The 125476-nt window shown below is 40.8% G+C and overlaps 2 protein-coding genes, 1 long non-coding RNA gene and 1 pseudogene across 4 annotated transcripts; 2 read left to right on the top strand and 2 right to left on the bottom strand.

Annotated features, from left to right (window-relative positions):
• The first annotated feature begins 5065 nt into the window (after window positions 1–5065).
• Window positions 5066–45537, top strand: HGD (homogentisate 1,2-dioxygenase). 2 transcript variants are annotated; one of them, XM_036883346.2, is made up of 14 exons: window positions 5066–5233; window positions 10581–10652; window positions 11446–11534; window positions 15177–15282; window positions 27928–27987; window positions 29690–29781; window positions 30871–30905; window positions 31287–31366; window positions 31936–32035; window positions 34080–34204; window positions 35646–35750; window positions 37903–38029; window positions 42501–42682; window positions 45191–45537. In XM_036883346.2, the coding sequence occupies exons 1-14, from the start codon at window positions 5219–5221 to the stop codon at window positions 45338–45340; spliced, it is 1338 nt and encodes a 445-aa protein (XP_036739241.1). In that variant the 5' UTR covers window positions 5066–5218; the 3' UTR covers window positions 45341–45537. The 2 variants fall into 2 exon arrangements, with proteins under 2 accessions (XP_036739241.1, XP_036739242.1); XM_036883347.2 differs by lacking the exon at window positions 10581–10652.
• LOC118911377 (uncharacterized) lies at window positions 13558–34661 on the bottom strand. Its single transcript, XR_005024424.2, has 4 exons — window positions 34474–34661; window positions 28236–28332; window positions 16031–16150; window positions 13558–13774 (listed from the first exon to the last, which is right to left on the bottom strand). It is a non-coding gene; the product is annotated as an uncharacterized LOC118911377 (long non-coding RNA).
• Window positions 45538–64549: 19012 nt separating the features above from the next.
• NDUFB4 (NADH:ubiquinone oxidoreductase subunit B4) lies at window positions 64550–70860 on the bottom strand. The gene is made up of 3 exons (XM_036883349.2): window positions 70639–70860; window positions 66376–66522; window positions 64550–64668 (listed from the first exon to the last, which is right to left on the bottom strand). Exons 1-3 carry the CDS (start codon window positions 70816–70818, stop codon window positions 64606–64608), a joined length of 390 nt encoding a protein of 129 aa, XP_036739244.2. The 5' UTR covers window positions 70819–70860; the 3' UTR covers window positions 64550–64605.
• A 50241-nt stretch (window positions 70861–121101) lies between these two features.
• On the top strand, window positions 121102–124697 carry LOC118911404 (doublecortin domain-containing protein 1-like; annotated as a pseudogene).
• Window positions 124698–125476: the final 779 nt, after the last annotated feature.

The following is a 125476-nucleotide window of genomic DNA, read 5'->3' as shown; positions in this document are numbered from 1 at the left end:
GCACGTTCTTTCACTGCAAGGCTTTTTGCTTGACCTACTAAAATACCAAACTAACATTTTTATCAAAAATAATTACACAGGCAAAGGCTATAAAATTAACAAAGTTAAATTAATTATAAAATGAAAGCGTTATTTTCTCAACCCTTCCTGAGTAAATGAGACAAAGCACCTGTAAGTGAAAGGGTAACAGTTAAAAGTCCATTGTTCTAATAGCTGAGTAACAAAGACTTTTCCAATCTGGTTTCCAATTATTTCCTTGGAACAAAATTAAGAACCAATTAAGCTGTTTACTGATATTAAAAATAATGTCTAGTGATAGATCAATATGTGATTTTGGTATTTAATTCGAGAGAGTGACACCATAACAAAATGCCTTCCATTCATATCTATTTATGTGAACAAATTTTCTCAACACTTATATGTCAGTGTAACCAAAATAGAGGATTCAATGATGCTGAATCATGTCTCATTCTAGAAATAAGAATCATTTAATTCATGGATATATGAGTTAATAGGAGGAGGAGCCATCCATCTCAATAAAAACATTTCTAGAAAGAATTTTATCTTTTATATTTAATAATTATTTATCAAAATGTATAGTAGTTATGGGCCACTGTCCTAGAGAAGAACCCACGGGTAAAAACAGTTGCTGATAGCGTCCTGGAAGTGCAGTGGGAGAAGAAGACTGGCAGTTTCATCCTTAGTACACTTGGTTTTCATCCTACTCCCCACTCCCTGGTGTTTGTGAGTATGGAACTCGTCTGACTTTTCTTCCAGAGTTTCTGTGGACAGTAAACCTATCTTGTGCTGGCATCTTAGAGAAACAGATACCTGGTGTCGCCAATTCCTGCTCCTTTTCCAATTCTCCACCTTACATGTTCCCCAACACTTCACTGAATGCAGCCTCCTCTGCCTGGGTTTTAGCATCTCTGTTTTTATTGCTGACCAATTTGATATTGTGACTGTGTTCTAGTCTAGTATGTTTGCCTCACCCTACACGCAACCTGCTCCTTCTACTGAAGTCTTTGAGTGCTAGAAGGCACACGCTGCCCAGAAGTTCCTGTCCGCCTGCTTCAAGTGTATGCCAAAACTCTCCCCTTCTGGAAAGCCTTCCCTCACCAGAAGGCTACCCCTCCACTCAGCTACATCAGTCACTGTCTTGTTCTTTGAATGCACTGCACTTCCACCTCTCTGTCTGTATGCACTCTTCCCTCTGTTCAGTGCCCTATCCAACTCATTCTGTGTGACTGGGCTCAGACATCATCCTTTAGGAAGCCTACCCTCCCTGTTAGGGCTAGGTGCCCCCATCCCTCCCATCACACCCTGCCTCTTCTCTGACACAGCACATACAGCACTATTGTAATTGGCCCTTTATTGGTCAGTCTTCTCCAGTACGCTGCCCTCCTGGAAAAGAGGACTGTCTTAGTCATCTTTCTATCCCCCACAGTGTCTGGCACGTGGCATGTCCTCAATAATTGTAAAATAAATGAGTGTGTAATTACATTAATTACATTGTGCAGTTACACTGATTTTGGAAAATGGAAAGCCATCAAACATAAAATCAGAACTCTCTGTTCTTGTGTTTTATTTATGCTCATATTCCCTGTATGTATAAAGCACAGTGCCTGGCATGTAGTTACAAAGTGAATTCTAGTTTTATTGAATTGTTATAAAAACAGAAAAAGACATAAATAAAGTTAATCCACTTAGGAGGAATCTCTACTATTTGGTGATAGGTTTATTCAATTTTAAATATTTTCATGCCCCTCAAAGTAATTTTCATCCAGTCAAGGATCTGTTATTACTTCCTTACTCTTTCAGAAATCTCAGATCTTAGGAGAGAACTTAAACACCTCTGAAACCTGCTTTCAGATCTGATTCAATGAAAGAGCATAAGAAGTTTATGGAAAAATACAGCAAAAAAGCTTTTTCTTTGTGTTTTATTGCCTCCCATACATTTTTTTTCTAACCACCAAAGAATAACTTCTAGGATCAATAGAGATTCAAGACTCAATGTACTCATACATGACATTCAGATGCCAGAAGTATTTTTTTAATTCACTTTTGATTATGAGTCTGCATACTACAGTTCTAATAAGAACTTTGTCTCAGTAAAGCTGGTATCTACACCACCACTTCTCCCAGGTTTGCATATAAATTCAAGGGAAGTTTATGTAACAATACAATGTCATGTCTATGCTGACATATGCTGAGATGCTCTGTAAGTTGTCTATAGTCTGCAGGCATCAGTTTACCCAGTTTGCTACCAACCTGTCACTTGTTTCTGTTGACATGGCCCCTTTCGATCTGGCCTGTGGTAACACCTCATACACAGGCAAATCATTCTGCTGTTACTAAAGAGCGTGGGGAACCTCTGGAGGTCTCTTAGACTTGTTTATCTAAAGCAGGGAGTCTAAACTGGCAGCCCATAGCCATTTCAAACCTGCATGCCTGTTTTATGACAATTATAGTATGAGTTATCTCTCACTGGTTAATAGACCACCCCAAAACTTGGTAGCATAAACAGACTCTTCTACAAAAAAGACATAACAGATGGCCAACAGGCACATGAAAAGATGCTTCACATCACTAACCATCAGAGAAATGCAAATCAAACCACAATAAAATATCACCTCACACCAGTCAGAATGGCTAGTATCAAAAAGACAAGAAATAACAAGTGTTGGCGAGGATGTGGAGAAATGGTTACCATCCTACACTGTTGGTTGGAATGCAAATGGTGCAGCCACTGTGGAAAGCAGTATGGAGGCTCCTCAAAAAACTAAAAATAGAAATACTATATGACCCAGTAATTCCGCTTCTAGAAATTTACCTAAAGAAAACAAAATCCCTGATTCAAAAAAACATATGCACCCCTATGTTTATCACTGCACTATTTACAGTAGCCAAGATATGGAAGCAACCTAAGTGTCCATCAACAGATGAACAGATAAAGAAGATGTGGTACACATACACAATGGAATATTGCTCAGCCATAAAAAAAAGAAAGCCTGCCTTTGCAGGACAATGGATGGACCTAGAGGGTATTAGGCTCAGTGAAATAAGCCAGGTGGACAAAGATAAATACCACATGATTTCACTTATTTGTGGAATATAAAAACAGCAAAACAAAATGAATAAAACAGCAGTAGACACAGAGTGACTAGTGGTTACCACGGGGGAGGGGTTGGGGTAGGAGGGTAAAGGGGATAAAGGGCACAAAAATTCTCAACCATAATATAAGTTGGTCACAGGGACATAAGTGCAGCATGGAGAACATAACTCAGTGATTCTGTAACATCTTCCTATGTTGACAGATAGTAACTCCACTAGTAGGGATGAGGATTTAATAATGTGGGTAAACTGTTATACCACCGTGTTGTATACTTGAAACCAATGTAAGATTGTATATCAACTATACTTCAATTAAAAAAAACTTAGTAACATAAAGCACACCATTCCAGTTGCTCACAGTCCTGTAGGTCAGCAGTTGGGCTAGGTTTAGCGGGCACCTGTGCGGGTCTCACCTAGGATCACTCATGTGTCTGCAGGCATCTGGCAGCATATTGCCTCATTCACAAGTCAGGAAATTAGTGCTAGGCTGTTCAGCCTGACATGTGGTCTTTCATTCTCAAAGAGGCTAACCCATTTCATTGCATGGTGATCTCAAGTAGCAAGAAATGGACAAATCCTAAGGCACAAGCACTTTTCAAGCCTCTCGTGTCATGTTTGCTATTAGCCAAATTAAAATTCAAGGAGGTAAGAAAAATTTCATCTCAGCAAAGTCACATTGCAAAGGGTCATGCATACAAGGATGGGAGGAAATTGTGGGCATTTGTTACAATCTACCACACTAGTTTCATTCATTCATTCATTCATTTGTTCTCATATCCAATGTTTAAAAATTGGCCCTTCATGAACAAAATAGCAGCAGACTCATAGACACTCAGAAGGGACTAGTGCTTACCAAAGGGGAGAGACTGGGGAGGATGGGGTGAGAGGGGGAAGGGGATTAAGGGGCCCAGTAATTTGCAGTCACAACATAGGTTGGTCATGGGGACAGTAGTACAGCACAGAGAATACAGTTAATGATTCTGTAACATCTTACTATGTTGATAGACAGTAGGGGTGAGGACTTGATTATGGGTAAATGTTGAACCACTGTGTTGTGTATTTGAAAGCAATATAAGATTGTATATCAATGATATTTTTATTTTAAAAATTGGCACTTCATGTAAGTCTTATCTGAACAAAAACGCTTAGCCTACTCTAACCATTCACACATCCTGCCTTGCCTGTTGAAGCTGAACTTGTGACAATAAAGCCTAGTTTACAAGGTTGTTTTTGAGAAATTAAATGAGGTAACATCTATGGAAAAATCTGGCATGAACAGGCACTCAATATATGGTCTCTTCTTTCCTTAATACAATTAGCCATGAAGTGGATACCTAACCACAGCTAAGAAGAATAGCCAAGATGAAGGACAAGAGAGTCATAAGAAAGGTGGCTGAAAAGTAATCCCTTGGTCCATTTTTAAAGGGATAAAGGCATTAGGAAACAAGATTCTTAAAGAATTTATAAGAACACTAAATACACTTAAGAAATTAAGAGGGACAATAATAAACATCTCAGACTGTGTTCACTTCAGGCTTCACACAGCTCATCCCTGGGAGACACCTATGAAGAGTTGTCAGACCTGGTCCCTGTTTGAGGCAGCTATCTGAACACCTGTGTGTCTCCAGAGAGTGAACACTCTGCCCTGTTCTTTCCCAGCCTGAGTCAGGACTGAGTGGAGAAACCTCTGCCACACACAGCAGGCACTAACTACAACAGTTCCTTTCCTAGAGAGTTTTACATTCTATGTCTTTAGTAATAAGCCTCCTTCTTTAAACTGGAACAAATTATTGCCTAATCTTTAATTCAGGTGAGGAGGAGACAGGCCCCTGCAAACTCTTCCAGAGACAGCCTGAGTTTAGCAAAAAACAAAGGCAATTGTGTAAGCAGTTTGGCAAGAAGCCTGCTGGACTTTCTCCCTAGTGTATCTACTGGTTAGTTAATGTTTGTGGCTAGTTTCAGTGACCTGATGACTCAGGAGCACACTGACGCAGTGGGACTAACAATCCCAGAGAGTGGTTTGAAGGAAAACAGAAGTATTTGGGCTTCATATCTTCTCTGTTTCTGGGTTTCCTAAAGTCGTCACACTTGTTGCAGAAGGAATATGGCTGAGTTGAAGGTAAGAGACTGTTTGGCAAGTTCTCAGCCAGAATTTATGGAGCTTCTGAGAATTCCAGAGTGTCAGGGTTGGAAAGGACTGAGAGAGGCCCTGGCCCAGACACCTGTGCTCAGGGACTTCGCCATGGTTTCTGTAGCCATTGCTGGGGCTAGGGGATGAGGGAGACTTGATAAAGAAAAGAGAGAAAGCTCTTATATGATGTTCCTATCTTGCCTTTGTTCATTTCAAATACTTTCTTGGGAATCTGTAGACACCGTAAGAGCTCACCTCCATCATAGGCAGACACACTTCTCACCGTGCCTGTTCCCCAGCCTCCACTCTCTGACTCCTTCCTTTTGCTGCAGCTTCCTGGACTGCCTCCAGCCATCCAGTTAGATATGTTTAATCTATTCAGTTATTTTGAGGCTCACAATCAGCCCTTGGCCAGTAGAAGCCCTAGTACTTCCTCTAAGAAATAATTCCTTTTTATTATTTAATGTACAATTGAAAAGTATGTGTGGGTAATGTGCTATTAATGAACTAAGTCATATTGTAATCCTCAAAATAAAGCTGGATGTAAGAACTTTTGTTCCCATATAATCAGTAAGGAAAGTAAAGAGAGATTAAGTGACTTGCCCAAGGTCACTGGTAAAAGGAATGGAGACTTGATTCGAATCTGGGTTTTTCTGAAACCAGGCAGCTATCTGTGAACACCTGTGTCAGAGCACAATTAATTTTCTCATTCCTCTCCAGAGAGTGAACACTCTGTCCTGTTCTTTCTCAGCCTGAGTCAGGACTGAGGAGATAAGCCTGAGTTCTCCAAATGAGCCTGAGTGACATCCACTAGACTGAGTGCCTTAAGGCCAGGGAAACAGAGTATGTCCCCAATGTCTAAAACTGTGCCTAGTGTCTAACCCAGGCATGTATCACTACCCAGCAGATGCATGTGGAACTGACTAGAATTGCCCAGAACCTTGACTCAAGCCAAGTGGACCAGACTCCAGGCTTTTTCCCAGAATGCAGGGTTTGAGCACCTCTCTACTGTCCTTCAACTGATGCTGAGTTTGAAAAATGAAACATTTCCCTAATTTATAGGGATCCTGAAAACAGCACTGATGTAAAAGAGTCTGTTTCTCTATCTTTTTGCCTGATGTGTAGTTAGAAAGGCTGAGAAAGAACTCTCCTTCTTTCATTCAGCAAATATTATGTGTTAGCAAAGGATGCCACAGATTAATATCGAAAAGGAACTGAATCTGAGCTAGGTGGGGTCAAGAGAAACTTCTTGAAGGAGGCAGTTCCTAAGCTGAGTCTTAAGAGGGAAGTAGAAATTGGTTAAGTGAAAAGGCATGGGGGCCAGAGGAAACGACAAGTGCAGAGGCACAGCCCACAACCCGCATGTGCTGGGGTCCAAGAGTGTGTCTCCTGTGTAAACTGTGTAAATATGAATTGCTGCAGGAACGGCCAAGTTGAGATACCAGGAGGGGGTTGGATGTATGGATCTGGATCTTGGGGGAGTGGGAAGGGCTAGGAGAATAGATATGGGAAGTCATCAGTGGTGATAGCTGAAGTCTTGGAAGAGGGAGAGTGCATAAAAACATCGTTTCCTGATGAAAATCCTATGGGGTGTTCAGCAGGGGTTGGAAACATCCTTACCATTTATAAATAAATTATATCTAAAATCCTGGCACACTGAAATTTTTAAGCAACTTATTATGCACAGCACCCACACACCAATGTAAATTGCATGCTGGTCTTTGTTCTCAATTTCAAAGGTGTCCTTCTCAGCCTGCTGTCTAATCTCCCCAAGGAAAGGTTAGCTCTAGAGATCAGAAATCCAAACACAGAAAGCCAGATTGCATCATTCTAATCAATAAAAATTATATGAGTTAAAAAAATATTTCTCAGCTTTCATTTCTTCATTTGAATGGATATGTCAACACAAAGCCTTAAATGGAATCATGTTTACATAAGAGCAGCACAATTGGGGGAAGAAAATTGGAATGATAAAATAATTAAATTTAAAATAGACCACCCTATGTTCTTAAATTGCTTCACTTCTACAAGTCTTGATTTCCTCATTTCTAAAATGAAGAGCTGTTTAACATGCAGACTTTGGGCCTCACCACCAAATATTTAGATTCACTAGGTCTGGGTCTGTATTTAACAAACTTCTGGGGTGATTCTAACAATTAGCCAGCGATGGGACCCACTGGTCTACATAACTATTATATTAGCTTCCTGTTTGTGCTATAATAAATTACGACAAATTCAGTGGCTTAAAACACCACATATTTATTCTCTTACAGTTTCTGGAAGTCAAATTCTATCAGTTTCACTGGGCTGAAGTCAAGGCATTGGCAAGGCTGGCTCCTTTTGGAGACTCAAAGGGAAATTCATTTCCCTGTCTTTTCCAGCTTTTAGAGGTTGCCCACATTCCAGGACATATGGCCCTTTCTGCATCTTCAAGGCGCATCACTCCAATCTCTCCTTCCATCATCACATCACCTTTTCTGTAGGGTGCACCCAAATAATCCAGGATTTCTCCCCATCTAAGATCCTTAATCACACTTGTAAAGTCTCTGTTGCTATATAAGGTAACACTCACAAATTCCAGGGATTAAGACAAAGATATCTCTGAGTTATTATACAACCTACCACAATAATCTGCAAGTTCCCCTAACAATCTATATGCTATGTTACCAACAAGGTTAATTGGAAATACTAGACTCTCCACAGGACAAAAGATAGTGTAGTTCCATCTCTACTCTGACTTCTCTCTCTTTCCTGCATGCCCAGTAAAAGGAAGTGAGGAGCACCATCTTCTCATCCCACTGGGGTGTTACTAGAATTAGAGTTAGGAGAAAGCGCCTCTTAAAACTACTCTGACAATAAATCATATCTTTGGGACCAAGTGAGAATTAAAAAGGTCTCTACTGGGGAGCTGCCAATCAACTGGTGGTACCAGAGTTACATGGAGCTCAGTGATTTGTTCATTCATTTAGAAAGGTGCATATAATTCTCTTGCAAATAAATGAAATCATATTTTCTTGTATCAAATTATTCAGAAGTCTGGATGGAAGAAAACATACAGCCACACATGCTTAATGTTAGATTTTCTTTATATGTGTGTGTGTGTGTGTGTGTGTGTATACACACACATATATATAAGGTATATTTGTATAGTTTCTGAGCCCGCTGGAGTTGAATGCTTAGATTTTCACAGCTGATATAAGCAGAGTTCACAATTCCGTCCTTGACGTCAGAGCCTCGGGGAAGCAGCTGCAGAATATTGCTTCCTCTAGTCTGATAGCTTCAGCATTGAGGGACACGGCACTTGAAAGCTTGAATAAACTCATCTGTAATGTCTCTCCCACAGGATTAGGAAAACCAACAAGGTCGCTGAGAGTGACTCAGCAGTTTCCACCTTCCTCTTCAGCCAATGCACCACAGCTAAGATTGAGAAACCTGTTCGGAACTCACACCTCTCTCAGAGTTGGGTGGCTCCCTTCCAAGCCACCAGCTGTTCTTTTGACTTTCTTTCCTATTTTTTAAAGCAGTCAGAATCAAATGCTTCAGAACTATATATATTAAGTCTCTTTCCCCTCGTTTCAAACACACATATAACCCTGGACTCTGTGCTGAGGCCTGCAGTTGCAAAGAAGGAGGAAGGTTAATGAGTAAGCCCACCGGTGCCTGCCAGAAAGCCCAGCTGTGCTCCTAGCGCTCCGACCGCCGGCCTCTCTCGCGGGGAGAAACAATGCTGCAGCTGAACAAAGCGAAGGCCCTCTAATACCCAGTGGCTGCAGTCACACAGTGGCCTGAAATTCCATTCCCCACAACTGAAGATAATTTACGGTCATTACCGTTTCTAAGCAGCTCAGATTCAATAATGCTGACGGTGGGCATGAGGTTCACTTAGAGGGAAGAAAATTGTTTTCAGTGGAGAGTCAGAATGCGGGATAGTCTCTGCCACTTCCCCAAAGCAATCATTCCGACCTGCATGCTGCAATCTCTGTATAATAGAACTCTGTGTTTTTAGAGCTGATGGATTTTCAAATATACCCCAAAATTGTGTCTATTGGCAAAAAGAATAATTTCCCTTTTCAAATTCCTTCCAAACTGAGAGAGCTGTTGGCCTGGTCATCCCCCACACATCCAGGCCCGCTACATCAAGCTCGTCCTCTCCCAGCGGGTGAGAACTCCTAGGGCTCGCCCTCCACCCACTGACGTCCTTCCCACATCTCCTACAGACATGTCCTCGGATGGTGGCATTTCACTCGCTGAGTGAGACCATACTTTAATTATCCTAGGCTAAAATCAAGTACATTTATTAGGAACAACTATGGGAAGAAAATGGCCATTATTTTTTCCATATTTAAGTTAGAGAAAAGGGGTTCTAACCTCACTTACATGCATTCCTATTAGAATAGGCTGTAAGTGAAATACTAAATCAAACAATAGGTATCTGCCAAGTACCTTCAATAGGCCAGGCACAGAGCATACAGATGAAACAAGGCTGCCAGTCCCAGACATCGTGGGGCTTATAAACTAGCAGAGATAAGCCTGACAGTGAACAAGAACTCACAGGCGGGTTATGTGTTGTAGGGGTAAGTGTTAGGGGCTCCACATACTTTACTTTGTTGAGACACTGCCAACTTGTTTTTCTTTGGGTGTAAACAGAGGGTAATCAGAATAGACTCTCTTGTTCCAATGTGGACAGATTCTGGTCTGGCACTTCTCCCAGAAGCCACCATATCTTCAAGCTTCATTTTCCCGTATTCACAATGGATACAAACATGTATACAAACACTCCATAGATAAGCCAGGTAAGGTAGGCGTGTTCCTACAGCAAGGCTGGTTCGAAAAGCTTTCTCTCAAGGGCACTTCAGTCGGGTTGGATCCACACACCTCTTTATAGTTGCTCGTTTCAGAGAATGGAGGGAGAATAGAGCTCCAAACTCAGGGAGGTTACAGTCTAGGCCCAGGAAGTTCCTACTAATCTAGAGTTGGGGTAATATCTGAACCATCTCCCATCTCAGGATCTCCCTGATAGAGTCAAAATTAAAGAATCTATTTTTGGAGTGCAATAATTAAGAACAGTACATAGATTGACTAAATACAGCCAAGGGTGGAGAGTGTAAGCAATACGCAGTGTTCTTCTCCCAATTAATTGCCAGTCTTTAAAATTCACAGAGAGCATATTATCTTTCCTACATGTTTCACATGCCAAGACATTGCAGAGATATTATGTATGGAACATCATACACAAACATTCTATAAAGAAATTCTTACCTCTGTAGACTGTTAATGTTGAGAAATGCTCTTTAAATCTCATTAATGGTGGCCTTTGTGTCTTTGTCACATGCAGTACATTTCTGGATTTGGGAACGAGTGTGCCTCAGAGGACCCTCGTTGCCCAGGAGCCCTGCCAGAAGGACAGGTATGAGTGAATAGAATCTTAGCTTAGAGAGCTCTGAATTGTAGAAATGAATGATCAGCCCTCAGACCAAAGCACCTCCACCTACCTTGGCTCTTGTAATTTATCCTGTGAACTGTTTAATATCACAAATCTTTAAGACAATTGGGATACATAATAATGACAATACAAAGATTAAAGTTGGGTGGTAGTTACCTATGGCAAACCACCCAATCCAAAGTAGTAAGATTAACTACAGGACTTTGAGGAGGATCCTCTAAGTTCAGGCTTAACGGGACTTCCTTGTAGTTCCTTTGAACAGTATTAGATATAACAATGATGAGAAAATGTATGCATACTAAAAAAAAAAAATGTATGCCCAAAGATGTCCACACTAGTGTTGGTTACAAAGCAAAAAAAAATTTTTTCAAGATAATTTGAAGAATTTTTCATGGCATGAAAAAATGGTCTTTGATACAGTGTTTCCTCTTTAAAAAATAGTCCTCATTATTACAGAACTACAAGTCCCATAAGATCCCCATTTTGGAAGATAAGAATGGAAAAAAATACATTGGTATGTCAACATTGGGTTACTTCTGGATGGTGAGATAATGGGTTATATTCTATATTTTATTTCCTCATCAGGGAGAAGAGTCACCTAAAGAGTTATTACAAGAAATATATATGGGTTGAGGTTATATGCAGTGGCTCAGAGCATCTCGATCCAAGACAAAATTCCTCAGCTGAGTTGCTTATTGGGAAGGTGGGATGCTTTTCTGACCTGGAATGATGTTATTTATTGCCTCCTTTGTTCTAGAATAATCCTCAAGTCTGCCCCTACAAGCTGTATGCTGAGCAGCTCTCAGGATCAGCTTTCACTTGTCCACGGAGCACCAATAAGAGAAGGTACCAGGGTAATGGTTAATTCTGACAAGCAGACTGTGGGAGTCACGACTAGTACTTAGTGTTACCTCCTGCACCTGGGCCACAGCCTCTCAGGGCTGCCAAAGATCCTGCTTCTCACAGGCTATGCTCTGTGTCGGACTCAGGGGAGGACAGGCCTCATGTCCAGCTAGAACCGAGTGACTGGTGGGAGAAAGTGAGAGAGCAGCTGCACAGCCTGGAAAACATATATTCAGCTCCATTTACAAATTCTCATTTGTACTCTGAAGAAAACGTCCCCAATAATCTGTCCTTACCGTAAGGATTGTCTGATTGAGTTTTGGATTTTGGTTTACATATTGTTGTTGTTTTTAATAAGCATGGACTCAAAATTATAGAAGATTCAGTGCAGTATCTTCCCAAGACGACTAGAAACATTATGTTCTTTGCATGCAAATGTCGGATAATCCAAGCTTGGGCACTTGAAAGGTCATGTATTATGGTCCCTTGTGGTTTGAATTAATAAGGTTTTTACTCTTTGGAATTTGCCTTTGCTGGAAACCAGCACATTCATTAGCACAATGTGTCATGGTCCCTGTTTGCTCCAGTCCTACAAGCCAGGTCAATGAACTTGCTCCCTTGATTAACTCCTATGGGCAGATTGGGTACAGCAGGGTTGTGGTTTGGGGAAGCAGTAAGCTTTGTGACTTAAACAAGTACTGTCCAATTGTAGGAATCTCAGGCTAGGGCATCTGTGAAGAGGGCTGCTATTGATATTGGAGATTTAGAGAGGGGGCAGGAGGTCTTGTACTGCTTAGTGGAGGGGACTGGGTTTACCTCCGCAGAGTCTTCCTGAGAAACAAATGAGACAGTGAGTACAAGACACAATGGAACACATAAACGATAGACTGTTTCCCTTAGTGGTAAATCATGCCCACTCTGGAGTCAGGCCTTTGAGTTTAAATCCTGGCTCCATCTCGTTCCTGCTCTGTGACCTTGAGCGAATCATCTGCCCTTTCAGAGTCTCTAGCTCCTCATTTGTAAAAGAGGTAATAATAGTACCTATTTCATAGTTATGATGAGGATTAAAGGAAATAATGTATGCAAAGTGCTTAGCAGATAGCATGGTACGTGGTGAGTGCTCAGTTAACATTAATTAATATAATCATCATTATTGTCACCAAAGTAGTTTCTCCCTCCAATACACAATACTCCTGTAAGGTTGTCAGAGAATTGAGTGTGAGATATGGCAGGGGCTATGCCACCATGTTAATGTCAATATTCCTTCTCTCTTGATACATGCATGGGGAGATGAAAAGATAGTTTACCATACTTATCAAAAAATGAGGGGTTAATCCTATTACTATTGGACCATCTCTTTCCCTATGCAAGTCCAAATAGTCAAGGTAAGGTAAGCACAGAGACAATCCCTGTCCATTCTGTTATGACAGTCTGGCCTCCAAGACTATGTTCTTGACTTTATGACCCATTCGCTAATGGGACACCTGGACTCCAGATCCTGCTGCCTGCCCACATTATTCAGCAATATCTCCAGCCAGCAGGAGCTCAGCTCCATTCCAGGAGGCTGAAAAGGAGCTGTTGACATTTCATTAAGAAGCTGGCGCCATTCCCTGTATTGGAATTAAATCTCTGTCCAGGACAATGTAGTGCTGCCTGAGAAGTTTTATAAATTCAGCTAAAAAACAAGGGACACTAGGTATGGCTCACCCATCTGTTAAGAACTGTGCAAAGGTATCCACAAGAATTTTGTGAAAATGCTCAAAATCCCCAATAAGGAGATGGAACCAGCCCCATCCATAAGTGAGCAAACCTGGATTTATAGTTACTCACTACTCATTTAAACCACAGAGTACAGGGCCCCCGCAAAACCATCAGAATTCTATCTAACAGGGATTAAGTTTTATCAAATTAGGTAGCTGATTCTTGAGGTGACAGTAAGGAATGTGGAAAATATGGACCATCATAAAAACCCTGATGATTAGAGATAGATTGAGAATTCAACAACTATCTAATAAGTGAGCACTTACTGTGTGCCAGGCATTCTGGGTACATAAACTGAATCCTCACAACAATCCCAGGAACAGGATGAGGAACATCGGATCAAGGAATGTCCATGACCTTCACTGGCTCGCACAGCTGGTTCTAAGAGTCACGCACGTGCTCCCGCGTATACCTCTAGGAGCTGGAGATGCTTGGTTTATTCACAGCCTGAAGTCCAGCGTCTGAGTCCACATCCTCTAGAGCTGAAGGAATCAAATGGAAACTGAAAAAATTTAGTCTTTTTATCTCCCAAATGGTTCAGTGTGGAGCCAGGCCATCTTCACCCCCTGAAATAGACTGTCTTAGGGCCAGAGCTCATTCAAGCAGGCCTGGTCTTCCATTGTCAGAAGTAGTGTTCCTCTTCCTCTGTTCACCATCAGGGTAATGTACTCTGAAAGGACATGGGTCCCTCTTAGTGATTTTCAGGGTCCCTCTCAACTTCTAGAAGGTTCTCCTCCTGAAGTCCTTCTGGGCTCCTTCACCAGAGTCTTCTTTTCCTGAAGCCTGAGATCCAGGTCCTGGCCTGGAGATCCTTGGCTCAAGCCTTGACATACACAGATAGTGAAAAGAAAGAAAAGAGAAGAACAGAGGAAAAAAAAGGAAGGCAGGCAGGAAAGAAGGAAGGACGAAAAGAAAGAAAGAGGAAGGAAGGAAGGAAACAAAGAAGCCGTATATGTACTATAAGAAAATATGGACAGATAAGTCTTATAATTTTGGAGTAAAGAAGTGTTAATTTCTTATAAATTAACATAAAAAAGACAACCCAATAGAAAAATGGTAAAGGACTTGTACAAGTAATTCAGAAAACTTACAAAGGACCAATATATACAGATTCTCAACCTAATAAAGGAAATACAAAATAAAAATGAAATAGTATTTTTTACCTATAGTGCCAATTATTAGTAATACCCCATATTTGTGAAGATGTGGGCAATCAGGCACTCTCACACACCATTGTCATGAGAATAAAGTAGTACAACAATTTGGCAGTTTTGCCTGTATAATTGAAGATATCTGAGAATATACTAGAAAGTGGTTAAGTTCTGATGCCTCTGAAGATTGACCCTGAAGAAACTGGAGGAACAAGCCATTTTGGGGGACTTTAAATTACTTGAATTATTTTTACCACTGACTAATACTACTTTTATAATTTTAAAGAACATTGATTTATATTTCAAAAATATCCCATAAAACCCACCCATATCTCTCAACCTACATAGGATTCATTGTCCTTATCTTCCAGAGCAAGGATTAGTACTTGTTGATGTATATAAGCTAATGTTTTTCTATGGATTTTCCTGCATGATGTCCTTCCAAGTACTTCTCCTTCCTTTACAGTTGTCATTGGGAAAGATACTTCATTATTTTTGTCAGTATAAGAACAGCCAAGCCTCAGTTTGAAGAGTGACGGGTCGAGTGGGAAGGTGGGAAGAGGACAGGGCCACGGGCAGCCGTGGCTATTAAGAAGCGACACTGTCATTGCTTCTCACATTAAAGCCCACAGATCGTTGCTGACTTGGGCGTCCTCCTGATGATACTTCCTGTGCCAGGCTGTGTCTTCCTCATAATATCAACCTAAGGTTTCTGTGTCCTTGTTTCGGCCAGCTGGCTGTATAGGATTCTACCTTCAGTTTCTCACAAGCCCTTTGGATCCATTGACCAAGGCCATGTCACTCACAGCTGGGATGAAGTTGATCCTGATCCTAACCAGGTAACCTGGTTCTGTGAGTCGGAACATAACAAGTATCCAGAACCTTGAATATAAATATTTAAGTCAAGCCTGTCTTTGAGAAATTAGACACTTTTGAAAAAAATAAATGCTAAAGTGTATCTGTTCTTTTGCTCAAACAAAATGAGTGCGAATTTTGGAATTGATTGTGTGTGTGTGTGTGTGTGTAGGCTTGTGTTTTTCTAGCCTAATGGCTTCAGAGAATACACAGAAGTGGTTCAGACTTCACAGGGGTCCCCAGGTGAGTTGGATGAATGGAAATTATATAGGTTGGTGGGAAAAATCAACATGCTCTTAGGTGCATTTGTTTTTATCTAAACTTACCGTAGAATATAGAAACATATTCAACACATGTATCTGAAAAGAGGGCTCTGCTATAGGGATGAGAGGCTTGTTGTGTGAGCTGGATTCTGTAAGTCTATTGTGGTGACAGATTGCCGTCACATTCTCCATAGACCTAGGAACTTCCATTCCTTGCCTAAGGGTTTCCTCCTTTTGGTCTAGTGGCCAATGAGCTTTTCCTCTGTGCATCAGTATTATTTAAATACTCTGCTTTTAGTAATGAGACAGACCCAATGTTATACTGAACAGACCTCTATTATTTTTTTAACCTTCTGAGAACCCCAGTGTATTCCCTATGTCCCTCAACTTAGGTACATGTCACTAACAACAGGTATATAGTGCAGGAGGAAAAACAGACCTGGATTTGCTTCCCTTCCCTTCTACTTACCCAGTGTGTGTTTGAGCCATGGTGTTTCACCTGTAAACTGGGGCGATCATGACGTCTGCCATGCAGTGCTGTTGTGAAGATCACTTGAGAGAACAGGTGTGAACATGCTTGGCACAACACCTGGCACATGGGAGACAAGAACCATGACTCTGATACAGCCATTTTGATATATTCACTTAAAGCAGAAGTAGTACATATACATATCAGAGTTTATACTGAGGTAAATTTGTTCTTTCATTTTTTTTTTTGTTCCAAGGTCCCCATCTGCCAAAGTGGCAGAAATCAACTTCTTCTCAGTCTTCCCTGGGATCCTCTGATTTTAAACAATAGCAACATAGGAGCGGGCACTGGGCCTCGCTGCTTGGTGCCCCCTCACTAAGTGGTCTTACGATGCCCATTGTTCTGCTACCATCCTGCCAGGTCTCGACTTCTTGACCTGTAGTCCTGAATATGCCTCACGCCCGTTCCCTCCTTCTGGGAGCTGCCAGTTCACAGGCTGAAGTCCTGTCTATATTCCAAGGCCACACAAATCTATCAACTTCTCCCTCTCCCTCCCCCTCCTCCACCCCCTCTACTCTTCCTTCCCACTGCTGCCTCCCCTTGGTTTACCGACACATTTTGTCTATGACTACAAATCCCCTTCCCCTAAACGCTTAGACTTTTCATAGAACAAAAGCCAGAATAATTCATAGTCACTTTTGGTTTCTTGCTCTGCTTCATCTCTTCCCTAATTTTGGAAATCTCAGAGAACTAAGTACCTGCTTGACTGCTACTCACCCCCACCCCCAACAGGGACAGAAAGAGAGGCATTACAAGTGGAAAAGAAAATGTGAGGTAACAACTTAAATCACTATCCAGGATACTTTGTCTGAAAAGCTGACCCTTCAACTTGTGTGAAGTTTAATGTGTGACACCCTCCCCAGGCCACCACTGACCTATAAGCATGCAGGGAAAAAGTCAGGCCCTGCTCAAACCCCAAACCCCACAGGCACAGTCCTCTGCCAAGACACAAGGCCAGGCTTTCAGGCCCTGTCCTTTTCACCTTCCTCTCAGGGCCCTTGTTCAGGGCACAGTTTGCACAACCAATAGGGGTACTCTGCCCTCACCTTGTCTTTGAGTCTCACCTGGGGTCCTAATCCAATCCCATCTCACAACCTTCTCTCCACATTCCGGTGCTAGGAATGCATCTGGCAGACCATCCTCATTTATCTGTTTACCTCTCATTTGACCAGGTACTTCCCCACTCATCTCATAAAGGACCATAAATCCTTTTAGCTAAAATCACTGCTCATTCTCTAAGAATCTGTTTGATTCCTTAGTGGATTATATCTAAAATTCTCTAATTTCTCTTGTAGAGTTATAAGGGTCATATTCATTTGTTTTAGATTAATCATTAGATCTGGCTGCTTTATAAATGGAATTCATCTTCCATTAGAAAATACAAAGGACAGATACCTATACTTTGTTAGGGTTCATAGTCAGGCCGAATAAATTAAGCATTTATTATAAACTAGTTTTGAAAAGTTGAAAAGGTATTTAGACTACAATAAGTTTTCTTTTCTTTGGGTGACATAGGGAATCCCCAGTTAAGTTTCTAACAGTTCTCTCAAGTATAGCCAAATGTCATAATATACAAAGGAACAGGGTGGTCGTAAAGTCATCAAGGAAGACAAAAATTAAGTACAAAGAAAATTACCTCTGAAAATTCCTTTAATCACCAATAAATTATAAAATACATGGGTTTGTGTATGCTACCCTGTACAGTAATTCCCATGTCACTAAATTTGAGAACCACTGAGCTAGACTGAAAGAAGGATTATAGAAAAAGTCCATAAGCAGATGTTTGGGAATTCAAATCATAGAGCCTTTAAGATAACTATCAAATTAGTGGTAGAGGGGATGGAGTGGAGAGTGACCATGCTCCTGCCTGCTCATCTCATCCACACCAGTCATCTAAGCTCTAAAACCTTAATCCATCTTCATAGGTCCATTTGTGGTTGTGTGGGCAACAGTGGAGCCACACCTATTTTATATCATTTTATTCGGGGTTGGAGGGTGAGGTTTTAAACCTAACCTTTAAGGAAAATGTGAGTGTGATTACAATATGCTCAGTAATATCCTTTTATTATATTATTATTATCTGTGACTACTATTGATACATTTTATTTAACACAAATACACACCTTTATAGTAATTATTTTTGGGAACAGGTTGTTTATTCATGGAAGCTACCCTTGTTCTGATAGTTGTTCTAATACACACCTTTATAGTGATTATTTTTGGGGACAGGTTGTTTATTCATGGAAGCTACCCTTGTTCTGATAGTTTTTCTGGTTTCATCTCATTATAAAGTAATATATAATTTATAAAAACACAAATGACATAGAAATGAACAGAGAAGAAAATGGAAGTGTCCCATCATAGGTGAGAGTCGAGTATGCCATTCGGGCATGTTTGTTCATTATTTCATAAATAGTTAACATATATATTGAGAAGGAAGTTCGAGGCACTTGCACTTAAAAAGCCTGCATTAATATGGAGGCAACAAAATAGCTGCATCAGAAGTTTCTGCTTGCTTTCTAGTTGACCCTCAAGCATACTTGTTTTCTCTCTTTCTCCATGTTTTCCATCTAAACTTGCTTTGCATTTCTCCTTGAGCTTGTTGCCTTTCTCCCGTTTTGAATTCCTTCAAATACTTTTTTTATACAGTAGCCACCAAATGAGTTTCTTCTCCAATATTTCCCCTGCTCATTTTGACTGTGTGCTCGCACACATTGGGACAAATGCACCCCAGAACTCAGTACTGCCTCTGTGAACACCAGCTCCATCAAGGTAGTGGCTTATCCTCCTGCTGTTCTCAGAACCAGGTCACCTGCCAGCCTGTTTCCCCCGCCCTGACACCCTAGCTGTTCTCGCTACATTTAGACTTTTGTCTTTCATTTACACCTTCTTGACAAGTTGATATGTCTTCCCAATTTTGTTTCACTAATAACCAGAGCAGTCTGCATTTAACACTTTTCCCCTCTTATAACTCCTTCCAAATATATCCTCCAGACTTGACAAAGAAGTCTGAGAAAATTATATTTAGGTGCCCATCTGACAGTCCTTCCCAGATGAAGCCTGTACTGTAGGTATGTCTTCAGTTATCACAGACCAAATCAAATAATTCATCAGGTTTGCCAGCTCCCCACATGAGCCATCTCTGGGAATTTGAAGACCTGAGACTGACCTAATGTTTCCTCCAAGAGAGCATCAATGGGATGTGCTATCATTACTGCCACCTCTGAGACCCTCCCAAGAAGATTGGGACTATGCCCCCAAAACCTTAGTTTTCTTTTAACACAGATTTAATCAACTGTAGAAGAATTAATACAAACTCTTTGAGTATTTAGATTCAGTCTGTGGACATAAGAAGTTCAATCCATTAATATCTCATATAAGAAATACACCTAGTTGTGCTCATCGTGTGCTGTTCTCTAGCTTCTAGAACCTCAGAATTTAACAAACAAGTTTGCATCCAACTGTGATTTTACAGATTTCAATTAGCATTCCTCAATCAGCATTCATCTTTTCAGGAAGAGTCATGAGGTCCATATCATTTAAATCTTTCTCGGGAGTTGTATTAACAATTTTACTCTGGACAAGGTTCCTTTGGCGTTTCATGTTTGTAAGCACTCATCTTTTAACAGTCAGAGTCCTTTAACATTTATCTTTCTTATTACTCTATCCCTAATCTCTTGAGTGCTGTAAAGTCAGACTCCTGACCCAGTGAAGCCTCAGCTGAGGAAATCACCTTTTAGTTCTCAATCAGTATAATTTGGACCAAGAGATAAACACCTCAAAGCTAATGAAAGACCACATCATAAAATTCACTCCACCTCCAGGACATGCAAATTATCAAAAATGTTTCAAAACAAAATACCCTTACAAGGTGTTTGTTATCTAATTTGTCAAACTGTTCAGGTCTCATCACCCTAAAAGCCCCCTCCCTCCAAAAATGTGTTGGGGTTCCCCACCTCTTTGAGGTTTTGTCCATCTTTCCTATTCATAGCCAGACTTATTGAGAAATTAATCTAAACTCACTTTATCACCCCCATTCATCCTTATCCCTTTTTGATTTAGCCAGCCCAGACCACTCTATTGAAAACTATTTATACCATTTTAAACAATAATCCACCCCCCACCATTAATATGTTTTTATTCCAAACACACATACACCTCAATGCCCTATCATCCCACCAGCACAGTTAACCACTGCTAATGTTTTGGTTTCTTTCTTTCCAGTCTTTTACTTTGTACATATATAAAAATCAGTAAGGTTCGGGGTCCCACACAGCCAAACACCAAGTAACTAAAAATAATTCCAATCTTCATTTGCTTCTGCTGAAAACATTAAAGAATATATCCTACAACAACACTTTTTAAATTTTCCTTTCCTCAGTTTTTCCCAGATTCCAACCTTCTCAACCCAAATTTTCTCTCATCTCTCCTCTCATGTTCCCCATGCTCCTCAGGCCTGACCACTGGTTCATGGCTCCCCACCCCCTCTTCCTCCTACCTTCTGTCTCTAAAAACAACACAGAGCAGGTCCCCACCCCTTTTCCCTAAAGGACACACACATAACATTGAGCTGCATCAATGGTGAGACTGGAGTTCAAGGCACTGAGAGGAGTGGGAATAGGCAAATCAGAATTTTCCATACAGGGCAGGGAAGAGAAGGGGAAGAGGCTGTGAATACTCTTATATAATTGCTGTTTTAAAAAATCAGTTACATATATATTTATGAAATTAAACTCATGCTATAATACAGCATGCTTCCTCTGCTTGTCAGAACACCAGTCATATTGGATTAGAGCCCACCCAATGACCTCATTTTAGCTTAATTACTTCTCTAAAGACCCTCCAAATACAGTCACATTCTGAGGTACTGTGGATTAGAACTTTGACATGCAAATTTTTAGGAGAAAATTCAGCCCATGCAATCTCACTATGATTCCTCCCCTTTCCTTCCAAGTATCAGTTAGTGATTCCCAGTTTTGATGGACATTTTTTGTCTTAAATAGGGAGGGTTAATCACTGTTGAAAAGAAATACACAGCCTGGGTGAGCTAAGAGAAGGAATCCTCTTGCGTAGCAGAGGATTTTTCTAGCCCACTTCCTTTTCCACCTCACCCTCCCCCACCACCCCCCAACATGTACACACACCTCAACAGATGGGATTATAGAGATCTAACTTCACCCAACATCACTCCAACCCAAAACTTGGTATGACCTCATAGGCCACATTGCAGAAAGTCAGTCCCACCACCCTAGAGTTTGGAAAGCATTCTGGAACTGCCTTCAAAATGGATCCTTATTTACACTCGATTGTCCACTTCTCCCTTTTGCCATCTTCTGCACCTCCCATATTTTGCTTTTTAATATCTAACAAATAGCATTCATTCCCATGACATTAACTATCGCCTCTCTGCAATCAATGTGTTTTACAAATCTCTCCTCCAACTTCAAACCCACATTGGGCATTGTCATGTATCTGTCCCAGCTCAATAGGTTCCACATAGAAGTCACCATAGTCCTACCTGAACTCTCCTACCTCCCTAGCTATTCTAGGGCTGTCAGTGACACAACCATTCTTTACACATCAGGTATGAATCCTTAGAGTCATCAAGAATTCTTTCTCCCTTTACATTGAATTAGGTGCTAAGTCCATAGAACGGTGATACCCAGGTATATATTAGAGTTACCACAGGAATTTATTGAAAATGTAGATTCCCCAGACTCACTACCCAGAGATTCTAATTAAGTAGGTCTGGGGTGGTACCTATGTGTCTCTCCAGATGTCTTCCATACAGGTTGCCTCTAGGTCACACTTTAAGAAGTACTGCTATAGAGTTTGTTTCCAAGATGTCTCCAGTATCCATACTCTCCTTTTCTTTAAAGAAATTGAAGTACAATTTTTAAATTGACATATACTCTCCTATTAGTTTCAGGTGCACATCATAGTGATTTGACATGTTTACATATTATGAAATGATCTCCACCGTAAGTCTAGTTACCATCTCTTACCACAAAAATTTATTATCATATTATTGACTATGTTGCCTATGCTGTATATAACATCTCCGTGGCTTATTTATTTTATAACTTCTTCCTTTTCTTAACACCACCTGGCTCAGAACTCTTTCCCTTTTACCTAGACTGTTTAAATGGCCTCCTAGCTGACCCATGTGTCTTCCCCATCCTATCCCACACCTTGCTGCCAGATTCAGTTTACTAAATTATTATCTCAAAGATCTTTAAATGCTGCTACTCCCCCTCCCTTCCACTGCTCAGCCAGACAAGCGCAGGCTCTCAAGACAGGTGATCAGGAGCCCTGATTCAGTATCATATTTTCCAAACCCTCCACTCTCTTCCATGTCTACCAGCCATACTGAAACTATCACCATTCCAGGACAATACAGTTTTCCTGTCTTAGTGCTTTATGCTCTTCCATCTATCTGGAATTTCCTCTTCTTCCCTCACCGATATCCACCATCCAAATCCCAGCCAAGTTTAAAACTCATCTTAAAAACCACTTTCTTCATTGAACCCTTCCAGTATTTCCCAGCATGTTTGAGAGTAGAATCTATGTCTCCATCATCTTAATATAACCTCCAGTGTCCAGCATGTGCCTTCTTCCAAATAGTAGAATAACAAATATTTGTTCAGTTGATTCCCTGATAGCTCAGATCCCATCATCCTATAAACAGACTAGTTTGCATTTCCCCCTAAATGCATTCACTTGTGTTTGCCAAAATTGCAGTGCATATTGCCCTGTTCAGCCATTTTTGGACAACTTCCTGACTCTTTTTACAGTGCATCTCCATCAACTTGCATTTCATCCCTTGGAAAGATGTTGGAACAGTCTGCAAACTAGATTATTTCCTTGTGTGTGCCTCCTATTTTTCATGTATAAAAATGTCAAATAGGCCAGGACTTATTCCTGAGGAAACATTCTTGCTTATATTTCTCTTCTAAAGTAACTTTTACTTATCCATTTTATCAGAAAGTATGCACACTTCTAGGGTCTTCTGTAATAGGTTCCCTGAAGGCAGACTGTCATGTTCACCTCCAGCATCTAGCATAAAACCTGGCATACAGAGGTTCAATAAATCATTTTGAATGAATTTATATAAGGGGATTGGACAAGAATGCTGACACTGAAGGACCTTAGCAGGGTTTGGGTCTCAGAAGTCAGACTGAGCCAGGGCAACTTAGCACTAGAGGAGCAGTAGTAAATAGGGGTCAGACTGGAAGTACAAGATCTTTTAAAGGAGGCAAAGCCTAGGTTCAGGAGCCAGGAAGATCATGCATAGTTTGGAAAGCAGATCAAGACAGTCTGAGATTAGGGGCTCAGGGTACAGGTTACTAAGAGAGGCTGAAGGAATGTTGGCATTAGTTCTTAGTAGAGACAACTTAAATGCTTTAAACCATCAGTTTTTTCACTTCTAAAATAAAGATGATAACAATCATAGGACTCTCTAAGGGTTGTAGTGAGAATTAAAGTCATCTAACAAATATTTATTGAGTGACTACTATGTTTTATCCCCTCTGCTAGGTTCTAATGAATGTAATGCCCTTAGCTTTATACTCAAGGGCAATGTCAAATAGGAATCCGGATATCTATCCATGAAAAAATATCATCCAAATCCATGAAGGTTCATCTTTTTTGTGGCCCCATGAAATACTTTTGAAAGTCTAAACAAAGTGCAGAGACCTAAATCCACCTTACCTGGGCTCTCATCTATTACCTCAAAGAATTTCTAGGGTTACTCAAAGCCTGATTTCTCTCCACCAAATCATATTGCCTTTTCCCTCAGTTTCTAGATTTGCTGAAGAGTTCAGTAAGCCACAGCGTTATTTTATTCAATGCATTCCAACTTCCCTAGTCTGGACTGAAATTCACTGTAGTGAATGACTCTGGGCCTCTCCTATCCATAGCTGCTGCTAGTAATTGTTTACACATTGCAATTGCTACCGCATCTACAAGTTACTTCCAAATTCTTGAATAGGTGGTACTGACTAATGATATGTCTACCTCTAGCCAGCCAATGTTGTTGAGAGTATCTAATTCATTGACTCTATGTGAGTCCAAGGCAATTTTGGAAGGAACTTCAGTCATCAAAGAATCTCAGTGTTGAAAGGGACTTCCAGATCATCTAATCCAACTCTTGATCATCCGATTCTGGAAACACTGAAGCTAATTCTCTGGCTTGTTTTTCATCCCTGAGCTGAATTTCAAATCTTGATCATTAAATGTTGTTAGTGGTTCTCTTGACAATGCTTTTTAAATTATTTTTTACTATTTCTAATAAGTCTATTTTCCAATAGAATCTTCAGAATACAGCTGCAAAATAGGTGAAGCAAGGATAGAAGTGAAAGGAGAAACAGACAAATCCACAATTACAGTTGGAAATGTCAACACCTCTGTCTCATTAGTTGGTAGAACAACTGGACAGAAAATCAGGAAGGATATGGAAGAACTGAGGATTTTTTACATGTAAAAAGAACTGACTTACATTTTAAGAATAATCGTTGGACTTTTAGAAACATTTGTCAATTTCCAGCTATTGTCTGAATGTCATTTTGACTTCCCAAATCTCACAAATTTGCTTTAGTATTGTTCTTTGAGATATTAACAATGTTCTCAATGCCTTACATTGATTCATTCACTCAATCATTCTACACACATTTATTAATATCCACTATAGTCAAGATATTGCATTGGGTAGTACAATTAATTTCATTGTTTTGAAATGTTTTATAATTAAATTCTGCATGGGGGACACTTTAGCAATAATATGTGGTATGAATAACATCTTTTATTCATTCTATTATTATTAAAGAGTTACAGGACTAAATCAGTTAACAAGCACCCTTTATTATTTCCAGAAACTCTTCTCTGAAGAGAATTATGGAATTATGGTTTTCTCCAGCATTCCCTTGTTACATGTAAGAAAAGCCACAATTCAGAAAGAGAAAATGACTTGCCGAAATCATGGGGTAAATGGGAACCGGAGGCAGTAGCAGAACTCAGGTGTCCTGGCTCAGCCCAATGCACAGCCCCCTTGTGCAAGCCTTAGTTAGATCAGTGGATTACTGCTCCACAGCATGAAATTAAGCTGAACATCTGGCTTTTTCAGGAGATGGACTCTTCCTTCTTATCTTCTCCCTCCACTCCATAGAGTTTTCCTGTTTATCCTCCATTCCATTACTTTTCCTGCTTATCCTCTCCCCACATCTCTCTCTTCACATTCAACAAGATATCACACCAAAGCTCCTGACCCAAATCTCTTGCCTGAACACCTAAAACTGGCTACTTCTTCAGGGTACTGGGTTTATCAGACCATCTTGGGATCTTTATTATCCTTTGTGATATACTGAATACAGATATTGTACAATCTGTTGCAATCAGAAATAACAGATAAATTATTCCTTTCCCTATACTATCTCCATCGTTTGAAGGGCATCACTTTTTGTATCAGAGAAGGCTCTTCAAGGCCACTGTCTCATCCAGGATGTGGGCCCTTTTGAAGACATGCTTCCCACATCATCATGGAGGCCCATCCGCCACCCAGGCTCTGTCTCATGACTTGAGGGCTAGTGTGCAACAGAAGATTTTTAAAAACTGACCAGAAAAAGCCTACTTAAACCAACCCATCAGCCTCTCTGGTTCAGTCTTCCCATTCACAGAAGATGAACCTCCTGTTTGGGAGCCAGGACTTTATTTCCACCCACAACAGGTATTTTAATTTCAGGAAGATCTCAATAGCATTTTCTCAATGCAACAAACCAGATAGAACTTCCCCTTTACTAGGATTTCTCTTCTTCCTGTCTCTCTTTCATATCTTTCTTTCTGTTTCTTCTTTCTCTCTCTTTTCATGCTCTCCTTTTTCTTCTTAGGTTTATAAATCCTTAGACTTGTATTATTTACACATCCTTGCTATTTGGTGACTGGCATGTCACTGTCACATCTGGCCCAAGATATCATAATTTTATTGATGGATTAATTGCTTGGCTGGTTGGCTGAGTGGCCTTTCTGAACATGACGCTTGATTCAGTCATCCAAGAATCACAGAATGTCTGGGTTAGATATGCTGATTCTTAAACTGTAGCTGCACATTAGAAGAGTTTTTATAATATGGAGATTTATAAAATACTGGTGATGGCTGGGCCCCACCTTTACAGATTCTGATTTAATTTGGTATTGGGTCCAAAGTCTCTCTGGATGATTCTCGTGGGTATACAGAGTTCAGAATCTCTGGATATATTTAAAATTTTGCTCAAGCAACCACTGATCTGATACTTAAATCCCTTCTATCAGGAAACCTGTAATGATGACTATTCTAGGGAACCAAGATTCTTGGTAGTATTATCTTCCAGACAATCTTTCTGGGTTTACAAGTTGCACTGTTACTATACAGGGAAGGAGCAGGGAATGGATAGTAGTAGACCAGAACCTCCCCTCAAAAAGTCAGCAGTGCTTATCTGTGCCCACCCCCCTGCTGTCAGTTGTTCTCAACTGGGGAGATTTGTCCTCCAGGTGACATTTGACAATATCTGGAGAAGTTTTTGGCTGTTACAACCTGGAGGAGTATTACTGTCACCTAGCAAGCAGAGGTCAAGGAGGAGGCTAAACATCCCATAATGCACAGGACAGCACACCCCACACCCCCAACAAAGGAGGATCCGATGCAAAATGTCAATAGCACCATGGCTGAGAAACTCTTTCTGCGAGCCTTGCTCTCAGGTTCTCCCAAAGCCCCCAGGAAATATCCTTAATGGAATTAGACCTAACCCTTTGGCTTCTTTCTGAAGCATTATTTCAGCACAGTTTTCAAATCAACATTTTACATTCTTTTCAAGTAGTCCCAGAATGTGATCATTCTGCTTTGCTTTAAAGAAATAAAGGCTGCTGCCTGTGTATGTCAGAGAGGCAGAATAATCCCAGCACTGCCTTTTCCACTTGCTGCTTCCTCTCCCACCTGGCTGCCTCTCTGAAATACAGAAGAGCTGAGCCCCATGACCTAGTGGAGGCCCTCCGCGCTTGACTTGACCAGGTGCAGCGGCCAGTGGAGCAGCCCTTGGGGTGCAAGTCACTCCGTTAGAGGTCCTACAGCTGCTAGTTTATCAGCTGCCAACCTGGCTGTGTCAGGTGGGCTGCTAAGCTGATTAATAAGTGCTGGGATGACACTTCGAGTAGGGCCCAGATGCTGGTTTTTCTCCCCACTTCCTTAGATCATGTCACTATTAAATTAAAAATTGTTGTGATTTAAACTGAACCATCACGCGGCCTGGGAACAAATGTGGGGTTTGGTGAAGAAACTGAACCTGGTACTGCATTTACTAAATCCAATCTCAGCTGCGTACTTTCTTTCTCTTAAAGAAATAATTCAAAACTCCGAGGGCTGGAAGTAGAAGTAGAACCTTCCTCTGCAGTGTCAGGAGCCCACACAGAGGCTGGCATGCCAGGAAAGGGAGCTGATTATAAATAGCATAAAAAGCAGCATCAGTCAAAACTCACTGATGTGTCTGAGCCAAATGTTAAAAGGAACAAACAGCTTCTGAAATAAGAAGCAATGATCTTTTCCCATTTTTGTAATTTAAAGTGCTAAGGAATGAGCATAATATATATACATATAGGCTGCACACACACATACCCTGCATATACACACAGAGCCCAGCTGAGCCCCTTTAAGCAAATGATGGATAATTATTAATTTTTAAATACCAAAATCTAAAGTAGAGCCTCACAGAGGGAGCAGCTGTCCTTTTACTGTGTAATCAATGTTATTCATTTACAAAGTCTATGGTTTCCCCTTGTGAAATAATTTTCCTATATGTGTATTTTTTGTCCAGCTTAGATGGAGACCATTTGATATTCCAAAAGCATCTCAGAAGAAAGTGGATTTTGTGACTGTAAGTCAAAACTATCCACACAGTCCCACTGTTCTCCCTTCCATGGCGAGTGATCCAGACAGTTGCAGGTTGAATGCCAAGCCGAAGCCTCCTTAGACAGAGGCAGCAGACAGTACCACCTGCCTCTGCACTGGGACTGGCCAAGGGATACCTTACTTACAGGCACCATGTGGCCCCTGACCCCAAAGGGCATAGCGAGCTATTTACAACATCTCCCAACAGCCAATGGAAATTGAGCATTTACCTACCTCAGTTTCCTCTGTTTTTGGCTAGAACTGGGGTACTTAGCCTCTTTTCCCCCATTGACTTCTTTGATAGTCTAGTGGAGGCTATGTTTCTAAATGCCTGAAAAAAATACATAAAATTACAAAGAAGCTGATTATATTGAAATATGATGCTAAAAATATTAAAATAACAAATTTGGTTTGGTTTATAGTAACATATATGCTTCCTTGTTAATGTGCTAAATCACAAGATCTATGAAAAGATCTAACAACTCTGGTTGTTAGAAGTATATGGACATAAATGACATTTGGGGATAGCTGTAACAAATGTAATGTAATATAAAAATATCCATCATTTCTATGAGTGAAGAAGTTCCAGACAGTTCTAATACTGCTGTGGTTTGTTGTTTACATTTGTATTAATTGAAGGAAATGATAAATTTCAGAGATTAGAAAAAATAAATATATATTTTGTCCCCAAATATATGAGCCTCCCACAATGGACCTCTGGGCTAGAAGAGCATCAGCTCAGGGTGGCAACTCTAGTTAATACAATGCTAATCAGAAGTTCTGCTTGATAGTTATAGGGAGTATTAGAACACCTGTGCTCAGAGCAAGGCATATGTAGGGGACAGGGAGGGGAGCTACAAGGAGGTGGGGCTCCAAGAAGCTGGTGGGCGGTTCTGCAGCCCAACCTCAGGTCACAGCTTACTTAGTGAGAGCCCAGGTGCCAGGCCACAGGCCAAACTGTTCGGATCATGCTGAATTCCTTATCCATTCTAAGTACTCCAAACCCTGTGGGGACTCTTCTAAATAGGCCCCAAATTTGCAAATTTAGTTAAAATACAAAAAGAAATCTCCTACTCTGTGTGAATTATGGATGTCTGGAGGAACAGAGCTCCCTCCTTTCAGGCTCTCCATCCACAGGTTTGGGGCTGAGGGCTGTTTTGAGAAGGCCCATGTGTTAAGGTTTCTTGGACTGTGGATTATCAACAGAGAAGATTACAGTTGGTCAGAATGTTTTCCTCTGCCCTATACTTGAAAGATTAGGGCTGACCCTACTTATAAGGACAGGGCTGCCCAAATACTGGGGCATATTTAAGGGTCATTAATAGGTCCCTAAGCTGCAACTTTGCTCCATGAGTCTCCAAAAGAAATCCTTCTCCAGTGTGATCTTGAACACCAAAGTGATAAAATGCCAAAGAATGAATTAACAACCTGTAAGCTCATCTGATGTAGCTGTTAAGACAATCTAGGTTAGGGCCATGGCTGGCAACTAGGGTGAACCATCACCTACTAAACATAAATCAATAAATTCTGGGCTGACCAGAGGCAGGCTGGATCACAAATATACCACTGGTCTCAGAGGGAAAACCCTGTAGAACCTTGCCTCATAGGTCTCAGGAGCCAGGAGGACTGGCCTCTTGGACACCACTCAATTCATCCTTTCCTCTCCTATGGTCTCTCCCATCTCCCAGGGCCTGCACACCTTGTGTGGAGCTGGAGACATCAGGTCTAACAACGGGCTAGCTGTCCACATTTTCCTCTGCAACACCTCCATGGGGAACAGGTAAGTGGCTCAGGGCTGGAACAGGATATTACCAAGGGCTGTTGGCCAGAGGATGAGGGCTGGGTCATTGTTTTGTTATTGTTTTCCCCAGTGCAATGTTGATATACACTTACTACTAAGAATAAATAAGCATTTCTATTTGACTGACTCCTGTGGCATGAACAGGAAGGTCACATAACAATGCAAATAGAAAAGGGTTAATGAGGCACTGGAATGTAGTAGTAGTCCAAGAGGTATTTTGACTTAACCAAGTTTGGGTCAGAATATAACTAATCTCTTAAGTTTCCCCAGGGCTGTTGTTGAGTCTAAAGTCCTACCACATGAGCAGCCACTATGGCCACCAGTTGGTGGCAGGTGAAGCTGACAGATATTGGCTTCAGCTAATAACTTTGGGTAAGCTTAAAGTTCCTACATAGAAGAGCTTATATATTGGATATTTTTTAAACAGAAAAAATACATAAATGGTATTCATGCCTTTTCTTTGGGAAGCAGAATGTCACAGTGGTTTTGCACACTACCTCTGGAACCAGACTATTACTTCCAAAGCCCAATTCCACTCTTTCTGGCCGAGATCGCAGGCCTATGGCAAGGCACTGGAGACGTCTCTTTGGGACCAGTTTCATATCAAGCCACTTCCCGTCTCTTCCCTTGAGCCACACTAGCCTATCATGTGTCCTCCTGCTTCAGAGCATTTGCACATGCTGTTCCCTCTACCTGGAGCATTATCTCCCTCCCCAAACCTTCGCCTAGACAGTTCTTTCAGATCTCAGGTCAAATGTCTCTTCTTCAGGGAAGCTTTTGCTGACACCTCATACGAGATCAAGTCCACTATTCTTTCATTCCCCTAAACTTGACTTTTCTTGTGGCATTACAGTTGGTGATGATGTAGTTCAGTAATTCTTAATTGCTATCTGACTTCCTACTAGACTCTAAGCTGTATGAGGGCAGAGATTAGGTTGTTTTGCTCAGTATTTTATACTCAGCACTGAGCCTGGCACATAATGGGTACTAAACAATAATTTGTGGAATGAATTAATTTGTCTGAACAGTGCTAAAACTGAAAATCACAGGAATTATTCTATGTTTCAGATGCTTTTACAATTCAGATGGGGACTTCTTGATTGGTAAGTCTTGAAGATTTCAGACCCCTTTGATGTGAATTGATCCCTAGTCATAAACTGCTTTTTAACTCCATACATATTATTTTCCTTCATCCTTCAACCTGTCTTGTTATCTTCTAGTTAGTAAAATAGCTAACCTAAGCTGTCAGAATATGCATTTTCCTCCATAAGACTCAATTAAGCTCTTTTCATTGGAATAAAAAAGGAACGTAACTTGATAATGGGGGGAATCTAGTAACTACAATGTTGCTCATGTAAGTGTATATTAATGACACCAAAATAAAAAATTTTTAAAAAGGAATATAATCCTTAAGCCTTTTACTCTTTGTGAACTGGTTCTCACATAAAAAGAATTGCTTGCTGTTGCCCTTTCCTTTTTGTTAGTTCCCCAGAAAGGGAAACTTCTCATTTACACCGAGTTTGGCAAGATACTTGTGCAGCCCAATGAGATCTGCGTTATTCAGGTCGGTGATGTGTCCCCCTCTCCTCCCTGCCTTCCCTAATTTTGGAGCAATCCAAAGATGTTGCAGCTGCTGCTATTTCCAACTCTAAAATTTCTCTGTCATATCTGAGCAAAAGTGGGGTAGGGGAATGAGTTTTAGTTATGCAGAAGGTCCCTGGACAGAAGAGTACACAGGCTTGACTGCCTGCTTTGTTTTAAAATAGCACACAATCACAAAGCAAAGAGCATTATCAATTCACTTTCCTAAATATTTTTACACTTGGGATAAGACTGTTTTATGGATGGGAGTGGGGGTGGTGAGGATGGATTTCTTAAAAATTTGACTAAATCAGGGCACTGTTATCTCTGAACCCAATGAGAGATCAGACTAGAATTGGTTTGGGTCACAGATGTGATTAGGTGGTAAATTTTTCTTTCTAACTCATCTCTGAGCTGGTCACCTCTCAAACATAGTTTAACAGACTATATAACTTTACTTTTGCATGTGGGGTAGCTGTGGTTCTGGGGGAGCTTCTTCATAACTATAGGTATGATTTGGGGGGGCACACCAGTGTCTGCTTTCTGTTCCAGAGAGGAATGCGGTTCAGTATAGATGTCTTCGAGGAGACCAGGGGCTACATCCTGGAGGTCTACGGTGTCCACTTTGAGTTGCCTGACCTGGGACCAATTGGTACGTCCTCACTACAACCCTCTAAGCCTCCCTTGAAATACAGGACACCTGATTGCATGACAATTAAACATCCTTTTCTTCTTATTATCTCTACAAACTTCAACTTTCCTCTCTAGACAACTTCTTCTCTGGACCGAGTACACTTGGGAATTTCAGAAACCCACTGAAACTCCGAAAGCAATCTCAGACCTTTTTTTTCAGGTCTCTTTAAGTTCAGGGGCTCCATGCAGTATGGCTGACCCATCTGATGAAATGAAATCTTCATTAATAAGCTCATCAATGTATCAGTCCAGTCCAGACTATCAGCTAGTCTCAGCTCCTAAGTTGTGCTGAAGGTAATGAAAAACCTCATCAAGGGTAACACAAGCACCTTCCCATAAATACATGCCTAACAGAAAACACCCAAGCCCACCCATTATGGATTCCTCTGTGAGTAATAGATAAGACTACTGGGGAGCAAGATGGTGTGTGGCAGGCTTCTGGCTATACAGTGTACACCCTGAAGGATATAGAAGCTTAGGTTACTGCGGGTTAAGTTACCATTCAAACAACTTCACAGAAAGATGAGATTTGACTAATTCTTGATCAAAAGTTGAGGAAAAATTAAGAGGAAAGGAACAGCTTAAGCAAAACATACAAGTGGGAAAGAGTTTTGTGAATAGGAGGGAAGTCATTTTCTTAAGTCAGTGGGTTGTGTGTAGACAATGTACTTGGGAAAGCCATACAAATGGCAGGTGCTTTGTTCCTATGAACTGAGAGACAGGTGTGTGGGCCTCACATTCCTACTAAGCACACTCCACAAAAGCTACACTCTTAACAGTCAGAAAAGTCTCACAGCTCAGGGCTATGAAGGGGCTGGAAACCACAGCCTCCATGAGGCAGATGACAACTTCCAAAAGTGAATCAAGCCTCTCCCAACCCCTGATTCTTTTGGCAAGATGGAGGCAGGAGATGTAGGGGAGAAATGAAGGTGGTAGGAGGGGTTGTTCTTAAAACATCTCTTGGAATGAAAGGAGTGGTTGGGAAAATTGGCCCTTGGTTTCATCTTTGGCATGTTTGCTGAAGATGGTGGCCACACCTCCCAGTTCTTCCCTTCCTTGTCAACTGCTTTTTTAGAGCAAAACAGGGACAAGCCAGCATGTGCCTCCTGGTCACTTCCCTGGGGGGATCCAAAGAGAGGAAGGTGGGAGGCAGCAGAGAGGCAGCTGGAGCCGTGGTGGGCCGTCTGTCACCGCCCGCTCTTCCCACTTTGGTCTGGCTTCCTGCTGCTCTACAGTCAGGAGAGCCTCCAGGTTCCAGGGAACATGTACACTCTGGAAAATATATATATAATTTACTAACCAGCTGGGAGCTCATACTTTTTAGCCCTAGGAGCTGGAAATGATAAAACACTCTCCAGGCCTCTCCTCTTGGAGTTAAATTATATTTCTGCACTTATGCCTTTCATTTTTGGTCTTTTGATTTATTTCCTTTCTCTGGAGGGAACACTCGCTCCTAAGCAAAGGTAGGCAGGCGAGTCCTGCCTGAATACCTTTCCCCTGAGTGGCAGACAGATTAGTCAGGCTAGAGAGCAATTTTACAGACTTGGGTTGATTCTGAGTTCTGCCTGAGAAGCGGAGGCATGTCTAGGGCAAGGGTATGTAGCCGTTCCTTTCTGACACCAAGGACTGTAGAGGAGTTTGGGAGTCATCAGGGTTTTCTTAGAAAAAAGGTCCATGTTCTTCCAGATCTTCCCTTTTATGCTTTTCTAGTCTTTTCCTCTTCTCCCCTCCTCTCACCTGTAGCAATGCGATAATGTATGTAACTTGGTTTATAAACCTATTCACTCTACAACGTTAGAAGGTGATGCTGGCAATAAGGATGAGGATGATTTTCATGATTTTTTTTACTGACCAAATTCCTCATAAGAAGTACCCGATTGGAATTTCAATGAGCTTTTGAACAATGAAAGCAAATTATGGAGTGGCTCTTGACATGAAACCGTGGGCGTCTTTCCTTTGTGATTAAAAAGTGTCTAAAATACTTCTGGGTTATTGTGTTTTAGGAGCCAATGGCTTGGCCAATCCTCGTGATTTCTTGATACCCGTTGCATGGTATGAAGATTGCCAAGTGCCAGGTGGCTACACTGTGATTAATAAATACCAGGGCAAGCTATTTGCTGCCAAACAGGTAAAGTAAGAGGATCAGCAGAGAGGGAGGGAATGAATAATTATTGACCGCCTACTGATTGCCAAGGCCAGTATTAAGTACTTCACATATATTATATACTTTCATCTTCACCATACCACTAAGATACTACAAATAAAGTATTTGCTTTAATTGTAGTCATGAAACAAGCCAGGTAGTGACAAGTAATTTCCAAATGTCACAGTCAATGGCAGAACCAGCATTCAAACCCATATCTGTCTGACTCCAAAGGTCATGCTCTTTGCACTCACCAAGCAATGAAATCCTGGCAATAGGTACGTCTCCATAAATGGTGTGGAAAGCATAATATACAGGCAGGATAATATGTTCTGAAAAGAGAAGAGTTGACAAGCAGATTATCTAAGGTTTATATTCACCAATGGCCAACATATTTAAAATTCAAGCAATGACTGATACAAAACAAGTAGAATTCAGTTAATTAGCTGCACTTGTTTATACCACCAGCCTTATAAACTCAGGAGATTAGCAAAGGCATAGGTAATAATAATAATATAATATGTAATCTATAAAAAAATTAGCATATATTATATCATTTAACATACCGAATACATACTATATTAGCATAAAGTATCATATAAAAATAATCCAAAGAACTCTTCTGTTTACCATTATTTGTTTGCTTTATTTTTGCCCATTTGATTTATTGTTATATTTTGCCAAGTTATGTTATTTTCCTTGGACAGCATCTGGAAGGTATGCTAACCAGTAGAAGTTAAATAATGTAGCACTTAAAATTAATCTCTGAGAGTTAATTGTCACCATCATTGACACATTATCACTCATATTCTCTGGGTCAGAGACCATTTGCATCAGAAATTCTGAGGGAGGCTTGTTTAAAATGCAGATCCTTATATTCTACTCCAGCCTGGCAAAAATGATAACCTCTGGGGATGGGGCATGAAAACCCACATGGAACTCTTTGAGAACTTCTTCCTCTCCTGCACTCACCAAAACCAGGCACTGTGTCTACCAGAGGCTCCGGGCAGTGACTACCTGGAGAGCAGTCACAGCAAGTGCCTGCCTTCCACACCAGGAATCCCAGATGGTGGCCCAGATTGTCTGAGAACTGATGACATCCACAGAGTCTCACAATTGTGTTTAAAATTGTTGAAAAGGCACTACTTGGAGAATGTGCTGTGCTTCTGCTGCACCTGTGATCAGAAGCAGCTGCAGCTTATGAACTGGAGAAATAGGGTTTGTGGCTTAGCAAGGGACAGTCTGAGGGCATGGGAGGCAACCACAAACTGATTCAGGGTTATGCTGCTCCCAAAGGATGGTGTTATTAAATTATGAGAACAAAATCAAATAAAAAGAGACAGTGATGCCAAGTACAAACTGTAGACTCACAGCTATAAAGCATTTGGTGCCAAGATCCTCCTTTCCTGCTTTTTTTTGTGATCAGGATGTGTCCCCGTTCAATGTTGTGGCCTGGCATGGGAACTATACCCCATACAAGTACAGCTTGGAGAACTTCATGGTCATCAACTCGGTGGCCTTTGACCACGCAGTAAGTCTGCACCATGGAGAGTCCCCAGGGATAGGGCAACCCTTGTGTGGGAGTGGTCCACAGTAGACCCCTGACCTTCAGATTTAACATTCCCAGTGTCACCCTTGGAAGCCTGAGATATTGTCCTTTGTCATTGTGCTGACAGGAATTGGGGTCATCTATAGCAAGAGTTCTATAGCTCAGTTCTCCACGCAGAGTATTTACAGCAAGTCTCATAGGTAGTTAAAAGCTTAACTCCTTCTTGGAAAATGTATCCCAAAAAGTAAGCCAACTGCTAGTGTTAGTGGTGGAGTGATGAAAGAGGAACATTTCTGGATTTGGAAAGTCCTCTGTCCTGCTCACAAATGCCAAGAGTCTACTTGCTCTGGCTGCCTACTCCACTGCCTCCAGTCCTGGCTGTTTTTAGCAGTGATGAGGCAGACAGCCCTCTTCTAAAGTTCCTCACATGTTCAGTGCTTGAATTTAAACTGCAGAAATTCTAAAGTATGAACTTGGTCACATTTATCACTCAATTAGGGGGCTACAGCTAGGTCCCTGGTCTACAGTGCAGGCCCCCAAGGCCCCACATTTGTGATAAAGTGCTTGTTCTGAGATCCTGGGGAAAAGTTTGTTTTGCAGCCTAGTTCACAATACATTAACTTAATCCACAAGCTGGAGGGATAATTAGAGAGAAGCCAGAGACAAAGACAGAAAAATTTCTCTGAACCAGTTCAGCTTATCTCTAGGGGGTACAAAAATACCTTTCTGAAGAGCACCAACTCTTAACAAAACTAAACTAAATGGGAAAAAAAAATGAGGCATCAAGCCCAAAGCAGCATGACAAAGGACCTGAGACACTGATAGAGCTGTATTTGAGTCTCATTACCTTTTCTTTAACAGTTTCAGGTCATTTCTCATGACAGATGAGATGCTGGCTCTCACAGCAATAAGGGTTGGTTTCTCACTTGCATTTACACATGTTCAATCTCCTCTGCCCTGATGCCATAGGTAGTTTTTCAAAATTCAGGTCTGAATATTCTACCCTGCATTAGAAAACCTTTGCAGGCTCCCTGTGGTTTAGGATTAAGTCTGAGCTCTGAAGCATGGTATCTGTGCTCTTCACCATCTGGCCCTGGACTCATTTTCCAGCACCACCTCTCACCCCTCTCCCTTCTGCCAATGCACTCTGGGCTTTAGCTTTCTTGCCTCCTGACAAAATCTCTGTGCATTTTGATGTCTTCCCTGTTTTCTGGGCTTAAAATGCCTTTTCCTTTCTTTCCTTCCTTCCTTTCTTTTCTTCCTCCCACTCTTCCTCCCTCTCTCTTTCTCCTTTCATTTTTCAGGATCTACCTCAAATGTCACCTCCTCTCTAAAGCCTTCCCTGATCCTCCAAGGTAGAGCCACTATCTGTACTCCCTTGGATCTGTATTTATAAAGCTAGATTGCCCTTGGCCCTTTGCTGTGATTAGTTATTCATGCACCCGTGTTATTACTCCTTCAGTCCTCCCCCCTCAGTGTGAAAGGGACAAGGAACAGATCTCAATTGTTAAATCCCAGACCCTTGCATGGCATTTGAATGCGAACAGAATCACTAAACTGAAACTCAATCTTTCCACCGAAGGATTCTAAGGTGCTTTTAAAATCATATTGTGCCCTAATCTATTACTTCTATGCTACCAAACTAGTGATATAAGTGATATATTTTAGACCTGAGAGTCAAACAAGGGTAAGAAAGCAATGGGGTGTCATCTGGAGTCTCTATGATTCCCCCAAAGAGAAGCACATCCTATATCTATACCAAAAATTGTATATTATTCTATTTCCATTTTAATCCAAACATCACTCCTGCCACAAGCTCCCTGTGGCACATCCGAGCTCTAGTCACCCCAACCTGAGGGTGGAATGCAGGCACCACTGGGTGGTACTTAGATGAAATGGGGCTCAGCAGGGTGAAGAAGCAGCTCAGAATCCTCTTGGCTGGTGTTAATTCAATTTGCTTCAAGCACAGCAAGAGAGGAAAGTCAGATGAAAGATAACCGCACCTCAGTGACAAGCCTAGGCTTCTTATCCTGGCCTGTGTAGTTTGATCAGAAATTAGAATGTGGGGGACATGTGTCACTGCCCAGCCACCTCCCTTCCATCACGTGTTCAGCCTCCCCTTGTGCTTTTACAGGACCCATCCATTTTCACAGTATTGACTGCCAAGTCTGTCCGCCCTGGAGTGGCCATCGCTGACTTTGTCATCTTCCCACCTCGATGGGGGGTTGCTGATGGGACCTTCAGGCCTCCTTATTACCACAGTAAGTCTCTCCTTTACCAAGTCATGTTTGGAAACCAAAGAGACAGCAAAGGGGTGAGTGTTACCCATTGGAAACACTGCCATGGTGCTTCTGGACACCCTGCTCTGGCTGGAGTTCAGGATCCTGCCTCCCAAGGTCGAGGGCTGCTCCCCAGACTTCCAGCCACTTAAAGACCATGGCTTCTGCAGGGGTGATTGTGATATGCTGACTCTGAGAAGGAAATACTGTGTAAGGCCTAGAGCCCAGTTCCAGGCAGAAAGGCTAGTTAAGTGTGAAGCAAAAATTTTCTTTACATTTCAGATGCTTCTTTTGGGGAGGAGGAACAGTGGGATGCTGTTGTTCAGCTTTTTGTTTTTGGACCGTTCACTACCTATGCCTGGTTCAAGAGCCAGTAAAACGTGCCATCTCCAATGATTTTGGTGGAGTAAAGCAGACTGTAGTCCACACTAGGGATGAACCCTATTCTGGAAGCAGTTTCTGCAGAACATTTGTTGCCTAGAATAGAACTTACATGACCTATTACTTTTATTCTATTAATATTATTATTACTAATGGCCAGCAATTACTGACCATTTTCTAAGGCTCTCTTTCAAGCTCTTTAAAGGTATTAACCTATTTAATCTTCGTAACAGTTGTAAGAGATAGGTAGTATCATATTCCCCCTTTTTTTTTTTTTCAGAAAATGAAACGGAGACAGGAATGATTAAGTAGCTTGCCTAAGGCCTCACAGCTAGTTAAGTGGTGGAGTCAGGATTTAATTGAAGGTGGTCTGATGCCAGAGCAGACACTGGTGACCACTAACTAGCACAGTACCCATACATGATGGGCATCTAATAAATGTGTATTTAACAAGTGAATGCATCACCAAGAATGAATAAGGCATTTCATAGCTGACATGAAGTTGGCATTTTTAATTGTGCTGTATGTAGCACAGCTATAAATCCAGCCTAAAGGTCAAAGTACTATTGTACCTCTTGGAGATTGCATTTTTGTACTTACAGTTCTGGAAAAACTCTGAGGTGCATTTCAGCTGGAACATTCTTAAAAACTAACCCCTTTCCTTAATTAACCTCAGGGCCTTCTGCTTATATGAAGCTCCTCTCTCTGTGTGTCAGCTCCCAGGAGCCAGGGCTCAACAGGATACAACAGTGCACTGAATGGGCCATTTAGGCACTGGAAGAGGATGTAGAACTAAGGGCCTCAGGACAGGAGGAAGGCCACCTCATGGCCAAATTCCAGCCCCACCTTTTTCAGATGACACCATTATGATGGAGAAAAGGAAACAATCAGTTACCACTACAAAGATACCAGGTAGTTTGTGAATAGAGTCATAAGAAACTACATCCTTTCTGAAGATTGTCAAGCCCATCACAGGCCCCAACTTCTCCTCCTCGAAGTTGGTCCCTAGAGGACCTATTATCAAGGAGAGAGATGTACTTACAGTTCTGGTTTATAGCCTGTACCTCACATGCTAGTCCTGATAATTTGCTATTTCACACAGTTCTCGTATTGAGGTGGCTCTATGTGTCCATAGTGGTTTACAAACATTAGTATGTGTCAGTGTAACCTACAGGACTGTTAAAACACAGACTCCTAGGTCCCATCCTCAAAATTTCTGCTGCAGTAGGTCCAGGATAAGCCTGAGAATTTACATTTGTAACAAGCTTCCATGCAATGCTGATGCTACTGTTCTAAGCACCACACTTTAGGAACATTAAAAATAAGAGGCACTGAGGAGTGACTGGTGGTTACCATGCAGGAGGGGCTGGGGTGGGTGAGAGGGATAAAGGGTCACAAAAATATCAATCATAATTAATTTTGTCACAGGGATGCAAGTGCAACATTGAGAACATACCCAATGGTTCTATAACATCTTTTCTGTGTTGACAGACAGTAACTGCACTAGTGGGGGTGAGGATTTAATAAGGTGGGTAACTGTTGAACCACTGTGTGGTATACTTGAAACCAATCTAATACTGTGTATCAACTATACTTCAATAAAAAAATATACTTAAAATAAGGTTTATAAAAATCTCTTAGAATACTTTTTAAATATTTTATATCTCCAGGGTCCACTGTCAGAGAACTTAATTAGCTGATGTTGAGGTGAAACCTCAGAATCTGCATTTGAAATAGCAAGTCAGGGGATTTTGATACAGGAGGTATGCAGACCACATGTTGAAAAATCCTGGCCTGGAGCTTGTTCTACCCTCCCTGCCCCTCCACCCCAGGGAGAGAGAGAACAGAGTAGTCTGACTTGGACAAGTCTGCTATTATGCTACAGCTCTCAAACCACTCCTTGATTTTGGTTTATCATTGAATGTGCCTGAAACAAAGGACCTTGTGAAATGCTTCTTGTAAATTTTAAAAGACTCTCAAGTAAATTTGGCCCAAAATAGATAGACCTCAGAAAGGTATGGTTGCCCTTAGTTGGGAAAAACCACAGAACCCCAAGTTAGAAATTATTTTTGCCAGTGATATTAAAAATGTTGTTTTAGTAATAATCAAAATCTTTGCTACTTTAATGTGACTTTACAGGAGAAGTGGAGAATTATTTCTATAGAAATATTGCCTCTGGTCATCTTAATGTACCTTAGTTAACTGGATTCAGCATTAATCAGAAAGGCAAGGTCTACCCTCCCACTGTCCTTTGAAATATGGAAAATGATGTAGAAATGCCATCTCCAAGGTCATTGCTACCTAAATTCATATTCAGATCAAAGCTGAATTCTATATTTCTCTCTTCTTAAAATTAAGCCATGAAAGTGACCCTGAGAATAAATGCTAGACTGAGAAGTGTGACAGCATATTTAAGTCATGAGCAGACTGCTTTTAGAATATGACACTGTATGCTTACAGTTGCTCCTCCGCCTCTATTCTGCTTCATGGAGAAACAAGAAGAGCTATGATCTGAGTCATACCTTTCCTGCAGGGACCTGAAGCAGCATTTTGTTTATTGGGCAGGATGGGTATGGCTGCTTAGTCAATTACAGAACTATTTTGGCACGTGGTTATATTTCACATGTAAGGAAGGGAGGTATGGTATTTATCATGTCAAATGTTTGGCTTTGTAAGGGTTGTCAGTGCCTTATCTCTCTATTATATATGGTTTACATCCTCAGCACTCTCACAGGACTTAGAGATTTACTTCCCTGTGCTTCATTTTGCCCATGTGTAGAGTGAGTATGGTGCCCAACCCAGCAGGTGACAGAGATTTAACATTACAAAGTGTCCAGCACTATTAAAATAAAAGGATGTTATCTATCACTATGAATAACTTTAAACAGGCTACTTCTTGTCCATCTTAATCACAGTACTTAGCACAGTGTCTAATTATATATTTGGAATAGATGGATAGGCAGATGGACAGTGCAGGGAATGGACAGACGAATGGATAGAGGGATAGATGGATGGAAAGACACTTAAATTTACTCAGGTGTTGTATTTCTTTAATTCTTGCTCTAAATGTGTTACTATTCTAATGAAGAGCTTTATTTCAATAGAAACGTGAGATTGAAAGTGGGAACATGTTAATTTTTGTCAAAAATTTTTGACTCAAAAAAGCACAACTATGACCAATGCACTTAATTTATATGAAAGCAAATTTCCATTTAACATGAGAGAAATTTCCAGAGTTCTTTATAATAGGTTCCTTTGTTGAGTAGAGAGGAGAGCTTCCATTCTTAGGAGGCATGCAGGCAGAGCCCAGGAGGTAATCTGTCTGGAAAGATACAGAAAACTCTTCTGTTCTAAGTAGAAGTACGAATCCCTTCCAATTTTAGGATTCTATGAAGAGAATGTCAATGGAAATAGAAAAGAATAGATCTGACACATTTTGGAGAATGGAAAAATAAGATGATATTAGATTCAGATCTAGAAGATGGTATTTGCTAGAATATACAGCATTTGTGGAGTGCCTTTTACAGACACTAAGATCCTTTCATACAGATTATTATTTGACAATGGACTCCAGGTCCAGGGTTCTTTCCATTACATCATCCTTCACACACACACACATCACTTTAGTTTTCTAGATTGGGAACCAGGAATATGGTGATGCCATGTAATACAATCTGGCTCTTTGGAGAGGGACTCAGATCTGGGAAAGAAGAAAAATGTTGATATGGGGCTTTCAAGCCCTGATGATGGAGTATATCCACTCTTTAGTATGATTTGCATTTTAATTATCATTAAAATTCTTGTCTGGGCCTGATTTTCTTTAGATCTGGCATAATTTCTTTCTTGCAGTGGAATTCAAGATCTCTGATAATCTACATGGACATGGGGTAGAGCTTTGTCTACTAATGAGTGTTTAGTGCTTTTTCTCCTACCTGTACTCTTCATTAATCCTAAAAAACTTATCAGATTCTCCTATCTTACGAGCATGCTTCAGAAATAATGTTTAAGAGATCTTGGTGTTTTAGGGTCTTGCCTTGGATGATAAAACTAATGTTGTTTTCAACCTTCCCAGGGAACTGTATGAGTGAATTCATGGGACTCATCAAAGGTCACTATGAGGCAAAGCAGGGTGGGTTCCTGCCAGGGGGAGGCAGCCTGCACAGCTCAATGACTCCCCACGGGCCTGATGCCAACTGTTTTGAGAAGGCCAGCAAAGCTGAGCTGGCACCTGAGAGGATTGCTGATGGCACTATGGTAAGCAAGCTAAATGCTAGGCTCTTGTGGCCACTGGGCTCCCCAACCTTGTTGATAGGAGTGGCTGTTTCTTATTTCTCCAAAGTCACAGAGGAGGAATCAGGAGAGGAGAGTGTGTGTAATCTTTCTGTGTGTATGTACACACCCAGGTGTGTACAGTAGGCTCCTGACATGGTAGAATAGAAAGAGCTTTGGACTTGGGAGTCGGACCTGGGTTCAAATCCTAGCTCCTAGTTCCCGAGTGATGTTGAGCAAGTCACTTAACTTCTCTGTGCTTCATTTTCCCCATGTGTAGAGTGAGTATTGTACCCAGCCCAGCAGGTGACAGAGATTTAACATTACAAACTGTCCAGCACTATTAAAATGTAAGAGGATGTTATCTATCACTATTCAAACGTGAGGGGTCTTCCCTTATCTGTATAAAGCCTTGTTGTGTATACACATTCTGTCTCAGAGTCATCTCCTGCTTTTTTGAAGCAATTCCCTAGAGCCATAGTAGCAGGGGATGCAGGATGCTACCTTCAACTGGTTTCTCAAGACAAAGAGGGTCAGGAAGCCATTGCCTCACTCGAGTCAGGGCTTGTGAACAGCAGTTGTCAGCTGTTTTCTCATTTTCTTTTGCTCTCCCTTGGCATGGGATGAAACTGATGGGATTTAAAACCTGTTTTGTATTCCTTCTGTGTCAAGCTGTAAACACTGAGGCTGAACATAATTGCATTGGCTGCAGTACCTGCTTTTATTTTATTTTTGCATTCTTTGAGGTAGAGTTTATTATCATAATGAGCAATTTTGCTAAATCATATGATGCAAATTTGCTTTACATTTTTAAACAAATGCTTCAATGCTACTTGGCTTTAAAAATCAATAGCACACACCTGCAATAGTCCACACCCAGCCTGAGAACTACCTAAGCTGGGAGCATTATCTGTCTCTCTCTCTCTCTAATGCATTTACTTTCAGTCCCAACTCCAGAACCTGAGTTGACGGAGCTGATCTGCAGGGAGAGGGTGCAAAAAGTCCCATCTGCTTGACTTTGGCTTTATTTCCCTTGCAAGTGTCTCTGCAGAGTTTCTGTAGAACCCCTACATCTCTACGAGATGCAGTTTGACAGTCTCAGATAAACTATTGCCTCAGAAGCCTCCTGGAGGTGCACATGCCACTCCAGAGTTGCCACTCCATTATCTTTGGTGCCCAGTTTAGATAGTCAGTGCTGCCAGGGAGCAGTGTTCTGAAGCAGTGAGGCAGGCTAGGGCTGTTTTTATGAAGAGCAAGACTTCGGGAAACAGCTAGAAACTGGAGCACAAGTGAGAAAAAGCTCTGTGTAGGAAGGTCAGGGGTTGGGAGACCCTGGGTAGCCAGGGAGCACAGACTACATGCTTGGGGAGGGTCCAAAACCTTACCCAGACTTTGGGTCTCCCTCACCATTTTCCATTATATAATTTGGACCCAGGCCCACCTATACACCTTATCCTTATTCCAATTTGGAATAAATGGCCACAATATGGCCATTTATGGACCACATAATGGCCACAATATGGACCCTTAATATTGGCATAGTGTTTCATAATACACACAGTTCTTTCATATGATCTCATCTAGTCCTCACATCCAGTCTATGATGGAAAGTCAGGTAGGGACAATTATCTCCATTGTTTTAGGCAAAAAGAAGTTAATGTATATAAGACACTAAATATTAATGTGTATTCTAGGGGTTGTGGGACCAGAGATTTTTATCTTATTTTTGTCCATCTGTTTTCAAAATTTCCAACAATGTGGGCACATTAGGATCACAGAGTTTTGTTTTTTGTTCTTGCTGTTAAAGCCACAGTGGGTAGGGAATTCAGCAGTCAGTGAAGCTAGAATGTCTAAGATGCACAAAGCATTTGCATATTCTTTCTGTTGCAGACAAAAACCTCCTGAATTCAGACCTTTCTGGAATAAGGCTTTTAAAAGTACTACAGCCATTCCTGTCTCCCCTTTTCCTCTTGGTCAGAGTCTTGAAAAAGAAGGGTCAAATCTCAGCTCTGCCACTTCTTGCTACCAATCACTTTGGACAAGTTATTTCCCAGCTCTTGAGCCTTGGTTTCCTCCTCTGTGAAATGGGGATTATGGCCTCCCTCACAAAGACGCACCTGCAGTAAGTGATGGCCGCTGAGAAGATGACTATCCCTAGGACTCTCTTGTGCCCTAGACTCTAGCAAATTTAGCTCCCTAATGCTATAAGGACAATGTGATGCTTACATGCCCAATTCCATCCTACAGAATTAAACCTGAGGCTCAGAAAAGTTCAGGAAGGGTCTTTTACAAGGCACATCGCCTGCTTTTAAGTGGTAGGCCAGAGCCAGAACCCAAGGCTTGAGAGCTAGCTCTGCTCACCATGCCAACACACAAAATTTACTATTCAAAGATCCTGCCTACCCACATCTTCTTTCTTGACATCTATCTCTTGACATCTAATCAGATGTGTCTTATTATCTACCTCACCTCTTCTCTCTCATCCCCACACAGGCATTTATGTTTGAGTCTTCCCTAAGTATGGCTGTCACCAAGTGGGGGCTCAAGACCTCTAACTGTTTGGATGAGAACTACTACAAGTGCTGGGAATCTCTCAAGAGCCACTTCACCCCCAATTCCAGGAACCCAGCAGAAGCTAACTGAGACTGGAGCAATGCTACCATAATTGAGAATGGATTTGTGTGGTTTCCTGTAGAATCTCACACTCTTTGGCAATATTGGGGAAGGGGGTTGCTTAAAATGAGAACTCACTTTTTTAAAGTCAAGTAAGTCAGACATTTGTAGAAATGTATTTGGAAAGTTCCATGTCAGCTTAATTACTCAATAAATACTTGCTGGTATTCTGTGGAAGTGGCAACTGGTCATAATCAGGTCTTGATGAAGCATACCTGTAATAGCCAAACTGAGAGTCCATGAGACTGAACCAAGACTAGGGCCTCGTAGCATGTGTGCCTGAGTGCCTTTATTCTAGAAGCGCAAGTCCAGGGCATCAACTACACAAGGCCACAAGACCAAACCACAAGAAAGGAAAGGCCAACATAAGGACCATGAGCTGAGGAGGAAGCCAAGGCCAACATCCCAGGTATCAATCCAGGCAGAGGGAAGCCCAGGGGGGTCAGCAATGCTCCAAAGGTGCAGTGTCATCCTAAAACAGGTGGGCGGCCAGGCCAGCTGACTGACTGTCTTGCCAAAGTATTTCAGCCCTGAACAAGTTCACTATGTATTCAATGAGACCAAAAAAATGACAATGGAACTTTCTTGGGGTGAAAGGGTTTATATCCAACTTCTTTCCCACAATGGCAGGTCAATCACTAGAATCCCATCCACTCAGAGCAAGTCTGCATACAGCAAGCCGGTCTCTGCCTCTGGGCCTCTCTATCCCCAAAGCCGTCTCAGTCTCTGTCTTCAGCGCTGCCACCACTCCAGCCTCTGCTCTCCTGCAGCTGTGCAGCCCAGAGCACTGGGTGGAGCTCTTTATACAGAGTCAATAACAATGTACTGCCCACATGTGCACAGTGAGCAAGCCAACTAGGGCCAGGTGAGAATCCTGGCTATAGGAACCTTCCCTTTCTCCACATTGTCTAATCTTGATAGTCAGGTAGTAGCCAATATGGTGATGATGAACAAGAAGCTCAGCCACCAAGAGTGAGCATCATTCACCAAGGGTGAACAACTGTCCCAAGTTTTGCATTGAACACCCCACATCCCAGGAAACCCCCCAATCCTGCTCAAAGCAGGACAGTTAGTCTCTGTACTATTCAACTCATATATCAGTCCCTTGGGTAACTATGCATTGAGTCCTTTCTATGTTCGAGCTACAGAGTGAGACACTGGGGATGAAAGATTAAAAAGGAAGAAGTTGTCTCTCCCCTTAATAAGCTCAGTCTGGGAAGATCAGGGCCAAAGAAAATTAAGGCCCAAGCACAGAACCACAACAAAACAGACAGTTCTCCCTTCCTGTGGTCAGCATCCCTTCCAGGGCACAGTGCTGCCCGAGACTCCAGGAGTGAGTTGAGTAGATTCTCTGCAGTGAGAAGACAGACAAATCAAAACAGAAAGGAATGAAAGTGGTATTTGTGGCTACTTTTGTCCTATAGTTTTAGCATTTCCCCCACTTTGTTGCCATAGTAGCAATTTTGATATGCTGCTGCTACCAAGTTTTTATTTAAAATATGTAATGATAGTGAGCTATGTGGCAGGGCCTAGGAACTAGAGTTAGTAAATAAAATACAAGATGCCCAGTTAAATTTGAATTTCAGGTGACTCACGGATAATGTTTAGTATAAATACATCCTATGCAATATTTAGATATACTTATAGTAAAATATTACTTACAGTTTATCTGAAATTCAAATTTAACTGAAAAGCCTGTATTTTATTTGCTAAATCTGGCAACCCTACCAGGGATATGGTATTGAAGGAGACAGACACAGCCTTTGCCCAGATAGAGGTTACAGTCTAGAAAGGAAGACAGATGAAAAAACAAAATAATTACAAGTTGTGAAACACACCAAACAAAACAAACAGGAAATGAGATGGGAAAAATAGGTAGAATGGGGAGATTTTCTTTTAGAAAGGAAGGTCTTCAGTGAAGAAATGACATTAAGCCAAAACTAAAGGAAAGGAGCAAGTCACGGGAAGAGTGGGGTTGGACAGGGGTGGGGTGGAGAAGAGAAGCATTTTTAAGAAAAAGCCTCGTGGGTTCAAGGAACTGAAAGATGAGTAGATGTGAGGAGCCCAGACAGAAGATACTGTCCCGGACTGCTGAGGCAGCAGCAGGGACGTAAGTGGGTAAACTCCCGAATGTTTCGGAGTAGACCTGAAAGGGCTTGTTAGTGGGCCAGATGTAAGGGGTGAGGGAAAGAGGACTTGAGGATAGGGTGGGTTTTGACTGCTTGGTTTCTGGTGGTGGTTATTTCATGGTCTCATGGTGAGGGTAACTTTGAGGTTTGACAGAGGTTGCTGTGCCTTCCAAATGTTCCTTTAAATAAAGAAGTCTTAAACATTGTTAACTAGTAAAGCAGTAAATACCTTTCAATCAATTTAAAAATCGACCACAATTGCAGAAGTTGCCAGTCACCCACCTATATCCCATCAGCAATCACCATCCGGTGCTGACCGACTGCTTCCAACTGCCAGCACCATACGGGCAGCTCTGCCTGAGGCCCACGCCAGAACCTGGCAGAAGTGCTGAGGACTAAGGCCCTGGATGCAGTTTTCAACCAACGACAATGGGAATGAGTGGATAAATGGGCCAGACCTCTTTCCCTGTGCCTCTGAGCACTGTGTTGGGCTGGCTCCCTGCACCTTCCAGAGTGAGGAAGCTCCACTGCCTGTGGTGCAACTTCTGATAATGACCTGCTATTAGCTTCCTTCTCTCTCACTTCCCCACTCTCCTCCCCCGTGATGCTTCCAGGGCTCTTCTGTCTCCTCAAGCTAAGACAACCACTAAAATATTTCATTCCTAAACTCCAACCTTTGCACAATGAGCTCCTTGTAACCCTAATCTTACACACACACCTAGACTCTCACGTATTTAGGTTCTACCATCAGTTTGGTGGCAAAACCTTCCGAGAGCCAAGGAAACATTCTGGGTTTACATCCATTTAGAGTACAGGCCCTTGTAGTTCATCTCCCTGCTGCTGGCAGCAACTCATTAGCAGGAGGCAATATTTTACCCACCAGGCTGTTCACGCTAATTAAAGAAAGACTTAGCTTCCTTCTGCTGTGTTTCAGATCAGCTAGAAAGATTTGTATCATTTTCTTGATTCACTATTCTCAAAGACACCTTCCTTTACCATACTCCTCAAAAAAATATACCGTCTCTTTGCTTAGTGATAGAAAATCTTAAAAATAAAATAAATTTTTTAAAAGCCACCTTGATTAAACACACCATGAAAAAACCTCCTTCAATGACAGGAGAGTTTTCTGCTGGATCCTCTTGGCATCTTTATATTTTTCCTGTTAGAGTGGGCCAACAGAAGCCAACCTTCTCTTTTTCCTTTTTGAAAGACTTCTCTCACAGCTTGGACTATTGGACTATTAGCCCTAGACCAACGGTTCTCAACAGGGCTGATTTTTTTACCCTGCCCCCAAAACATCTGGCAGTCTAAAAACATTTTTTGTTGTCACAACTGTGGAGGGTGCTACTAGCATCCAGTAGGTAAGGTTAGGGACACTGGCAAACATTATACAATGTTCAGAACAGTTTCCCCACAACAAATAATTATCTGGTGCTGAATATCCATAGTGCGGAGGCTGAGAAACCCTGCTGCAGACACAGTAGTTGTCCACTTCTGCTCTACGGTGGATCTCCCAGCAGCTTCTAAAGCTCTAAGTGCCCAGGGTATAGCTCAGATCTACTAAATTAGAAACTCTGGGGATGGGACTCAAATGAGAATTTTTTTTTAACTCAGGTGATTCCAATACATGGGCAATGCACTGTTTTAGAAACTACCTTAAAATCAGTATTCAAAACACCCTGTTCCCAGCCTCAGATCCTGGTACAAACCAAGGCTTCCTAGGATCACCTCCTCGGAAAGGAGATGAAAAATCCACTAATGCTCTCAACATTCCAGCAAACACAGAAGGAATGAGATGGAGTAGGGTGTGTCGTGAGGGATTACCCAAGAGGACAAGCAGGCTACACGGCAGGAGCAGGGAGGGCCACCACCTCCCAATGCGGGAGCACAGGGAGAGGGCTGGGAGGAGGGCAGGAAAGTTAGGAAAACTAAGGATGTAAACTAGAAGTTAAAAGTTAATGCGCAGTTTCTGTGTTGTGATTTCCCAGAGTGATGCAAGAGTTATCACTTCTGGTTCTAAAGGTAGAACCTTTTATCCTTCCAGAAAGATGTCTTACTACTAAATGGGGGGTGGGAGGGAGTTTGCATGCTGACATTTAAAATTCCTCACTACATGTAGTGATCAGCTAGCCTTCAGTTTGATATAATCAACTGTATATATTGTATCACAAATCTGAGTTATGTCCAAAATTTATCCCTTTGTGAGTCAGTGTAGCACAGTTAAGTGAACAGATAACAGAGCCACATGCTTAGGTTCAAATCCAGGCTTTACCACTTAATAGCTGTATGACCCTGAGCAAGTTACTTACCTCCCTGAGCCTCTGTTTCCTCAGCTATAAAATCTGGGTAGTGATACCTCTTTACCTACATCATGAGGAATCCAGACTCTGGAATCTAGACAGTGCTTTCATACCTGAATGAGTTGAGCAAGTGACTTAACCTCTCTAAGCCTCATTTTCCTCATTTGAAAGAAAGAAAATGGTTTATTTCACAGGGGTTTGGTGGAGGTTAAATGAGACCATGCATTGAAGGCACCCACACTTTTTTCACACATAGCATAGGCAAATATTAGCTATTAATATTGTTTATTATGGCTATTGTGACTCAGTTAATACTTATTAGTTCCTACCTCGGGGAAGCTATTGTGCCACCTACTATAGGAGACACTGGAATAAGTAAGCCAAAGTCCTTGTCCCTAAATACACTAGCATTTAGCTGAAGATTCTAATGCAATAAGTTACAAAAGCCCAAAGTGTGGAAAATTTAGAAGTACTGCCTACTTTCATCATCATTTAAGTCTTAAAACCAGAAAACCATATTGAAGTTCAATTTAAAATCTCAACAGTGCATATTAATAGCTCAATTAAAGTGAAAGTTAAGACAGAATCTAAAGTGGCTCGTATATAAGTAGTTCATATAATGACTAACCACAGAGCTTTTCCAGGAGAAATCATGCCTAATCATGTGAGCATTTTGGACTCTAATTAGCCTACTCTAGGTTTTTTAAATCTAAAATTATATCAGAAGCTTTGATACAACCCACTATAGCACTATTAACAATGATACCTCATAAAAATCAAATGTATGCAATTCCATAGTCTCTGGAAGAGAAATTTAACAAGTGGGGCAGTTTTGCTCATTCATGAGCATTTACTGCCTTTATTTTTGATCCTATGAATAAAATCTGAAGAACAGGTATACTTTATGATACCATTTCTCTTCATAAAAGGACATGATAAGCCAGAGACAGGTAAGATTCCTCAAGGGAGGAACAACCTAAGACAGGCACAGTCGCAGGGGGGCCATCAGGTGAGAAATTGGGGATCAACAGAGGTGAGGCTTAGAACCTCACCCCCCTGTTTTGAGAGAAATCTTCTGCAGCTGTGGATGTTTTGTTGCCCTTGTCTAGCTTGGATTAATACTTAATCTATAGGCACAGACCTGATCATCTACATTTGCCCTCTTACAGCACTAAATTATGTTTTCTACCTTTATCTTGCATCTACCTACCACTTCAGCATTTTATTAAAAATAATAATAATAATAAGGGAGAAATGTGGGATTCACATATAAATCAAGTATAGAAATCACATGAATAATCATATCTGACTTGATTGTTTATAGCTCATGATGTGTGATCAAAACCGAAAGTTTCTGTGATATGACTGCCCTTGCACTGTTCACCACGTAAGAACTTATTCACTATGTAAGAACTTGTTCACCATGTAAGAACTTGTTCATTATGCTTCAGAAGATTGGAGACTGTTGAGAATTAGGCTTGGGGTTGATTAATGATTGTGCATTGAGTCCCCTATACAGAATTTTATTGTTGTTAACAACCATTTGATCAATAAATGAGAGATGCCCTCTCAAAGAAAAAAAAAAGGACATGGTATCAATATGTCTTAATTGTAAGTAACTGGAAAATCTAACAATAGCTTAACTAGGACTTTACTTACCTCATAAAAGAAGTCTGAGGTTGGCAGGTCAAACAGGGACAATGATAGCATGAAGTTATCCTGGACCTAAGTTTATTCCAGTTTTCGGTTCCACTATTCTTGGCACTCTGTCTTATTTTCATTCCGTTTCTAGGCCTCACATCCATGTTCTAGGTCAGAGGAAGGGGAAGAGCACAAGGGTGAAGGGATAGGATCTCTCCTTGGGAAATCCCATCTATTTATTCAGGGAAAGAAGCCCTCCCCAGCAGATTTTCCTTATATCTCAGGCACAGAACCAGGTCACATGTCCACCCTTAGACCAATCCCAGATTCATTCCCTTGAGCTGGGTTCATGCCGACCCTCCCAGTGATAAAGTGTCTTCTACCAGCTTCCTGAACAAATCAGAGTTTATCACAAGGAAAGAAGAATGAGTGGATGTCAGTGGGTGACAGCTAGTGTCCACCATGGATACTTTTGTGTGGAAACTTGGCAAGAATAACACGGGAGGAGCTGGATTTCAATCTAGTATCTTCCCTCTCTAGCCCCAAACCCACAAACCAGCTAACGCTTGCTTTACCCAGAAAATACTCCAAACATATGCCTGACCTCTCTCCAAATACAGTCTTCTTAAAATGGCTTTTCAAGTCTTCAGTTTGTATGAGGTAAGGACGTTGGCTGGCAATTGTCTCAATTGTCCCAGAAGTCTCATTTCTATTCGCAAACAAGTGACATGGGCAGAGAGTTCTTAAATCAAAACCAAGAACCTTAATCTTCAAATTAGCAGTTTCTTAAAAAATTGGACAGGTCATTTCTCCTGTTCAAACCTTTCCAGTAGAATTAGGCTGTGAAACTAGCAGATCTTTAAAAATCTTCCCAACTCTAACATTCTATATACCTGTGAATGTACTAGAAAACCTACCTAAAAGGGCAGACAGGAGCCCTGCTTTTGAAGGTGCCATCTCTTAGACCCTCCAGGCTAGATTAAGCGTGTTTTCTCAGTACTGGACTCCATACAACATCAATTTATACTGACTCAAAGAATCGTTAAAGATATGCCATCTGGAGTCAGGCAGTCCAGATTTAAGTTCTGTCTCATCCCTTATTAGCTAGAGGATACAAGCAAATTATTTAACCTCTCTAAATCTCCCCTGCATAAGGAGGATTTTGAGGGTACATTGGGAGGGGTGTAAAGCCATTCTTTAGCTTAGTGCCTGAAACACAAGTAAAAGCTTATTACTCCAAGAGCTGGGTCATCTTCCTGTTAGTACCCTTGGTGCTTAGTATATGCCAAGCTCAGTGTTTGATCAATGCAAAGGAGACTTGACCACCAGTGTGCTACTAGATTCCAATAGGACACAGACTCCGCTGCTCCAGTGGCTCCAGGAAACCAATGAGCCCCAGTACCTGCAGACCAGCAGCAGCTCATTCTCCTTGCACCTGCATTGGTGCCTCTCCCTAATGCCCCAATGGGACCAAATCACTTCTATGCCACTCCTTCTGCACAGCATGATTTTGGAGAAGCTGCTTATTCAGCTTCTAACAGATGGCTTTGGGATAATACCACCACCATCTCCATGTACTCTCAACTAAGCCACTCCACATAAAATACTACTACTCCTCTTTGATGCGCTCTGCATCTTATATAGAGTGTGGGAAAAAATCCTGTTTAGAAAACTGTGTTTTAATTGATACGAAATATGAGGGGAAAAAGTGCTTAACTGTGCAAATGCAGTTTCAAAAATGTCCCCTACCACTTTCTCTTCCTTGCCACAGCAATTTCAAATCAGATCGCAACCCCTGAGACACTCCTAGACTGATACTGGAGCAGCCTCAGCCAGTTACCTCCTTCCCCAACCCCCAAGATTTTTCCAGAGCTTAGTTATTAAATAAGAAGTGAATGATTTAAATGCAATTGGTGATAGAAGTAAATAATTGACTCAGAACTGACGAGGTGATACTCCTTTTACTATGGGGAAAATAAACTTGAACTCTAGCATCAGGTTTGCTCCAGAAATCTCAATGTTTCACCAACCATCCATCTCCAGGGACATTCAGAGGTCAGATGTCAGACTTTCAGCTTGACTTTAATCCTTTAGATCTTGAAGCTTGGAAATGAAATTAATGCACTGCACTTCCCTGGGATGATAAAGGGTCTCCAGGTAGATGACAAGGCGCAGTGTCTTTCCAGGCCACAGCGGGAATGAGCAGAAGGAGGAGTTTCTATCTCAGCTAGAGAAATGGCAGTAAACAAGGCGGCCAGAGGGGAAACTACTGGAAGTATTACAACTATAGTTATAGGAACAAATGGGTCCTCTAGTAGAAACACAATAAAATTTTCTAAGTTCACACAAAGGTAGAAAGTGGCAGTGGAGGTTTTGAAAATTCAAAATCTTTGAATATATTCATAGCATTATATTTTTACTCATTTTAAAGGGCTATCTGTATTTTTTAGTCATGCAGATTTGATGAAGGCAGTTTCTTGTACAGATCTCTAATCTCTTCATATACCCCATTAATGATCCTGAAGAATGTAGACATAATCAATACTCTGTATCTCCCCCAAAGTTATGAGAAGACTGTGTCAGCTGCCACCAGGAATGAGAAAAAGTAAATCAGGACTGAACCTAATGAGATTTTGATCAAAGTACGAATATAATCTTTTTCTCCAGGCAGAATCCATAATAAAGGGTAAAAAAGTCATAGTAATTAAATAAACCATTCTGGTTAGAGAAGCAGTATTGTTCCAGAGGGGAAGGGATGTCACACAAGGATAAAGAATTATTAAGACTGGCTCTTCATGCATGTGCATAAAGGGGAACTAATAGAGATAATATATTTAGTCTTTCATAAAGCTTTCAACAAGTTCACATTCAAATGAGTCATCCTGGGATTGGCAGGGACTGCTGTGTTCTGCACTGATGGCTGTCTCAAAAACTGAAAATCATTTGATCCCTAGTCTTAAAACAGCCTGATTACCAGTCATATTCCAGCCTCTCTTGCCCCAAGATCACCGTCCAGGATCCAGAATGATCTTCTAAGAATGCAAATCCAATCAGGTTTCTCCCACTTCATACCTTCAGTGGCTCCCACTGCCATCAAGTTGGAAGTCTAAACTACTTAAATGGGATAAGGGCCTTATGATCTGGTACCTTGTTACCTTCCTCCGTACAGATTTCTTGGATGCTCAGTGCCTGAACCACTTTCTTATGGTTGGAAATTCCTTACCTCTTACACTTTAGAGCTGAACACACCACATGCTTGCTTTTTCAGCCTCCCTTGTAGCTAGAATTCAGGCACATGACTTAGGCTCAGCCAATCATATGTCCCTCAGGAGCAAGTGATGGAAAGATACAGGATCTTGAGAAATGATTTCCATTGCTGTGGTTGTAACAAGTTCCATTTCTTGGGCCAACAGAGGCAGCAGTACCAGTGTGAGCTCCTGTGCCCAGTGCCTAGGTCTTGCGGCATCAGATACAAGGCAGCATTAAGTGCCCAAATGAGGTGCCAACTGGTGTTCTTACCAAACCACTTCTGGGTGTGATTTGGGGCACTGTTTATGATTTTAAAAATCTTTTGAAATTAATCATTAAATTCTATTTTTTTTATTAACATATTATTGATATACACTCTTATGAAGGTTTTACATGAAAAAACAATGTGGTTACTACATTCACCAATGTTATCGTATCCCCCCATATTCCACTGCACTCACTGCCCATCAATGTGGTAAGATGCCACAGAGTCACTATTTGCCTTCTCTGTGCTACGTCTTCCGCCTCATCCCCCCACACCATGTGTGCCAACCATAATACCCCTCAATCCCCTTCTCCCCCCGTCCCAACCCACCCTCCCACACCCCTTCCTTTTGGTAACCACTAGTCCCTTCTAGGAGTTTGTGAATCTGCTGCTGTTTTGTTCCTTCATTTTTGCTTCGTTGTTATACTCCACAAATGAGGGAAATCATTTGGTACTTACCTTTCTCCACCTGGCTTATTTCACTGAGCATAATATCCTCCAGCTCCATCCATGTTGTTGCAAATTGTAGAATTTGTTTCTTTCTTGTGACTGAGTAGTAGTCCATTGTGTAGATGTACCACCTCTTCTTTATCCATTCATGTACTGATGGACACTTAGGTTGATTCCATATCTTAGCTATTGTCAATAGCACTGCAATAAACATATGGGTGCATATGTCTTTTTGAATCTGAGAAATTATATTCTTTGGGTAAATTCCTAGGAGTAGAATTCCTGGGTCAAATGGTAGTACTATTTTTAGTTTTTGAGGGACCTCCATATTGCTTTCCACAATGGTTGAACTAATTTACATTCCCATAAGCAGTGTAGGAGGGTTTCCTTTCCTCCATATCCTCATTTGTTGTTCTTAGTCTTGATACTGGCCATCGTAACTGGTGTGAGCTGATATTTTATTGTGGTTTTCATTTGCATTTCCCTGATAATTAGTGATGTAGAGCATCTTTTCATGTGCCTATTGGCCATCTGAATTTCTTCTTTGGAGAATTGTCTGTACATATCCTCCGCCCATTTTTTAATTGGGTTATTTGATTTTTGGGTGTTGAGGTGTGTGAGTTCATTATATATTTTGGATGTTAACCCCTTGTCAGGAATGTTGTTTACAAATATATTCTCCCATACTGTAGGATGCCTTTTTGTTCTGTTGATGGTGTCCTTTGCTATACAGAAGCTTTTAAGTTTGATGTAGTCCCATTTATACATTTTTGCTTTTGTTTCCCTTGCTCAAGGAGATGCATTCAGAAAAAAGTTGCTCATGTTTATATTCAGGAGATTTTTGCCTATGTTATCTTCTAAGAGTTTTATGGTTTCATGACTTACATTCAGGTCTTTGATCCATTTCTAGTTTATTTTTGTGTATGGAGATAGACAATAATCCAGTTTCATTCTCTTGCATGTAGCTGTCCAGTTTTGCCAACACCAGTTGTTGAAGAGGCTGTCATTTTCCCACTGTATGTCCATGGCTCCTGTGTCATATATTAATTGACCATATATGCTTGGGTTAATATCTGGACTCTCTATTCTGTTCCACTGGTCTGTGGGTCTGCTCTTGTGCCAATACCAAATTGTCTTGATTACTGCAGCTTTGTAGTAGGGCTTGAAATTGAGAAGTGAGATTCTGCCTGCTTTATTCTTCCTTCTCAGGATTGCTTTAGCTATTCAGGGTCTTTTGTGGTTCCATATGAATTTTAGAACTATTTGTTCCAGTTCATTGAAGAATGCTGTTGGTATTTTGATAGGGATTGCATTGAATCTGTATATTGCTTTAGGCAGGATGGCCATTTTAACAATATTAATTCTTCCTATACATGGGCATGGGATGTGTTTCCATTTATGGGAATCTTCTTTAATTTCTCTCATGAGTGTCTTGTAGTTTTCAGAGAATAGGTCTTTCACTTCCTTGGTTAGGTTTATTCCTAGGTATCTTATTCTTTTTGATGCAACTGTGAATGGAATTGTTTTCCTAAATTCTCTTTCTGTTAGTTTATCATCGGTGTATAGGAGTGCAACAGATTTCTGTGTATTAATTTTGTATCCTGCAACTTTGCTGAATTCAGATATTAGATCTAGTAGTTTTGGAGTGGATTCTTTAGGGTTTTTTACATACAATACCACATCATCTGCAATCAGTGACAGTTTAACTTCTTTACCAATCTGGATGCCTTTTATATCTTTGTGTTGTCTGATTGCCATGGCTAGTAGTAGAGTGGACATCCTTGTCTTGTTCCCGATCTTAAAGGCTTTCAGCTTCTCGCAGTTAAATATGATGTGGCTGTGGGTTTGTCATATATGGCCTTTATTATGTTGAGGTACTTGGCCTTCTATACCCATTTTGTTTAGAGTTTTTATCATGAATGGATGTTGAATTTTGTCGAATGCTTTTTCAACATCTATGGAGATGATCATGGTTTTTGTCCTTCTTTTTGTTGATGTGGTGGATGATGTTGTTGGATTTCCTAACATTGTACCATCCTTGCATCCCTGGAATAAATCCTACTTGATCATGATGGATGATATTTTTTATGTATTTTTGAATTCGGTTTGCTAATATTTTTTTTATTTATTTATTGTCATTAATCTACAACTACATGAAGAATATTATGTTTACTAGGGTTCCCCCTTCACCAATTCCTTCCCACAAACCCCATTAGAGTACTGTCCAGGTTTGCTAATATTTTGTTGAGTATTTTTGCATCTATGTTCATCAGGAATATTGGTCTGTAATTTTCTTTTTTTGTGGTGTCTTTGTCTGGTTTTGATATTAGAGAGATGTTGGCCTCATCAAATGAGTTTGGGAGTATTCCTCCACTTCTCCTTTTTGGAAAACTTTGAGGATGGGTATTAGGTCTTCACTAAGTGTTTGATAATTTCAGCAGTGAAACCATCTGGTCCAGGAGTTTTGTTCTTAGGTAGTTTTTTGATTACCAGCTTAATTTCGTTGCTGGTAATTGATTTGTTCAGATTTTCTGTTTCTTCCTTGGTCAGTCTTGGAAGGTTGTATTTTTCTAGACAGTTGTCCATTCCTTCTAGGTTATCCAGTTTGTCATCATATAATTTTCCATAATATTCTCTCATAATTCTTTGTGTTTCTGTGGTGTCCGTCATGATTTTTCCTTTCTCATTTCTGATTGTTTATGTGTGCAGACTCTCTTTTTTCCTTGATCAGTCTGGCTAGGTGTTTATCTATTTTGCTTATTTTCTCAAAGAAGTAGCTCTTGCTTTCATTGATACTTTCTATTGTTTTATTCTTCTCAATTTTATTTATGCTCTAATCTTCATTTTGTTCCTCCTTCTACTGACTTTGGGCCTCATTTGTTCTTTTTCTAGTTTCATTGTGAGTTTAGACTGCCTATATGGGATTGTTCTTCTTTCCTGAGGTAGGCCTGTACTGCAATATACTTTCCTCTTAGCATGGCCTTGGCTACATCCTACAGATTTTTTACGGTGTTGAATTATTGTTGTCATTTGTCCCCATATATTGCTTGATCTCTGTTTTTATTTGGTCATTGATCCATTGGTTATTTAGGAGCATGTTGTGAAGCCTCCACGTGTTTGTGTGCTTTTTCGTTTTGTGTAATTTATTTCTAATTTCATACTTTTGTGGTCAGAGAAGCTGGTTGGTACAATTTCAATCTTTTTCAATTTACTGAGGCTCTTTTTGTGGCCTAGTATATGATCTATTCTTGAAAATGTTCCATATGCACTTGAGAAGAATGTGTATCTTGATGCTTTTGGATGGAGAGTTCTGCAGATGTCTGTTAGATGCATCTGTTCTAATGTGTTGTTCAATGCCTGACTCCTTACTTATATTCTGTCTGGTTGATCTGTCCTTTGGAGTGAGTGGAGTGTTGAAGTCCACTAGAATGAATGCATTGCATTCTATTCCTTTTAATTCTGTTAATATTTGTTTCACATATGTAGGTGGTCCTGTGTTGGGTGCAGAGATATTTACAATGGTTATATCCTGTTGTTGGATTGACGCTTTATCATTATGTAATGTCCTTCTTTGTCTCTTGTGACTTTGTTTTGAAGTCTATTTTGTCTAATACAAGTACTGCAACACCTGCTTTTTTCTATTAGTTGCATGAAATATTTTTTTCTATCCCTTCACTTTTAGTCTGTGTATGTCTTTGTGTTTGAAGTGAGAGTGAGTCTCTTGTAGGCTACATATAGTTGGGTCTTGTTTTTTTATCCATTCAGTGACCCTGTGTCTTTTGATTGGTGCATTCAGACCATTTACATTTAGGGTGATTTTCGATTGGTATGTATTTATTGCCATTGCAGGCTTTAGATTTGTGGTTACCAAAGGTTCAAGAGTAACTTACTATCTAAGAGTCTAACTTAACTCACTTAGTATGCTATTACAAACACAATCTAAAGGTTCTTTTTTTTTCCCCCTCTTTTTATTCCTCTTCCGTTCTTTATATATTAGGTATTATATATATTAGATATTAGGTATTATATATATATATATATATATTCTGTACTCTTTGCCTATCCCTTGATTGACTTTGGGGTAGTTAATTTAATTTTGCATTTGACTAGTAATTAGCTCTTCTAATTTCTTTACCTCTGGTGACAGCTATTAAACCTTAGGAACATTTCCATCTATAGCAGTCTCTCCAAAATACACTGTAGAGATGGTTTATGGGAGCTAAATTATCTCAGCTTTTGCTTATCTGGAAGTTGTTTAATCCTGCCTTCAAATTTAAATGATAATCTTGCTGGATAAAGTATTCTTGTTTTGAGGCCCTTCTGCTTCATTGCATTAAATATATCATGCCACTCCCCTTCTAGCCTGTAAGGTTTCTTCTGAGAAGTCTGATGATAGCCTGATGGGTTTTCCTTTGTATGTGTTCTTATTTCTCTCTCTGGCTGCTTTTAATAGTCTGTTGTTATCCTTTACCTTTGTCATTTTAATTATTATATGTCTCGGTGTTGTCCTCTTTGGGTCCCTTGTTTGGGAGATCTGTGCACCTCCATGGCCTGAGAGACTATCTCCTTCCCTGACTGGGGAAGTTTTCAGCAATTACTTCCTCAAAGACACTTTCTATCCCTTTTTCTCTCTCTTCTTCCTCTGTTACCCCTCTAATACAAATATTGTTCCGTTTGGATTGGTCACACAGTTCTCTCAGTATTCTTTCATTCCTAGAGATCCTTTTTTTTCTGTGCTTCAGCTTCTTTGTACTCCTGTTCCCTAGTTTCTATTTAACTTATCATCTCCTCCACCATATCTAATCTGTTTTTAATACCCTCCATTATGTTCTTCAATGATTGGATCTCCATCCTAAATTCGTTCCTGAGTTCTTGAATATTTTTCTGTACCTCCATGAGCATGTTTATGATTTTTTATTTTGAAATTTCTTTCAGGAAGATTTATTAATTCAGTCTCACTCGGTCCTTTCTCTGGTGTTGAGATTTTGAACCAGGTTCCTTTGACATTTTATTTTTTTATGTGGTGCCCTCTAGTTCCCAGAAGCTCTACTCTCTGGAGCTGCTCAGCCCCTAGAGTGATGTTGGGGGTTGCAGGGGTGTGGTGCTGGTGCCTGGGGGGAGGAAAGAGCTGTTTCTTGTTTCCCGCTGTTATGCCTGTCTCCACTGCCAGAACCAGGAGCCAAACACACAGGTGTACACCTCTATGCTTTGTGTTTTTAGCTGTCATAGGTGGGGCTTCCCTCTGGCTGGCCTGACGCCAGGGCAGCGGCTGCCGGTTTGCAAGCCAGGTGCAGGTTAGCCAGGAGGAAGACACAGCAGGCTGCATATCACGGTGGGGGGCCTTGGAGTTGCGTAGCCGGCCAGGGGGATGGGGTGCCTGAAGATTAAGTTCTCAACCTGCTGGGCAGAGCACACCCAATTTTGTATACTTGTCCTTTCTCCTTAGCAGTAAGCTCTGTGCAATCCTTGCCCCTTAGCAGTCCTCTCACTGTTACGAAGTCTCTCAGACTGCCCATGCAGATCAGCCGGATATGAATTCCTATTTTCCACAAGCAGCTGGAATCTCCATCTCTCCTGATATTCTGCCTGTCTTAACTTTCCAACCCCACTAATCACCAGAGCACCATGCAATGTAGGTTCGTGCTCCCAGAGCAGATCTACAGGGCTAGGTATTCAGCAGTCCCAGGCCTCCACTCCCTCCCCACTCTGTTTCTCTTCCTCCTGCCAGTGAGCTGCGGTAGGGAAAGGGCTTGGGTCCCACTGGGTCACAGCTTTGGTATGTTACCCTGTTTCATGAGGTCTGCTCTTTTCTCCGGGTGTATGCAGTCTGGTGCAGCCTTCTTTCCTGTTGCTCTTTTTGGATTAGTTGTATTAATTATATTTTCATATTATATGTGGTTTTAGGAGAAGGTCTCTGTCTCACCTCTCATGCTGCCATCTTTAATCCAATCTCCTAATCATTAAATTCTTACAAGTACATTGTTCAATGATTCTCAATGTTAAAAAAGGTTTTAAATTTTCTGATTATATCTCTCTGGGTACTGCCTTCTTTCAAAGTTTAGGCACCAAAGATACACTGCAAGTAATTCCACTCCTAGGAATTTACTCAAAGAAAACAAAATCCCCTATTTGAAAAGATTATATGCACTCTTTGTAATAGCCAAGGTATAGAAGCAACCTAAGTGTCCATCTAGATAAATGGATAAAGAAGATGTTGTATATGTATACAATGGAATATTATTCAGCCATAAAAAGAAAAGAAATCCTGCCATTTGCAACAACATGGATGGATCCAGAGAGTATTATGCTCAGTGAGATAAGCCAGATAGAGAAAGAAAAATAGCACATGATTTCACTTATTTGTGGAATATAACAACAAAGCAAAACAGCAGCAGACTCATAATGAGAAGTGACTAGTGGTTACCAAGGAGGAGGGTTTGAAGGAGGTGGGGGTTGGGGGGAGGGGGATAAAAGGGCACAATAATTCACAATCACAATATAAGTTGAACTACTGTGATATACATTTGAAACCAACATAACAGTGTATATTAACTATACTTCAATAAAAATTTTAAAAATTAAAAAAAGATACACTGCAAATGTTTTTTCTGTTACTAAAGTGTATTAGAATAGTGAAAGACAACTGGTAAAATCAGTATCTTTAATTTACCTTCTTTGAGCCATAAAATCGTTAACAAAAAAGGTATACTACATCATAAAATTGGGGCAGATAACAAAATTAAAATTAAGTGGTCAGACCTCAATAATAAATGAAATACAAATTTAAAACTTTTCATCAATCAGGTTTAAAAATAATATACACTCCCCAAGATCTTAATGGGTGTCACTGTTCTAAATCATAATAACTCATATAACAATGATCTTGATAACAACGTGTTATTAGTATATCCATTTTAAAGATAAGGAAATTAAGACACTGAGAACTTAAAAAACTTTCCAGGTCCCTTCATCAGTACAGGGCAGAGCAGGGCTACAAAAGCAAGGTCAGAGAGCAAAAGTTCCAACCCTCTGATCACAAGGTTGGTTCTGGCAACACCCTACCTTGAGGTGTGGTCTCAAAGTTGCCTCATTAACATAACAAAAGACCACTTTATAGATCTCCTCACTTAGGAAATCCCAAGGTTTTTAGGAGCTTTGTGCCAGAAACAGGGACAAGGACAACATATATATTTATTATAAATCACAGTATCACAGGATTTCACTTTAATCTGAAGCTATGCCTATGTCCTGGTCATTTTGGACTTCTTGTTATGGGAATCGATTGACATAGAGGAAAAAGTGGTTTCTGTACTGGTATCACTAAGTGACCTTGATTACGAGGGGCTAGGTTGCCGCTACACACTAAGGTCAGGAAGGGATATGCCTGGAACCCAGGAGAGTCACTAGTGCACCTAGGTGCTTCCATGTCCACTGGTAACTGAGCAGGCAACTGCTACCAACAAAGGTTTGTTGATGAGGCTGGCCTGGAAATGAAGGTCCTGATGACTCTATCAAGCAAGCAATCTAGACCTGCTCCAGTGATGGCCAAGGGAAGGGACATCTAGAAGGCACAGTAGGAGGAAAAGCTATCAGTTACGGCCTCACACCAGTTACAACAATGTGGACTATGGCTTCTGCCACTAACCCTCATATACTGAGATTATACCTAGCCACCACCCTGAATGAGATGTTACAGACTGGACTTTATGTGTACAGATCCAAGCAGCATATGGAGTGGTTGAGGAAATCATATACTTGTGCCAGCCTTGCATCCTCTTGGCCCTTCTTTTTACTCCAATTGCTGCTGCAGATGTCAGCTGTCTGCAGGTGTGACAGGACAATACAATACTTACTTCAGCTGTACAGCACATCACTTGCTTTCTGCCTTGGCTTCCTTCCTCCATGCGAGATGCCTATAAGAGCAGTCAGCAATTCTGAGGCATGCCCATACCTGGAAGTGCAAGGGAATTTAAGTGCATAAGGCAACTCATGACCAGAGAGAAGAGGAGCTAGTGGATATTCACTTTTTCCATGTCTGGAGCAAAAATTCTGTGTACGTATCACAAGGCCTCCTCGGGTCTCTAGTGGAATTAAACCCATTACTCTCAGAAGCCAATAGCACATACTCAATAGGTTTTCCCTCTATCCCCGTTTCACTCTTTCCAGTCTCCCACTCAATCTTCTTAAACTGTCTGCATACAAGCTTTTCTCTCAGGCTGTTTTGGGGTACCCTAGGCTCACACAAGGTCCAAATGAGAGAGTATTTGTGAATATGCTTTAAAAATTAAAACCTATGTATTACTGTAAATCAGCTCTAAAAAGCATGATTTTCCTCCCACAGCACTTGATTTTACTCTGCCTTCGCAGATCAAACTGTCACCCAACTGTTTCAAGACGGAGATACACAGCCTGGGGTAGCTTTACTTTATTGAGCAATAGTGTTATTTCATTTTCAACTTCATGACCTTATGAGGTAGCAGGCATTACTATCTCCATGCTATAGATGAGGAAACAGAGGCCAGATATTCCAGCTGTTAAGCTAGAACTAGGATTCTATCTAGCCCATGCTAGACCTCCAAAGCCCATGCTCTAAACCATTTTACTTCTGTTACTTGGCATGGCCTCCCCTCTGTCTTCTCACTGTGCAGTGGCCCCAATCTTGCCATACCTAACACACCTTGCCCTTCCATGTTCTTGTTCTTCTCTGTCAGCCCTGTGATTTTCAGAGTCTAGATCAAATTCCATCTCCCTGGGCAGAACTGCTTCCCCAACAGCTTGCCTATATCACTTTCCTGAATCTCATATTTTTTACCACACTGCTATTACTTTCTGCTGCATTTATCACTGGAGTTGGTGCTGACAAGAGCTTAGGTATTAAGTTGTATAAATAATGAGCAAATAGTAATTGTTGAATGCACAGCTGTCAGAGTATGTATCCCTTAACCACAGGGCTTACCTTTGTTTTACTGAATGTTGTAGTCTCAGCACATAGGACAATGCCTGGCTCATCAGACACTCTTGGTGAATGATTAAGTGAATGAACATGTATCTGTTTCTTCATGAAACTGTAAATTCTTACAAAGTAAAGAGTCTACAATGTCCAGCAAATGTTTGAGTCAAGGTACTATTAAGAATGAGAAACTACTTAATGATTAATAGAAGATTTATTTAACTTAAGACATACAATCATCATTGCCAGACTTAATATGAGATATTAAATGTTCGATCCAATTTTCCTTCCTGGATAAGTTTTTCTTTCCTATCCTGTATAGACAGAAAAAGAAGTACTTTAAAAAAAATACATTCTGACCATGTTCATTACAGTATTATTTACAGCCAAGTTTTTACAGTATTTACAGTATTATGACAGCCAAGATAAGGAAACAACCTAAGTGTCTATCAATGGGTGAACGGATAAAGATATGCTATATATTTACAACAGAATACTATTCAATCATAACAAACAATGAACACTTGCCATTTCATAGATACAAGCTCATTGATACACATAACAGACTGGTGGTAGCTAAAGAGGGTCATGGGTGGTGAAAATGTGGGGGTCAAAAGGTACAAACTTCCAGTTATAAAATAAGTAAGTCATGGGGATGTAATGTGATGTATAGCACGGTGGCCATAGGTAACAATATTATATATATATATTGCACATTTGAAAGTTGCTGAGAAAATCTTAAAAGCCCTTATCACAAAAAAGGAAACCTTTTTTTATAACTATGTATGGTGTCAGATGTTAACTAGACTTATTTGTGGTGATTATTTTGCAATATACACACACACAAAAAAAAAGTTGCTGGAAAAAAATAAAAACAATGGATTCTAACACAACATACAGTACAACTCTGAAAAACATGACTGAAACCCTTCAAACCTTATTCCAGTTCCCCATTATCTAAAGCCTCAGGAGTATAGGTGAAGAAGAAGTAGTTTAAATAAATAAAGGGACAGTGAGAAATCACTCCTATTGAAAAACCTTATGCACATTTTAGTAAGTAGAATTACATTAACCCACTAAAAAATATACATTAAAAGCAGAATGTAAACACTTTCTGGGTAATTGTGGTCTACCTTTCTGTTAAGCAGATAATTTATCAGATAATCAAAATATGTGAGCTTTAACAGGAGAGTGCATTGGCTGATTTAAGGCAGAGCTAGATGACTGAGTTCCAGTCTAGACGGCAACATGAGGCCTGTAGGCTGAGGCTGGGGGTCTTGTTCCAGAGTGGTCGAGCCATTATAGATAAGGCAGGCTTTCTCTGCAATCATATACCCAGGCCTCTGATGGCTGGGATTCCCACCAAGCTGCTTTGCTTTTCTGTTGTTACCGTATGTGACCAACATAACTAGAATTCATGTAAAAGGGGAACACACTGACATATATTATGCTAATAACCCAATAAATAGCTTTTTTAAAACAAGTGAACTAAGAAAACTCAAGTCAAAAGTCTGCAAAGATAATATCTAAAGGTAAATCAGAATAGGAAAGTTTAACTTTTGCACATCTTCTAATGTGAAAGAGAAATTTACATTTTAAAGTTACTTCTGTATTCTCTTGCTTTAATATTCACAGTATAATTTCCTTATGTCATCTAAAGCACACAGGAAAAGGCTCATGAACTAAGGTAAAGTCTGAGGCATTTAAACTGACTAATTTATTACTTTAAATTGCAGAGCAGCAATTAAATTAAATCTGAAAGGTCCAGAGACTACCGTGACTTTTAACAAGGTATAGTTCCATATGAACTAAAATGATAAAGCAATAAAACCAAACACATAATTGAAACTTTCTGTTTTAACTCTTGCTGAAAAGGAATAAAGATAAAAAAGAGAGGAAATGAAGGAAGAGTAGGGGGCCACGATGGCAGAGCACTGGTGGCAATCATCAAGAGAAAGAGCTGCAGGCAGCCCAGAGGGAACCTATCCCACAAATACTAAGCACCGGGTCCTAATACTTACTCTTTCAGTTTTGAAAACGTAATACCAGAAGAAGAGGGGCCCAATTCCAAACAGAGCTCCTAAGAGCGAGGTCTTGGGAGTAGGTCTGAAATTAGGATAGACATTTGCTGATCTTGCGTAGGTCCAACGAAGCAAGGCAGGATCTTCCTAAAATTAATGAAAACAGAAAGTTACAGGCTCTTAACCAAAGCCACACTGAGATTATTTCATCAGGACTTCGGTGTGGGAACACAGGAGATGCCTTCTGTTCTTTACTACAATTAAGGGTATACCCTGAATATTCCTGAAGAGCTTCAGGGAAGATCTTTCATTTCTAGTATTATTCAATAATCCTCTGATAATCTTGCTCAAATCCCTCAGAATTTAAAAGACTCTTATAGCACCTTCAGCTTTATTTATTTAAGATTTAAGAATTCTAATCTTTTTAAGCTGTCAGAGAAGCCACCTTTTCTCTTTGATCATTGTTATCTTTTTCTGGATTGTTTTTAGCTTCATTGTCCTTCTTGAAGTATGACCAACAGAACCATATAGTATTACTGATGAAGACAGACCTCATATACTCTATCATGCTTTATATTTGTTTCCAGAACGCTTGCTACTTCTACCACTATACTGGTCTTTCCAGGCTACAAATAAGCTGCAGGACGGGGAAGACTGAGGTATGCTAACTCTGAACTTTAGGTTTTTTAAGTGGACTTGGCTGATATTTTAGGAGCAAAATTACTCTTTTTCACCCTATTAAAACAGCTTTGTGGAAAGGACAGGGTTATTGTTAATGAAAAACAGATTGTCTTGGTTAAGAAAAAAGTAATTGTCCATTTTAATATATTTATAATAGAATAACTATGTAAGAATAGCAAATCTACCCCAAACACATAATTTGAATTAGCTAAATCCCCAAATGATTTTAGAAAGTTATTTGCTCTAATTAACTGATAGATAAAAATAAGCAAATGAAATCAACTTTAAAACTTTAATACAAATAAGCTGTAAGGAGAATATTCAAGTCCTAACCAACACCACATCATTATTGGTAGGACTAGAATAGTTCAACTGGATCTTCCACAGTAACATTTTAAACCAAACTGTTTGCAGAAAAGGTAAAGGTGAAGACACAAGATATAAGTTAAAGGGGATGTTTGAGCTCAATGCCTGAAAGTATAAATACATCTATTCTTCTACCTATCCCTTCTGTTACTGATGTATTTGAAGAATTCCCATGATAGAATTCTCAACCTGCCAGTCACCTTTCTATCCTTTGTTATCTGCCGGATTTTTCTTCCAAGAAGACATTTCATTTCACAAAAATATCAGTGTCTCCATGACTATAGTTCATTGAGCCTGGTACTGTCAGTTAAGAGAGTTTCCAAAACACACATCACAGGAGACAGTTCTTTACCACCACTCCACGCCAAAAAGACTATTGGCAGCATCTGACATGAGCACTCCTTCTTGAAAGGTCTTCACTTGACCGCCAGGGAACATACCTGCTTGGTTTTCCTAACACCCCAGTCATTGCCTCTTAGTCTCTTTTGTTCTCTTCTTCCTTGTCTCCCCAGTCTCTTACTATAGGACCTCAGACCTTGTTGGTCTTTCCTATCTACATTCACTCCCTTGATGATCTCCTCTAGTCATATGGCTTTAAATATCCACCTATAGGCTGGTGGCTCCCAAAATTATACCTCCAGCCTTAGACCTCTACCTTGAACTCCAGACATAACATCCAACTACCTGCTCAACACTGTCATGTCGTATAACAGGCATGTCAAATGTGATGTATCTGAAACTGATTTCCCAATATTCCACTCCACCTCCATCCCTGCTCCTTTAGCATTCTTCTGTATTTTGGTAAAATGCAACTTCATTTCGACTGCTTGGGTCAAAAACCTTGGTGTTATCCTTAACCCCTCTCTTTCTCTACACCCCACATCCAATCTATGAGCAAACTTGATTGGTTCTACTTTGAATACATACTCAGAACTGACCACTTCTTTCCATTTCCACTGACCCCACTCTGGTAGCCACCATCAACTAAGAGATTAAATTACAGTAAAAGCCTCCTAAATAGTGTCCCTGCAGTTGCTCCCCCATTGTCTCTTTTCAACTATGCAGCCAGAGAGATGTTCTTAAAATGTTAAGTCCAGATTATGGGACTTCCTACTCAGTGAAAGTCCTTACAATGACCTACAAGGCCTGGTGTACTCCAGTCCCAGGTACTTTTCTGACCTCATCTCTTGCCATATCATTCTCTAGTTGGTCTCTTCACTATCTGGGGAATTAAGAGGGCACATTCCTGTCTAAGGACCCTTGCACTCCTATCTAAGGCCCCTTCACCCAAAATGCTACTTTCCATGAGAGCTGTATGACTAGCTCCCTTGCCTCACTTCTTTCACTTAACTAAAATGTCACCTTCCGTGTGAGGCCTTTCCTGGGCCGATCTAAAATGACAGGTGCTCTTCCTTCCTACTATATTTGCCTAATCCTCTTCCTTGCTTTACTTTTCTTATCACTTATCACTATCCAACATGCTAAGTGACTTAGATATTTTAATTTGTTTGTTATTTGTCTCTCCCACTGGAAAGAAAACTATGAGGACAGGGGTCTTTGCTTGCTTCATTCTTCACTGTTACTTCAGCATCTAAAACACCCTGAGCAATCACTCAGTCACTGAATCAATCATTCTTAAAGATCAGGCAAAGAATTTCCATGTATTGATCAAGAATGACCAAGAGCTAGACACTCAATTAACAGAACCAATGACACAGGATTTTATATGACAAAATTTAAACCTCCCTGAAATTCACAGAACTGGAAAAGAGAAAATGGGGATTAAATCTCCACTCTGTCTAACTCAAGGCTTTATTCTTTTTTACTACATGATACTATCTGGCACATCAAAACCAATCATGTGAGTAAGTACGTAACAAACGTCTCTCTCCATATCTTCCTGTGAAAAAAGGTTCTGGTTGGAAGTGGTACAACCAACTGATTAAGCAAATGCTTTCAATTACACAGACCAAGTTCAAATTCTGCTCTATGACTTATTAAGGGAGTATTACTCTATGACCTACTTATTTTTCCTATGTTGTCTCATCTGTAAAATGGGGATAGTAATAAAGCATAACTCTCTGGATAGTTGTGATATTTGACTATGTTCAGAAAGGATTTAGATAGTACCTAAACGTGGTAAATTTCCTTCTATCCTCACAACTTCTAAAATTTCCTGCAGAACACCAATGCAACTGTTAGGAAAAATCTTTTTTAAAGAAGTAACACATTTGACATATTTAAAGAGCTCTGGAGCTTTTGTACAGAAAATTATCTAAAAACACACTGGTTAAATAATAATAGCTATCAGTTTACTTGGCATATACAATGGGCCAGGAATATCACACAGACTACCTCATTTAACTTCACAGCAACTTTTAAAAACCATGGGTACTGGCATCTTACTACACTGAGACACTGACCCTAATGGGGTATGGCGGGAGACTCGATAATATGGGTGAATGTAGTAACCACACTGGTTTTCATATGAAACCTTCATAAGAATGTATATCAATGATACCTTAATAAAACAACAACAACAAAAAAGAAAAAACCATGGGTACTACCATTCCCATATGTGAACATCAAAAAACTAAGGTTCAGAGGGCTAGGGCAAATTACAAGGTCATAAAGTTTGCGAGTATGTGGTGCCTTGGTGTCTAATTCCAAAACCCAAAGCTTCAACAAGCTGCAGGGTCTTTTAAAAGACATGAACTGAAGATGCACTATATTCCCATCAAGAGGGGGCAATATTTGCAATGAACTGTGAACTGAAAAGTGTAAACAGCTTTAAACACACACACACACATTTTCTGAACTCTCCTTACAAGCCAGGTGCTGTGCCGGCGGGTCACGTGCCTTATCTCATTAATCCTAGCAGCTTCCTAAAATAGGAAGTATTATATTATCCCCATTTTTCAGACAGGAAAACAGAGGCTAGGCAACAGAGATGAATCACTTTCTCAAGGCTGAAAGGGATCAAGGCAGTTCTCAAACCCTGAACCTGTCCTTCCTGATCACCAAGCTCTATGCCCAAGGTCAGAGGGCTAGTGAGTAGGTCTGCTCTCCGTGCCTGGAAGAGGCCAGTGCTAAGGCCCTGGTCGGGAACGGGGGCCGCCTGCTGCATGGTCCCCCTTGGCAGGGCTGGGCCGCCCAGCCGGAGGAGACCGCCCGGACTCCGGGCTTCAGTTCCCGCCCGGCCGGCTCCCCACTCACGATGAGCACTCGGCGGTTGGGGTCATTGTACTGAAGTAGGTACTCCCTTTTAAGCTGGGACCTTATGGCCAACCGCTCGGCTTGCGCCTTCCGGGCTTCTGAAGATACGTCGTATTCAGTTGGGTCGAGAGTAGTGGGCAAGGAGGCGAGGCGCGACGGCTTGTACTCGGGGAACGACATCTTGGCAGCCCGGCGCACCGACTGCGCCTGCGCAGCACCGCGGCCCGCCCCTGTATTCTGACCTTCATCCTGAGGAGGTGCGCTTGCGCGTTAACCGGACGTTGAGGGTGCTGTTTAGCCGGGAACTCGGGCTTCTTTCCTCACAGCCTTTGTTGCGCAGTCCTGGCCCGAATGGCGATCTGCGCTTGCGCAGTGTGGTTTCCAAGCATGCCCGTATTTCTCTCCCCAAACCCTGCGCCCCAGAGTCTAACGTTTGTTGCTTTTCCTTAGCTTCTTTATCTCTACTGACATCGCAGCCTATTATGTGAAGTTGAACTTTGTGGGATAGGCAGAGAAAGGAAGCGGAACTGACCATGGAATCCTGTTTTGTTGTGGGTTCAAACAAGCTTATGTGACCTTGGACAAATCGTTTAGTGTCTCATGTATTTGCTCTTTCTTATTCTGGCGATAATGATCACTGTTACCTCCACATAGCAAAATTAATGTGAGGATTAAAAAGGCGAATACATGCCAAAGTGCTTTGAAAAGCATAATTCCCTATCCAAAAAAAAAAAAGCTCTTCTGTACATTACCACAGTGGTTCCGTACAACATCAGTAAAAGCGTATTTTTCATAGCGCGAAATAATGTTTAATAGGAAAATGATGTTATAAGACAAATGCTGCCTGCCTGACTGCAGATGGTCAAGGAAAAAAATGAGTTATTCAATAAAGCTCATGAAGAAACAGTATCTTAGTTAAAATACCAAAACTTCTAACCAAAAATCCTTAGCACCCTTAAGATGCCAATAATTAAAAAACATACTTAGCGATATGAAATACACATAGGGACATTGTGTCTTACTGTGAAGGATGCTTTGGGGAGAAAAGAGAGGTAACCCCAAACAAACCTCCAGCCCTACTGTCCTCCCTCCCCCACTATCTCCAAGGGGAGAAAAGCCCCTTCAAGTTGCATGGAAGTGTCTTTGGGTACCAATCAGATATTACTCAGGGGAAAACATATAAATGATCTTTCCGTAAGTCAGGCAAGGAAAACTGGATCGAAAGAGAGCTTCAGCTTGGAAAAAATGTCTGGAGACATATAGGTATGTGGGGGAAATGGTTGCTAAGCAGAGACGGGACCTGGAAAGTGTTGGCATTTGAAGTGATGAGCAGCACTGCTGTCAAATTTATTCAACATTTTCATACTGTTTTAAAATATTTATTAAGCACCGACTGCGTGAAACATACAGCACACTAGTCAGTCTCAGTCAATCTTCCAGGCTTAGTTGGGAAAATGCAGATGAAATGATGGACAAGGATTTCCTCTTGGAGGAACTGACGATCAGGCAGTACAGAAAGAACAGGCAGAATGTGATAATTTTGCAAAGCAATTTAATGTCCAAATAAATACACAGCAAAATGGGCTCATGAGAATGCACGCTGAGGGAATGTAGAAAAAGACATCTGAAACACTCAATTTTAAAGGAAAAAAAGGAGTTGTGTTTTTTTTCGAAGGTGTTTCAAATATTAAGACAAAATGAAATGAAGGAGCAGGTTGTACATTCTAAAGACTACATTGATAATGTTTAAAAAAACTTTTGTTTATAAATTAGACACTGATCTAGGAAGAAGGGCATGTGAAAAGAGAAAGGAGTACAGTGAGTATAAGCCAGCTGACAAAGTTTAAAGAAAGACTTCTTAAGGTTAAGAGAGCAGGAAAGAGATAATGAACTTCATCATTTCGCTTTGGATGAATTAATGTGGTTATATGCATATTTGCTTGATTATCGTAAGGATCGTTTAAAGGGGTGTTAAAAATGTGGAATCCTAGGTTCTGTTCTGCTCTTAGACATTTAGAATTGATCTGGAAGGGGAACGTGGGAGTCTGTATTTTTTAGTTTCCGGAGGGGTTTCTTAAAATATTGTATGTTTGGGAAACACAGATGAGTCCAAGAGGTCCTCCTTTCTCTCTACCTTTTCCCAGAAAAGGCCTTCTTAGAGTGATTCTATTTAAGATGGAGACCTATATTTCACAGTGGGAGAAAGACTTAATTGGGACTTCAGTCTTGAAATAATGCAGTTATTATAAAAATGAATTTATCTTATGTTTAACACATTTTAGGTTACAATTACAATTGTGTGCTGATTCTGATGAATCAAGTGTTAATTTGTGGGTATGCTATTTTTATATCGTTTGTTTTACATCTCTGCATTTGACTTTTGCAGCAGGGTCATATTTGCAAAAGGCTTTATCCAGTTTTCCCAAGATCCTCTCTTAATCCATTGAAATTAACTTATTTCCATTTGAAACACTGAATGTCATTATCATTCTTATTGATCTTTCTCTTTTTCATTTGTTATCTGGTCCAACTCTGTGAGATACTCCTTTATTACTGACTTTACAAGTGGATCGTTCAGTTCATCAACATTGCTTTCATCAGTTTCATGAAATTCCCCATCTTTTGCAGGATTTGCAATAGATTTCTACTGTATTTGAGGGCTGAATATTTCCAAATGTAGGACCAAGACTTTGATAGGATGATTGTAGACACTAGGGTTCGATTGAACAATTTAAGTGGGGAGCAATTTCACAAGTGGTCACTTCATCAGTGAATATGTTATGTTTTGAAGACTTTTACTTCTCTAAGAAATCTAATAGAATGGATCAAAATTTATTGGGACATGGACTGCAAGGACTAAGTATATGTACCTGTATTTGGCTGGAAGAAGGGGGATGAAATAGTGAAGTAGAGGTGGGGCAGTCAGGCTGTATGAATGGGGCGGGGCTTCAAGGAACAGAGTATCTTCAGATGAATATACAAACTGCAAGTGGCAAATAAGTTCCAGCTTACAACAATATGAAGAGCATTCCTTCGCTTAATTGCACAGGATTATAGAAATATTTGTAAATAAACTTTTAACTTTGGGTTAAGAATAAACCCAATGCCCAGAGATTTAATTAATCAGTGATTAATAGCAGTTGACATTGAGTACTTTCCTTTATTATTATTTTTAAAAATCTTGTCCTAACATTGAATGTCAGGAAAGGGCTCCCTCCTTACATGAGCCCTCTCCAGTACCCTGGCAAAAACCCTGGAAATGTGTTTACATGGTCATCCTGTTTTTGTAAGATTAGAAAAAATAAGATATTTAAATCACAATTGCCTGAGACTGCTGTGTCTCTCCTCCCTGATTTGCATTCTATTAAATTTTCCTTCCTTTGGGTGGTATTACAGTGTCCTTAGACATTTTGGGAATCTGGCAAATGAAAGTTTGGGTTTAGTGGAATATAATTATTTGATTCACATCAATTCTGGATGGAGTTGAGATACTGCTAGCCATCCAGATGCAGGAGTGGCTTCCAGGCATGCCGCCACCAACGAGTGTGCCATGAAGATGCAGGATCAGCTTATATTGTGATATGAGCTTGTCCTTTGAATGCTGGCCCTGGAAATCTGTGGATAAAGGAGGAGAAACAAGGTTTGAAATACACAGAACCAGAAGCTAATTTGTAGAAAATTCTTCTAGTTACCATTGGAATTTTTTCTTAAAGAAACCCCCCACCAAACTATGTAAGCTTCAAGTCCCATTAAACCTGGATCTTCCTTTTTGTCAGTCCTATTAAGGCTGCAAAGCAGAGATACCAAGTGCTCTGTGAATTAATTTAATTGCAAGGAGATCCAGGAACATGGAGTAGCAAGGAAAGTCATCTCTCATTCAGTTTTGTAGCCTTCCTGGGAGGAAGCGTCCAACTTGTCTCCCAAAATTGAAATGAACAGTGGCTCCAAGGGAGAATAAAAAAATATTCTAGAGTTTCAACATCCCACTTAAGCTCAAATAACCACTTTCTCTTTGTTTACCCAGCATTGACTCTTCCTCCAAAAGAAGATATTCTTGAGTCAGTTTGACGCTATGCAGTGTAGGTTGCCTCAAAGCCCCACATTGGAGGTTGGCTTTCATTGACTCTAACTCACCTGTGGCTCTGCTGACCTGGCCACTGTTCAAATCAGTCCTGAGTAAGATTACGTGACTGTTTTTATTGAACAAGTACACCTAAATCACAGAAGTTTATCACATTTAGAAAAGACCCACATAAAACCACTTGTTTCAGAATTCGTAATGTATCTAGCAGGCACTTTGAGACTACACAGCCTGTCCATTACAAACATATGGCACTCTCTATGCATTTCCACTACAGCTTTATAAAAAGTCTTGCTGTTTTGGAGGGCAAATCGCTCCGTTTTCTTATAGTTCAAAATTATCTTAACTACTTTTGTTCCTCTTTTCCTTTTCAGACGAATTTTAGTATTAAGATGTCAAGTTCCATGAAAAAAAAAATCCACTGGGTCTTTGATTGGAATTGCACTAAATTTATAACTTGATTTGAGGAGAACAGACATTTTTATTATATTGCATCTTCCCATCCTTGATTGCTAGTGAGGTCTTTTATGTCCTTCAATCATGTTTTTTAACTTTCCCAGTAAAGAATTCTGGCCTCTTTTATTAGATTAATTCCTGCTACATTATAGATTTCATTGTATTGTTTATTTTTCCTATTACATTTTCTATATGGTTATTGCTGGTGTATAGTAATATTACTGATTTTTGTTTATTGATCTTAGAACCAATATCCTGGTTGAACTTTTTGTTAGTCCTGTTAGCTTTTTACCCATTTTTTGGATTGTTGTATGTAGTCAGTCATATGTTGTGCAAACAGCAGTCTTGCCTTTTCTTTTCCAAGTCTTATACTTCCTTTTTTCTATCTCTTACTGCATTAGCTAGGATCTTTAGTACAGTAATAGTGGAAATAGAGGGTCTCCTATCCCATTCCCAGGTTTAATAGGAAATCTGTTAGTCCACTATTAAATACATTTGTTGTAGGGTTTGGTAGAAGCCCTTTATCAAATTAAGAAAATTCCCTTAAATTCCTTGCCTGAAGTTTTTTAAAATCATGAATGAGTGATAATAGATCAAATGCTATTTGTACATTTTCTTGGATCTATTCTCATATGGTTTTCTCTGTTAATCTGTTGAAAAGAGAACTTTGGTTGGTTTTTCTGATATGGAGTCATTTTGGATTCTGAAATAAACTCTACTTCATGACCATGATATGTTTTTTAATACACTGATGAATTAAATGTATTAGCATTTTATTTAGAATTTTACCATTTATGCACATACATGAATTGGCTGTATAATTTTCTTTTTCTTATTTTGTTCTTCTCTAGTTTTGGTACATATTTATATGAAATAAGTTAAGTAGATTTCCTTTTTTATTTTTTTTAAACTCTCCAAAACCTTTGCACAAGACAGGAACTTTTTTCCTTGAAGGCTTGGTAAATTATCTTATAAAACTTTCTGGATCTTCCATCTTTTTTTAGGGGAGACTTTGGCTATCGATTCAATTTATGAAATGACTATTCAGGTTTTCTGTCTCTTCTGGAATCAGTTTTGGTAATATACATTTTCTAAAATATTTTGTTTTAAATTTGTTGCCATAGAGTTCCTAATCTTGTTTTCAGATTTTTAAAATCAACACTGACTTTATAACTATGATCCACTTTTTGCTTATAATATTGCTTATTTATTGCACCTTTCTCCCTTCATCCATCTTGCAAGAGGTTTGTCTGCTTTGTCTTTCCAGAGAACTCATTTTTTAATTTTCTTGATCATTGCTAACCAATAATTTTCCTCTTATATTTATTTCTTCTATTTTCCTTGAGATTACCCAAATATTCTTTTTCCAGCTTCTTAAGCAGAGTGCTCATCTCATTCATATATGTTTTCATGCTTTATATAAATTTTTTATGCATATAACTCTGTGTATTTTATTCTAGCTAAATCTCCACAAGTTTTTATTAGTATTTTCATTGTCATGTAGTTCTTAGCATTTCATAATTTCCATTATTTTTTCCTTAACTCATGAGTTATTTAGAAATGCATTTTTCACTATCCAAAAGGTTTTTGTTTTTTCTGTCTTTTTATTGTTAATTCCTAATTTAATTGCATTGTTCTTATTGGATAACTTTATATGCTATTAGTTCTTTTTGCTGAAACTCTCTTTGGGACTGTGTGTGTGGTCAGTGTTTCATTTGGTAAGTTTGATTTTTAACAAACCATTTTCTGGAAATTTAACATACATATAGGAAAATGTACACATCACATGTATGCTGTTTAGTGGGTTATTACAAAGTGAGCAAACCCTTGTAATCATACATAGTCATTTTTATAATAGTTCCATTTGAGCTTATAAAGAATGTATACTCTGTAGTAATAGAGTGCAAGGTTAGATAAAGCTTGTCAACCATGTGAAGATTGGACCTCTCATATGCTTATTCACCTTTGTCTATATGAGCTATTTCCACTGTAGAGGCGTATTGTATTTTTCCAATGCTATTATGGTTTGTTCCATTCTCCTTGAGCAAAATTAGAATACACAGGGTGAATTGAAGGTGATACAGAGACATTTTAATGCATGCATCTGAGAAATGTTTTTACCAAAAGTCAAAACAACTTATACATAATGGTTTGCTCATTCTATCCATTTAGTGTGCTGTATACAAAGCAACCAGGAAAAAAAGATTTCTGCTTAAAATATACAGTACACTTAGAAACATATCTGTCATGTAGACATATCCAAAAGCTTATGAATATTGCATCTTGCATTCCTCTTCTTCAGAGACAATCTTTTCCTCCTAGTCTTAGCATTTATCTGTTCTTATTGCTAAAGTCACTTATGTAAACACATATTTGTATTTGAAAGGAACAATAAGTTTCCTACACAGTGTAAGGTGACATTTTCTTGCAAGTTGTCCGTTTAACATAAAAGAGAGTTAATCCTCTTAGCTGAGGCTATGTCATGATTTCTTTGGGATACAGTGCTGCCCTATCATCATCTTTTGCTTGTGAGCAATAGCCTCCTAGTTGGTTTTGTTACGTCCATCCACACTTGCCACACCACCATTTCTTTTCCATACCACAGATAGAGTGACATTGTTGTAGCACTCATAATTTAACCCTTACATGACTTCAGGAGCCCGTGAGGTATGCTCCCTGCCTCTTCAGCTCCACTTGGCTCCGTGCTCACATCACTGTCTATGCTCCAGCCACACTGCCCTCTTCAGTTCCTTCCTACCACAGGGCTTTTGCACTTACTCTTTACTTTACTTTAAATATTAGACACTATACTCCTTTTCTTCTTTAAGAACTCACTCAATTCTACCCTCTTAACTAACCAACAAGGTCAAATCCCTCTATGACTCTATCACCTTTCATATCATTATAGACCTCTCCTTTGTAACACTAATTACAATCCTAATTTCACATTTTTTAGTATCAGTTTATCCCTACCGTAATCTCCACGAGAATGTAGCTCCTTTGAAGAGCAGGACCACACCAGTCTTGGCTCACCCTACATCCCAGCACCAGCACAGTGCCTGGCCCATCATAGCAGTGGTGACAGACTAAATGACCAGTTGCCTTTCTTCACTTCAAGGTTAGTATATTAACCAAATGTGCCCATGCCCCTCTTGCTGACTCTGCTTTCGTCCCGTGCTCACCTCCAGGCCATACTCCACACTCATGACCCTTTCCTGCCTCTCCAATTTAAAGTTCAAGTCCAAAAGCATTGTTCAGGAATGTAGATTTTTGCTGACGATTTTGTGTGGTTAAGAGGAAGGGGTAAATCACAAAGCAAATGCCCTAACAATACCCTTTTACCATCTCTGCTTTTCCCCTAGTCCTTAGTGTCTGTAGTAGCTGGAGCTGTCTCATCCTTCTTCTTTTCCCTTCGTGCCTGTTCTGCTCTGGGAGCCTCTCCAGCCAAGCTGCCTCCTCCTCCACCTGCATCTAAGTCTATACTCAACAAACAAAAGGCAGCCATAGGCCAAGCCACAACCTAAGGTATGTAGCTTATAGGGCCATGCGCATTTAAAAAATTTGGAGCAGAAAGTGTCCTTTTCTTCATCTTATACTTTGCTTGATGAAATTCTTCCCTCCATCAGTGCCATCTTATGCCTTCCCTTGCTGTCTGTGGCCAACTGAAATCTTATATCCATCAGAGTCCACTTCAAATGCACAGATTTCTGAAAACTTTTCCATAGAACCCATAAGTCAAGGTGATTTTTCTCTCCCCTAAAAATGCATATTACTTCTTTTTCTTTTTTTCACAGTTTTTAAAAAAATTTTATTTTGGTATCATTAATCTACAATTACATGAAGGACATTATGTTTACTAGGCTCCCCCCTTCACCAAGTTCCCCCCACATCCCTGTTCACAGTCACTGTCCATCAACATAGTAAATGCTGTAAAATCACTACTTGTCTTCTCTGTGTTGCACAGCCCTCCCCGTGCCCCCCCCACACTATACATGCTAATTGTAATGCCCCCTTTCTTTTTTTCCCACCCTTATCCCTCTCTTCCCACCCATCCTCCCCAGTACCTTTCCCTTTGGTAACTGTTAGTCCATTCTTGGGTTCTGTGCTTCTGCTGCTGTTTTGTTCCTTCAGTTTTCTTTTGTTCTTATACTCCACATATGAGTGAAATCATTTGGTACTTGTCTTTCTCTGCCTGGCTTATTTCACTGAGCATAATACCCTCTAGCTCCATCCATGTTGTTGTGAATGGTAGGATTTGTTTTTTTCTTATGGCTGAGTAATATTCCATTGTGTATATGTACCACATCTTCTTTATCCATTCATCTACTGATGGACACTTAGGTTGCTTCCATATCTTGGCTATTGTAAATAGTGCAGCGATAAACATAGGGGTGCATCTCTCTTTTTCAAACTGGAGTGCTGCATTCTTGGGGTAAATTCCTAGGAGTGGAATTCCTGGGTCAAATGGTATTTCTATTTTGAGCATTTTGAGGAACCTCCATACTGCTTTCCACAATGGTTGAACTAATTTACATTCCCACCAGCAGTGTAGGAGGGTTCCCCTTTCCCCACAACCTTGCCAACATTTGTTGTTGTTTGGCTTTTGGATGGTAGCTATCCTTACTGGTGTGAGATGATATCTCACTGTGGTTTTATTTAATTTGCATTTCTCTGATGACAAGCGATGTGGAGCATCTTTTCATGTGTCTGTTGACCATCTGAATTTCTTCTTTAGAGAACTGTCTATTCAGCTCCTCTACCCATTTTTTAATTGGATTATTTGCTTTTTGTTTGTTGAGGTGTGTGAGCTCTTTATATATTTTGGATGTCAACCCTTTATCGGATCTGTCATTTTCGAATATATTCTCCCATACTGTAGGATACCTTTTTGTTCTACTGATGGTGTCCTTTGCTGTACAGAAGCTTTTCAGCTTGATATAGTCCCATTTGTTCATTTTTGCATTTGTTTCCCTTGCCCAAGGAGATAGGTTCAAGAAGAGGTCACTCATGTTTATGTCTAAGAGATTTTTGCCTATGTTTTTTTATAATACTTTTATGGTTTCATGGACTTACATTCAAGTCTTTGATCCATTTCGAATTTACTTTTGTGTATGGGGTTAGACAGTGATCCAGTTTCATTCTCTTACATGTAGCTGCCCAGTTTTGCCAGCACCATCTGTTGAAGAGACTGTCATTTCCCCATTGTATGTCCATGGCCCCTTTATTGAATATTAGTTGACGATATATGTTTGGGTTAATGTTTGGAGTCTCTATTCTATTCCATTGGTCTGTGGCTCTGTTCTTGTGCCAGTACCAAATTGTCTTGATTACTGTGGCTTTGTAGTAGAGCTTGAAGTTGGGGAGTGAGATCCCCCCCACTTTATTCTTCCTTCTCAGGATTGCTTTAGCTATTCGGGGTCTTTGGTGTTTCCATATGAATTTTTTTTTTTAGATAATTATTTTTTATTGAAGTGTAGTTGACACACAGTATTACATTAGTTTCAGGTGTACAACACAGTGATTCAACATTTATATACATGATAATTCTAGGTACCAGCTATCACCATACCAAGTTGTTACAATATTTTGACAATATTCCTTATGCTATACATTACATCCCAGTTACTTATTTATTTTACAATTGGAAGTGTGTATATATATATATTTTGTGAGGGCATCTCTCATATTTATTGATCAAATGGTTGTTAACAACAATAAAATTCTGTATAGAGGAGTCAATGCTCAATGCACAATAATTAATCCACCCCAAGCCTAATTTTCATCAGTCTCCAATCTTCTGAAGCATAATGAACAAGTTCTTACATGGAGAACAAATTCTTACATAGTGAATAAGTTACATGGTGAACATTACAAGGGCAGTCATCACAGAAGCTCTCAGTTTTGCTCATGCATTATGAACTATAAACAGTCAGTTCAAATATGAATACTCATTTGATTTTTATACTTGATTTATATGTGGATACCACATTTCTCTCTTTACTATTATTATTTTTAATAAAATGCTGAAGTGGTAGGTAGATACAAGATAAAGGTAGAAAACATAGTTTAGTGTTGTAAGAGAGCAAATGTAGATGATCAGGTGTGTGCCTGTAGACTATGTGTTAATCCAAGCTAGACAAGGGCAATAAAACATCCACGTATGCAGAAGATTTCTTTCAGAACGGGGGGGTGAGGTTCTAAGCCTCACCTCTGTTGATCCCCAATTTCTCACCTGATGGCCCCCCTGCGACTGTACCTGTCTTAGGTTGTTCCTCCCTTGAGGAATCTTACCCGTCTCTGGCTAACCAGTCATCTTCCGGGGCCATACAGGGAAATGTAAAGTTGGTAAGTGAGAGAGAAGCCTTATTGTTTGAAAAGGTTAGCTTTTTACTTCTTTGCGTATTTATGCCCTGTGGCTTCTATGCCCAGCATTTGTCTTGAGGTGTCTTTACCACTTGGAAGAATTATGATACTCGGTAAATTTGATATGAGGCACGAATTCTATTTAAGGGTTGTAATTAGGAAGGAAGAAGAAAAGCTATAGAAGTAGCAGGCAGAAAAAAACATGGGAAGATTGATTATTTCTTTGACATATCTTCTTGTAGAGTAACTTCAGCATGTATAGGTTTTAAACTACCAATTAAATTGTGCACACACATTAAAATAATGGGCGTACAGTTACGTAACCAAAGCATACCTGTAATTACCAGCCATCTCCAGTGAAATCAAGAAAACCAGTTAGGCACCTTAGGCATTTGTGAAAACTTATCTATGATATGGTGGATATTGTCCAACTGAACTTGAACAGTCTGAGAGAAATCAGACAAATTAAAACAGTCCATTCCTGGGGACTGTTCACATCCCATATGTTCTTTTAACAGTAAATAGTCTGTAGTTGTAAGATTTTGGAGAGCTACAATTTGCAGTTCTCCTAATTCTTGGTTGAGTTCCAACAGTATAGATCCAGTCAGATTTGTTGTTTTACTGTATGCACAGGCCAGCTTAGATATCTCCTTCTTCATTCCCATGGCAAGTCCAGGAACTGGTGGGATGAGTGCATCTACACCTGTAGGAGTGCGTGGATCTTTGTTGGGGTTTTTTGATGATCATCTTCTGGCATGAGTCTTCCCAAGAGTGCTGATGTTGGAAGTTCTTTTTCATATCATTTCTTAGTTCATTTTCGGGGTAGCCAAGTTAGGCTTTGATCCTCTGTATAAACACAAACAGACCCTTTGCCTACACTTTTATATGCCCTTTATATCATTGTGTAGAACTCATTGGAGGTCACCACAAAGGAACTGCTTTTTTTTTATCATTAATCTACACTTACATGACAAATATTTTGTTTACTAGGCTCTCCCCTATACCAGGTCCCCCCTATATACCCCTTTACAGTCACTGTCCATCAGCGTAGCAAAATGTTGTAGATTCACTACTTGTCTTCTCTGTGTTGTACAGCCCTCCCCTTTCTCCCACCCCCCCATGCATGCTAATCTTAATACCCCCCTTTTTCTCCCCCCCTTATCCTTCCCTACCCACCCATCCTCCCCAGTCCCTTTCCCTTTGGTACCTGTTAGTCCATTCTTGAGTTCTATGATTCTGCTACTGTTTTGTTCCTTCAGTTTTTCCTTTGTTCTTATACTCCACAGATGAATGAAATCATTCGGTATTTCTCTTTCTCCGCTTGGCTTGTTTCACTGAGCATAATACCCTCCAGCTCCATCCATGTTGCTGCAAATGGTAGGATTTGCCCTTTTCTTATGGCTGAGTAGTATTCCATTGTGTATATGTACCACATCTTCTTTATCCATTCATCTATTGATGGACATTTAGGTTGCTTCCAATTCTTGGCTACTGTAAATAGTGCTGCAATAAACATAGGGGAGCATTGGTCTTTCTCGTACTTGATTGCTGCGTTCTTAGGGTAAATTCCTAGGAGTGCAATTCCTGGGTCAAATGGTAGGTCTGTTTTGAGCATTTTGATGTACCTCCATACTGCTTTCCACAATGGTTGAACTAATTTACATTCCCACCAGCAGTGTAGGAGGGTTCCCCTTTCTCCACAGCCTCGCCAACATTTGTTGTTGTTTGTCTTTTGGATGGCAGCCATTCTTACTAGTGTGAGGTGGTACCTCATTGTAGTTTTAATTTGCATTTCTCTGATAATTAGCGTTGTGGAGCATCTTTTCATGTGTCTGTTGGCCATCTGTATTTCTTTTTTGGAGAACCGTCTGTTCAGTTCCTCTGCCCATTTTTTAATTGGGTTATTTGTTTTTTGTTTGTTGAGGCATGTGAGCTCTTTATATATTCTGGACGTCAAGCCTTTATCGGATGTGTCATTTTCAAATATATTTTCCCATACTGTAGGGTTCCTTTTTGTTCTATTGATGGTGTCTTTTGCTGTACAGAAGCTTTTCAGCTTAATATAGTCCCACTTGTTCATTTTTGCTGTTGTTTTCCTTGTCCGGGGAGATATGTTCAAGAAGAGGTCACTCATGTTTATGTCTAAGAGGTTTTTGCCTATGTTTTTACCAAGAGTTTAATGGTTTCATGACTTACATTCAGGTCTTTGATCCATTTTGAGTTTACTTTTGTGTATGGGGTTAGACAATGGTCCAGTTTCATTCTCCTACATGTAGCTGTCCAGTTTTGCCAGCACCATCTGTTGAAGAGACTGTCATTTCGCCATTGTATGTCCATGGCTCCTTTATCAAATATTAATTGACCATATATGTCTGGGTTAATGTCTGGATTGTCTAGTCTGTTCCATTGGTCTGTGGCTCTGTTCTTGTGCCAGTACCAAATTGTCTTGATTACTATGGCTTTATAATAGAGCTTGAAGTTGGGGAGTGAGATCCCCCCTACTTTATTCTTCTTTCTCAGGATGTCTTTGGCTATTCGGGGTCTTTGGTGGTTCCATATGAATTTTTGAATTATTTGTTCCAGTTCATTGAAGAATGTTGCTGGTAGTTTCATAGGGATTGCATCAAATCTGTATATTGCTTTGGGCAGGATGGCCATTTTGACGATATTAATTCTTCCTAGCCACGAGCATGGGATGCATTTCCATCTGTTAGTGTCCCCTTTAATTTCTCTTAAGAGTGACTTGTAGTTCTCAGAGTATAAGTCTTTCACTTCTTTGGTTAGGTTTATTCCTAGGTATTTTTTTTTTGATGCAATTGTGAATGGAGTTGTTTTCCTGATTTCTCTTTCTGTTGGTTCATTATTAGTGTATAGGAAAGCCACAGATTTCTGTGTGTTGATTTTGTATCCTGCAACTTTGCTGTATTCCGATATCAGTTCTAGTAGTTTTGGGGTGGAGTCTCTAGGGTTTTTTATGTACAGTATCGTGTCATCTGCAAATAGTGACAGTTTAACTTCTTCTTTACCAATCTGGATTCCTTGTATTTTTTTGTTTTGTCTGATTGCCATGGCTAGGACCTCCAGTACTATGTTAAATAACAGTGGGGAGAGTGGGCATCCCTGTCTAGTTCCCGATCTCAGAGGAAAAGCTTTCAGCTTCTCGCTGTTCAATATAATGTTGGCTGTGGGTTTTTCATAGATGGCCTTTATTATGTTGAGGTACTTGCCCTCTATTCCCATTTTGCTGAGAGTGTTTATCATGAATGGATGTTGAACTTTGTCAAATGCTTCTTCAGCATCTATGGAGATGATCATGTGGTTTTTGTCTTTCTTTTTGTTGATGTGGTGGATGATGTTGATGGACTTTCGAATGTTGTACCATCCTTGCATCCCTGGGATGAATCCCACTTGGTCATGGTGTACGATTCTTTTGATGTATTTTTGAATTCGGTTTGCTAATATTTTGTTGAGTATTTTTGCATCTACGTTCATCAGGGATATTGGTCTGTAGTTTTCTTTTTTGGTGGGGTCTTTGCCTGGTTTTGGTATTAGGGTGATGTTAGCTTCATAGAATGAGTTTGGGAGTATCCCCTCCTCTTCTATTTTTTGGAAAACTTTAAGGAGAATGGGTATTATGTCTTCTCTGTATGTCTGATAAAATTATGAGGTAAATCCATCTGGCCCGGGGGTTTTGTTCTTTGGTAGTTTTTTGATTACCGCTTCAATTTCGTTGCTGGTAATTGGTCTGTTTAGATTTTCTGTTTCTTTCTGGGTCAGTCTTGGAAGGTTGTATTTTTCTAGGAAGTTGTCCATTTCTTCTAGGTTTTCCAGCTTCTTAGCATATAGGTTTTCATTGTATTCTCTAATAATTCTTTGTATTTATGTGGGTCCGTCGTGATTTTTCCTTTCTCGTTTCTGATACTGTTGATTTGTGTTCACTCTCTTTTCCTCTTAATAAGTCTGGCTAGAGGCTTATCTATTTTGTTTATTTTCTCGAAGAACCAGCTCTTGGTTTCATTGATTTTTGCTATTGTTTTATTCTTCTCAATTTTATTTATTTCTTCTCTGATCTTTATTATGTCCCTCCTTCTGCTGACCTTAGGCCACATTTGTTCTTTTTCCAATTTCAATAATTGTGACATTAGACCATTCATTTGGGATTTTTCTTCCTTCTTTAAATATGCCTGGATTGCTATATACTTTCCTCTTAAGACTGCTTTTGCTGTATCCCACAGTATTTGGGGCTTTGTGTTGTTGTTGTCATTTGTTTCCATATATTGCTGGATCTCCATTTTAATTTGGTCATTGATCCATTGATTATTTAGGAGTGTGTTGTTAAGCCTCCATGTGTTTGTGAGCCTTTTTGCTTTCTTTGTACAATTTATTTCTAGTTTTATGCCTTAGTGGTCTGAAAAGTTGGTTGGTAGGATTTCAATCTTTTGGAATTTACTGAGGCTCTTTTTTGTGGCCTAGTATGTGGTCTATTCTGGAGAATGTTCCATGTGCACTTGAGAAGAATGTGTATCCTGTTTCTTTTGGATGTAGAGTTCTATAGATGTCTATTAGGTCCATTTGTTCTGGTGTGTTGTTCAGTGCCTCTGTGTCCTTACTTATTTTCTGTCTGGTGGATCTGTCCTTTGGAGTGAGTGGTGTGTTGAAGTCTCCTAGAATGAATGCATTGCATTCTATTTCCTCCTTTAGTTCTGTTAATATTTGTTTCAGGTATGTTGGTGCTCCTATATTGGGTGCATATATATTTAGAATGGTTATACCCTCTTGTTGGACTGAGCCCTTTATCATTATGTAATGTCCTTCTTTGTCTTTTGTTACTTTCTTTATTTTGAAGTCTGTTTCGGCTGATAACAGCATTGCAACACCTGCTTTCTTCTCTTTGTTGTTTGCATGAAATATCTTTTTCCATCCCTTGACTTTAAGTCTGTGCATGTCTTTGGGTTTGAGGTGAGTCTCTTGTAAGCAGCATATGGATGGATCTTGCTTTTTTATCCATTCTATTACTCTGTGTCTTTTGATTGGTGCATTCAGTCCATTTACATTTAGGGTCATTATTGAAAGGTATGAACTTATTGCCATTGCAGGCTTTAAGTTTGTCGTTACCAAAGGTTCAGGGTTAGCTTCTTTACTATCTTACTGTCTAACTTAACTCGTTTGTTGAGCTATTATAAACGCGGTCTGATGATTCTTTATTTCTCTCCCTTCTTATTCCTCCTCCTCCATTCTTCATATGTTGGGTGTTTTGTTCTGTGCTCTTTTTAGGAGTGCTCCCATCTAGAGCAGTCCCTGTAGGATGCCCTGAAGAGGTGGTTTGTGGGAGGCAAATTCCCTCAACTTTTGCTTGTCTGGGAATTGTTTAATCCCTCCTTCATATTTAAATGATAGTAGTGCTGGATACAGTAATCTTGGTTTGAGGCCCTTCTGTTTCATTGCATTAAGTATATCATGCTATTCTCTTCTGGCCTGTAGGGTTTCTCTTGAGAAGTCTGATGATAGCCTGATGGGTTTTCCTTTGTAGGTAACCTTTTTTTTCTCTCTGGCTGCCTTTAATACTTTGTCCTTGTCTTTGATCTTTGCCATTTTAATTATTATGTGTCTTGGTGTTGCCCTCCTTGGATCCCTTGTCATGGGAGTTCTGTGTACCTCTGTGGTCTGAGAGGCCATTTCCTCCCCTAGTTTGGGGAAGTTTTCAGCAATTGTTTATTCAAAGACACTTTCTATCTCTTTTTCTCTCTCTTCTTCTTCTGGTACCCCTATAATGCAGATATTGTTCTGTTTCGATTGGTCACATAGTTTTCTTAAAATTCTGTCATTCCTAGAGATCCTTTTATCTCTCTCTGCATCAGCTTCTCTGCATTCCTATTCTCTGTTTTCTAGTCCATTAATGGTCTCTTGCATCTCGTCCATTCTGTTTTGAAGTCCTTCCAGAGCTTGTTTTATTTCTGTATTCTCCCTCCTTAGTTCTTGCATATTTCTCTGCAAGTCTATCAGCATGGTTATGACTTTTTAAAATTCTTTTTCAGGAAGACTGGTTAAATCTATCTCCCCAGGTTCCTTCTCAGGGGAAGATGTAGAAGATGTCGAAGCTGTCTGGGTTAGTCTTGTCTGGATCAAATTTTTTTGCCTTTTCATGTTGATAGGTGCAATGGTGAGCTACTGACTCATCTGTCAGCTGGGAGAGCCAAGACTTTCCACTTGCTCCTGGCCTTTCTTTACTGGGACAACTCTGACCCCTAGTGGCTTGTGTTGGCAATTGCGTGTAGACTGGGTCTCTGTATCTTGCCTGGTAGGTATGGAGGAAGTTCCCTTGCTGTAGGCGTGGCCAGCCTCAGGCTGCTGCTCTGCTATGGCGGGGCCCCGGAGGGGTAATGGACGGGGGGCTGTTTGGCTGTTTACCTCCGTGAGGGGTCTCAGAGCTGTTGCCCAGGGGATTAGTGCACCTGGAGTTCCCTGGAATTTCCAGCTGCTAGACTGTGACCTGGGATGGTTCCGTCCAGCTGTGGAGTCCCTGTCCCTTTAAGACTTTCAAAAAGCGCCAGCTTTGGGACCCGCTCAAAGGTCTTACTGTCCTGTTTCCCTAGTATCCAGGACCCCACGCATACTCTGTGTGTGTGCTCTGGTGCGGATGGCTGGGGCTGGGTGTTTAGCAGTCCTGGGCTCCCTCTCCCTCCCCGCTCAGACTCCTCTCCTCCCGCTGAGAGCTGGGGTGAGGGGCACTCGGGTCCCACCGGGCTGCGGCTTGTATCTTACCCCTTTCACCAGGCGCTGGGCTCTCGCACGTGTGGATGTAGTCTGGCTGTTGTCCTGTGTCTTCTGGTCTCTCTTTTAGGATTAGTTGTATTTGTTGTATTTTCAAAAATATATATGTTTTTGGGAGGAGATTCCCACTGTCCTACTCATGCCGCCATCTTGGCTCTGCCCTCTCGCATATTACTTCTTTTAATATACTTGGTATTGCAGGCAAGGTTATGGCTATTTTTCTCTCCTTCTCCTTTGAGAGCAAGTTCTGTTTCTTCCTCTGTATGTCCCCTGAAAAGCCTGGCTCAGGACTCTGCACATGGCAGGCTCAACTACTGGGTGAGTTATAATGAGACATTTTTTATTTCTTTTCTTAGGTTTTTCTTAGGTTTCAAGAAAGCTGCCGAATTCATGTTCCTAAAGAGCAGATATCCAATCTTTCAGTTTCAGAAACAGCTAGCAGAAACCACTCCCACAGGTGAGGGAACTCTGGAGGTACGGTGTGTGTGTGTGTAGTACAGCTTTTGGTTTACCAGCGTTGGAGAGAAGGTCTCTATCCAGATCACATATGCAGTGGATGTTTCTGCTGGGCTTTGACTCTAGCTTTCTAAAAGGCTTCACCAGTCTGGCCCCTAAAAGACTGTCAGTGTCCCTGAAAGAGTTTGAGTCTGGCTCATATGACTTCTTAAAAACTCCAAGAAGATGGATAATTAAAAATGTTGGCATATGAATTTAACCTCCTGATGTCTAGAGAGAGACCTATTGCTAGCAGTCCGTGTTCTGTTATTATTATTAGTGTGATCTTCAGTTGATCAAGTGAACTGATTTCTCAGTGTTTAAGTGTTTTGATCAAACAAAAGGGTCAGAGGCCCAGTGATGGTACTTTCTTCATATGTATATGGCCACCTGAGGGCAACTAAGTTATAACTTACCATTACGTACTCAGATTTTCTGCCAAATTATATTTATCTTCTTAACATGAAACTGTAAACATCTTTAACTTCTTTAATTCCTATTAGCATCTTCATTACCCTGGATTAAATAAAGATAAAAAATAAAATGAAGTCCTATTTTTTTGACATTTTAAAAACATCTTTTACATTTTAATTCCACTTATTTTATTCTAATTATAATCAATTTGATTATTTTAATATTTTTAACATTTTTTCCATTCTAAAAGTAACACAGCCCATGATAGGAAAATAAACAATGTAGAATGAAAAATTAAAATATAAAAAAATCTGTATTTCTACAACAAGGTCACAAGATTTTTGACATTTTTTTCTCCCTATCTTTTTTCCATGTAGACGATGTTTTTAGAAAATTGTAATCACGCTTTAGATATATGTATTTTGCTTTTTCACTCAAGTGTTTAAACATTTTTCTATAGTCTTTATAATGGATAATAATATTCATAATATTGTGGATACACAATCCTCCAACAAGAGGAAATAATTGTAATTTACTTAACTATCTCCTTTACTTGCCCTTAAAGTTGGTTAAAAAGAAAAAGTATAAAGAAATGCTTAAATAAACACTGCTTTTCTAAACATTGCATATTTAATTGTGGAGTTATCTGCCTTTTTACAGTTCAGTTTATCTTTGCCTCCCCTCTGCTGGCTGGTCCAGATGCTGTGTCGCCTCCAGCTTTCCTGGCACCCCCTGGTCAATCCCATGAAGCTCTGGGGTAAACAGGCTCGATGCTTCCTTGTCACTCCTCACTGGTTCCAGGAATTCTTATTGCCCTATCATCCCTCCCAACAGGGCATACTCTTAATTTCTCTTGGTTCAGCCTCATCCTGAGCAGAAGCAGGCCAATTCCCAGAAAATCAGTTCAATGGGAGCCAATTTATGAATGACTTCTCTGAATGGTGAGCTGACCAGGGGTCAACCACTGTGAGCTAATATGAAGGCTGTAGAACACAGCCAACGTGGAGCCAGACACCTGGAGCTTCAGACCTAGGCCCCTTCCCAAGGCCCCTGCAGTTTATCACCCTATGATCATTAGGCTGAAGATCTGACCTCTCTAGCCTGTTTCCTTTTCTGTGAAATGGATCCCTAGACAGAGTTTAGGAGATAAAATGAGATCGTGTATTCAAAGCACCTGATGTAGGAGCATCGTGCAGGGCCTGATGAAAGGGTGTTTGATGCCTTCCTCTCTGGAGAATGATGGGAAAGATCCAACAGTTGGCAAAATGTTTGATCTTCTACATATGAATCCTAGTTTCTTCTCTCTTTTAAAATCCAGCTCCTGACAAGTCTATTTCTTAAAAGGACCAGCCCCCCTTTTCTTCTAAATATTCTAGAAATATACAATCCACCCAAAGTTTTAAAATACACTTTGCGGTTGTTTTCTTCACAAGTGGTAAAGACAGTTGGATATAATATCCTTCCAGGAGTATTTTTAAAACATCAGGGTGACTTCCATTTTTTTATGGAAATTTCCAAATATACACAAAAGTAGAGGAAATAGTCTGCGAACTCCATGTACTCATCCCTGAACTTTTACAGTTTTAAATGTTTTGCCAATGCCATGTTATCTATCCCACTACATACACATTTCACTTTTCTTTTTGCTGTATTATTTTAAAGCAATTCCTGATGGTGTTTCATTTTACCACTAAATACTTTAGCATGTATTTCTAAAGGTTAAGGAGGTTTTTTCCCTGTGTAACCACAATGCTATTATCACACACAACAAAATTATCAATAATCTCAGGAGCATTTTAAAAACAAAATTCTAGAAAAAGCAAGCAAAAGGAATGAGTAATAAAGAATTTCAAGCACTACGGCTCACAGTTTGAGAGGAGGCTTTTGGCAAAGGGGGTGCTTTCATTCTTGCAAATGACATCACAGAGCCAGATGCCACCATCTCCTACATTCCGAAAATGGATTTACTTTCTTACTCCTCAAATGTATTTCCTAGCTCAGTTCAAGGCATCTGCATCCACCCAGAGGCTCAAGCTCAAGACCCAGAGTCCTTGCAGTCTGCCACCCCACCCCACCCCACCCCTCTCTCTGGCATTCCATTTTAACACGTTCTGACATCCTCAGTGTCAAGGGAAATATTGCTCATATCCATTCCCTCCTGTCCATTCCCACCTCTGCTCCTTTTCCAGGCCCCCATTATGTATCTCCACACTGAGGTATTGAAAAGGTCTTCATTCAGGTTTCCCAGAAACAGAGCCTGAGATGAGGATTTGAGTAAAAATAATTTGAGAGGTGAGCCCAGGAGACCTAGAAGCTGAGTCAGAGAATGAGACAGGAAAATGAAAAAAAACAATAGAGGGTGTGTTATCAAGCTCTGCAGAGCACTGAAGCTCCATCCCCCTGGAAAGCTCCGAAGGACAGTACAGAACATGCCTCAGAGTCATCCCACCCAACAGGCAAGGAAACTGGGGTTTAATCCATCACTCTCCACCCATCAGTGCTTAATGGCTGTTGTCAGGGACAAGAAGTCCCCAGCACTTCTGAACCTGCACTGTGTATGGGCTGAGCATGCTGCCAATCAGAACAGAAGGTCCCAGGCCTTCCTTGCATGATGATGAGTATGGAGGGGATGTGGACAGAGCACTACCAGCGCTACTAGATGGTTTCCCTTCTCACTCTTTTCCCACACCCAGGCCAAGGTGGACTTTCTAAAAGGCAAATCTGATTCTGGCACTTCTCTATTCAATAAAAGATATATGTGGATGATTAAAAAAAAGCAAAGACCAACATTACCCATTCTCCCTGGTGGAAATGACTGTCTTGAGCGGTACTGAACAATGATCCTGGGCACCTTTGGCGTACTTTTTGCAGGTAACTGAAGTTTAGATTGGACTTTGAGAACTACATGTGAATTCAATGGACAGATCATTTTATTCATATGTTCATAATCAAAGCCTTGTTTATTTACAGAACTGGTTGGGAGGGGAAGGGACAAATGATTGCCTCTGGTATGGATTACACTAGTGCTGCCCTTTATATCTTTACCTCTCCAAGTAATGTATAGTGCCTCTTTGCACCTGCTGCTGCACCAGAGCTATTGGGACAAAGCTTGGTTCTTTATACAGCCACATTATCTGGGAATCTCAATGTGATTTACATGCTTACATAACTTCTCAGATGAGTCAGCATGCTCATCAAGAAGGCAGCATGGTGCGCTGGAAAGAACAAAGCATTTGGTGCCAGGTAGAACAAGTTCAATTCCTGCACCTGCCACTTTTGAACTGTTAGACAAGTTATTCTACCTCTCCAAGCCTCAGTTTATTCCTCCAACAAACAGGGAACAGGGTACCTACCTAGGAGCCTTTTTATAAGGATTAAATGTGGAAGAGAACACTCATTGTGACATATAACAGGTCCTAAATCAGTGTTCACCTTCCCCATCCTATATCCTGACTTTAAGCATCTGGCAGCAAATTCTTGACCCTTTCTGACCTACAGTGAGTAGAGAATGCTGATTTATCTTTCTCTGCTTTTATCACTCATGTATTTTAGATGGAAGTCCAAGCCAGTTCTTTGTAAAGGAAAATTGCTCTTGCTCTACTCTGGGCGAAGCAGCTACATTAAGTACGTGTGAAGTAGTCCATGCCAGCAAGGGCTGGGGTGTCCTAGGAAGGCCTGGCTCAGCCCCGACTGCAGTGGCCAAACCAAAGATCGCTGGGGTTCAGAGGCAACTGTGCCGGCTGGAAAAGCAAAACGTGTAGGAGAGGACGTGAGATCGCATCTGCATAGCGGCTCGCCGCAGTGTGGGGAATTTAAAAGGCGCTGCAGAATGAACAAAGCGGCAGCATAAATGAGGGCGCTGTTGTGCCGCCAGGGCTGGGGACGATTCTAGAACTGTTTTTCCCAAGTGGTTGAAACAAATGCCTGCAAGTTAAAATAAAATCAATAAATAAAATCCCTGGTGGACAGATGAGCTCTGCTGCAAATGTTTTTCCTGCGGGCACAACGCGCTGGAGCAGGATCACCAGACAAGTTCATTTCCAGGTCGTTACAGCCCTCAAAACGCGTAGTTAGCGATCAGATTAGGGGCAGCAGAGCGCGTATTTGTAATTAAGGGTTGATCGGTGAGTGTTTTCATAAAAGCAATGAAATCTCTTAAAAAAAAAACATCCGGAGCCAATCTTTGAACTTAGAAACTCTAGAGTGTTTGGACAAGAAAGGTTTTTTCTGCTCATCCAGCTGTTCTGGTAATTTTTAAGTGCTAAAAAAAAAAACCCAGCAGAGCCTTTTTTTCCATTAAAACCTACGCAGACTCTCCTTCTGTAAGGCAAGTAAAAAGGATGCTGCTCTGAGTTGGGGAAGCGAGGAGGACAGGGGAGGGTGTGGCTCTGGAGCCACAGCCTCTGAGCCTCCGCTTTAAATCTCCTAGTGTGGCCGGGAACCGTGTCTTCGAAATCCTGAGGTGCCCTGACCACCGTGTGAAAACCTCTACCCACGCAGCGCACCGTACAAACGAGGGATAAAAGCTCAAAGGAGAAGTGATTAGTCTAAGGTCACCAGCAGAACTGGGACTAACTTCTTGATTTTAAGTTCCTTGCTCTCACCGAAAAACCATCTCCTCTTTAAACAATTTTAAAAAGTGTCTTTAAAGATACAGTTACCTCATAAAGGGTTGGTTAAAATAAATGAGAAAGCCAGAAGCATCCAAGTGTAAATGCTAGCTTTGTAAAGGACCCAATTCTATCTTCTTATCTTCTGGATCCATGTGCAGCATATCACATTTATTTCTAAGACTTGGAGCATGGCAGTCACAAAATCCAAGGAGATTTGCTAAAGCAATGCCTCCTGAGCCAAGATATAACCAGTTTGTGCCTTATAGGAAACAACCTAAAACAACAATTTAGTATCTTTAACAACAACAACAAAAATTTAAATATATTGCCACGATAAGAAAAGAATCTGAATTGCACGGCAGATGGAGCTGGCCACGCCAAAGCTCTCACACAGTGGGGCACAAGGCACGTCAGATTCCTGACTCTCCTTCCATCTGAGACCTTGACCAAGCCACAACCTTCTTTCTGGACCTCAATTAAAAATACATACATACATACATACATATTTATTTATTTATTTATTTATTTATTTATTTATTTATTTATTTAATGATTAAATCATTAAAGTTATTAAAAGGCCGCATTCAACAGAACCCTGACAGACAACACCCCAGTGGGCTGGGTCAGCCAGCACTGTGCCTGCTTCATGTACAACAGAGATCTCCGTCTCTAAGTCTGTGGACCTGGGGATTCAGTTACCCTAGTTCAGAGAGAAACAGCACCATGGAGACTGCCTTGGGGTAAGAGGAAAGGAGGAGGAGGGACACAGATGGAGAGATGAGCAAAGGCTCTCCTTTCATGCTTCAGAGGGCTAGATTTTGATCAGCATCCATCCTGTACACTTATGTGGCATCTGTTGCCCCAAAGTCCCTTAAATGGCGAGAAAAATGGCATGTGTGTCTGAAGAAAAATCTGAAAGAGCATAAAGCAAAATGTGAACTGTTTTTTTCTGAGTTATATGATTATGAATGGCCTGCATTTCTTTCTTCCTTCCTTCCTTTCTCCTTATATGCATTTCCTCAGTTTTGTGCCTTATCTATATATTACTTGTATCCCCCCCACCAGAAGATAAGCACCATGAATGCAGGAGTTTTTGTCTATTTTGTTCACTGCTGTATTTCCTGTGCCTTAGAACAGTGCCTAACATTGGGTAGGTGCTCAATAGATATTTGATGAGTGAATGAATGAATGTGTAATTAAAAGGTGCGAAAAAAGGTTTATTGCAAACAACATAGATCATTTCTTAAAGCAGTAGCTTTCAATTCTTTTGGACCACACCCCACTATAAAAAATGTATTTTAAATTGTGACACCACAGTACATAAATAAACACATACATATGTGACATATGTAACAAAGATTTCACAAAATAATACTTACCATTACTACTTGTGATGTACTCTGGTACCTCTAATTCTCTTCTATTTCATTTTTTGAGATACTGACTCACAAAATTAATTTCAGACCTACTTGAAATAGGTAATGGTCTGCAGTTGGAAAAACACTGCTGTTGAGAGGACACCACCTCCAAGGTCAGGCTTGGTTCCCTCCTTTTGGGGAGGGCATGGAGGGGAGCTTATATTTGTTGTACATAATCTTTTTTTTTTTAATAATCTTGTACATAAAGCAGGAGCCTGACCTAAGCAAGAGCCACGTGGAGTTGTTCATGGTCACCCATGTGCCCAAGCTTCTCTTCAGGAAGACATTGTGTCTTACTACCTTGAGTAGAATCATTTGGCCATTTTCATCATTTTCCAGAAAGATACTGAAGCTACGCAGGGTAGATAACTTCCCACCATCCCTGCATGTAGGACCTTAATGATCCCAGAAACCAATACTCTAGTCAAACCCACCCCTGAGCTTGAAGTAGAGACAAAGGACACTGGGGTAGGAATCAGAGAGTCCAGTTCTGCAACCAACCAACCAATGACTTGGTCACACCACTTCAAACTTCAGTTTCCCAACTGGTAAGATGAGGTTCAACACCAGTGCCAGCCCTAAAAATGGATATTCTAAGAGTAAGACAAACAAATAATAACACTTTTACTAAGCACATTATATACCTGATGCTGGGCTAGATGTTTTACATATAGTATCTCATTTAACCTCCTAACAACTCTGTGAGGATAGGGCCATTAGCCTCACTTCACAGAGGAGGGAGCTGAAGCTTAGAGAGGTTAAATAGCTTGCCCCAAATCACAAGTGGCAGAGTTGGTTTCTAATGAAGATCTTTCTGATGCCAACCCCTGTATTCCCAAGTCCAACACATACTGTTTCCTTATGGGCTTGCTTTGGGGTTTCCATTCAAGGCCATGACCCATTTGGACTCACATTAAGCTAGGAATATTTAATGAGAGGAAGGAGCATGCTGTAGCAAATGATAAAATGACACCAAGTGGGTGTATATAAGGGGAAGAGAAGCACAAACTTTTAAATGCAGTATCTGAGGTATTTTGTTTACCTTTTTCAATGTCATCCTTATTACAACTTTCAAAGTAGGTGTCTTTGTTTTTTCCATTTTACAGATCTAAATCAGAGAGGTCTAGCAACGTTTTTAAGATAACAGATATTCCGTGTAGCTGTTGGGACTATAAGCTCCCTAAGGAGCTCTCTCATTTGTGCTTCTGTCAGCAATGCCTAATACAGTTCCTGGTACATGGATGGTGATCAGTACACATTTACCAACAGAGGAACTGAGGGAAATGGCCATGAGTTACATTCAAATCTGACCAACTCCCAAATCTAATTCTTTCTACCACTAACCTCATATAATGTATTCAAACTAATTGGTGTTTGGCCACTTTTTCTTAGCCCCATATTTACTGCATAATTGGGAGTGTTATGAGCTCTGGCTCCAAAGCTCTAGCTACATAATTAGCTACTGAGTTCCCATCACTTGGCTGAATCTATAATTAAGCAGGTTTTGTAATACATAGTTAGACATAGTCCCCAGTTCCCTAAAATGCGTAACATTCACCCAGAGGACCAGACTTGGAGAAAAACACAGGATTGGAAAATGTTTTATCATACTCCAGTATCATTGTTCTCCCTGGTCACCATAAGCGATTACAGAACAGGAAAGTGTGGTGCCTTTTTTTTCGTAAACACAAATTTAAAAGGCATACACTTTCACAGAGCTTCTTTATGGTGCATCTTAGAAATGAAACAACTCTTGACTCATTAGCACACAGTAATATTAATGTATTATAGTTCCTGCCTAGGGTGGATGAAGGTAAGGAAAGAAAGATGACCATACATGCCATACTAGAAGGGCATACTCACAGGTGCCTGTGATCTTGCCCTGCTAATGCTTCAGGACTCAACAAGGAAGGCCTGGTGATCAGTGAACGGATGGTTCTGATAAAGAACAGGCAAATCATATCATTTCTCCTCGAGTTTCTCACTCAGGGACACTTCCTCTCTGATGTGTTGACTTGATGGTGGCTCCTGTCAGCCCAGCGTTTTCAGTTGTGTGCTCATCGATTTCTTCATTCCTCCACTTTTTCCAAGTATTTGAAGGGCTCTCATGGGCTCAGCCTCTGCAAGGTGCTGTGTGGTACAGGAGGAAAAGAGGATGAGCTTCTAGATTCTGTGGGCTTTACTGATAATACACCTGGAACTCAGATGTGACCGTGAGGCCCCCAGCAGCTGAGCTGCTGACTTATTATCACCTTCCTCTCTTGCCAGTTCCTAAGAGCTTGGGAAGGCTTTCTTGTTACTGTGGCTTGAAGAGTGTGATTCTCCTTATTTCCTTCTGCTCAGGCAGTCACCATGACATCAACACAATCCTGCCCCTGTTGCCTTGAGTGAAATAGCTCCTGTGTAACCATGCTTGCACAATCAGAGAGGTGTCAACCCCTAACAAGTCAGTCAGTTGGAGGAGATGCAGGATCAGTTCAGCTCTGCAGATAATTCTTCTTGCTTCCTACACTGAGTTTGGACACCTCTATTTCTGGTCTGTACAAATCTACTGTTTTCATCCAGAATTTTTTTTTTTGCTCAGGGCTGGAACTGGCTCTCCCAGAAGTCAAACATGCTTTTTATATTCTCCTTATTTCCTGCTTCCTGCTCTGAGTTTCCCTCGGTAACATCTGTCCTGGCCAAAAAAAAATTTTACTAACAGTTTTATTGAGATATAATTAATCAGTTTCAAGTATACAATCCAGTGGTTTTTAGTATATTTGCAGAGGTGTACATCACCACTAATTTCAGGACATTTTCCTCACCCCCAAAAGAAATCCCATGTTCATTGACAGCACTCCCCAGTCCTCCCTTTATCTAGCCTCTGGAAACCATTAATTTAGTCTTCATTTCTATGGGTTTGCCTATTCTGGACATTTCGTATAAATGGCATTGTACAATATATGGCCCTTGGCAACTGATTCCTCTCAGCATGCAGTGTTCAAGGTTTATTCATGTTGTAACATGTATCAGTATTTCATCCCTTTTTGACTGAGTAATATTCAATTGTGTGGATATATCACATTTTGTTTGTCCAATCATCAGCCAGCGGATGGTTCAGAATCGGCTATGATGAATATGCTGCTATGAACAGCCACCAACAGGCTTTTGTGTGGACATATGCTTTCAAATCTTTTGGTTATATATCTAGAAGTGGAGTTGCTAGGCTGGCTCAAAACATAGGGAAACATTTGTAATGATGCTCATTCCTAGCTCTGTTTCCCAGGGAATAGGTTTCTCTGTATTCAACAAACAAAACGAAATGACCAACAGCAGGAACTTTTTCACTAGGTGCTGGACAAAACAACTGCTTTTCAGTTGCAAAGCCCAAATATCTCCACTCTAAGCAATATGCAGCTTTGAGTGACTCTAAACTGGGGACTAGTCACTGCAGTGACTCATTACCTAGCAGCTTGCAGCGCCCAGGGAACGTACGCAGAACCAGCCTTTTCTGTCCAGGTTTCATCTGATAAACAAAGGAACATTTACAATCGTGTCATTCCTGCTTAGAACTCATTCCTTGAAATCTCCTCTCCTATCAAGAATCTTGGGCTATGACATCTGGGGGTTCGCACAGCACGGAATAAGTAGTTACCCTTGGAATCCTAGATTGCCCTTTCCTCACCATCCGCTCCAGGCTTCCGTCTATAACTGAAGTCTGCCCTCTGCTGGTCTCGGGCAGCCCAGACCCACAGCTGGAGCCGCCGGAGCGGGTCTCTTGAAATCATGTCTTCTCCAGGGAAAATTTGGAAATTGCTACAATTTATGTAGCTATAGAAATCCAGAGAAATGACATCTTCTGTAGAGTGTTCCTCTTTTATTTATTTTTTTATGTTTGTGGGTTTTTTCCTTTTATTTAACAGAAGCAGAACTGGGCCAGTTTCAGTTATTTATGAGCCACTTTGACTTGTGATGAATAACCATTATTTGTATGCATGTAGTGCCTGCCAAGGCCCTTCTGTGCCTATTGACTCTTGAGTCACTAAAATACTTTTCCATGGTAGAAGTGAGCAAGGGCTATTTGAGATAAGAGAGAACACAATTTATGGGCTGTCATCTGTCTAGCAGTTTTTTCAGAGGTGGTTTGAAGACCGAGTGTTGATTAATGAAAGAGACTTATTCTCCTCAAATTCTGTGGGATATCCATTTGCCATGTGAGAAGCTGCAGGGCATCAGACATTTGGGAGTCCTGAGCAGCCACTGGCAACCTTAGCTTTCCCTTTCTTCCCCCTGGGCATTCTGGTCAAGGAAGCGGATCCAGGAGGGACACGAAGGATGAGTGGGGCAAGGAAGCCAGAGCCTGCAAAGACATCAGACTGAGCCCGTGGCAAGAGGAAAGGAGAGAGCCAGAGGAGGGAAGAGAGATAAGAGAAAGGAACAGTGGGCACGGGCAGAACAGAGCACTGAAGTGACTCAGTCTCCTGGAGGGTCATTAGTACTCTCTGCAGTGCAGCTAACTGTACAAATCTGTTTTGGTTTTAGTTCACAAAGGAAAGGGAATCCATTTTGACGTTTTTACCCCGGTCTTGAAAGTAAGCCTATGCTCTGACCTAACATTTTAGGAACATTTGTACTTCCTGCTCTGAGAGAAGTGCAGCACTTTCAAGAAAGAAAACTTGCATTTTAGAGAGATGGTTTGGGTCTCTAACCTCTGAGTAGCAGGGGGTTGGGAGTGGGGAAGAGAGCTTCTGTGTGAGCATACATCCTAGCCAGAGGTCTGGTTATCTGCTCCCCACCCCACCCCCCATGTTCTGCATATACAGCCAGAGTTGGGGCTCCACTGCCTAGAGCCCCAGCTGGCTCCATTGCTGCCCCAGGGCCACCCAATGGTCTGACGACCCTGTCAGTGTGCGTAAGCTGAGGCAGCCAGGGCTCAGGGCATGACAGAGGTTCCTGTGTCCTGTTCCTTCTCTTCCCCTTCATTCCCTCTTGCCTCCTCTCCCACCTCGTTTGCCTGGTGCTGTGGACTCAAGTTCTCTCCTCCTACATTCCCCCACTCTCAGCCTTTGTGACTCAGAAGTCCTTCCCTTGAGGAAAGACAAGGCTCACAGCCTTCCTTGTAAAGGGCGCTGCCCCTTTAAAATCAGCTGGGAGAGAGGTCTTCTGCCTTTCCTCCCAGAGATGAAGGCTATTCTTAGCAGTAAAATGGCTTGGCATCTAGGGAGACAGTGTTTTTCTTGTTCCCGCCCAAGGGCTTTACATACTGCAATTCCTCTTCTTTCTGCAGAGAAGATGAACCAGGAGAAACAGCAAGCCGTGCCATCACTGTTGCCGTGACAGACTCTTCCCAGACTGGCTGGGTGGGTCACCCCAACCCCAGAAAACCAGTTTAATTCTAGCAGTCACTTTGGAGGCAAGAAGACTGAAGGCCAAATGAGCTCCCTCCAGGCCTCCCCACAGCACTTTGAGGCATGTGTTCAGTGTTTGCTCAGCCAGCCTCTGGCATGCAGCCTCATTAGGACGGTCTCTCAGGACTGCCCTCACTGGCGTTGGGACTGTGGCAATCAGGGTATTTAAGCCCCAGCATTATAGACAGCAGACTTCGGAGAAACCAGGGACGTGGGAAATACAAAAGAAGGGGTCGGGAATGGAGGAGAAGGAAAGAAAAGAAAAAGGGCGGGTAAAACTCGAGAAGACTTACGTAATCTGATGCCACTTTGAACCCAGATGGTGAAGTTCTGCAGAGTGGCCAGCAGGGGGAGCTCAGGCAGTGTGTCAGAACTAAAGCGCCAGGTTGCCAGGAGCCAAAACCTCCGGACAAACAAAACAATGAACATTTGTGGGTTCTCTTAGGTTCTGAATTCAGGGAGGCTCAATCCAAGGCGGTCTGATCTTCATCCTGGAGGACCCAGCTAGCATCTCGCAGAACGCTCTCTTATCGGGTCTCTCTGTCTCTCCCAAACTGCTTTCTCCGTGTTCTTCTACCACTAATCCCTTTTCTCAAGCTCTCTATTCTTTGTGTGTATATTTTATGTAATTCTGGTTTTCCCTGAATCTGTGTTTCTGCCTATGCTTCTTTCTTGTTATTTCTTTGTATTAACCTAGGCCCATGAGTAAACGTTAATGAAAAATGAATAGAGATGAACCCAACCACAGGCTAAGCTCTGAAAGATTTGGAAATCTGGCACTTAAAATAAAAAGAATATGCTGTAAAGAAAAAGTGGCTAATTCTACCACCATTTAGCTGTGCAGTCATGTCTTTGATATTCATTCTCCCTTCCCTGTCCCCTGGGCCTGCTGCCCCTGCCATCCCACAGTCTCTCTGCTCCTGGCTGGTTGCTGTGAGGTTGCTGCCCAGTCCCTCCCTGACCAGCAGGACAAAGCCTCCCAGGGCTTTTAGAGGCGATGCCCACACCAGAATAGTTGTACCTCTATTGTCATTGGGACACAATTTTTTGTTTCTAAAGTAAGACCCAACCACTTCATTTCCAGAGCACACTGGAGCTCTTGGAATGGAATGGGGAGAAATGGAGCGACCTGGCCTTGCCGTCCACCTGGATCTCTTGCAGTCCAGCATTCTGGTGCTGACTGGATCTGGTCCTCTCTGCCAGGGTATCTTTACTCATGGTGACTTTCCCTCGGATCTTCCTCATCAGGTTTCTCTCCACACTGACCCTTGGGGGCCTCTAGCTCATCACACAGTCTGTGTGGATCTGACCCCTTGTGAGAACAGAGTTGAAATTCTTTTTCTGGGCTTTTTGGCCCTTGGGAATCAAGATATGCAACTAAGCATGTATTTAAAGCTTCCAGAATATCCCATGACAGTCAAGAAGCACCCCTAGCATCAGCTGGAAGGCCTCTTTGCCTAGAGCACATGGAGCCCAGGTGAGGGCACTGAGTGTGGCAGCAGCCTGGTGGCCCCAGGGCAGTGCGGTCAGGGGGCTGTCTCAGTTCCAGCCCAGCACTGCAGCTACGGTGGTGGTGATGACGTGTCCTCCTCATTTCTACATGTTGTGGTCCCTGCCTCCAAATACATCCTGTTCTACTCAGGTTCTCATTTTTTAGATCCTAATCATGCATGTTCCGAGAAGCAGATTCCAGGCCCCATCATCAGGGAGCAAATGCTTTTCCTGGACTGAGGCACTGGGTCTCTGAAGGGGAATAAATAGGACACTGCCGCAGAATGCCAACACCAGCAGGCAGGTGGCCTCTGCAGTGCAATCCATAATCTCCGTGACTTCCAAAACCAGAAGAATTGTTACATGACTGTCTAAATTAAGCTTTGCATTACTTTAGAAACTAACAAAGCATTCCTTCCCACAGACACTGTTCCCAAATTAAACACTTGGTGCTCATACAGCTGTGCATATATTGGTGAACTGCAGAAAGAAAGATCCTCAGGAAGGGAAGAGGGGGCTGTCTAGCAAGGGAGGGGAGCACAGAGGGGAGTTCTTGGGGAGGGAGAGCTGGGGATCGGGCAGCAGACTGCTACAATGGTTAGCAGAGATTGTAATCAAGTTAGTGAGGGCATAAAATGTTTTTGAATTAGTAGGCCTAAATAAGTGTAGGTGAATGGGATCCATTATGATCAAGTATTTAAAAGCATACTGTTAAGTGGAAAACGTGGTGAGTGGCTATTCCCCACCTCTAATCAGTCAGAACTGGAGGAAATAAACTACCAAGGTGGTGTCTTAAGGTTCCCGTGAGGCCTGCTTTTCATGATCTGACAACAGTTAAACACTCGAATGGGTCACAGAGAATAGCTGGGCACTCTCTTCTAGAGGCAGTTACGGTGCGCTGCTGTTCTGCAGGGACCATCCCTAGTGGAGACAGAGGCCTGACCTGGATGACCTAGCTCCCCACATTCTCTTTGAGATTGGGGAAGAAAATAACTTACAAGATTAGAGGCCTTCAGCAGCAGCTGAAAAGAAACGGGCAAATAAAAGAACATGGTCCCCACTGACCCACCTCTCACCGACGTGCCAGGGCACCTTCTGTCCCGCTGCCTCTGTGTCATTTGTTTCATAAACTTGTGCCTAAATCTGCTCTTGCGAAGATGTGAGTCATTTTGGCAACTGTTTTTTAGAAAGCCCTTGTTCACAAAAATTCTGTCTGCAATATTTGGATTGGCTGGCAGGCCTCTCACTTTTCCATACAAGCTGCCCCAGCTTAACTCTGGGTCTCTTGCAGAGGGGCATAAATTATTTGGTGGTGATGTAACTTGAGATTCAGGTTCCTCCTGGAAACCATTTTCATAGGGATTTCCTCTGCGTGACAAGGAATGCAAATGGAGGTTGGAGAGAGTAGAGTAAGAAGGTAAATACATCCAGGTTTAGCCAGGTAGTGTGTTCTTTAAGGCTGAGGGACCAGGAGGCTCTGCCTGCTGCAAAGAGCTCAAGCCTCCCAGAGGTGGAGAATTGTGCTGGACACTGGCTGCCAGCTCTCCCTGTGGTTCCAGGGCAGAGCCCTGAAGAAGCTGTCCTCTGGTTTTGGCTGTGTCCCAGATTAGCTGTTTGTCCCTGGGCCACTGTCCTCTCTGGATCTCAATCCCATTGTCTGCAAAAGGAAAATATTCATGTAAACATCTCTAAGTTTCCAATAAACAGTATTTCTGACATTCTGTATGACCTTGTGTTTTGGTTTTAAGTATTAATGATACTTTCACACACTTGGGTCATTTGATCCTCACAACCACACTATGAGGTAGGACAGAAAATTTCCCCCATTTTAGAGATTAAGAAACTGAGAATCAGGAAGGTTAGGCTAGATGATGTGTTATCACACAGATAGCGGCCCAGATCTTCTAACCAGCTCAGTTCTTCATCCTTTTGTGGGTCCAGTGTGCCTTTGAAGTCACATAATTATGGATCAGGTCTCCAAAAAATAACTTGGAGTTTTCAGATGCTTAAGCTTAACATGGACCCCAGGTAAAATTCCCCACTCTCTGCCCTCCTTATGAACTCTTGCAAATGGGTGTGTACCTTGCTTCTCTGACCGGATTAGAGGTCCAGGCCCTGTGTTTTCTCCTCCCTTCCTCTGTCCCCCAGGAAGTGTCACAGAGCCAAGACCCTAGCAGAGGCTGTTGCATTGCTAAGAAGAGGGAAGCAATGTAAGAATATGAAATCAGTAAGTGGGACAGGTGTCCATTTCCACGTTTGACCACTTGTCCTTTGACAATTGGTATCCTTGTACATGTTTTTCCCTAGATAGTCATCTGCCTGCCAAACTATTCCCCAAATCCTAGAACAGAGCACGTTTTCCCATGGTGCTGGCAGCCATAGCCTCCTCAGCATGATTTCTCAGGCACATAAGATGGGCTGATGGGCACACAGAAATGTGGCCTCAGTGATTCATGCCCTAGGAGCCTGGTGTAAGTAAAGAAAGCAGACTAGCTGCCTCAGGTGGGGACAGTTAAGGTCGTGGGAGGGGCTACCTAGAGCTTAAGCTGAGAGAGAGAGGTGAAGCAGAAGGGGCAGGGGCCTTGGGGACAGCCACTGCCAGTGACATCTGGGCAACTGGAAGGAGAGAGGGCCTCCTGGCAGCAGGAGGGGCGGGCAAGCTGGGGAATGCAGGCCAGTGAGGCTGAGCCCAAGCCTGAGGCCTGTGTATGCTCTCTGGCTTCTTGTGTACAGTTGGCACCGAGCCTCAGTGCAATCTTGCTTCATCTCTCTAGACCTCTAGCCTCATCAGCAACTGTGACTTCAGTTCTTTCATCAGGGCTGCAAGGAGGGAATACTCAGTGATGATCCAGGGGCAAGGACAATTGACTAGATAAACAAAGATGGCTCCAGTTAAGACCTTTGCTCCATTATCCTCCTGCCATCTCTTTATTATCCTATGTCCCAAGTCCTTACTTTCCCAGGCTTGGTGGAGAAGGAGAAGGATTCCGAGACTGTTGTAAGCTGGACCACTCCCTGTACATGAGACCATCCCATACCCGAGGGACTAACTCAGTTGAGCTCCACTGGCCAGAAGAAGAATCTGAATTCCAATCAAAGGAGGTCTCTGCCTGTTCCCTTGCAGATGCCAGTGACTCCACTATGAGAGAAATCCTAGAGCTACAGAATATTAGAGACAGCAGGGACCCGAGAGATCATGTATTCATCCAACACCCTGAATGACAAATGGGGAAACTTAGAAGTATGGCAAATGCCATGTGTGTCCAAGGCCGCCCAAGAAGTTAGTGGAAGAATCTGTACCAAAGACTGGAGGTCTTGATGCAATCCCATACTAGCTCTCCTCCTGTCTGACCTGACTCTGGGGCCTTTAGATACCAAAGGTTTCCATTCAAGAGCAACTCTGAGCAACCGAGGAAGGACGGTCTGAATTTGTAAAACTTCTTTGTGGGAGCAACTGTTCTTTAGGAGACCTTTTTATGTTAGAGCCAGTACTAAGACTCTCTCCCTGCCTCCCTGTGGTCCTGCGGCCACCAAACTGCCTGTCTGAGAAGCCCTTCTGGCTGCCAGTCCTGTCCCTCCAGCCAAACACAGCATCTGATCTCATGCTAGTGACTCTCCACCCATCAGGCAGTCCTGGTGCCTCTTCCTGGAGCCAGGGTGGTAATGCCCTGTCAAGTGCAAGATGGAGGTGGAGCACCTGCAGAGACCCTTCATAATGTCTTACAAGTGAATAACCCAAGGTTCCAGCTCTTCTATACTCTCTTTAGCTCACCACTTCCTAAAGCATCCAGCACACTTGCATTCAACCTGTGGATCAAATCAAGTCAAATAAACAGATATTTGTTGAGCTACTATTGGCAAGCTAATGTACCAGGTGCTGAGCTCTATACAAAGGAAGCTTGATTCCCTGCCTTCAAAGGACTCACGGGCTAACTCAGGGAGACCAGGTGAAATTACACTTGAAGTTCATATCACAAGGCAGCAATACAGGAAGTGCCATGCAGCAACAATGGGTCTTTTGTAAAATCATTAGAATAGACAATTTGTGTATTGGTATACAGAAGAAAAGAATACTGTGAAATGAACAGTCCAGAGAAGTCTGTAGAAAAAGAAAAGTATGATCAGGTCTTTAAAGGATGGGAAGAATTTAAAGGGGTGGAGAGAGGGAAAGAGCATTCCAGAATTGGTAATTGTGAAAAAAGGTACAAAAATAGAAAAATCCAAGTGCGTTGAGGGTAATGAATAATAAAAATTATAGTGACAGATGATGGTTATCATGTATCAGAAACTACTCTCAGCAGCTAACACTTATTAATTATCTTGATTCTCATGCAATTCAAATTATTGCTGTTATTTTCATATTTTTACAGCTGAGGGAACTGAGGCATAGAGAAGTTTAAGTAACTTACCTGCAACACAGCTTGTGACTGAGCTGGGATTTGAGCCCAGAGGCTACACATTCAGCCACTGCTTCTCTCACTGTGGCTGCGGGGGCTGATTTCCTGGAAAGATATGTTGGAGGCAAATCATAGAGAACCTTGAGCACTATGTTACAAATTTGGACTTGATTTTGTGGGCAGCAGGTTTCTGAACAGGGAAGTGGGTTTAGGTGTTAAAACTGAGGTACACACAGGAAGAAAATCCTAAGGACACATTCACATAGGAAAAAGCAGAAGGAAATATATTTGCTACATATAGATGCCATTACTTTTCATGAGGACCTTGTCCAGAGTTATTTCTGGTGGCCTCTGAGATCTTAAACTACCAGGGGATCAAATCCTCAGTTGGTGGCACTGAGGGAACAATCAAAAGGTAAGCAGCCCTCAAATCTACCCAGGCCCGTGCTCCAAAGCTAAGTGCCAACATAGGCTTGCAGAATGGTGTAGATAGGGAGAGAAGAGACAGCAGGAGAAAGTGGGAAAGTGGAGGCACAGAGGATGTCAGAGAGCAAGGGAGAGGTCAGCAAAATAAGTTGGGACCTTGGGTGTGTAATTCAGCAATATCTTAAGCATGATTGAATAAAAGCTTCAGGAAGAAGAAAGCACGTCATCTATCTCCTTGATTATTTTGCAGTAGCAGATAATTTCTTTAGTCCCTTCCCTCTCTTTACAGGCTAAAATGGATATCTTTTTTCATGCATGGAATGCTTTTATTTCTCTCTCTTCTTTAAGACTCAATTTTGCTAATACATTCCATCAAGGACTATAAAGCTGAACTTGTTCTCTGACCATGCAATATAATGAATGTGGAGAGATGAAGTAATAGGGCCTCTGAAAGGGTGGTAATTGAAATAAGAGCATCTTTTTTCTTTTATTTTCCAAGAACTGTATGCACAAAGGAGACTGCTCAAGCCAATCGAGTAAAAACATAAGGTAATTTAAATCCTGAGCGGAGATTAGGTAATTGTTTTGAATGGGACTTTGGGAGCAGTCACAGGAGATGAGGCATCATCCTGTTGAAATGGTCTTCAGGGAATATCGTGTTTGTGTGAATGTTGTTCGGTTCCTGAGTCACAAGCATGGGATATAGGCTGGCCTTAGTCTGGGTTCCTGGCAAAAATTATGTACCTACTCTTGTAAATGGTGGTATTCAACATAGGCATTGCCTCGATTTCAGCCATGCCTTCATGAGCCCTCTTTTGGAAATGGACTCCAGAGCTGAGTCCCGGCAGCTGTTCTGTGTCCACTCTCTGGAAACCAACAGAGAAACAATGTAGAGGTGGGGTGAGGAATGGTTCTTGAATACCCAAATCTTATTCTTTTGAACATGTATTTTTGTTCGAAGAATGAGTTGACTAGTCATGTCTACGTGGGGGGCAAAAACACTCTAAGAAAATCAAATGGGGTCATACAGACATTCCCCTCTTCAGTCATACATATGGCTTTCATAAGCTGTTGGTGTCCCCTGTCTTTGCTTACTTCTCAGCTGCTGCTGCTGAGACCTTAGCCCATGCCCGGTCCCAGGTCATTTCTGGCTGGTCCTGTGCAGAAGGGGCTTGGAAATAAGTCACATTCCCAGACCCAAGTTCTAGGAACCAAGCCACTACTTTCAGACTCCTGTGCTGAGCCCACATTCTTCTCCTTCAGGCAGATCTGGGATATCCAGTACCAAGAACAAACCCAGATGCTTGTGTGGCCGGCCCCACAGACACAGTTCTTTCTGTGTTGGCCCAAGTTCCAGAAGTGAGCTGTCACCCTGCTTTCCCCTCCTAAATTCTGATTTACTGTCCTGTCTGGAACTCTACTACTTCTAAAACTAGATACTCTACCCAACTTTCATCCATCCTTGTCCCTTCTTCCTGCTAGTTGAGTTTTTCTCAGTCATAGAATGATTGTGCTGTCCCACCTGTCTCTGCTGCATTCACTCTGATCTCAAAGCAACTGGCTACTTTCATCTGGCTTCAAGTTACTCATCCCCAAACATTAATACACTCTAATACATACTATTCTATAACAAATTATTCCTCTTCTATCAGTATTTTTTATTTTTATAGTTAGGACACTATATTGACTTTTTAAAAATATGTATAATTATTATTTGTAAACTTCCTTTCAGAATAGTAAATGGGATCTCACAAAACCTTCATTTAAAAATAGGTCAGTGGGTCTGACCGGGTTAAGAATCCTTGGCTTAAGTGGATACTGTGGAACCATCTGCTGAAAGCAGAAAGGGACTGACGATGAGGTCGGTGCATTCCCAGGAGAGGCTGTAGCTCCTACCAAGGGGTCTCATGGGCAGTGTCCCCTGGAGAAAATGACCACTTCCCAAATTTCTACATTTATCCTCATCAGGATCCCAGAAGTTTTCAGAATCCAGGGTCACTTAAACCAATCAAATCCATGAGGTTACTCGTGGCCAACTTCCACATTTATACTGAGAGACACTTCTTCTCATAGACTAAAAAGCTTCTGTCCACTGCCCAGTGCAGCCAGTCTCAGAGCAGAATGAACACAAATGCTGAGCAAAGGGCACACAGGGTAGTGAAGAGAGATCAGAAGAGGCAGTCCTGTAGCACAGCAGAGCATGCTTCTCCTGCAACTGCAAAGGGCAGGCTCTGCTCTGCACAATGCTTGGGCCCTCCCTGCCAACTTAAGATTCCTTGGGTTTTTCTTTTCTGCAGCCCAAGCTGACCACTCCCCTGTGTCCACATCCCCACCACCTTTTCACAGTCTTCCTCCAGGCAATGTACAATTCAATTGACTAAATATCTTCTACTAAATGACGCTCACATTCTGGTCCTGTTTTCCTCTGATCACTCCCACATCGTCTACTTTGATCAGAGTTTTGTGATCCCACGTATTTCAGACAGACTTTTGCTTTACTCCCACAGATAATTATCACATCCATTGTCTGCTAATTTTACTAGTTCCACTCTGAAGGTGACCTTATGTCCCTGGTCTCCGAACTGATGAGAAGGAGACTTCCCACTCTTGCTTCATCCTGACAAAAGTGATACCAGAAATGAGGGCTGAGACTGATTCAGACTATTTTCCTGCTCTGCATCCATCCCGATAGCTGGGACAGTGTTCTTGATTCTTATCTCAGTCTAATAAAGAATATTCTTGCCTTACTCCAGCTCCTCACTGACCCCAACTCCCACCTTGGGTGGCAAAGTTCCAGCCGAGAACAAGCCGGAGACCACCCAAATGATGACAGTAATTGATTATGGTTCAGAAGAGATAACACAGGCATGAGAGCATGTGGGGTTTTTGTTTGTTTGTTTGTTTGTTTTTGTTTTTGAATACAAGTGACTTTCATATAGACTGGTCAGGGATAGAGTGATGAGCTGATTAACTGAATGGTCTAGTTAATTAAATGACCATATCTATAACATAGACAATGACTTTCAAAGAATTATTAATGAAAAACAATGAATTCAAAACCTATATTGGCTATAGTTAAGTTGTTTTTTTCATGAACAACCTTGGGGAGGTGTGGTTGCCCCTTTGCACCTTACATTATTACATTACAGGCTGAAATAATGTTTTCTGAAGCTTTTTGTCTCAGTCACTCAAATTCTCAGTCCTCATCAATGCTGTCTTTGCCCTTTGACTTCCTAGAGTTGAAACTCTCGCTATTATTTCTGCATCAGTACGAATCTATCACTTTAACCTCCTTGTAGCGTCAGCGCACTCTTGCGTTACTTTCAGTAAGTCTGTTGATTGGATGTGAAGAAGCTTCCCTTGCCAAATCAAGGATTTATGTTAGTTTATTTCTATAAGGCTTCAGTGCCTTCCTTTCTTCTTCACTAGAAGAAGATACAGTAAGTACAGCACAAGTTCATAATTTTCTACAAGAGTTTTCATTAAATAATGATGAATGAATGAAATTTGGCACAGGATGTAGTTTAAATTTATTTAGTTATTTTGTTTTCTGTAGCCCAAGCTGACCACTCATTTATTCATTTATTCATTCAGTTAATTTTTCATTATATTAACATTTATTAAGCATCCATAATGTGGCAGACACTGCATTAGGCATTAGAGATACTAAGATAGCAAGTCATGGTCACAGTTCTCAAGGAGTTCATGGTGTTCAAAAGGAGGGACAGGTATGAAAAAATACAGTTTCAACTCAATGTAACAGGTATGCTACTGTGGAGGTTTGACTAAAGCTCAGTGGTGGAAGAACAAAATGATCAACTCTACTTAAGGAGGAGGGCTGTAAAGGGGGTTCACAGAAGAAGATGTTTCTACTGAGTTTTGAAGGACACAAAATTTGTTAACTAGACATGACAAAGAAGGACATTTCAGGAAGATGGAAGGGCATATGCTAATGTACAGAGGCAAGTAACAATATTATAGCTTCTAGGAACTGGAGTCAATTTGATGGGACTGACACCTAAGACAAGACTTCATGGGAGATAGAGCTGGAAGGGTTAGATCCTAAATGGTCTTGAAAGCCTTGATGAAAGGTTTGGATTCACTCAGTTGGCAGTGGGCAGTCATTGGTGGGTGCTACATGGGGAAGCCACACAGTCAGATCTGTATTAGGAAAGACTCATGATGGAGTCCATGTGGATGGATATGTGCTAAGACCAGAGGTAAGAGATGTAGCTGAAATAGCTGGCTGACCACTGAAGATTCATGATCCCCTTCTATAATATAGACAATGCTGGAAAGCATTTGCTCCACAGAGGTTGACGTTTTCCATCTCTCTCCAAGCGGAGCCATGTGACCAGCTGTAGCTAAAGGAATGTGAGTAAAAGTGTGCACGTCATTCTGAACCAAGGTGGTTAGGTGAACCTACCCCACGCCATATCCCTTTCCACAGAAATCCTGGAAGCCTCATGCTGAAGATGGCTGTGTCACAGATGGAAAGAACCTGGATTCCTGAGCCAGAGAAAAGGTGCCCAGAAGAGTCACCTAACTAAGAACACCTACACTGGACTTTGCATGAGAAAAGAAATAAAAAATGTTTGTGTTAAATCCCAGAGATGTAAACATTGTTAAAGTGGTTAGATCACCCTGACTACCACAGGGGGAATATTAGGAGATGTTTGCAATATTTGAGATAAGATAGAGTCTTTCCATGTTACATGCTGAAGTGTAGGAGCCCTTAGAGAAGAAATGGAAGATGAAAGAAAGAGGGATAATAATTTATGGGTATTCTTGAGAAGAGAGGAGATGGGATCCAGAGTATAGGAAGCAATAGCTCCTTCGAGGAGGGAAGGAGGGATGTCTTTGTTTAAAACAGGGCAGAAGACATAACTGTGAGTGAGCAGTCAGAAGCCGCCTAGTAGCTACATTTTCTCTGAGAAGTTGGAGGTGAAGACATCTTAAGAAGTAAAATGCATAATATCAATAGCACAAACTATGGGAGGGTGATACAGTTAAACAGTTGCAAAAGTTCCTGCCTTTTTAGGAAGTGGTAAAATCAGAGGTACTCATTTGAGGTAGACTGTAACACATCAAGGATGCATACCATGATCTCTCGGGCAACCACGAAAAGAATTATGTAAAAATGTGTAACTAAAAAGCAAATAAAGAAGAAAAATGGAATAATGAAAATGTTTTCATATCCAAAAGAAGGCAAGAAATACTACACAAACAATAATCAAAGTAAATTTGATGTAGGTAAATTAATATCAGACAAAGTAGACATTAAGGTACATATTGCTAGAGACTAAAGGTGACACTTCATAATTCTAGAAAGATATTTTAAAATACTACCCATTTCTTTCTTTCTGTGTTAAGTGCTATAATTATCTAATAATAGAATAACTACCTTCAGGTAAGATGATAATTCCAAAATACCTTGTCATTTCAAGCACAAAAATATGATGAAACCAATTTTTATAAAATTACTGTTTATCCATGCATAACATTAGACTTTTTAAGAATGATACCTTTAAAAATGTTAGGACTATTATAACTGCAGATCACCAAAGATTTTATTTGTACCTTTAGCATTAACATATGTAAAAATACACATTGTATCTGACCTGTTTAATAGTCTGTTTCTATTTCCTGAAGTCATGGGTAATGAATTCACTCAGAAACCAGGGGTTACTTAGCACTGCCAAAATAGACCAGTTTCATTAGCTTAATGAAAATTGTTCAGAGGCAAAACCTTCAGCAGCTATTACGTGTCCTGATTAGAATTTAAATCATTACACGTCTTTTAAAAAACTAACTTTACTATAGCTTCATGTTCAGCTATTTTTTTCAAGACATGCATCTAGCTTCTAAATAATCTTAAATAAAAAGTAATAAATGTAAATCTATAGAGCTTTGTACCAGTGTAAGGTTCTGTTATTATTTTTCACCAAACTCTGAATGTTATCATTCAGAAACCATATATAGCTCAATGAGATGCTTTTGCTCATTAAAAAAAACTTTATTTTTTTCTCAGTGAGCTGGAGCCAGAGATAGAGATACTCTCTAAACGTTTAACCAGAAGCTGTTCAGATAGAACACTGTGTAGGATAAGCAGAATGTGTCCATTATTCAACAGCTTCATTTGCATAAGGACCAACAACAAAACAAAATGGCAAGCCAGTCATTTCAAGCCTTCATGTCTTATAAGCTTATGATCTGAAGTTTACTGCACGTATGTGACACACTGCAACTGGGAGATTTGAGAAAATGTGGCCAGAGCGTAGGGCTCTCAGGGGAGGGAGTGATCATCAAAACCCAGAGGAGGCATCCTGTGGGGAGAGGAGCTAAAACTTTGGGTAGGTGGAGCAGAAGAAAGCTGGGGAGGGGAGAATACCAGCCTTGGCCTCACTCTTCTGCTTTTTCTCACCTCCTGCCAGTAGTGGCCAACACAATGGGCAACTAGAAAGCAAACTGAGGTAAGGTGGGAGCAGAATAAGATGGAGAAGCATATGGAGAGGATCTGCGTGGGCACAGGGAAGCTATGTAGCACAGAGGCCCCTGCAACTGTCTGGATAGGAGACCACTTACTGAATTTGAATCTCAGCTATGCTGTAATCTGTATGCTGTGTGACTCTGTGGAAGCCACCTGACTATTCTGAGGCACAGTGTCCTATTCTGTTAAAATCAGAGGAATAAACTTACCTCACTAGTTAGTGTAACATTTAGTGCATTGCCTGGTACCCAGTAAGTGCTAATAAAAGATGTTACCATCCCTTCTCCATTAAACTTATTCTCTGCTTTCCTCTTTTAAGCCAGGCCTAGGGATCTACTTTCTTTTCAATGTTAGCATGCCTTAGAAAAATCTACTTATTCCTAAAGGCCATGGGAAAAGTGTCAGGATCATTCCTAGGTCAGGTACATTACAGTAATAATTGCCTTGGATCAGGATACTATTTAAGCAGAAAAGCATTGATGTTTTAGTCTTCAGTAATGCTGCACACACTACAAGGGACTGATTTGGTCTTTAAGCAAATGATTCAACATAAATTACCACCTATTTACCAGAAGCAACAGATTATGCCCTCGGACTACTAGACACTGACATCAGCTGTACCCTTATTTGTCAATGTCAGGCAATAAGGTGCTTGGCATGCAGAACACTTTTGTTGGATCACCTTTTGGGCAGGCTCAGAAGATTGACTTTAAGCCAATTGCTCATTCCAAAGATTAGAAGAGCATTTTGTATTGTAAACCGCACACATGTCATTTCCAAGTTCTGAAGGAAAGTCTATAATGTATTCCTATAATCATGTAATGTTTTTACATGACCCCTCAGGCTAGAATATTTTTCTGCTACTCCAGTCACCCAAAGTAATTCCAAAAATGATGATGGTTGCCCTGCTGGCTAGGCCTCCAGGGGAGCCTGGACATGCCCAGGTGCAGGCTTTTCCTACAGGGCTCTGATGACAAGGGACAAAGACTGAGGGTACTGGGAAAGGCTCACAAAATGATAATAATGCTTACATGTGTATCCATGTTCTCCTTTATTAAGCAGCTTCATGGCATTATGTTGATTGAGGTGGGTAGAAATAATTATCTCCTTGCTCTCTACATGATGAGAAAACTGACTCAGAGATGTTCAGTGGCTTGCCCAAGGCCTTCCACAATTTGGGTTAGCATGAGGATTAGAATATAGGTCTTTCGATTCTAATACACAGATGAAAAATTAAACTTACAGCCTAGATCACTTCCTGACTGCCTGTTCTCTGTAAAAGAATAAAACGAAGACCACCAGAGCTTTAACAGTAAAAAAAAAAAAAAAAAACCAGTTTAGAGTTTACTTATTTGCCTGACAAGAAAACACTCATCGGTTTAAAAAAAAAAAAAGTCACTAACTAGTTGGCTGAGGGAGAGAAGTCAAAATTTTGCAAATGCTTTAGAAAGGTGGACGAGATCTAAGGTGGTTATACTAATTGTTTGAAAACTAATGCTTCAGATACAATGGAACCAGACCAGAAGTCTTACATGATTGTTTAAAACAAGTCCCACATTCACCAGTCTGGAATCCTCATTTAGGCCCAGTAAAGGTCTGGAGAAGGGGTCCCAGAAGTTGATACTCCATTTTCTGCTTCAGCTGGTCACAATAGTTCAGCACAGCATTCAGTTTTGACATCTTCTCAAACTCAAACTTCTCAAATGTTCGTGAGAATCACATAGAAGCCTTGCTGAAACATACCCTGCTGTGTCCCCAGAGTTTCTGATTCAGTAGGTTTGGCTTAAAGCCTTAGAATCTATATTTCTAAAAAGTTCCCAGCTGAAGCTTTGTAGACAGTCTCGGGCCTGTGCTTTCACAACCACTATCCTAGACACATGATGCTATAAAGGGGGAATTTTAATTTTCTACCTTGTAGATGCCAACCTCCTCTTTAAGATCTATCTACCTGACGACTTCCTCACACCCAGGAGGAACAGCGGTCTTTCCTGATAATAAGCTTTATATTTGATTTATCAAAGACCTACCTTTTCTTCCAACAGCTGTTCTCAGAGGAAGGAACTGTTTTTATGGGGGAGGAACAAATAAAGGAATTCCTCACGGATTCAAGTCAACACAACTTTTTTTTTTTTTTAAAGTGTACAACACAGTGATAAAACATTTATATACATAATTCTAGGTTCCAGCTATCACCCTACCAAGCTGTTACAATATCTTGTCAAGTCAACACAACTTTATACCACCACTTCATACCCTGTATCTCACCATTTTCCTTCATTTGGGAGGAATTAGTACTCAATATTTGACTTACCTTTTTAAAAATAGTATTACATGCATTGATTCAATCTCATTACATTTGCAGCTTGCTTTTATTGCCTTCCCTTCCTGATCAATAATCACATTTTTCCACGCTCATAACTTACCCCTATCTAATTTTTAGTCAGTGTACAATCTGATTTATTTCTGCTGTGACTCAGCCTTACAGTTCCCCAAGCTTACAGTTCTTGTAAGAATCTAGTGTTCTCCACTTACACCTTCTTTGTGCCTTTGTTGGGCACATATCTCCCGCTGCCCCACGGCAGTTACTTATGCACCAGTTTGTGTCTTCCAGTGGATTGGTGCCTACAGAGAGAGGGAGCTTTTTGTGAGGCTTTGTTTTCCTTATAGCACCGGTCTGGGCCCTGCTCATATTAGGTGTTCAGTAAATATTGGCTTGGATTTGTTCACAATTTTTAATCAGATATGTCTTGGCTGATTCTTTTTCATTATTCACATAAATAAAATTCACAGATTTTTGGCATTTTTCTGAGTCATGGCAAACACACAGAGCCACATAACTACCACCACAATTAACATACAAAACAGTTTCATTGCCCTTAAAAAAAAAATCTTTCATACACACTACCCCTCTGTAGTAAAAACAACCTCCCTTTCCCTTAGTCGCTGGTAATCACTGGTCAGTTATTTATCCCTATAGTTTTTTTCTTTCTTGAATGTCATACAAAGGGAATCATTCAGTATGTAGCCTTTGGATCTACTTATTTCACTTAGAAAAATACATTTGAGAGTTATCCATTTTGGTGCAGGTATCAATAATTCATTCTTTATTGCTGCGTAGTAATTTCTATTATGTGGATATACAACTGTTTGTCTATCCATTCACCAGCTGAAGGACATTTGGGTTATTTCCAATCTTTGACAATTATAAATAAAGCTGTTGTGTATGTTTGCATACAATTTTTTCTGTGAACCTACATTATCATTTCTTTTGGATAAATACCTAAGAGTAGGGTTGCTGGGTGCTATGATAAATGCATATGATAAACTGCCAAAGTTTCTTATCAAGTAGCTGTACCATTCTGTACTCTTATCAGCAATGTGTAAGAGTTCCAGGCACTCCACATCTTTATCAGCTCTTGAAATCATCAGTTTGTTTTGTTCCAGATATTCCAATATGTATAGTATTATCTCATTGTAGTACTAATCTGCATTTCCCTAATAATATTTACTTGCCATCCATATATTATCTCCTTTGATGGAATATCTGTTCAAATCACTTGTCTATTTTTTTATTGAGTTGTTTGTTCACTTACTGTTGAGTTTTAGAATTCTTTATGTCATTTGGATAGAAGTCCTTTGTCAGATATGTGATGTGTGAATATTTTCCCCCAGTTTGTAACTTATCTTTCATTCTCTTAACAATGTCTGTGTAAAGCAAAATTTTAAAATTTTGATCAAGTCCCATTACCAAGTTTTTTTCTTTTACAGATCATGCTTTTGGTGTTCTAAGAACTCTTTGCCTAACTCAAGCTCACAATGATTTTCCCCTATGTTTTCTTCTAAAAGTTCTATAGATCTATATTCTATATATAGTTCCATGGCCCATTTAGAGTTAATTTTTGTATAATGTTTGAAGTAAAGTTTAAGGTTCATTTTTATGCATATGGGTATTCAATTTTCTAGCATCCCTTGTTGAAAAGACTGTCCTTTCTCCACTGAATTGCATTTTCATTTTTATCAAAACCCAACTGATCATATTGTTGTGGGTCTATTTCTGGATTCTCTGTTTTTTTCCACTGATCTATGTATATCTGTAGAGATATGTATACATACTATTATATCTATATTTTCACCAATACAACACAGTTTCAATTATCACAACTTTTTACTTAGTCTTAAAACCAGGTAAGATGATCTTGCAACTGTGTTCTTTTCCAAAGTTGCTTTGACTGTTTTAGTTCCTTTGGCTTTCCACATACATTTTAGAATCAGATTCTAAAAATTTCTACCCTCACTTGATTCTTTTTTTTTTAGATAATTATTTTTTATTGAAGGGTAGTTGACACACAGTATTACATTAGTTTCAGGTGTACAACACAGTGATTCAACATTTATATACATGATAATTCTAGGTACCAGCTATTACCATACCAAGTTGTTACAATATTTTGACTATATTCCTTATGCCATACATTATATCCCGGTTACTTATTTATTTTACAATTGGAAGTGTATATATATATATATATTTTTGTGTGAGTGTGTGAGGGCATCTCTCATATTTATTGATCAAATGGTTGTTAACAACAATAAAATTCTGTATAGGGAGGTCAATGCTCAATGCACAATAATTAATCCACCCCAAGCCTAATTTTCATCAGTCTCCAATCTTCTGAAGCATAATGAACAAGTTCTTACATGGAGAACAAATTCTTACATAGTGAATAAGTTACATGGTGAACAATACAAGGGCAGTCATCACAGAAGCTTTCGGTTTTGCTCATGCATTATGAACTATAAACAGTTCAAATATGAATATTCATTTGATTTTCATACTTGATTTATAGGTGGATACCACATTTCTCTCTTTATTATTATTATTTTTAATAAAATGCTGAAGTGGTAGGTAGATACAAGATAAAGGTAGAAAACATAGTTTAGTGTTGTAAGAGAGCAAATGTAGATGATCAGGTGTGTGCCTGTAGACTATGTGTTAATCCAAGCTAGACAAGGGCAATAAAACATCCACGGATGCAGAAGATTTCTCTCAGAACGGGGGGGTGAGGTTCTAAGCCTCACCTCTGTTGATCCCCATTTTCTCACCTGATGACCCCCCTGCGACTGTGCCTGTCTTAGGTTGTTCCTCCCTTGAGGAATCTTACCCATCTCTGGCTAACCAGTCATCTTCCGGGGCCATACAGGGAAATGTTAAGTTGGTAAGTGAGAGAGAGGCCTTATTGTTTGAAAAGGTTAGCTTTTTACTTCTTTGCGTATTTATGCCCTGTGGCTTCTATGCCCAGCATTTGTCTTGAGGTGTCTTTACCACTTGGAAGAATTATGATACTCGGTAAATTCGATATGAGGCACGAATTCTATTTAAGGGTTGTAATTAGGAAGGAAGAAGAAAAGCTATAGAAGTAGCAGGCGGCAGGAAACATGGGAAGATTGATTATTTCTTTGACATATCTTCTTGTAGAGTAACTTCAGCATGTATAGGTTTTAAACTACTACTTAAATTGCGCACACACATTAACATAATAGGAGTATAGTTACATAACCAAAGCATACCTGTAATTACCAGCCATCTCCAGTGAAACGAAGAAAACCAGTTAGGCACCTTAGGCATTTGTGAATCTTATCTATGATATGGTGGATATTGTCCAACCTCACTTGATTCTTAACTTACACTATTTACTTTTACTAGCCTGTGGTTCTCAAACTTTAATGTGCTTAAGAGTTATAAAAATGCACATTCCTGGTCCTGACTGAATATTCTCATTTAGTAGTTCTGCCAGGGGCCTAGGCATCTAGATTTTTAATACAATCCCTAAGGTGATCTGTTGTACATGGTCATAGACCATGATTTGCGAAACACGTCACTAACTTTCCTAGAACCTTGGAAATGTTCTGCAGGCTTTGAAGAATCTTATAAATACTACAGATTTGGTAGGACATGGCACTGGGTTCACAGACAAATCTATCATCTGATAATATACATCATATAATATATGGCCAATCAATGTTGTCCAGCTGGTGCTGGAGCACAAACCAGAACCTCAAAGATGTCCTACTGCCCTTTTTTAGACAGTAAGAACAATTATATGGATTTCCATGTCCCAGGAGTAGTGCCTCTGTGATATTTGTCTGATGGACCAATTCCATGAACATTTTCTTATATTCAGGGCAGAATTCTTAAACTACTCTCAAACAAGGAAAATCTTGATTGGAGAGATGCACAAGGTAAGTGAGAGAGTAACAAGGAAAAACATTAATCAAATGAGTAGGTTCTCTAGTGAAAGTTAATGACCATAAATATTAACTTTGTTTTACATTGAAATATGGGTTGACCGGCTTGTTCAGGGAATTGGGCATTCTTGTTAATTTAATTTTCTGGGTAATAGGAGATGGAAGATTAACTGGAAAAAACCTTCCAGTAGAAAAAAATCTTTCTAAAATGAATTAGTGTACTTTCCATGTTAATTTATTATTAAACATTCATTGCTTTGCTTGTTTCCTAAGGGTAGGAAATAACAATTTAGAAAAGACCAAAGTCAATTGAAGAGGCTTCTCACAGGCCCCTAGAACAAGAGGCTTGCTGAATGAATAGTCCTGGCAAGCAGGTGGGAAGAAATAAATGATTGTGGAATGCTACTGAGGAAATGAGCTCCTTTCCAGGTGTTCATTGCTTTGCCACTAGGCCAAGGAAGCATAGGAAAGGGGAGCACAGAGTAACAATTTACAGGAAGACCAACCTTCAGATTCAAAAGAGCCTTCTTGGAAACCCCAGAATTAGAAGCCCTTGTGAAAATGTCTGGCATCAGGCAGTACTGATTCCCACTGAGGGAAACAAGTGGGAATCTTTCCCAGCACAGGACCTTTCTTTGGCTTAGACTTAATCAAGTAGCCACCTCTTCTTAAATCTTCCTGTAAGATTTCTAGAGGCACCATAGGGAGGCTTGATGAATCTTCTAAAGGGCAACATAGTCTAGGGGTTCCTTGGTGGGCCTGGAGCCTGCGTGCTTTCATCTATACCCTGGCTTCACCACCTGCTAGTTAGATGCCCTTGGCAAAGTCACTGTATCAGATGCAAAGTCATCTGAAAAATGGGGGCAACAACAGCTTCTACTTCATAGAGTTTATTGTTGTGAAGAATAAATGGGTTAATGTGTAATTATATGAGGCTCAGAAAATCCCTGGATAGTCGCTGGATAGTAATCACTACTTAAGTGTTAACCACTGCTAATGAAATTATTTATTTATAAGGGAAGATTTAAGCCCAATAAAGTATATTCTCTGAGGAAGATGTTGTAGGACTTGGAGGGTGTTTCTCTTTTTACCTGAATTGCTAACCAAATATCTGTTGTTGTATTTACAAGGTGGTTGTTGTCTTAGAAGAGAGGATGCTGAGGTTTGATGTATAGCCTTGTGGAAGGTGAGCCATCCTCAGAGTTGACTGAAGGGTACATTCCGATGAGAGTCACCTTGTCTTTAGGGTCTGCCTATTCTATCCTGAACACCTTCTTTTTAAAGGCTCTGATCAAAGCATAGACAAATGATCCTTCCCTTGAAAACTGTAACACAGCCTCTATGAGGCAGGACTGTTCAGACTGAACTGCAGCTAGGGGTAAAACAACTGGGAAAAAAGTGGGCAAACAAGCATGGGGAAGACCACCGATCAAGGCAATCCAAGGTACATGCATGGCTTGCTCTCCAGGCCTCTGAATCTGTCCCATTCCCTTGGACCTTGGGGTAAAAGGGATCTTGCTTGGGTCCCTCTACTCAGACAATGACATCTTTAACTCCATCCAAGCTACAGTCAATTAATGAGCAGTGAGGCCTCTGGGGCCCTAACCAAGGACCGGCTGGGGCCACCTTTGGCCTGCCTAAAGCCCACCTTCTAAAGCCTTCCAGGCCTAATGCCCTGCTACTTGTTGGAATTAGGTAGCTGTCTTAGACGACCTCAGAATCCAACACAATACCATCTGACATTCATGTTAGCAACAGAGTTACCATTTCCTTTCAGTCCTTCTGGAGCTATGACATCCCTTAGAAAGGGAGAATGTCTCCACACAGTCTTAAAGAGATTATACTGGAAATAAAAGAGATTTTGAGGAGACGAAGGTGCTGCAAAATAACTCTCAAGAAGTTGAAAGTGGAAGGAGGCACCTAGTAGAATCAGGGTATGGTGTGGAGAGTATCCAGGGGGATCTGGGAGCACAAAGGCAGCAGGAGGTCTGCATAGTGGCTGTGTACCTTGGTCCCTTTTTCTTTCCTTTGATTTACAACTAATCACACATCCATAGCCCCCACGACCACCACACCACCAAAAAGTGCCTCTGCACAGCATACCAAGACACTTGAGAGATCCATCCACCTGTGCACCTGAAGGCAGGTGGACTGGACCACAGAGGAGGTGGCAGAGCAAGGGGAGTGGCAGTGGAGCCAGTGGCTGCAGACACAGTGACAGCAGAGAAGGCAGCAGCTGGTCAGGCAGTGAGCTGGTGCATCCTTTCTGGCAGAAAAGGGGGATGAGAATGAAGGTGGTGAGTGGGGTTGGGGTGGTCTCTGTCCACATGAACTGTAACTGGAGGGACCACAGGGACTGGGGGAAGGGAAAGGGCAGGGAAGGAGGAAGACAAAGAGAACTGAAGGAGAGTGCCTTCTGCTGTCAGCCCTAGGAGGCAAGGGGACCACCCAGAACCTCTGGTACCCCGACTTGAGGGTCCTGCTACTGGTGGGCATGTGCAATGCCCCAAGCACTAAGGACACACCTCCCTGAGCCTCTTCCATCATCCTTTGCTTTTTATAATGTACACACTTGCAAGTCTTAGCAGTGAGTCAGCTCTCTTAAGAGAAGTGTTAATAGCACCCCTACTGAAAACAAAAGGCTTCCAATTACTAACCTGTTGAACTGTTAGAATCAAAGTAAACAAAGCCTTGCCTAAATAAGAGAGGTGTTTGCTACTTCAGGTGCAGGGGCAATGGCACATCTCATCAAACACCATGAGAAATCATGGTAATACAGTATCACAAAAGGAAAACAATGATTTTCAAGCAACAGAAGCCAAACACATAAAATACTGCACTCTAACTGACAAATAATTTAAAATAGCTGTTTTGGGAAAAGATTTAATGAGCTACAAGAAAACTCAGAAAGGTAATATTCAAGAATAAAATTAATGAACAGAAGGAGTACTGTACCAAAGAGACTATAATTCTAAAAAAAGAATGAAACAAATTCTGAAGCTGAAGAACTCAATGAGATGAAGAATGCATTGAAAATAGAGCCAATTGGATGGAAGAGAGAATCAGTGAGCTGGAAAATAGAAATATAGAAATGATTCAGGCATTTGAAGAGAGAAAACCAAGATCTTTAAGTATCTGCTCCACTAGAAAAGCCACCGTAAGAATGATGGTTATCCCAAAGGAAGAAGAGAGGCACAAGGGCACAGACAACATATGTAAAGAAGTAATAACCTTGCAAAAGAACTGGATATATGAGCCCATGAAGCTAATACCTTATTGTCTCAATGCAAAAGACCTTCTCCAAGACACATTACATTAAAACTGTTTAAAAGTCAACATAGGAAATTCACATCAGATATTTCTAAAATTCAAACTTTCTGCAGTATACACAAACTAGAGCCCCTTGCTTTAGAAGTCCAGAGTGACATTGTGTCTGGAGCTAATTTTGTTGTACATAAACCTGTAGCAATTTTTGCTGAAGAGAAGCAAATTATAGAACTAAAAGAAAAACAAATGCAAAAACATGCTTTAACAATGGAAAACACTTCCAATGAAATTCTAGATTCACAAGCAAGAGCCCATATCCAAATGAAACTTTGTCACACACTTCTCAGGTATGCCTGACAAGAAGCTTTTCGTGACTTTGATGAGGATGACAGTCTTCTAAAGAAAATGGAAGAAGAGCTCTTTGAAAATCTGGAATCACAGAAGAAACACAGCCAGTCTCCAAAGCAGAGTACAAGTTTTGTCACCAGCAGTTTGAATACAGAGATGGGCAAATCATAAGCCATGCCACTCCTCAGCTAGTCTTGGGGGTGCAAGGTCCCAACCTTCATTCAGACATGGAGGTGGTTTTGGTAGAGAAAAAAGTGGATGATAGTCATCAACGCCAGATACACAGACCAGCAACACCTCTCACCTGGTGAGTGAACCAGACCTTGTGCTGTCAGTGTCTATGACCAAAGAAATGAAGTTTATATAAACAAACCATATAACAATAGGACTTCAAATCAAAAGTGGAATTACCTGGAAAATATGAAAGCTTTTATGACCTTTCACAGGGCTGCCCTTGATAAAGAAATCACAGCAGTAAATGATGCTGGTATTTGTACATCTTTTGTGATTAAAGAGGAAAACCTTGATCAATCAGGATACTATTATCTCTCACTCACTGGAAAGACAAAAACATTGCTCTGCTTGGCATGTGGACCATCCATGAGAGCAGAGACAAGACTGAAACAATTCTTTCCAGGGCTGCCATTCCTCTGTGCTTCAAGCTCCAAGATCCAGAAGCCCTTCTCAGGATGGCCTTACAGGGTCATAAATATGGCCAAGGCTGATTTATCTTCTTAAGAGGCTAAAAACACTCTAAGTTATTGTGAAGAACGTCTGTTATCTTTACAGATGAAGATCTGTACATAAGTTGTATCTCATAGTGGTGTAGCAGCTACATACCAGAAGGCAGTGAAAATAATTGCATACAAAAATGGATGGATGGATATCAAAATGGAAAGTTAATTATGGCTGGAAAATTCCCCGTACTTCTTACAGAATGCATGGAACAACTTGGTCTTGCCAGAGCAGCTTCCAACATATATGCCAAAAATGGAACCACAATTCTTTCCTTGCGTGATTTGGTTTTATGGGCTCTAGATGAATCTTTTTTCCAGAGAGACTCTGAGAAACAAAAGAAAGAGGCAGGCTCTCTTTTGTTGGAACAAAAGAGACAACTGCTAAAAGTATAGAAGAAAACACAAGAATGAATGCAAAAACCAAATTATTTCCAAAGTCCGTGACATCTGATTTGGATGGTACAGGTAAGTCTCAGATAAGACCTCCATCCTTAGAAATCCCATTGCCATCTGGGTATCTTGTAGTGAACCATCTCTCTTTGAATGCTTTGCAAAAGGCATAAAAACTAGGAAAACAGAACTGGTTAAACAAAGACAAAATATGGGCTAATCTAGACACCATGAAACACAAAACGAGAGAGTTAAAAGGGTGGTGAGCAGCAGCATGTCATCTGGCAGACCAGAGGATGCAACTTACGCCTGGGGCAAAACTACTTCAGACTTACTGGAGGAGTGCTCCTCACTTCTCAGAATGGCCCACCCAGCCGAAGCACTGCCCTCCCCAGATGGAGAGTCAATTCACTCATGGGATGACATAGAGGGAGACACGGTCATCTGTGTGTCCACAGAACATGGCTTTATAACCGAGAAAGAGTTAAAGCAACTGATGGAGGTCAGAGCAACTTATGCCAGAATCTGAAGGCAGCAGGGCCCTCAAGCCACGGACATGATGGCATCACCCTCTGCAAAGCTACCATCTCCGGAGAGAAAATTTCCATCACCTACCTGTAAACAGAAGACTGTGATAGCAGGCTAATTATTTAGATTGCTGAAGACTCTGAATTTGGGAAAATCTACTTCTATAAAAGAAATCTGGGTAGTTTATTTAAAAATTAAGTCCTAAAATTTAGACTTCAAAATAACTGAATTTTTCGTGAGATTTTGAAGAATTACCACCACTGATAAATCAGCACAAATTATCTATAAATTCTTAAGGCATATCATAATCAAGAGCAGTGTTAGCTATAGGCATTTTGTATTCTAATAAAATCCATATACAAACTAGTTTTTGCCATCTACAGAGTGGCCTAATAAAATTGTATATATTTTGGGTATATGTTCATCTCCCCAACTATATGTAAGTGTCTGGAGGGCAGAGACCCTTGTTTTTATTTGCATGGGACAAAGCTCTGCCCACAAGGACTGAGTGATAATG

This window comes from Manis pentadactyla, chromosome 1 (assembly GCF_030020395.1).
Source record: "Manis pentadactyla isolate mManPen7 chromosome 1, mManPen7.hap1, whole genome shotgun sequence".
Taxonomy (NCBI): Eukaryota; Metazoa; Chordata; class Mammalia; order Pholidota; family Manidae; genus Manis; species Manis pentadactyla.
The sequence above is the reverse complement of the archived record's forward strand: the minus strand, read 5'-3'. Positions and strand labels throughout refer to the sequence as shown.

Excerpts from the sequence above, each read along its gene's own strand:
- HGD (XM_036883346.2), top strand. Across the intron at positions 10,653-11,445 it reads GAGCCCTGCCAGAAGGACAG|AATAATCCTCAAGTCTGCCC; the intron begins GTATGAGTGAAT and ends CCTTTGTTCTAG. Across the intron at positions 35,751-37,902 it reads CGGTGGCCTTTGACCACGCA|GACCCATCCATTTTCACAGT; the intron begins GTAAGTCTGCAC and ends GTGCTTTTACAG.
- NDUFB4 (XM_036883349.2), bottom strand. The coding sequence starts at position 70,818 with ATGTCGTTCCCCGAGTACAAGCCGTCGCGCCTCGCCTCCTTGCCCACT. Across the intron at positions 66,523-70,638 it reads CCAACCGCCGAGTGCTCATC|GAAGATCCTGCCTTGCTTCG; the intron begins GTGAGTGGGGAG and ends CATTAATTTTAG. Across the intron at positions 64,669-66,375 it reads ACGTTTTCAAAACTGAAAGA|GATAGGAAAGAAAAACTTAT; the intron begins GTAAGTATTAGG and ends CTGTCTATACAG.